At 43.3% G+C, this 144,179-nt stretch overlaps 1 protein-coding gene across 1 annotated transcript; it reads left to right on the top strand.

Annotated features, from left to right (window-relative positions):
- The first annotated feature begins 32,189 nt into the window (after positions 1-32,189).
- LOC142424341 (large ribosomal subunit protein eL18-like) lies at positions 32,190-32,799 on the top strand. Its single transcript, XM_075529491.1, has one exon. It carries the CDS (start codon positions 32,218-32,220, stop codon positions 32,782-32,784), a length of 567 nt encoding a protein of 188 aa, XP_075385606.1. The 5' UTR covers positions 32,190-32,217; the 3' UTR covers positions 32,785-32,799.
- The last annotated feature ends 111,380 nt before the right edge of the window (positions 32,800-144,179 follow it).

The raw sequence follows: 144,179 nt of genomic DNA, 5'->3' as shown, positions 1-144,179 counted from the left end.
GAAGACTAGTTCTGAGATGGTCAACTTTAATCCCTAGTTAGTTGGGCACTGAATAGAATCCCGAAGGCACAGTGGGATCTAGTGGAGGAGGATCAGCCATGATCTAGTGGGGCAGAATCAGCCATGTCTGTCAATAAGGAAGGGCTAGGAGCAGTGACAAATGTGCCATGTGCTCTGCCATCCCTAGACAGGTCCTAGAAAGTCAGAGAAAGGTGCTCAGATGTTATCCTAAACCACTGGTGTGAGGGAAAGGAGATGTCACCAACTTGATGCCCACTTTTCTTTCCCACAGCATTGTGAAGTGGGTAAGAGGAGCGACTAGGAGACTGGCAAGAAAGTTGCCGCAATGTCAGTGAGGGAGGTCAGGAGCCAGCAAGTATTTGGGGCTGGGTGGGTTGAGAAGTATTGAGACCAAATTCTTAGCACTTATTTGCTATCAGGATGATTAAGAGCAATATTGGAATGAGCACCAGGTTTCAACCAGGATATTAAGAGAAATTAGGTATCACTGTGGAAGGCAAACAAAAACTAGTGCCGGTTGTAGAGTTGACTCACTCCTGGCTCTCCATGTGTGTCAGTAGAATTGTGCTGCATAGGGTTTTCAATGGTTAACCCCCTACCCCCCCTGCTGCCAATAAGTAGATTTTTAGGGATTTCTCAAGAGTGCCTTGGGTGCATGTGATCCTCCAGCCTTTCAGCTGAGTTTCTTAACCCTTTGTACCACCCAGGAACTCCAACAATAGAGATGGAGGCACCGGAGAATAAGTAGGTTGAGAAATACAAAGGGCTTGGATGGAGGGATCAAGCATGTAAGACATGCTCTCATTGTCTTAAGAAGAAGCCTGGGCTTCTAAGCACATTTTGGCAAAGAAAGCTTGCGTCTGGAGCTAGTGGGCATTGTATGCGTTTAGTTTTTCGGCTGCACTAGAAGCACTGCCCAGTCTGGAGGAATGAGCTGGTGTCTTCCTTCCCATGCTTCTTGTTCTATAGAATGCTCTGTGGGGAAGGAAGGATTGCCTCTGGGAACACTTGTTCTATAGAAGGCTCTGTGGGCAAGGAATGCCTCTGGGAACACTTACTTGGGTCTGGAGGAAATCATACCTCACTTGGGCGTAGCCGTGTGTCCTACTATGGTGGCTGACATGTTATTGTGATGCTAGAAGCTATATGCCACTAGTATTTCAGATACCTGTAAGGCCACCCATGGTGTACAGGTTTCAGTGGAGTTTCTAGACTAAAAAAGACTCGGAAGAACCTGGAAATCTACTCCTGGGTGAAAAAATAGCCAGTGAAAATTGTACAGATTGCAGCAGAGCATTGTCCAGCCCACTTGCTTTGAACACATGACCAGGAAGGATACATTGATCCCGGAAGGCCTCGTGTTTGGTGGAGCGGAGGGCAACCAGGAGCTCCTTAGTGAAATGGTGTTTGCGCTCAAAGGCAACAGCGATCATGAAGATGGCACAGGGCAGGTAAGCATTTTGGTGTGCTATACACAAGGTGGCGATGAATCAGAGTAGACTCAATCTCTGTTATCTACCGATCTTGCTCTGTAGAGCCACTCAATGCGATTCTGAACTTCCTCACTCTCTGGGTGGTACCCCGTTTCTGCGAGCCTGGAGAGGTTTTTAGGGGTCTTGGGCCCCTGCCATTTGTCCTCAAAAGTCACCCTGGAGTCTCTGGGTTGCGAGAATCTCAGGAATGCTAGCCACTGTGTAAGCATCCCTGAGGCATCATGCAACCATTGGTGTTGGGTCTTCTACTCTTTTTTTGGTTTGTTTTTAAACATTTTATTAGGGGCTCATACAACTCTTATCACAATCCATACATATACATACATCAATTGCATAAAGCACATCTATAAATCCTTTGACCTCATCATTTTCAAAGCATTTGCTCTCCACTTAAACCCTTGGCATCAAGTCCTCTTTTTACTCCCTCCCTCCCCGTTCCCCCCTCCCTCATGAGCCCTTGATAATTTATAAATTATTATTTTGTCATATCTTGCCCTGTCCAGCATCTCCCTTCACCCCCTTTTCTGTTGTCCGTCCCCCAGGGAGGAGGTCACATGTAGATCCTGTACTCCGTTCCCTCTTTCCAACCCACTCACCCTCTACCCTCCAAGTGTTGTCCCTCACACCCCTGGTCCTGAAGGTATCATCCGCCCTGGAGTCCCTGTGCCTCCAGCTCCTATCTGCACCAGTGTACATCCTCTGCTCTATCCAGACTTGCAAGGTAGAATTCGGATCATGATAGTTGGCGGGGGGGGGGGGGAGGAAGCATTTAGGAACTGGAGGAAAACTGTATTCTTCATCGGTGCTACATCGCACCCTGACTGACTCATCCCCTCCCCTAGACTCCTCTGAAATGGGATCTCCAGCGGCTGACAAATGGGCTTTGGGTCTCCTCCACTCTCCACTTCTCCCTTCATTCACTATGGTAAGATTTTTTTTTCTGATGATGCCTTATACCTGCTACCTTCGACACCGCGTGATGACACATGTTGGTGTGCTTCTTCCATGTGGGCTTTGTTGCTTCTGAGCTAGATGGCCACTTGTTTACCTTCAAGCTTGTTTACCTTCAAGTCTACTCTTGTGACGTATTAGAGGCCCAGTGGTTACCATCACCCAGCCTTGCCCCAGGCATTTCCTCCCCTTGTTTGGGGGGAACCCCCTAAACTCCAACTTCTCCAAACCTTCTGTCAGACAGGCCTCATTTGTAAGCAGCTCCTTTTCCCAAGAGCAGGGAGGGCTGAAGTGGAAAGCCATCTCAGAAAATGAAAGAAGATATTTTGCAGAGAAGAAGCAGGGGTGAAAAGTGGGGTGAGAGCACAGACTAGCTCTCCTTCATCAAGCAATCCCAGCAGTTGTGTCCAGGCAAACAGATTCACACACTTGCTTACATCATTAAGATTGTAACATCCTACTCCGTTGCTTCATATTTTATTATGCAACATTACACAGTAAGCATTTTCTAATATTATTTAAAAATGTAAGTGTTTAAAATTTAAGGATCATTTTAGTGGGGCTCTTACAGCTCATATCACAATCCCTACATCAATTGTATCAAGCATATTTGCATATATGTTGCTATCATTACTTTCTAAATATTTACTTTCTGTTTGAGCCCTTTGTATCAGCACCTCTTTTTTCCCTCCCTCCCCTGCCCCCTCAATAAATTGTATTATTATTTTAATTATAATAATTATATTATTAACTTCATATCTTCCACCAACTGCTATCTCCTTTTCCCCATGGTTTCTGTTGTTTATCCCCCTGGTGAGGTGGAGGGGGAGTGCCGATCATTGCGATTGGATAGATTCTAAGGTTAATTTAATCAATGAAATGGAACCAGGAGGTCGAATGAAAAAATAACTCGATAATGGGCATAAAGATTTGTACTGATACCTAACCTCCTTCATTTCTCTTCTTTTCTCAGTCCGTCCTTAATATCCTCCACCATAGCAAGTGTGTTTTGATAACTTCCTTGCTCAAAACATGCCATGGTTCCCTATTGATATCAGATAAACTCTGATTTTCTCTCTGACCTGCCAATACCTTTTCTCCTCTGTGAACCAAGCGCTCCTTCCCTCTACCCACAACCCCACCCTGTCTCCGGCCCCAGTAGGCAGCTTTCCCTTGCTTCTGCCACACTGGTCTTCCGGGGCCCCTCTACAGCGTTCATTCCATTTCCTTGCTTTGTTTGCCAGCTCTGTATTTCCAGCTTTCCCCTCTCCATCCTCCAATCCTCTCCACGACCCTCCCAGCCCTGAAGAGCACCAACTCTCCTGACGTCACACTTGGGATCTAGAGGAGCTAGATGTCTGATCTCTAGAGAGTTCTGTAAGCATGAATTATTGACCTTCTGGAAAGGTGGCCCTCGGGCAGAGGCGGGGTCCCACTACTCTTCTCTTCCCTTAAGGCCTTGAGTCCTTCCTGGTGAAGATAGTCAGGGCACAAACCCTTCTCTGAGGAGACGCTCAGATACCTGGGTTGTAGTTTGGGCCATGTGAGCCTCCCCAGGACCAGTCCAGAGCCAGGCCCAACACAGAATTAGAAGCTTGCCCTCAGGTTTTTGGCTTCTCTCTTCTGAACAGAACCTGCTCAAGCCTCCAGAATTTGTTAACCCAGAGGCGCTTTACACCCTTGAGTGGATCCTGGGCACACCTTGACCACAGCTATGTCACTTGGGCAGCTCGCTGAACCACTTGAAACCATAGTGACATTTCAAGGTTCACAGAAAATGCGTATAGACAAGTCCCACTGCCATCGGGTCAACGCTGACCCATAGCAACTCTCCAATGCGGTTCCACATCTATAGGTTCCTCTCCTGCGCATTGACTGCTAAGTCTGAATCACTGACCTTGCAGTGTGTAATCCACAACTTAGCTGCAGTGCCACCAGGACTCTATGGAGGGCATTCATACTCTGCTAATAGTACTAGCAAAAGCTAATGGCTAATGAAGATTAGTTCCGTGTCAGATACTGCTCTGTAAGTGTAATCTCAGTACTCACAGGAATGCCAGCTCTATGGGTTAAACTCCATTGCAGACAAGTGGATTCCCACCAAGAGTGACCCTCTAGGGCAGAGTAGACTGCCCCATAGAGTCTGTGCTCCAATAGCACCGGTTGTGAACATGGCGGTCACTCTAAGTAATAGCTCATTTGATACCTCTAACAACAACAATCTTTCCCAAAGTAGAATTCTGCAGAGGGACTAGCAGATTCAAACCACCTTTTGGTTAGCAATGGGGTGCTTAACCACTGTGCCACCAGGGTTCCTGTAAGTACAGCTGACTCATCAACAAAGAGGGGACGCGGTGTGGTGGCCCCACACTGCAATCGAAAATCCACATTTTAATTCTGACTCCCCCTCAAATTTACTAATAATAACCTACTATTGACTAGAAGCCTCATCAGTAGTATACATAGCAAATTGGTACATATTTTGTATGTGTTACAATAAAATAAGCTACGGAAAAGAAAATGGTAAGAACATTAAAAAGGAGAGAAATTGCATTTATAGTACAATAATTGTCCATAGCACAAGATGACACTGTCTGTTTACAAGCTGAGTCATCTTCACATTGAGCAGGCTCAGGAGGGCGACGAGGGCCGGGCTGGCCTGGCTCTCTCCGGGGTCGCAGAGACAGAAGAGGTGGAGAAAATGGCAGCAGAGGCAGAAGAGACGGGTAGGCCCAATGTCATTTTATAGAAATATGCCACAATTTCTGCCAGGCTTTTCTGGTTTTATTACTTCTCTAAACATATTTCTAGATGATACTAATTCTCCATCATTTGCTTCCGTTTCAGTGCCCATACCAGAGAAGGGCCATGTTATAGAAAGGGCCAAACGTAGTCTTGAATGAGCAGACCCCTTCCAGCAAATGGTGCAACATTAGCTTGCCCTCTGGGACAGTTTCTTCTATGCTTTGGTTGCTCATCAACTGGCGCTGCTTTGACAGCACTGCCCCCACCAGGTAGCTTCCTTACTAATAAATGTGCTGGGTCCTCGTTCCCTGCCCAGAAGAGAGCACGCTGTCTGCATTAAAAATCTGTTAATACAGCTCTCCTTCCTCCTCGGGAATCTTCTTAATGTGGTCTAGGCACTTGTCCATGCCTCTTGCTTGGCACAAGTTGCTTCTCTTGATATCTTAACAGTGGTGTTTTTTTTTTTAAGCCAAATTGCTTTCTGAAACTCTCAAACCCTCCTTTAATGGCATTAAATTCACACCCTTAGATCCTTCACCTGCCGTTTCATTTGTGTTGTCATACAAAGATTCCATTTGATTCTCGAATCTTATTGGAGTCTATAGGTATGCCTTTCTTACATCAATCCGGTTCCCACCTTAAAATCATATTTTCAATACTAGAAAAAGTGGTGCTTTCCACAAAGTGAAAGGATTTTTTGTGCCTGCTGGCATGGCTGTAGTGATGCCTTCATGAATGTCCTTTGCTTTTTAATTTTTTCTTTACAATGGTTCTTACACTGAATTCATTTATCTTGAAATGATGGACAACCACCGCTTCAGATATCAATATATCAAACATATCAAACATTGCATTTAGGTTTTCTTGTAATGTCATGACTTGTCTCTGCTTCTTGGGAACACTTGTATCACTAATGGTACTTCAGATGAGGCCAATGGCATTATTCTAGGCTTACAGTAAACACAATGAAAAATATGCAAAAATGGAAAAATTCACTTTTTACAAGACTCTGAATTTACTGGAGAGTGGCCCATGATGTTTTAGCGGATGCTTGCAACATTTGAGTTCACCAAAATAGCCACAGGAGGTGACTGTGATATTCTTACAGCCGTACAGTATGCACTACAGTTAATTAAAAAATAATTTTATTAGGGGCTCATACAACTCTCATCACAAATTACAGTTAATTTTATGTATCGACACAGATTTGATGTATTTAAGACATGCCTAACTTTCTAATTTTTAAAGATATTCCTAGACTACATGGGTCATCTGCAATTGTTTTCAAATTGTCAAAGCTCTACAAGAAATTTTCAAAAATTGAAAGAAAAAAAACCCTGTCTAGGTGGTCCTGCGCAGGTTCGAACTCTTGCAGTTCAGCGGTCAGCTTGTGGTTATTGTTCCCGACCTCACATCGGAGTAAACTGAGGTCCAGTGAACTGCAGCAAATTGCTCCCGTGTTGAGCCCTCCACAGACGGCTGAGTTAGTTCGGAGATTCAAAGGTTACATTGAACTCAAATCAATTGCTTAGAAATCTACGTAAAATGGACCAAAACTATATTTAATAAAACAGTTCACAGGCCAAGCTTCAAAGCCCGACCGCGCCCTCTGGTGACAAGAAGGTGTGGATGCCACGGCTTCATCGCTGGGGTCGGTTTGCACTTCTGGGGCAGTGAGGGTTCCAAGCCTTCCCCTAAATCCGGGGCTTCCCAACCCCAGCCCTGATTCCCATCCCTAAAATACCCAAACCCTCACATCAAACTCTCTGTCCATCATCTGCCTCTTACAAAAGAGAAAAACAAGGCCCAAGTGAGAACTTGTCTCCTCCCAGGCCACAAAGAAAGAACGCTCCTGAGTGGACAGATCGGTGTGTCATTAGACCCTCCGCCCAGTCCTGAGGGAGGACGAGGGCTGAGAAGCGACTTGGCAAGGGGCTTAAGGGCCTGGGTCTGCACTGACGGTGGGAAGAAGTTTTTGGGTTCCCACTGAGTGCTCATGGATGGAAAGGGAATTCAGGCATTTAGCTCTAGGCCTTCAATATTCAGGGAAGGCTTTCTGGAAAGTTTGAACCATGCTTTTTATGAAGCGATGCACTTCCATCCAAACAGGAGACAGTTGAACAGAATGCTCTCTTATGGGAACCAAGAAGAGAGGCCTGAGTGACTCTTCCTGGACTTTCAAAAAGCCTGTCAGGAAAGGAAGTTAGTCCCTGGATCTGCTTTAATAACTGCAGTTGAGGTAGTTGGTTTATGGTGCCAACCTGGCCGATAAACACATGTGGGGTTAATTGAAGGGTGGAGGGATAAATGGCTCGGTGAGCCTCGCCTTTCTAGTTCTCAGGTCTCTGGCTTTCTGATGGTCGGACCAGGGTGCAGCTGCCTTAGCCAGTTCCCTGCTTCAGCTGGTGAGGCTCACTTCCTGCAAGACATCCCTGAGGAGAAGCCACATGGACCTACCCTGATGCAGCCCTGGGTGCTGGAGCAGCCGTGTGGAGACCCATGTCAGCACTGAGATGCTTACACGTTCACTGACTCAGCTTTCCTTCTGCAGTCGGTGTCATAGTGTGTGTTTTGTGAGATGGAGGAGGACTTTGTGGATTGGTGTTGGACATATGGGTTAATGTTGGACTTGTGGGTTTGGGCAGCACTGGGTTGGGATGTTTTCTTGATGCACACTTAACCTTTATTTTTCTGTGGATTTATTTCTCTAAAGTACCCAGACTAATACAGCGCTTTACCCTGATTTTCTTTCAAATTACTTGCTAGTAGATAAACAGCAAAGTCCCAGACATAGTCAGAGCTCTTACTTCAGGCCCCTCACCTCTTCCTTTTGTCTCCGTGACTGCTCCCCGCCTGGATGGAGCGGCCCGGTTTCCGACCCATTCCTCTTTCCCCGGTGTCCTCTATGCATTTCTGCTTCCATCCTTGATGTCACCGACACTCTGCCCACCCTCATTTGCCTCCAACTCCCACACCTGGGCTGTGTATTAGTCCCCTAGACTCAGCATCCAAGTGTCACAAAGTAAATGACCTTTGAGACCAGACATGTACTGGCTCACCATCCTGGCGTCTAGGAGCCCCAAATGAGAGTCGCCTGCATTGATTCCTTCGGAGGGCAATCCATTCCAGGCTTGTTTCTGGTGATCCTTTGGCATTCCTTAATTTGTAAAAGGGGACATCAAAACATCTGTGGGAAGATGGCAACATTTACCCATGAGCATGTGGAAGCCCTTGTCTATGCGTCTGTTTAAGCTCTGCGTCTGTCTTCATGGTGCATATGCCCTGCCGGACGGGCTCTTTGGTCTCTGTCTTCTCTTCTGGTAAGGAGAACATTCCTATTGGATCAGGATCTCCCCCCTACTCCCGTATGATCTTGTGTTGTTACGAAATCTCACTGCCATGAGTGTGTTCTGTGGGAACTGCCCGGTGGGTTTCTGAGACTGTAACTCTTTATAGGAGTGAAGCCTCTTTTCCTCATGGGTGACTGGTGGTTTCCTATCGCTGACCTGGAGGTTAGCAGCCCAACCAGTCACCTGCTGTGCTTCCAGGCTCCTGGACCACATGCTGCGGTCCTTGCAGAGGGAGCAATCGAAAATGCCAAGGCTTGGGTCAGGCGCATCTTAGTCCTCAAAGGACCCTCCTTGAGTTCCAGTACCCTGAAGAGGTCATGTGCAACAGATTGACCTAATGCAACCCATCTTTTGATCTCGTGGCTTCTGCTTCCACCAGCACTGATTGTGGATCCATGCAAGACAAAATCCTTGACAACTTCAACCTTATCTCCAATGATCATGACATCACCTATGGGTCAGGCTGTAATCCACTGGAGGCTGCGATCTTTGATCTTCTTCAGGAAGGTCCTCCTCACTTTCAGTAAGCCAAGTTATGTCCTCTGCATACTGCAGGTTGCTAAGAAGTCCTACAATCCCGAGGCTGCGTGTTCATCATGTAATCCAGCTTCTCTGATCATTTACTCAGCGTACAGATTGAACAAGTGTGACGAGAGGATGCACCTTTCCTGAATTTAAGCCATGCAGTATTCCCTTGATCTGATCCCACAGCTGCCTCTTGATCCATATGAAAGTTCTGCAGGAGCGCAATAAAATGTGCTGGAATTCCTTCTGGTTGTACTCTGGCCCTCAGGAGATGCTCAGAAGAAAACACTCGTCAGGATAACAGCCTTTTATGGTCTCAATTGCAACAAGTATAGATCACTCCCTGCAGGATGTCTTCCTGTGCCCCAACCTCGGCCCTGATACCTCCACCAGCCTCCAACGCTGTCCCAGACTGGTCCCTGCCTCCCCCTTCAGACGCTCCAGCTAACCTTGTTTCTTAAGCATACGGTGTCCCTCTACCCTCTTGTCTTTGCACATGCTGGTCCCTGAGGCTAGAGCACCAAGTCCAACTTTTCCACTTATTCTTGTCATCTTTCCATTGTGGATCTGCTCACCTGTGTCAGTAAGGTTTCAGTGGAAGCACTGGCCCTATGAGGACACACACATACACACATGATTTATTACAGGGCTGGATGTAGCTGTGGGATCTGGTCAGCCCATCAGTGGAGGCTGTTCTTTGGGATCTAGAGCTTGATGTTATCAGAACATTGGGAAGGAAGAGTGGCTGTAACTGGTGGAGCAAGCACAAACTGGACCTCTGAGGCTGAGCCAGAACATATGATGGACTGGCATATACATCTATGTAAATGACACCTTTGATGACAAGCAACCTACAGGAGAACCTGGCACCTTCTTCATGGAGCTAACCAGGCACCTGATCCCAGAATCCAGAAAACCAAACTCACTGCTGTCGAATCAAAGCAGACTCCCAGAGACCCTATAAGGACAGGGTCAAACTGCCCCTGTGAGCATATGAGACAGTAAATCTGCACAGGAGGAGAAGCCCCCTATTTCTCCTACAGAATAGCTGGAGGTTTCAAACTGCTATCCTTGTGTTTGGCAGTCCAACATCCAACTACTAGGTCACTACAGCTCAAAACCAATCACCTGTGCATCAGCCGTACCTGTGAGTCCAAGTGTTGGCTCTCCACACCTGCCTGTTGCTCCCCTCTGCCTCACATGTCACATGAAATTCTGGCGGAGAGCACCGGCTAGCCAAACTAGACAAGGAAGAACTTCTGGAAATGTCTGTTTGGACTAGGTAAGTTGACACAATACGAATCTGGTACCTGTCTACCCAAGAGCTTGACCCGATGCTGGCCCCCAGGGCCTGCCCCTGGGAAGCCGACTATCTCTTGGGAAGGACAAGTAGAACCAACAAAACCCACCATTTACTACTGGCACAGATGGCACTAGGCAACTAGCCTAACATTTGGTAGTTGAAACCCACCTAATGGTTTCATGGATGAGCCTGGCAAACTGCTCCTAAAAAGCGACCACCCTGCCCACACCTAGGAGAGCAGTCACACTCTGCAGCAAGTGGGGTGGCTGTGAGTCAGCATCCACTCCACAGCAACAGCCTTGCTCTGTTTTATTTGTGTGTGTGCGCGCGTACTCCAGGAAGTGTGGGCGAAAGGCTATGGTGCTTTATGGAGGAACGGATTGGTCGGAGACTAGGGGAAAGCCTCGCACGGCTCCCAGGGAGGGAACAGTTGAGCTGGGTCTGGAAGCCTTGATGGAGGAAGCACCTGTGAAGGTGTCCAGCACCTTCATTTGGTTGACTGATGGTTCCTTAGAAAGCAGAAGGGTGGAGGGCCAGGACAGCTTTGGAGGGGGAGTAGTGGGGAGAGCAGGGCCTGTGTATGCTACATACTCTGACAAGCTTTGGGTTCCTTCCAGAAGCTGGAGGGAGGGGGGGAGTGAGGCTTCAAGGCAATGGGTACAGATACTGCACTGCACCCGCTTCCAGTCTCCTTGCCTGCAAAATGGATTTTGTACATCCTCAAATGGTCCCGGAGGAGGGTGTGCTGGGCCTTCCCAAACATTACACTTGGGATTTAGGATTGTCATTGCGGAAGGAGTGAGACTGGCCTCAAGGTCTGCCCCCAACTCCTCTCCATCCTTACCATAGTACCCCATTTCCTACGAGGGTCTGCTGTAGCTGCTGCCATCTGCCTAATTTGTAGAAAAGAGGCAGTGATGAATCCGCCAGGCACTGCCAAGTGTAGCCATTTTATTTCATTTTCCTGCCCTCTGATCCCCAGCCCAGGCCCAGGCAGTGTGGGGAAAGTATATGAATCACACACTCGAAAAATGTTGAAAGGATGAGCTGGGCCTAAGAAGAGTCCGCTTTAATGGACTCGTTTCCAGCTGAGGGCGAGGCTGCTAATTAGGAGATAAAGCCAAATGGGCTGTTTCAAATGAAGATGAGCTTGAAGAAGCTTGCCTGAGCTCATCCGTCCCCACTGGCTTCCAGGAGGTTAAATCTTACTTACCCTAGTCCCCTCTCAGTATCCGTTCTTAACCAGAAAACACAGTAGGAATGTGAAAGTGGAGTAGGGCTGGGTCTGGTTCACTCACCCCTCCCCCTTCTTTTACTGGAGTCTAACTCCAGCCCCCACTCCTGTGTTGCGAGCAACGCAAGCCAGAATAGTAGCCCACCTCTCACCCTGACTCTCCACAGGTCTGGCTCCCCCTCCACCCTCCCCTTCACCCCCACTGGTTTTCCTCCTGCCCTGGCCTCTGTCCTTGCTAAGCTCCCTGCCTGCTCATTTGGCCCATTAAAGCCTCTCCATCCTGTGAGCACCCTACATGAGCCACCCAGCCACAAATCTAAGGCTTTCCCAGCTTTCCCAGTGCTCCTAATGCCCTCCCACACATCCCCTAGCCCATACTTAGTCTCCAGCCTCACACTCCTGCCCCATTCCCTGTGCCCAGCCCACCTCTGTCATGGCCTCCCGGCTGGTCAATAGCCATTCCCTGCAACAACTGCTCCCACTTCTAGCCTTGGTTCAGCCTAGTCTGACGGACGGAAAGCCTCCCGTGCCCAGTTGACTCTCGTTCAACCTCCATGACCCAGGATCAGCGTCCCCTCCTTGGGGCAGGCCTCTCAGGCTTCCACAATTTGTGGCATCACAGGCCCCGGATATGGCAAAGGACCCGTGTATTCCCCTACCCCTCCCAGGGCTGCAGCCTCCTTGGGGCAGGAGCTGGGATTCCTTCCCACCACGCTTCTCTCCTGGCTGGCACAAAGCCGATCCCAAGTGACGGTATATAGAGTTGATGTTGCTTTTACCCAGTGACAGGTAGCCTGGCCTAGGGAGGCTGGATCAACATCCCAGTGGCGAAGAAGACATGGACCTAACTGCCCAGCAATGATTCCTGATGTGAGATTGGTCCTGGAAAAGCAGGGAGGATGATCTGATTTGGAGACGCCCAATTTGATCTAAGATCCATAGAGTTTTCTCTGGAGAGACCTGGATTCCAAACCTACCCTTTCAATTGACCAAGTCCTATAACATCTGGGAACCTCCATGTCTTCATCTTTGAGATGGGAGATGAGTCTTCCCTGGCAGGTAGGATGCAGAGGGAACCTTTGTCTTTGCCTTGCTCTTACTTTGTCAGGCTCTGCTTGGGCTTACACACAAGCCAGCCCACCAGTGCAACCCCCCTTCCCCACTCCTGGGCCTTTCCCACATATACCCAAATCTCAGGTGGTAAAAGCTTGGCCTCCCTCCCTCCTAGACACAGCCGAGCAGGCCCCAGTAAGACTATTAGGAATTGTCTATTACTTTCACTGATGCCTCATCCCCATCTCCAGTGCTTAAGTGTCCCTCTACCCTTCTATTCACTTTACTGACATCTTCACTTTCCTCCAGGTTCTGAACAAACTGAATTTCAGGTGGACTTTTACAAGAAACAGGGCCTAATATAAAGCCATGGGTGCCAAAATATATTCAGGAGTGTCACAGATTTAATTGACGCCTCCCTCAAAAGATGCCCTCCATTTCTAATCTCTTATGAATGAATACAAGGGGGTAGCCCAAAATCCTGGAATTTCCCCCCCCAAAGCTATGTATTTAATTTTCTTTTTCTTTTTTACAAAACAACCTTATCACCTTCAAAGTACTCGTCATTATACCTAATACATTTGTCAAATCTGCGATTCCATCCTTGGGAACGTTTTTCAAACTCGTCTCTTTAGATGGCTGACAGCACCTCCCGTGTGCTTTTTTCTTCACCTCTTCTTCACAGTCAAATCACTGTCCTTTCATCTCCCTCCGCATTTGCAGAAACAAAAAGAAGTTGCATGGCGCGAGGTCAGGTGGGTCAGGTGTGGGGGCAAGAGAGGCATGCTGTTTTTTTTCCCAAACGGATGCACTGAGATGGCTGTGTGAGCAGGTGCGCCATCGTAGTTGCAAAATCAGTCCCTGTCTGCCAGGAGGCCGGCCTTTATGTCACACACTGTTATGCTATCTTTTCAGAACCTGTAAGTAGAAAGCTTGATTAACAGTTGATCTGGTGGAGTGAACTCCAAAGCTATTATCCCCCTGATGTTAAAAAATAAAATAAACCTCATCTTGATCTTTGATTTCACTAGATGAGTTTTTTTGTGGGGGCAGGGGGAGGAGGCAAGGTGATGATGGCATCTTCCATTGGCTTGGTTGATGTTTGCTTCCAGGCTGTAAGAATAGCACCATGTCTCATCACCAGTAATGACTTGGGAAAAAAAGTCCGAGTTGCTTCAGAGCTGTTCTTTCAAAGCCCAACATGTTTCCACTAAACACTCTTTTTGCTGATCAGTCAGAACCCAAGGCACATGTTTTGCAGTGACCTTTCTCATTCCCAAATCTTCCATTAAAATTCTCTGGACCCAGTTCCAAGATAATCCAGATAACTTCTCCATCTCATCAGTAGCTCGTTGTTGGTCTTCGAGCACAAGTGCATGGATTTTGTAAGCTTTTTCGTCTACCTGGGAAGTTGATGGACATCCAGAACGAGGTTTGTCCTTAACAAAACAGTTCATCTTTTTTAAACAAGAAAAATCACTCGTACACTTGAGTTTTTCCTCATAGCGCTGTCCTTGTAAGCTGTGTTCACCATCACTGTAGTTTCTGCGGCATTTTCCCCCAAACAGAAAAATTCACAGCCTCACGTTGTTCTTTTAAACCAACCATCACAAGAAACACGGTTTGAGAAAAATGGCATTTACAAAAAATCTCACTGCGACCAGAGAGAACCTTCCCAGGTGATACCACTGGGTGCACTGACTCAGAGTGAGTTGCTCAGTGCTCACCTGGTGGGAAAAAGGTGGACTCTGAAAGCACCACCTAGTGGAGTTATTTTCCCGTTTTTAAGGGAGTACACCCTCGTATGACCTTATTTGAAAAAGAAGGCTTGAAGATGTTATTCGTTACAGTGTGGTTGAACTGGAATAGGGTGGATTCCAATCCAGTGTGAATGTTAATCCCATGAAAAGGAATGGTAATCCCATACAGACAGAGAAACCTAGGAGATGAATGGTCATGTGAAGATAGGAGTAATGTATGTACAAGCCAAGGAACACCAAGGATTGCTGAGAACCACCAGAAACTAGGAAGAGGCAAAACATCTTCCTTTAGAGTCTTCAGAAAGAGCATGAAATTGCCAAAATCTTGCTCTCTCAAATTCTTGGCCTCCGGAACCAGGAAAGAATACATTTAAATTCTTCACAGTCACCCAAAGTGTGGTGTTTTGTTACAGCAGGCCTGGGACATAGGGCAAGGCTGAGCCACAATGCAGGTTGGGAAAACTCTGCCCACCCATAGTTGACTCGAGAGCAGAGAGCAGCTGTCAGGGGAAGCCGCTTGGGCTTGGGAGCCAGGGATTGGGGGTGGAGTTGGCCTCCTAGTCCTTAAGTCTGACAGGACTCTTGAAGAACTTGAGATGAATCTCAGAACCATTGAGAGGTGAGTTGGGGATAGAGAGGGGACGGAAGAGGGAAGACTTAACCATCCCCAGTGCTCTTGTGCCATCTGTTAAATATGGTTCAATGAATGATAACTTTCTCTCACTCCTGGGGGCACCTGTGTGGGTACTGAGCCATCCCCACAAGCATCTCTTACCCCACGTGCATGGGGCCAGAGGTTAGTTCTTCTCAACTGCACCCATGTGAAGCCTTCGGAGGCCACCTGGCACTGGACTGTAGACATACCTTTGGGGACCATTCTCTTATAACCACCTGAGAAGCTCATCCAAGGACAAAAGAGAGAAGTGCACTTTGATCCCTGCTAACCTCTACAGGTTGGGAGATGAAGAGGAGCCATCAAAGAAGACCAAGACAGGAGGCGAACCGAGAGAGAGGTCGCTCTCATCCTCAGGACACAGCTCTGGTTCACAGGGAGCTCAGAATACAGCTGTGGTCCGCAGGGAGGGGACATGTTGTAGGTGGCAGCTGGACAGTTCACTCGTTTTAACAGCAGGGACAGTAAAGAGTGGTGATCTAGGTGATGGATTTGCTAGCGGGGAAACTGTGTTCTTTTCTCAGTGTAATAAGAAGCAAAGCTATTACCTAAGAATCTGCAGAAAGAGATTGTTGGGAGTTTGACAAGAGATTAAACATGAAAGAGTGACTTAGAATAAGGGCTGAGGGTGCTTTGTGGTTGCTCTTTCAATGTGGTTGAAGATATCTCTCTCTCTGAATAGATGTGTGTGGGTGCTCCAGGGTTTCACACTTCTTGAGGCATACTCCCTAAATCCCCCTTTGGATGCATGTATCGGACTATGCAGCCTGGGGGAAGGCGGAAGAAGGTTATTCCCAGGGTGTAGGCAGGGCATTATAAAGAGGGTCAGTGGTGTGAGAAAGGGGGTGACATTTACCTCTGACTGTAATTCTAAATCTTCGAGTAAAATAAAAACAACAGAGATAATAATATGCACAAAAACAAGACACAGCAAAACCAAGCAACAATATACAACAAAACAACAACAAACCAATGAAAACAACGGGACTGACAGTTACGGGGGGACATGTGAGAGGGGGAGGTAGGGGGAAAGGAAGTGGTGTTAACAAACCCAGGGACAAGGGAACAAAAAGTGATCCAAATTGGTGGTGAGGAGGGTGTGGGAGGCCTGGTAGGGCTTGATCAAGGGTAATGTAACAAAAAGGAATTGCTGAAACCCTGGTGGGGACTGAGCATGATAGTGGGACAGGAGGAAAGTCAAGGGAAATAGAGGAAAGAGCTGGGAGGCAAAGGGCATTTATAGAGGTCTAAATACAGGCATGCACATATGGCAAATATATTTATATATGAGGATGGGGAAATAGATCTATGTGCATATATTTATAGGTTTAGTATTAAGGCAACAGGACATTGGGCCTCCACTCAAATACTCCCTCAATGCAAGAATACTTTTTTCTATTAAATTGGCATTCTATGATGCTCACCTTCCCAACACAACCGGGTGAATAAGCAAATGTAGTGAAGAAAGCTGATGGTGCCCGCCTAGCAAAAGATATAGCATCTGGGGCTTTAAAGGCTTGAAGGTACACAAGCAGCCATCTATCTCAAAAGCAACAAAGCCTACATGGAAGAAGCACACCAGCCTGTGCAATCACGAGGTGTCGAAGGGATCAGGTATCAGGCATCATCAGAACAAAAAATCTTACCATAGTGAATGAGGGGGGCAGTATGGAGTAGAGACCCAAAGCCCATTTGTAGGCCACTGGAGATCCCCTTGTAGAAGGGTCTCGTGGAGATGAGTCAGATTTTCCTCTAGTTCCTAAATTCTTCCTCCTTTCACACTATCATGATCCCAATTCTACCTTGCAAGTCTGGCTAGACCAGAGGATGTACACTAGTACAGATAGGAACCAGAAACACAGGGAATCCAGGATGATCCCTTCAGGACCACTGGTGTGAGTGGTGATATTGGGAACGTAGCGGGAGGGTGGGTTGGAAAGGGGGAACCGATTACAAGGATCTACATGTGACCTCCTCCCTGGGGGGATGACAAGAGAAAAGCGGGTGAAGGGAGATATTGGACAGGGCAAGATATGACAAAATAATTATAAATTATCACGGGTACATGAGGGAGGGGGAACAGGGAGGGAGGGGAAAAATGAGCTGATGCCAGGGGCTTAAGTGGTCAGCAAATGTTTTGAGAATGATGAGGGCGATGCATGTACAAATGTGCTTTACCCAATTGATGTATGTATGGATTGTGACAAGAGTTGTATGAGCCCCTAATAAAACGATTTAAAAAAAACAGAGAGATTTCAATCGAGTCAGTTCTGACTTATAGTGACCCTGTATGACAGAGGAGGACTGTCCCATGGGGTTTTCAATACTGTAGATCTTAATAGAAGTACATCCTTTTCCCTGGGTGGTTGATTAAAACTGCCATCCTTTTTGGTGTCAATCTTTGGCAGTTGAGAGCTCAATGTGGAAACCAAAAAATTCAAACCCACGGCCAGCCATCAAGCCAGTTCTGACTCATCGCACACCTGGCTGGTCCTGACTTCAGCATGAATTGCCTGATCAATTATAATATTGGAAATGGTAACTTGTACTTGCACACTGCACCTGTCCTTCAGCTTCTCCAAACGCTGATGAAATACTATTCTGTGTGATATGCTTATTGAACTCGGACTGTTGTGTGAGAGGTTAAACCCCTAGAGGGCAGGTTCAATCCAGCTCATGGCACAGGGTGCGCACAGGCTGGGGATTTGGGGACTAGTGACCAAACAGCGGGATACAGGCAAGATGTCTACACAGGGAATGCTCTGAATTCACCGAATACTCCTCTGAACTCCCAGTGTTGCCTCTTTCTTTCTCTCTCCCTGTGCCCCTCAACTCTCTGGTCCTCACAAGCATGCCCCTCCCCGTGCCTCTGATAAATGGTCAACCCGTGCTGCAGAAGGAGAGCCATTTTCAGGGTACTGCAGGGAGCTATGTAGGGCTGTGTTCTGCCTGACACCTTTATTAATTGTCCAGCCAGGAAGATAAACAGCTTACTAGTTAAACTTACAGATGCTGCTAAATTTGGAGGCATTTGAATGGTTAAGCCCCAGGAAGATAGAAGAAGGTCCCACACCAGCCCTGGATAGGTCAGCGTGGGCTAGAGCTGGAACAAGGGTGATTTCGCTAAAGAATAGTGGTCATGACCCTAGTGGAACGCATTGGTTGGGTGTTTACTATGCATCAGACATGGAATGCGCCTGCACATCTACTCATGTTCCAGGGAACATGAATGAGTTTTCTTCCTTTCTCTGAGCCTTTGCTTACCTGTGCGAAATAGGAATCCCCCGCAGTCATGGCATTTGTGAGCCTGGTTGTCATGGTCTACACCAAGTGGAGGTAAGGGCCTCCTGCTCCAAGTCAGAGGGTTTTTAACATCCACTGCCCCCAGCCTAAAGCTCCCCCAGAAAACATCTGTCACAAAGTAGACACAGTAAGGAGATGGGTCTTGGTGTGGGGAATCTGGGGGGAATCTAGGAAAGATTTGAAGAACGACCATCTAAAGGGATCTAAAGGTCTATGGGTCTTATATTTGTGGGCTCTTGAGAATATGATGATTCTAAAGAGATCTTGAATCGAATGAATCTAAAATGGCCTAAAAATGATGTGGGCACTTTGTGAAGCTCCAAAGAGTCTAGAGGTCTGAATGTCTGAGGGGCTAGGAGGCTTTGAGGAGTCTGAGACATTATAAGCATTGAAATTCAGGGATGTTGGAGATTTGGAGAGCCTGGAAGATCGGGGATTCTGGGGTATGTGGATCTGAGGGTCTCTGAGGGTTTAAAGAATTTGGAGACTTGGATTGCCTGGGAGAGTGGGAGGGTATCAGAGTCCGAGAGATCTGGCTTTTATGAGAGGGTGATACTCTCTAGGGTCTATGGAATCCAGAATTTGGGGACATGAAGGGCGAGGGGATTCTGGGACCTGGGTTTTGGAGTACCTGGGAATTGGAAAGTCTGGGCTATCAGATACCTTGGTGGGTTGCTAGGAGCGTTGGAAGGCTTGGGAATCTGGAAGGAAAAGAGGCAGCAGACTAAAAGCTCAACATGACCAACTAGCATTATTTAATACACTTTTCTTCATATTACAATCTGAAAGGCAGAGGTGAGGGTTGGGGCTTCATCAGCCTTTCTGAAATTGCTCCCCTTTTAGTACTAGAGCCTCTTAAGGGGCACAGAACACCTTGATCCAGGGAGGAGGGAAACCAAACCAAACTCATTGCCAGAGAGTCAATGCTGACTCATAGCGACGGGGGTCGCTAGTTTCCAAGTTCCCCCTGTAACTGTTTACAGGGGTAGAAAGCCCAGTCCTTCTCCCGAGGAGCTGGTGGTGGTTTTGAACTGCTAACCACGAGGATCACAGACCAATGTGTAACCACAACACCACCAGGGCTCCATTGTAGTACTGGGGAAGGATATTGAGAGTACCATGGACTTCTAAAAGGACACACTGATGTGTTTTAGCAAAAGTAAGGACAGGGTGCTTCTGAGAGGTGAGGATGGCAAGACTTCGTCTTACATGTTTTGGACATATTATCAGGAGAGACCAGACCCTGGAAAAGGACATTACATTTGGTGAAGTGGAGGGACAGTGAAAAAGAGGAAAGCCGTCAATGAGATGGATGGACACAGTGGCTGCATCAATGGGCTTGGGCCTAGGAACAATTGTGAGGATGGTGCTGGACTGTGCAGTGTTTCCTTCTGTTTTGCACAGTGTTGATATGGGTCAGAGCTGACTGGGTGGCACCTAAAAACAGCAACAGCAACAACATGAGCAAAGTATGTGATAATCAAAATAAAATGAAAAGATATACAAAGTCACTGTGTCAAGAAGAACTAGTCAACATGCAATCATCTCAAGGAGCAGCATATGATCAAGAGCTAATGCTACTGAAGGCAGAGGCTAAGCTTCACAGAAGGCATTAGCAAAAAAAACAAAAACAAAGCCTCAAGGAATTGCAGAATGCCAATCAAAATGCTTGAATAAGCTTTTGAAGCACAAGAAACACTCACCCATTGATGCCATTAAATTCAGAAGACAGCTGCCTGGGCAACCAATTGGAAGCGTTCTATGTTTGCACCAATTCTAAAGAAAAGTGACTCAAAAGGAGGCAGAAATTATTGTTCTTGTTTTTTTTTAATACTATTTTTAATTGGGGGTTATTACACCTCTTATCACAATCCATACATTCATCTATTGTGTCAAGCACATTTGTACATATGTTGCCATCATCATTTTCAAAGCACTGTCTCTCTACTTGAGTGCTTGATATCAGCTCCACATTATTTCCTTCCTTTCCTCCCTCCCTCATGAGCCCTTGATAGATTATAGATTATTATTTTCATATCTTACATTGTTGTCTGTCTTCCTCCACCCACTTTTCTGTTACTCATCCCCCTGGGAGGTGGTTATATGTCCACCCTGGTGATCGATTCTACCTCCCCCTGCCCCTTCCCCTTCCCCTTATCCTCCTGGCATCTCTATTCTCATGATTGGTTCTAAGGGGTTTATCTGTCCTGGATTCCCTGTGTTGCGGGCTCTTATTTGCAGCAGTGTGCATGTTCTGGTCTAGTCAGATTTGTAAGGTAGAATTTAGGTCATGATCGTGTGGGGAGAGGAAGCATTAAAGAACTAGAGGAAAGTTGTATATTTCATCGGTGCTATACTGCATCCTGACTGGATCATTTCTTCCTTGTGACCCTTCTGTAAGGGAAGGTCCAAATGCCTACAGATTGGCTTTGGGTCTCCACTCCACACCCCGTCCCTCCCCATTCACATTGGTATTATTGTGTTCTGGGTCTTAGATGCCTGATACCTGATCCCATCGACACCGTATGATCACACAGGCTGGTGTGCTTCTTCCACGTGGGCTTTGCTGCTTCTCAGCTAGATGGCCACTTGTTTATCTTCAGTCCTTTAAGACCCCAGATGCTAAATCTTTTGATAGCCGGGCACCATCAACTTTCTTCACCACATTTGCTTTTATGCACCCATTTTGTCTTCAGCCATCCTGTCAGGAAGGTGAGCATCACAGAATGCCAGATTATTAGAACAAAGTGTTCTTGTATTGAGGGAGTACTTGACTCAAGGCCCAATGTCCCTCTGCTGCCTTAGTAGTTAACATATAAAAATAAGCACATAGATCTTTTCCCCTATCATTGTGTGTAAATACATTTACATATGCACATGCCTGTATTTAGACCTCTATACTTGTCCTTCGCCTCCTAGCTCTTTCCTGTATTTCCTTTTGCTTTCCTCTTGTCCCACCATCATGTTCTGCCTTCATTTGGGTTCAGTAATTTCTTGTTGTTACATTGGTCTTGATTAAGTCCCATTAAGCCTCCTATGCCTTTCTTTTTTTTTCTTTTTTTAAAACGTTTTATTAGGGGCTCATACAACTCTTATCACAGTCCATACATATACATACATCAATTGTATAAAGCACATCTGTACATTCTTTACCCTAATCATTTTCTTTTCTTTCTTTTTTTTTAAAAATTTATTATTATTATTTTTTTATTTTTTTTATTTTAACAATTTATTGGGGCTCATACCTATGCCTTTCTTTCTACTGATTTTAGTTTACTTGTTGTTCCCTTATCTCTGGGTTGATTGATACACACTCCCTGCCTTTCTCCCACCTCCCCTTCTCCTGTGTCTCCTGGAACCATAGGTCCCATTGTTTTCTTCTCTGAATTGTTTATCCCACCTATCTTATCTACATAGACTTGAAGAGACATTAATAAGTGCAAAAATCCGACAAAGCCAAGCAAAACAACAAAGGAAAACAAAACCAGCAAAGGAAAACAAAAACAAAGTAACAGCAGAAAAGAAAGCCAATGACAACAAAGGAAAAACCTATAAATTGTTCCAGGTCTGGTTTTTTTTTTTTTACCTTTAGGAATATTTTCCAGTCGAGTCTGATGGAGTGCCACACTCTGTCCCCAAAGTCTATATTGGTATTCCCTGAAGACTTCATTGCTCTGTGCCCCTTGCTGCTCTGCTGCATATCCTTGGTGTTTCAGCCCAGTGTGATGGGATCAGATCGGGCACAATGCCCACACTGTGTCTCCAGTGTTGTCCCCTCTAGGGCGATGGTTCAGTGAGGGACATGGTGTCTCATGGTGGGGCTGGCCCTGTCATCCTCTCTGTGCATTGTCTGCTCTGAGCAGTAATATCATCCTCTGGGCTTGATGGACCAGGTTGCGCTCCACTCACTCTCCTTCTCCGTTTGCTTCTGTGTTCTTGGATCACATGTGTCCCTCTCCTCAAGCTGTAGCTTCAGTGCTGTCTTCTGAAGTGCATTCTTCTGGGGCAGGAGGGGAGGGTCCACATAGTTTAAATTGGGGCCAGCCCCAGAAACCTCTCTATTGGTTTCCTGGTACATGCCGGTATATATTTTTTCTTTTTTTACATTTTATTAGAGGCTCATACAACTCTTATCACAATCCATACATATACATACATCAATTGTATAAAGCACATCTGCATATTCCCTGCCCCAAGCATTCTCAAAGCATTTGCTCTCCACCTAAGCCCCCCTGCACCAGATCCTCTTTTTTTCCCCCTCCCTCCCTCCCTCCCCGCTCCCCCTTCCCCCATGTGCCCTTGGTAATTTATACATTGTTATTTTGTCATATCTTGCCCTATCCAGAGTCTCCCCTCCCCACCTTCTCTGCCATCCATCTCCCAGGGAGGAGGTCACATGTGGATCCTTGTAATCAGTTCCCCCTCTCCAACCCACTGACCCTCCACTCTCCCAGCACCGCCCCTCACACCCCTGGATTCCCTGTGCCTCCAGCCCCCATATGTACTAGTGTACAACCTCTGCCCTATCCAGCCCTGCAAGGTAGAATTCGGATCATGGCAGATGGGGAGAGGAAGCATCCAGGATCTGGGGGAAAGCTGTGTTCTCCATGGGTACTACCTCACACCCTGACTGACCCATCTTCTCTCCTAAACCCCTCTATGAGGGGATCTCCAGTGGCCGACACTTGGACCTTGGGTCTCCACTCTGCACTTCCCCCTTCATTCAATATGATACACACACACACACACATATATATATACATATACATATTTTTTTTTGCATGATGCCTTGCACCTGGTCCCTTTGGCACCTCGTGATCGCACCGGCTGGTGTGCTTCTTCCATGTGGGCTTTATTGCTTCTGAGCTAGATGGCCGCTTGTCTATCTTCAAGCCCCCAAGACCCCAGTCACTATCTCTTTTGATAGCCAGGCACCATCAGCTTTCTTCACCACATTTACTTGTTCACCCACTTTGGCTTCAGCCATTGTGTCGGGAGAGTGAGCATCATAGAGTTCCAATTTAATAAAAGAAAGTATTCATGCATTGAGGGAGTGTTTGAGTAGAGGCCCAAGGTCCTTCCGCCACCTTAATACTCAACCTATAAATATAGACACATAGATCTATTTCCCCATCCTCCTATATATATTTGCATGTACATGTCTTTGTCTAGACCTCCATAAATGCCTTTGACTCCTAGCCCTTTCCTCCATCTCCCTTGACTTTCCTCCTGCCCTACTACCATGCTCCGTCCCCACCTGGGTTACAGCTATACCTCTTCTCTATGCAACCTTACCCTTGATCATTCCCCATCAGGCCTGCCACTCCCCCCTCTCTACCATTTTGGGTCCCATGTTGTTCCCTTGTCCCTGTGTTTGTTAACACCACTTCCTTACCCCCCTACCCCCCCACCCCAAGTCCCCCCGCAACTGTCGGTCCCATTGTTTTTCCTCCAGATAGTTCATCCAGCCTGTCCTATTCAGACAGACCTGTGGAGACACTAACATGCACGAAAACAAGACAGAGGAAAACAAAGCAACAGTATACAACCAGACAACAAAACAACAACAACAAACCACTGACAAAGAACAAAACAAAACACTTCACAAAAGAAAAGCTTGTAGTTAGTTCAGGGATCGTTTGCTGTCCCTTAGGAGCGTTTTCCAGTCCAGTCTGTTGGGGCATCACGCCCTGGCCCCAAAGTCCACTTTCAGCATTCCCTGGGGACCTTGCCACTCCATTCCCTTGCTATTCTGCTGCACTCCCCCAGTGCTTTGCCTCGGTGTGGTGGGATCAGGTTAGGTGCAATTCCCACACTGTGTCTCCAGTGCTGTCCCCTGTATCGCCCTTAGTCACTGAGGGGCATCATTTCTCATAGTGGGGCCAGCCATGTTGTTCTCTCTGTGGACTGGCTGCTCTACTCAGGAACATCATCCTCACGACCTGGTGGGCCAGGCTGTGTTCCACTCTCTCCTCCTGCCCCTTCATCTGCTCCCGTGTGCTCTGATCAGATATGTCCATCTCCCGGAGCTGCAGAGTCAATGTCGTCCTTTGGAACAAATTCTTTTTTGGGGAGAGGCAGGAATCCACTTAATTTATGGTGCTGGGGCCAGCCTCCCAGACCTCTCCACTGGTTCCCTACTCCACGCCGGGATATTGCATTCACACCTTGCGGCACTGGGTTGAAGTCTGGTCCCACTTTCCCTGTGGAGATATAAACAATACCCTCCCCTTGGGTGGATTCGTGCCCCATGCCCCCACTCCCCTTTTCTTCCTTATATTCATCCTTTTGTTTTCCTTTCCTCCCCTCCTCCACCCTGTCTACAATGTGCATCCCTGGTTTTGGTCTGGTCTCTGCCATACTACACAGTCTTCATCCCTAAAATGTTTGTATACAGTAGCTTTTTCCCCTATGCCACTTTTGCTTTTAAAAAAAATTTTTAATTCTTACCTCAGCGGACTCATGTTGTACTTGTCCTTTTGTACATGACTTACCTAGCTTAGCATGATTTCCTCCAGTTCTTCCCATGCCGCTATGTGCCTCATACGTTCATCACTGCTTTTTAGTGATGCGTAGTACTCCATTGTATGTATATACCACAGTTTTTTAATCCACTCGTCAGTTGATGGAAATTTGGGTTGCTTCCAACTCCTTGCAATTGTGAACTGTGCCACAATGAACATTGGAGCACAGATGTCTGGTCTCGGTTTGTTTCTTGCCTCTTCTGGGTATATGCCCAGTAGGTGGATTGCTGGGTCATATGGTAACTCTATTTCCATCTGTTTTAGGTATCGCCAGATTGATTTCCATAGTGGCTGTACGTACTTACAGTCCCACCAGCAGTGGATGAGAGTTCCTGTCTCCCCACAGTCCCTCCAACACTTGTTGCTTTCTGATTTTTTGAATTGGGCTACCTTTGAGGGTGTCAGGCGGTACCTCATTGTTGTTTTAATTTGCATTACTCTTATGTATGCCGGTATATTGTATTCACATTCTGGTGCACCGGATTGAAGCCTGATCTCCCTCTCCCTCTCCTGTGGAGATTTAAAAAATACCCTCCCCTTGAGCGGGTTAGTGCCCTGCCCCTGCCCATGTCTTTTTTTCTCTCTCTTTCTTTCTCCCTCCTATTTAGTTGGCCACCATATATATTCCTGGATTGGGTTTGGCCCCTGCCATAGTACTTGGACCTCACCCCAGTAATGTATGTACATAGTAGCTTATCCCATATACCCAATTTTTGAAGCTTACCACAGTGGACTCATGTTGTACTTATTCTTTTGTGCTTGACTTACTTTCACTTAGCATAATTCCCTCCAGTTCTTCTCATGCAACTATGCTTCACGCATTCATTACTGCTTTTTTAGGATGCGTAGGACTCCATTGTATGTATGTACCACAAATTTTTTATCCATGCATCTGTTGATGGAAATTTGGGTTGTTTCCAACTCCTTGCAATTGTGAACTGTGATGTGATGAACATTGGAGCACAGATGTCTGGCTGTGGTTTGTTTCTTGCCTCTTCTGTGTATATGTCCAGTAGGGGGAGTTGTTGGGCCATATGGTAGTTTGATTTCTATCTGTTTTAGATATTGCCAAATCTATTTCCATAATGGCTGTATGTACCTACCGGTCCTCCAGCAGTGTACCGGGGTTCCTGTCTAACAATAGCCCATCAAACACTTGTTACTTTCTGATTTTTTTAATTGGGCTATCTTTGGGAGTGTTAGGTGGTATCTCATAGTTGTTTTAATTTGCATTTCTCTTAGGGCTAATGATCGGGAACATTTCTCATATGTTTATTGGCCATTTGGAGTTTTGCACATGTGAAACTTCTGTTCGGGTCCATTGCCCACCTCCTCAGTGGACAATTAGTTTTTTTTCCATTTATAAGCTAGCAAAATATTATAGATTTTTTAGTACTAAGGCTTTTGTCTGATGTGTCATTGCTAAAGATGTTTTCCCAGTCCATGGGCTCTCTTATTGCTCTCTTGATGAATTCTTCCAATGCACACAGGTATTCTATCTTTAGTATATCCCACTTGTCAATTTGTGACTCCTCTGTGTTTGTATCCTTCCCTATTTCTGATAACCTATGCATTCCCTGTGCCAAAGTTCTCAAGTTGGTCCAAATTCCCTCATTAATGGCCCTAATAGTTTGGGGTTTTACCCAAAGGTCTGTGATTCTCTTTGAGTTTGTTCTTGTGCATGGCATGAGGTAAGGGTCTCGCTTCATTTTTCTGCAGGTAGATATCCAATTTTTTCCCCAGCACCACTTATTGAAGAGGGCATCCACTTTCCATTTGATATTTTTGGGCCCTTATAAAAATATTGTGTGGATGCAAATTTTATTTCTGTATGTTCAGCTCTTTCCCTTAGATCTGAATATTTGTCGTCAACCACTGAGATTTTAAAATGGTTGCTAAAGTCAGCTAAAGCAAGCCCTCCCACTTTGTCCTTCTTGGGGAGTTCTCTGCTAATTCTGGGCTTCTTCCCTCTCCATATGAAATTGGTAATCAGTTTTTCCAATTCTTTGAAGAAGGATGGTTAAATTTGTATTGGGATAGCATTAAACTTATATACTGCCTTTGGCAGAACTGACATCTTTACTATATTGAGTCTTCTGATCCACAAGCATGGGATTCTTCCATTTGTTGAGGTCTCTCTTGATTTCTTGTAATAGTGTTCTGTAGTTTCCCTTGTACATTTTTTTAAGACAGGTATATTCCTAGATATTTCAATTTGTGCTTGCCTATTATAAAGGGTGCTACCTTTTTAATCACCTCTTTTTAAATCTTGTCTGATGTGTATAGCAGTCCAATAGACTTCTGTTTGTTGATCTTGTATCCTGCCACTCTGCCATATTCCTCTATTGCTTCCAACAGTCCACTTGTGGAGTTTTGGAGATTTTCAATATATGAAATAATATCATCTGTGAATAATAATAGTTTCATCTCTTCCTTTCCCAGACGAATACCTTTGATGTATTTTCTTTGCTTCATGTTAGCTAGGACCCCCAGATAGTGTCAAATAGGAGTGGGGACAAGGGGCATCCTTTTCTGGTCCCCGTTTTCAGTGGGATTATTTTTGTCTTTTCTTCATTGATTAACACATTGGCTGTTGGTCTTTCATATATAGCTTTTATAATATTGAGGAATTTTCCTTCCATTCCTAGCCACTTGAGTATCTTAAACAGAAATGGGTGTTGGATGTTGTCAAATGGTTTTGCACATCTAACAGTGTTATCGTGTGGTTCTTATAATTTTTCATGTCAATGTGGTAAATAATACGAATGGTCTTTTGAATGTTGAACCATTCCTGCATCCCTAGTATAAATCCCACATGGTCATCATGACTTATTTGTTTTATATGCTTTTGTATTCTATTGGACAATATTTTGTTAAGGATGTTTGCATTGATGTTCATTAGGGAAACTGGTCTGTAGTTCTCAATTCTTGTAGGATGCTTGCCTAATTTAGGTATCAGAGTTATACTAGCTTCACAGAAAGATTTTTGGAGTTTTCCATCTTTTCTATGTTCTGGAAGAGTTTGTGTAAGATTGGTATCAGTTTTCCCTGAATGCTGGGTAGACTTGTCCTGTGAAACCACTTGGCCTGGGAGATTATTTTTGTTGGTAATCCCTTGATAACTTTGTCAATATCTTCTATTGCTATGGGTCTGTTGAAATTCTTGAAGTCCATCTGGGATAGTCTAGGGTGGGATTGTTTTTCCAAGTATTTGTCCATGTCTTCCAATTTGTTGAATTCGTTAGAGTACAGGCCTTCATAGTACTGTGTAATTATCCTTTTGATTTCATTTGGGTCCATTGTAATGTCCCCTGTTTCATCCCTCATCGTTGCTATTGAAATTTGTTCCTTCCTTTCTTTGGTTAGGTTTGCCAGCAGTCTCTCAATTCTTTTAGTCCTTTCAAAAAACCAACTTTTAGCTGCATTTTTTTTTTCATGGCCTTCCTGATTTCCCTCTATTGTATCTCAGCACTGATTTTTATTATGTCTTACCTTTTGCTCTTAGGATTGTCCTGTTGACTCTGCTCTCATTGGTGTAAATTCTGTGCCAGCATATAAACCATAACTCTCTCGTCCTTTTTCATGTGTGCATGTATTGTTATCAAACTTCCTCTGATAAATGCTCTTGCTGTGTCCCCAAGGTGGTGGTATTTTTATTTTCATTGGTTTCTAGAAACTCCCTGATTTCATCTCTGACCTGGCCTAATACCCATTACTTTTGTAACAGAGAATTAGTCATCCTCCAATTGTTCACAGTTTTGACTTTTGTCTCAGCACGTGGTCTATCTTTGAGTATATGGTATGTGGGCTTGAAAAGAATGTGATTTTTTGCATGTGGGTGGAGAGCTCTGAAAATATCTATCAGGTCAAGTCGTCCAATTCTACTGTTTAGATCTATACCTCCTTGCTAAATGTCTTTCCCTGTGGTCCGACTGTTTCAGAGATTGGTGTATTAAAGTCGCCTACTATAATTGTTGAACCTGTGGTTTCTTTTTTAATCTTTTGGAGTGTTCGATTTACGAATTTCTCTGGTCTCTCATTAAGCATGTATAAATTTATTATGCTCACTGGTTCTTGGTCTACTATTCCCTTGAGCTTTATATAGTAACCCCCATTGTCTCTTATTATGGCTTGCACTTAAGATCAATTTTGTCTGAGATTAAGATTGTAACCCCTGCTTTTTAAAATTGCCATTTGTTTGATATATTTTTCTCCAGCCTGTAATTCTCAGCCAGATTTTGTCTGTAATCTTGAGATGTGTCTCCTGTAAGCAGCAGAATTTATGGGTTGTTTTCTAAGCCAGTCTGCTAGCCTCTGCCTTTTAATGCCTGAGTTCATTCTACTGGTATTCAGTATTATTACATCTGTGGACTCGAGGGGCAGAAATTTTTGAGCAACACTGTTAATAATATTAGAACTGCCCCCTGAGAATTACTAAGACTGAAACTCTTTATGAGAGTAGAAAGCCCTATTTTTATCCCCTGGAACAGCTAGTGGTTTGAACTGCTACCCTTGAGGTTAACAACCCAATTCATAACCATTACTCAACCAGGGCTCCTTACATTAATAACATGGAAGGAAAAATTTGCTGAAGATAATTCAACATTGGTTGCAGTAGTACATGGCCAGGGATCAGAAAGGCAAGTCTTATACAGCAGAGGAAATGGAACAAGGAATATCGTTGTTTATATTAGATGGATCTTGGCTGCCAGCAGAAACAAACAAGAAGATGTTTACTTGTGTTTTTTTGAATATGCTACTATATTAGACTACGTGGATCATAATAGATTGTGGATAGCATTGGATGGAGAAATCCAGAAGAGTTCATTGTGCTCATGCAGAACTCTGTCCATGGACCAAGAGTCAATCATTTGAATAGAAAAAAGGAATACGTTTAAGTCAGAAAGGGTGTGTGCCATGGTTTTAAACTTTTACCATACATATTCAATTTGTATGCTTAGCCAAAAATCCGAGAAACTGGTTATATGAAGAATGACATAACCTTGCTTCCTGGAAGTGAGTAGGACTCGAAGTATTTGATGATGCAGATCAAGGACTGAAGCCTTTGGTATAGATGCAATTCAATGTGAAGAAGACCAAAATTCTTACAATTGGATCTAGATAGCATCATGCAAAATATAAAAGATAGAAGTTGTCAAGGATTTAATTTTGCTTGGAATCACACTAAATTCTCACGAGAGCAGCAGCCAAGAAATCAATGTGTTTCCATTGGGCAACCGTGTTGTACAAGACTTCTTGAAAGTGTTGAAAAACAAGGGTGTTCATTCTAAGGTAGACCTGAATCAAACAATGGTATTTTCTTTTTTTTTAACCCCGCACTCTCTTTTAATTACTAACCAGAACAAGCAGCAGAGGGGCCCCGCTGCTCTCTATTGTGACCCATGGGAAAACCAGAGCACCAAGCTGTCCCTCTGGCCTGCCTCCAATGGCAAGACTCGTTGGGTTCTGCCCTGGGCAGAGCCTTATTCCAGGGCAGCTTCCCTAATCCCAACTCCCCAGGCAGGTCTGGTTGCTGGCAGTGGGAAGAATATTGTTGCAGTCTCTGCTCCTTTAAGCCTCAGTTTGGCCTGTAGTTTGGCCATAGTCTCTCGTCCTTCTGCAAGCAGCTTTGCCTGGTCCTGGCCCGGGAGCTAGGAGTAGCAGTGTGACTTCAGTCACCCTCCGATGACTCCTCTTCAGCCTCTTTTAGCCAATGGATGAAGCGCTGCAGCTGCTGATTCTTGCGCAGTTGCCTCCCCTTATTCGTCGTGTCCCTCTGGTTGAACCAGCTCAGGATGGTTTACAATGGTATTTTCAATAGCCTCATATGCATTTTGGGCATAACCTAAGGAAGATGAAAGAAGAATTGATGATGCTGGCCAAGAGCATTCAAAGTGCCATGGACTGCCAAAAGAACAAACAAATCTGTCTTGGAAGATCTAGAGCCAACCTGAAGGACCTGCCTGCTGCCACTCATAGTCAAGGGCCTGCCTGATGCTGTTTGACACCTGTGGCCCACCTGCTACCCTTGCTGGTGGTGGCCTTCTTCCATTTGCCAGAGATCTGTGACTGTGGCATGCTCCACTCCCCACCTGTATTGCCCAAAGGACCTGAGCAGCTCGTGGATGCAGCCTGCCCAGCAAACATGAATCATGCCACTGGTGCCACCTGGCGCTCTCAACAGTGACTAGTCCTGTCCCTCTGCTAGCACTGCCTGTGAAGCCTGAATGCCAGCAGATGGTGGCCCCGGCCAGTGTAACCCAGGCCAATCACAGCCATAGACCCATAACAGGGGTCCACCCTGCTGTTTGAGGCCACCCCAACTTACACCACAATGCTGTTTGAGTCACATATGGGCCTGGCCATCCCTGGCCACTCGGCCACACACACCATACATAAGGACCAACCCCAGCTACCCCCAAAATACATCGTCATCTACTACCCACATCAGCAGACGCTATAAGATAGCGAGAGAAACAAACCACAATATTTGAAAAGAACCTTAACATAGAGATGTATCTGGAAGAAGCAGAATTTGGCCCACCACAGGAATAAATCTTCAGAATGCTGCTTGGAGTCATTCATGATATGCAGGAATTGATACAGAAGAAGGATGAAAAAATAGAAAGCATAGAGTCAACTTTCCACAGGGACATACAAAGAGTTAAGAGACAAGGCAGCAGAAGCAAAGAGAATGGTAAAAGACCTTTATAACAGGCTGGAAGAGGTAGAGAATTGTATCAGCGACCTCAAAGATAGTCATGCAGAATTCAACAAACATGAAAGACAATCAAACAAGATGATGAAAGAAGTTGAAGAAAACCTGAGAACAGTGAGCACCACAATGAAGAAGAACAATATTTGAATAATTGGGATACCAGAGCAAGACATAATGAAGAAATCAACAGCAAATATAGCAAGAGTATTCCTAGAAGAAAACTCCCCAAATTTAGTGAAAGAGAACCAGACAATCATCCAGGAAGCAGAGAGGACACCGACCAGACTGAACCCCAAGAAAAACACACCAAGACATACAGTACTCATATGATCTAACTTTGAGAAAAAGGAAAAAATCATAAGAGCTGCTGGAGAAAAAAATGCAGTCACCTATAAGGGTTATTAGATGAGATTATGCCCAGAAACCATGAAGAAGAGGAGAGAATGAAGTTGCATTTTCTGAAAGTTGAAGGAAAATAACGAATAATCCTCTACCCCACCCAACTCTCCATAAAAATAGATGGTGACCCTTCTTTCCGGACCCGGCTGAGCAGGAGGCACCATCATGGGAGTTGACATCCGCCACAACAAGGACCGAAAGGTTCGTCGCAAGGAACCCAAGAGCCAGGACATCTACCTGCGCCTCCTGGTCAAGCTATACAGGTTTCTGGCCCGACGGACCAACTCCACCTTCAACCAGGTTGTGCTGAAGAGACTGTTCATGAGTCGCACCAACCGGCCGCCCCTGTCGCTCTCTCGGATGATCCGGAAGATGAAGCTTCCTGGCCGAGAAAACAAGACCGCTGTGGTCGTGGGGACCATAACGGATGACGTGCGGGTGCAAGAGGTGCCCAAGTTGAAGGTGTGTGCCCTGCGAGTGAGCAGCCGGGCCCGCAGCCGCATCCTCAAGGCCGGGGGCAAGATTCTCACCTTTGACCAGCTGGCCCTGGACTCTCCCAAGGGCTGTGGCACTGTCCTACTGTCTGGTCCACGCAAGGGCCGCGAGGTATTCAGGCATTTCGGCAAGGCGCCAGGGACCCCCCACAGTCACACCAAACCCTATGTTTGCTCCAAGGGCTGGAAGTTCGAGCGGGCCAGAGGCCGGCGTGCCAGCCGAGGCTACAAAAACTAACCCCAGATCCGGTCCTGCTATTAAAACGTTTTGGATGTTCACTGCAAAAAAAAAAAAAATAGATGGTGAGGGAAGTTTTTCCAGGTCAGAAAAAAATTAGAGAACATGCTTTTAAAATATACTAATACCCGAGTGGCCAATAAAAATATGAGAAAATGTTCCCGATCAATAGCCATTCAGGAAATGTAAATTAAAACAACTACAAGATACCACCTAATACCCACAAAGATAGCCCAGTTAAAAAACAGAAAGCAGCATGTTGGAGGAGGGGTGGTTGTGTAGACATATACAGCCACTGTGGAAGAGTGATTTGGCAATACCAAAAACAGTTGAAAATCGAGATACCTTATGACCCAGCAATTCCACTACTGGGCAGATACACAGAAGAATTAAGAAACAGACCACAACAAGACCTCTGCTCTCGGTGTTCATCTCTGAACAATTCACTGTCACAAAAAAGAAAATTGGAAACAGCCTACATTTCCATCAATAGACAAATGGATTAAAAACTCTGATATATACAATGGAAAATTACATGTCCTTAAAAATGTGATGGAAAGATGAAACACCTTGTTTCCTAGAAAGACCTACAGGATATTATGCTGAGTGAAGTTAGCCAAGCATAAAAGGTCAAGTTCAACATTAGTCCACTGAGGTAAGTCCAGAGAGCAGAGCAGGCCTGTGGTAAAATGTACACAACACACAATTCCTGGGCTGAGGCCCAGATACTCTGGAACGAGCCACCAATCCTAATGATATATACATTAGCAAAAAAACAAATAAGTAAAATAAAATAAACAAACAAAAAGATGCAGATAGCGCCTGTGCTGAAAGGCATCTTTTCCACCTTCTCATATGCCGGTAAGGCCCACAGAGGAATGGGGAAGAAAAAAGACGGCAATGGGGGAACCAAGGCACTAATTCACCCAAGGGGAGGGTAGAATTTTTGTCTCCACTGGAAAGGGAGACCAAGAGTAGACCTCATTCCAGTGTGTCAGTTCTTGAGGGCAATGTTCCTGCTCAGAGCAGCTCATTCCCAGAGCAGACTGCAGGGTCGGCCACAGCTCAGGATGTGACTTCCTCTCCCTAGATGACAGCGCTATAGAAGGTGGCCCTGAAAGACGCAGTTCAGGGAGAGCAGCTGGTTTGAGACTCACACATGGGGGCAAACCAAGAGGAGAGCGGAACCAACCAACAATGAGCAAAGCCTTGAAGTCCCCAGGGCATCCTAACTGTAGATTCTGACTCTAGGGGCAGCACTTGGTACCCCACCCAACCTGGTCCCACAAGGGAACCACACTGAAAGTCTAAAGGTGTAGCGGGGTTGGCAGTGGGAGCACTAGACCACTCCATCCCTGACTGCGGGAAGAGCTATAGGGACCTGTAAGGGATGCTCCTTTTGGAAATGAAGGCTGAGGACTAAAAGGGTATAACTGCTGTTAGGTAAACAGGTCCCGGGATATGGATCCCAGAAAGAAAAATGGATTGGACTGAGGGATTATAACAGGTCCTGCTCACTATTTAACAGAGAGAAATTCATCTATCTGGGTCAGGATACCAGTTAGATTTGGAACTATTATATGGTCTCTCTCTCTCTGTCTGTCTGTCTCTCTCTCCCCCTCATCTTTGTTAATGCCTATCTATATAAGAAAGTCAGGGTAAGCAATCCCATGGAGACAGCTATGGGACCAACAGTTCCTGGGGGAGCAGCGGAGGGGAGGAGGAAGGGATAGGTGAGTGGTGAGCCAATAATGACAGGGACAAGGGAATATAAAGGGTTAAAAAATTGACAGGAGGATGTAGCATACCTGGCTGGAGTTGTTCAATTGAAAAGTGTCTGAGAGGAATTACTGAGAAGTAAGCATGATAGTGAGGCAGGAGGAAAGCAAAAAGAAAAAGAGGAAAGAAGAAGAAAGCAAAATATTGTATATGAGTATAAATATATAAAAAGAGGTATATTTGTCTATGCATGTATGTACATCTATGTAAATACAATAAGGAAGCAGATGGACTTCAGGTCTCTACTAAAACCTCACCTAAGTACAAGAATGGTTTGCTCTAATAGTGTAGCACTGTATGTTACTCATGTTCCTGAAATGATTGCTGAAGACAAAAAGGGTGCATAAGCAAATGTGGTGAAAAAGCGGATGGTGCCTGTCTATTAAAAAATATCCTGTCTGGGGTTTTATAGGCTTGTAGTCAAACAAGTGGCCACCAAGCAGGGAAGCAACAAAGCCCACATGGGAGATGCACACCTGCCTGTGTGATCATGTGGTGTAGTTGGGAATAGGTTTCAGAAGTTCAAAATCAAGCAATCAAAATTGATGTGAAGAAGCATGGAGGGACAAAATGGAGACCCAAAGCCCACCTGCAAGCCAATTAGACAGGTCTTCACAGAGAGGCCACCCAGGAAGGGGCGGGGGGGGGGAAGGGAGATGAGGAATTCAGATTGCATCATAGCACTGATGAGACCTATACCTATCCTCTAGTTCTTCAATATTTCCTCCCCTTACTATCAAGGCTTAGGTTGCACCTCATTAATACTGTTAGACCTACGTACATTCACATGTATAATTAAGATTGTTAGATGCAGGAAGATCAGGATGGATCACCCTTCAGGAACAGCAATGGGAGTAATGATTCCCTGAGGATGCAGGAAGACAGGGGGAGGGGTAAATGGAGGAGCTGATAGCAATGATGACTGTATAATCCCACTCAAGGGGAGATAATAGCAGAATGGTAGGTGAATGGGTATATTGGATGGGGTAAGATACAGCTAATATACATATATAAAAACAATAACATAATAATATATAACAATAACAACAAGGGCCCTTGGGCAGAAGGGTAAGGAAGAGAGGGGATAAAGGGGAGCTGATAATAAAGAGTTCAAGAGGAAAGAAAATGTTTTGAAAATGATGGTGGCAGCAATTGTACAGTTATGCTTGATCTAATTGAATTATGGATTGTTATAATATCTGTAAGAGCTCTGAAGACTGTGGAAGGATGGACTGCAACCATGGAGCCAAGCACTAAAGTGATTGTGAAGATGGCACAAGACCGAGTCATGGTTCATTCTCTTGTACATGGGGTTGACATGACTTGGAACCAACTTGACAGCACCCAACAACAACAAAAATGTGTGTGTGTGTGTGTGTGTGTGTGTGTGTGTTTGACAGAAGATATTTGCACATGGACATTTGTCTTTGCTGCAAGTGTATCCTAGGGTATGGTGGGACATACAGGAGTCAAAATTGTGAAAAATTCTTGAACGTAACCAGGCACTTTGGAGAATTAGTTCCTGTACTATGAGAGAAACCAAGGTCAATTTGCATAATGTAGCCCATGACATCTACATCTTAATTTGGTGAGTAATAGCAGGGGTCCTAGAAGCTTTTGATAGGAATTATGAATATCCCTTTTATGGGTGAAAAGTGAGTGATAAAACTTGAAGGCATAAAGAAACGGAGAACACGTGCCTACAAAGGAGCACGCAAACATCAGTGTCCACAACACTAAGCCCAGAGCTGGATGGTGATGGTGCCCAGCTACCAACACCAGCTGCCTTGAAGGAGATGGCATTAGATATCCTGGAAAGAGATAGGAAACAAAACTCAGAATCATGAAGGAGACCAGACTTGCTCAGAGAGAGACTGGTAGAACTCTGGAGACTATGACCTTTGGTCACGCTTCAGGTCTGAAGCTGAACTGTAGCTCAGGTTTGAGCCAGCAAAAGACGCGTCTATGAGGGGAATAACTACGCTACTGATGTGTGTACATCTTAGAATTTTTGACCATTTGGAATCAAGAGGCCAGCATTTACCCAAGGAAAAAGTTCAGAAGGTTTAAGAAACTAAGACAAATGGAGATAAGAAGCACAGGGACAGAGGGGATGGGTCACGGTCCATTAAGGGGATTGCGGTGAATGAGACTAAGCAGAATGTCTATGATTGAATCATTGAATGTAAAACTGATGAACTGTTCTGTAAATGTCACCAATTCACAATAAAAAGTGTTAAAAAGTCATCTACCAAATAACGACCGCTTTTCACACATACAAGTGTGTGGACACACATGGATACCACATGCACTTATGTATGCTATAGCAGTTGACTAAATCATTACTGTGCGTTTTAGGCCCTATTGTTGGTATATTTTTACGGAGGGGGAAACTGAGTCTTATACAATTAACAAGTGGCAGGGGGAAAATAGGTGGGAAGCTTTCTGGCAGCGTTGCTTTTTTCGTAGCACAAATACTCATGTCTTCAACATCGTTCTCCTTACCCCAGGATTATTAGAGCACGTCTGAACCTGTGCCATCTGATATTGTGTTCAATGCGCAAAATGCGCTCTAAACTTTTACGACTTAATATAAAAACATAAAATATCTCATTCAAAATGGTTCGTGTTGATTACACGTTGAAATTCCATTTTAAACATGATGGGTTAAATATATATTTCTCAGATGACTTTTACCTTTATGTTCTAAAGAAATTCTGAATGACAGGTAGCGCTGGCATTGTATTCCTCCAGACAGTGCTGCTTAGAGTGAAAAATGACTCACTGATGGACCTGATTGAAGGCTTTATTTGCTTAGAAGACTAGCTGGCAGCAGAGACCTGGAGATAGTGGAGGTCTGCCTGACCATCTGAAATGTGAGACTTGACCTCCTTCAGGGTGTGGGGTTTGTCTAGGGGATGAGGTCAGTCACACAAGGATCCACAGAGTAGTCATGAGGGACCAGAGGGGCATAACAGAGGTGGTGAGTACAACCCACTCTTCCTTTTCTCTCTCCACCTCCTACCTGAATCTTGAGCACAGGGAGAGATGTCCAGAGGTTGTTGCTGGATGAGGTGCTGGACATGAACCTTGTGCTGCAGGGGCTGTGGAAGGGGAGTAAACCAAGGCACAAGTGAGGTGGTAGAGGGCTGTTGTGTTTTCAATTCTTCCCACCCTCCAGCATGGCCCTCCCACTTAGCCCCATTCTCCAATTCTGTTGTTAGTTTTTATGAGACTTAGGTTTTATGTTAACTTGGGTGGGCCAGCATTCCACCCCTACACTGTTATATATCTTCAAGTTGAAATGAAATTATGTAACTACCACAAGGGGGAAGTAAAATCAAGGAATTGGTGAAGGGTAAATTATTGAAGGATTTGGTCAGTTGTTTAAACTGTTGAAGACAAAGTTGATGAACTGAAATGTAAACTCCCACCCAACTTACAACAAAAAGTTGTTAAAATTAACTATGACCCCTTTAAAAATAAGGAAATGTAGATGTGTTGGAAAGTTTCAGTGATTTGAGATGTTCACTGGAGTTTTGTTAAAAATGTCATGTTAAACCTGACCTCAAACTCAGTGTTTTTAAACCATGATACAGAAAGAGTCCTTTCCTGGGAGGTACCCTAACAAAAATAAGACAGTGTATTACTGCTGAGAGAACTTGTTTGCAGCCATCTGCTCCTTGTAGAGACTTGTTTACATGTGTTCTGTTTGCAATAAACCTGTGCATGTATGAACTGAAGACTTTGACTTACCATCCTAACAATAACACCTCTTTATGTAAGCAACTGTCTCACGTTCTAGTCACCAACCTATTGATGCTTTGTTGCTACATGCTTTTGAGTCAGTTGCAGCTCACTGTGACTCTCCGTACAATAGAACCATACACCACAGGCCCCGCACCATCCTCACCAGTGTTAATCTGTTGGAGCCCATGGTTGCGGCTGTGTCAATCCACCTCCTTGATGACCTTCCTCTTGTTCACTGCCTCTCTATTTTACCAAGCACAGTGTCCTTCTCCACAGACTGTAAACATATCCTGATAACGTATCTCACCATCCTTGCCTCTAAGGAGCATTCCGGCTATACTTCTTCCAAGACAGATTTGTTTGCTCTTTTGGCGGTCCATGGTACTTTCAATATTCTTCACGATTAACCTTTAAGATAATAAAAAAACCAAGTCAAGGTGGAGGCAGGCGGCTGTGTGACGTGTTAGGCAGGGTTCTCTAGAGGAACAAAACCAGGACATTTTTGATTATATATATGAAAGGATAGGTTTATACAGTGAGAAACAAGAGAACTCATTAGTGCACACAGCAGTACAGAGGGCTTGGTCCAGCTCATTTTCATGGGACAGTTAATATACTGAAGGTCCTTCCTACTCTTGCTGGCCACTGGTCCAAGGACAAGGAAGTGGAGTTGGCCTGCAGGCAGCAGACACGGCAAGGTGGGGTGGCAACAGCAAGAAGATGAGATGCGAAGACGTAGCAGAGGCCAGTAGCAGAGCTGTGGAGAGAGCTGGTCACGGTGGAGACTTAAGATGTCGTGATGGCACAGCAAGCAAGGCTGCACGATCCATCACAATCCACGGGTTGACTCAGCCCACAGGTAGCACTAACTTAGGCGGCAGCACACTGGCCTTATCACCAGGGAGGAAGAGGGGGAAGCTGGCTTCATAGAGCCATTTATCTCAGTTGCCCTCCAATCAAGCTGCAACCTGACTGACAGGCTAAACTCTGCTCACATGTTCCTATGGGGGCCGTGATAGCACAAAAAAGCTATCACAGCAGGCAAGTCCCAGTGGATACAGAGAGTGAGCCACCCATCCAAAATGGCCTGCAGGAGCAATGCGTGGAGCCTGAGCCCTGAGTCTGAGCAGATCTTGGGGCCAGAGCTGGCCTGAGCCTCACACGTGGGACCATGGCAGGGCCTCGGGTGCTCTGCTGGCTCCATGCTTCTGCTACTGGGGAGGGCTACTGCAGTGTGCACATCCATGACCCGAAGAGCTTCGAAGACAGCCTGACCCTCTGTGCCGTTCTGCACCATACAGTCATACTAGATTGCTATAGATGGATTTCTAGTCTCTTTAAGTGTCATAGTTTTTCAAAAAGCCACTTGGCCTTTGAGTTGGTCCCGAAGGAGCTGTCGATCCTGCGCTCCTAGACCCCAATGAATTGGTCTCCGTGAATGTCCCTGACTGTCCCAGCATCATGAACGACAGGTCGCAGTATGATAATCATTTCTCCAGGTCGGGACAGCCTAGTGTATCACTACTCAGAAAGGGCTTGGTAGCCACCTTACCTCCACCTTCTGAATCAGCCACTCCAGTGGAATCAAGGACTTCACCTGTTGGGGTGTGGTACCTCTAGCACCCCCAGCAGCACATGCGCCCGGCCTGGCCAAGAGCAAGTTGTACCTCTAGCACACTCCCACTGTCAGCAGTGCTGCAGGGCCCTGCTCCCCAGGGTGTACTCGAGTGGCCAGAGGGGGGCACCTTCATCTGCGTAGGGTGCTGTGCCAAGTTTGGCCAAGGGTTGGTCTAGGGTTAAGTCTGGGTCCATCTTATAGTCAAAGCAGCATCACCTGCCCGCAGTGAGTAAGGTTGAAGGGCCCACGGCTGGTATTGAAGCCTGGGTCCAGATGCCCAGTAAGCCAAGCCCCACGTTCCCAACAAATCCCAGAAGCTAGTCAGCTCTCCGGCCTGCTGCCCCACACCTACCCCCAGGATGGTGTCAGAGAGATGTCAGGAAAGCCTCCACAGCCTGCCCAGTCCAGTCTGCAGCATGAGAGCCTGGTGGAGCAGGGTGACTGGAAGCAGCCCATCCCCAAGTTAAGGGCAATGTCGGAGGTTTTCATCGCCCACAGTAAATGAAGAGACTGCTGCTGCCAAAGAGACAAGACAACAAACCACAGCCACCGCTGTCAAATCATTTCTGACTCACAGTGACCCTATAGGACAAAGAAGAACTCTCTCCTCCAGTTTCCAAGACTGTAAACGGTTAGTGAAGCAGACAGCCTCATGGTTCTCCTTGGGAGAGGCTAGTGGGTTTGAATGTTTGAACTTGTAGTTAGCAGCCCAACACTAAACCCATGACCTACCACCGCTCCTTTATTAGATTATAGCTGATCTCAAACTTTTTGCACCACAGAGGGACCACTTTAATGAGCTATATAGATACAGGAAGAGATTGAGGACAGACGAAATTGCAAACCAAATTGAAGACTCAGACTGAAATTGAAGACTCACAATAATCACTATCTAATCACCTAATTATTATCTATTCATCATTTTACAACAATTCCATGCATCAGAAACTATGAAGTGTGGGCTTATGTACAAACCATTGCACATGGTAGAGGTAGAATTCTTTTTTAAAAAACATTTTATTAGGGATTCATACAACTCTTATCACAATCCATACATACATCAATTGTGCAAAGCACATCTGTACATTCTTTGCCCTCATCATTTTCAAAGCATTTGCTCTCCACTTAAGCCCTTTGCATCAGGTCATCTTTTTCCCCCTCCCTCCCCGCTGCCCCCTTCCTCATGAGCCCTTGATAATTTATAAATTATTGTTTTGTCATATCTTGCCCTATCCGACATCTCCCTTCACCCCCTTTTCTGTTGTCTGTCCCCCAGGGAGAAGGTCACATGTAGATCCTTGTATCCGGTTCCCTCTTTCCAACCCACTCACCCTCTATCCTCCCAGTATCGCCCCTCACACCCCTGGTCCTGAAGGTATCATCCGCCCTGGATTCCCTGTGCCTCCAGCTCCTATCTGCACCAGTGTACATCCTCTGCTCTATCCAGACTTGCAAGGGAGAATTCGGATCATGGTAGTTGGTGGGGAGGAAGCATTTAGGAGCTGGAGGAAAGCTGTATTCTTCATCGGTGCATCCTGACTGACTCATCTCCTCCCCTAGACCTTTTCTTATGAGGCATTTGCACCCACCGTTGTTCCCTGTACTGCATTCCCAAAGTGCTTCATCAAGCCCTGGAAGAAGAGACAGAGAGGGAAGAGGGACAAAGAAGAAGGACCAACAAAGGGCTGGAAGGAAAACAAGCACAGAAACAAAGCAAGGAGAGGGCAGTATCTCTTGGAGGAGGCGGCTTTCAATGGAGGAAGTAGTATGTTATCAAAGTCAAGGGGAAATAAAGCCCAAAGAAGTTGCAAGGGTTTCTGAGGGCATTAGCGACCCATTCTAATCACCACGGCCAACCTTCAATTCAGGGGAGGATAAAACAAACTGAACGCACTGCCATCAACTCAGTGCCAACTCATAGTGACCCTACAGGACCGCTCCTGTGTGTTCTTGAGACTGTGATGGTTTATGGGAGTAGAAAGTCCTATCTTTTCTCAGAGGAACAGCTCAAGGTTTCAAACTGATAACCTCTGGATCCCAGCTCAACTTGTAACCACTCTGCCACCAGGATCCTCTGAGGGAGAATAGGGCGAAGAATATAGGTGAAAGAAGGCAGGCACAATAGCCTGCGTGTGATGCTGCCAACAGCTTCCTGCTCAGCTCACAGGAGAGGAAAGGGAAGACGGAAGCAAGACGCGCTCAGGAAAAAGATGTAGACCTTAGCCTCACTCTACTGACTTCACTCCCCTAAACAACAGAGGTGTCTAAAATGTTTCAACAGTGAAAAAAGCGACAGGATATTTCCATTCCGAGTAGACAATGACCAGAAGGTGGTGCATCAACAAAAAGCAAATAAATTGCATATCAGAAGAGGAATTCCACGCAGTGGTTCTCCAGGCAACAGATCAAAGGAAAAATTAGGTTAATAGTTCTTCCAATTAAAAAGAAGATTGATGATAACCTGGCTTCTCAGGAACAAAGATAACTTAAAATAGATACAAACATGACTGGAGGATAGACAATAAGATGGCATGCAAAGGAATAAAATGTGAACTAGAGCTTAATAATGAAATAGCAAACATAAAATGATTAAAGTGATCAAAGTTACATCAGAAAAACAAAAAGTTAAAAAACAAAACAAAAAGTTGCATCGGAAGACAAAGAAAGTGCATCATACAAGACAAAGTTGAAAAGATCACTGAGCTCAAGTGACTGTGGAGAAAACACTGGTAAACACTCAAGCACTTTAGTGTATAATTATTAATTCCACTTCTAGACTAGACAGACTGGGAAAACGTAAAATACCACTACAAATACTTGAATATGTTGATTAGGCTGAAAGGAGAGCGGAAAATGACTCTCCAACTTGTGGGTTGTCCTACAAGCACCGGAAACTAGCTGAAACTTGAAGTAACTGATTTTAAGAGCGATAAAAAAGAGAGACGGCAAGGTTTATTGCAGGAAAGACAGAGTGTCTGGACCAAGGTCCTCGTGAATGCTCAAAAAGCCACACTCTAAGTAAAGGCAAAGAGGGGGCAAAAAGGCACAACGAAAACCCGTCTATCTGGGCTTTATCTTCGTGTAAAGAAGACAGAAGGGGAGAAGGAGAGAGAGGGATGCTTCCCGTAAACATGTCAGGGCTGACGCCTGCGTCTACGTGTAGCTTGACTCTATACTTTCTGAAACATATCCAAGCTGATGTTATTTTAGTGTATGTCAAGATGACAGCACTCCAGAGATGCCTGGAGAGACTTCTGCCAATTCTGCTTTCCCCAAACACGCCTGCAGAGTCTGTGTCACCAGTAGAGAATAATTTCTCTGGAAGGAAGTATTTCCACAGAGAACTACATAGACGGATCAGATTGATGGATAAATAGATATAAGACAGATAAATGGATGGATGGATACATAGAGCTGCTGTCCCATCAGTGCCAACTCATGCTCAGCAGAAGGAAGTGCTCCCCAATCCTGTGTCATCTTCCTATTGTTAGCATGGTCAAGTCCATTGCTAGCTGCTGTGCCAGCCCATCTCACCGAGGGTCTCCTGCACCCTCACTGGCACGCTCCTTCACAGACAGTGGTGCCCCCACCAGCAATTGATCCCTCTGCGTGGTACGGCCCAAACAAGAAGTCAGACAGTGCTCACATGTGATCTCTAAGATGCTTACTGGCTAATTTTGAAAGCAGTTCTGCAGGCCACCTTGATCCCAAAGCACCACTAAACCCTGCCCCCCCCACAGACAAGAACATAGAAAAAAAGGGTGTCGTAGTTTCCAGCGTCACGGCAGCACACAAACCACCCCGGTACCACAATCTGACAGACAGGTGGTGGTCGCCCTACTTAGATCCAATTTAAAAGAATTATTGTCTCAAATGATCAAGGGAAGGGATCATCATTAAAGTTAGCATCCGCCATAAGGTCTCCATGTGAGATATTTTAACAGGCTCATTTCACCAGATCCACAATATTCAAGATGGATTTGATGGTGGAAGGAGAGGGCATTTGACAGGTCAGTAGCAAGCCTAGGGAGGTGATAAACTCCTGTACTACAGGAGAAGAAAGACTGGCAGGTGAAATTTCCACCACCTTGAAGTTACTTGACTTCACATTCATTGACCCTCCACAGCTTTATGCTGAACAAGCCAAAACTTATCTGGCCAGCAGATGGCAGTGCACTGCCAAAAATGACCCCTTCCGTGGGTTTCCACAGGTGTACTGAGAGCCCAATTGACTTCTTTTTTGGGTGACCTTAGTGCTCAGTTTGGAGAAAGAGGACTCGAGAGATACACTCCCTGACCTTTGGAATTCTAAGCCCCAGCTCTTGGGAGGCAAGTGTGTTGACAATAGATGGGACCCAGTGTGCTTGCTAACTTGGTACATCTCTAGAATGGGGTGCCTCAGTATTGCCCTGAAGACTGTGAGGGTAGAGACTCCAGTCTCTAATCCTGGTTGGGATATAGAAGCCGTTACAAGAAGAGAGCTTTGCTAAGACAAGAGTCAGGCTAGAGGGGATGGGAGGCCTGCCAGATGACCCAATAAGAACGGTGAACTCAAGAGAGAGGGAAGCTAGCGTCCAGGTAGGTTTGCCCACTCAAATGTCCAACTGAGAAGGTGGGCAAAAAAATTCAACAGAATATTCACAAAGGACGAAACCCGAGTGGGCAATAAACATATGAGAAAATGTTCTCAATCATTAGCCTTCCTGGAAATGTACATTAAAATAACTATGAGGCACCACCCAATGGCCTAGAGCTCCTGCTGCCAGAACAGAAAATTAAGAGGTAGGGATAATCAGACTGGGAGGCTGAGTACTAAAATTAGAATCGGAGTACTAGAGTCTGCCCCAGATCCCTGCTTTTTAAAATGTTCACTCACAAAGCAAACCGAGAACACACTGAGATGTTCCTGGTTCATTGTGCTGGGCTTGTGGGCTCTGCCCGACCTAAACCTCTCCCCGTGCCCTAGTCCCACAGCGAGTGGCCATTGCCCCAGGCTGCTGTGATCCCAGAGTCGAGGGGAACCTCTGGAAGCTGGCCACGGGACCCCACACCAGAGTTCCCCACTGTTGGCTGCCTTGTGCTTGCAGTATGGCGGTTGGCGTGGGTAGCCATAGATTTGCAGGAATTGAAAAGATGTCGGGAAATTTACCTGTGTCAGATCGCAGTTTGGCAGAGCACAAACGGGTACTGAGAGCTTGGGGTGGGGTGCGAATTCAGTTCCAGTTGACCAAGAAGAAAACAACCTCTCTAATAAGCTAGATCTTCTCCCCTGGGGGTCAGCATGACAGCCCCGAAGTCAGGACATCCCATAAGCCCAATATATAAAGGAGAAAAAAAAATGTTTTCTTGGTAAAAACTTCAAAATCCCAGGCACATTTTTAACATTAATACAAACCTGTGGAACATGTACTTTAGCATACACCAACATAACAAGGTAGCCAGAGCTAAGGAATTCAAGAAATTAGCTACCTAGCATAGCCCAGAGGCTTTCAACATAACAAAGAGCCTCTGGAAGAAAAATCTGTTTCAGAACAGTTCCACGGAGCAGAAATGGACAGTCCATAGCCAGGGGGATAATTTTATTCAATTCTAGTTGGCCAGGAACAAACAAAAACTTCTCTGAGTTACTAGGGCATCAACAGTCTCAGCGCAAACTAGGGAAATTCTGCACACCCAAAGTCCGTGCTCAGTGGAACTACAGGCAGCTGAGGAAATCCAGACTGTTCCTTACAGTCCTTCTTGTGGCTGGGGGATCCCTGGCCTGTCCTGGGGCCCTACATGTGACTGAGGAAACTTCATCCGGCCAGCTGCAGTGCTGCATACAGCACAAGGCAGCTATACCAGTCATCTCCAGCCCTCCACAACTCTGTGGGAACCTCGGCCTGACCTCCACTCTGACCTTGCCTACAAGCGAAATTCCACCCAGCATCTGTGGGACCCTACACCAAAGCAGGCAGCCACCCCTCCAGTTTTTTATCCTTTTTCTTCTCTCTCCCCCACCCACAGTCTCATCAGGCCCAGTTTTCTCTCCCCATTCCTTTTACTGCCTTTTCTTTCTTTTTCTCCTTTTCTCCCTCTCTTCTCTTTCACATGCCACTGCTGGGTTCCAGCCCCTACCCTCCCTCCACCTAGGGCAACTCTGCCCACCCAGCAGGGAGAGCTCCAGCCTGCCCCCTGTGGCAGTGCTGCACATGGCATGGCATGGGGCTCAGCTATCTCGGTTTTTATTTTGTTTGTTTTTTTACATCTTTCTCTTTTTCTTCTGTTTTCTTCTTCTATCTCTTCTCTCTTTCCCATTACCGTCTCAGCAGGCTCAATTTTTCTTTTTTGATCTTTGTCTTTGATTTTTGGTGTGTTTGTTTTTATTTATGTTCCCGTCTTTGTTTTTTTCCTTTCTCTCTGTTTCTCCCCATCTTCCTCTCTTTTATTTCACACACCACTACTGGCTTCCAGGCCATTTCTCTCCACCTAGGGAAACTCTGACTGTCCATTTGAGGGATCTCCTACCAATTCTCATTGGCTTGACATGCAGCTGGGGAAATCATGCCCTCCCTCTGCTGCACCCTAAACGGCTGTGGGATCTCCCCTTCTAGCAGCTGGGGGAACTCCCACCTACATGCCAAGGCCCTGCAATTGACTGGGGGAACACCAGCCTGGTGCTTGGGGTACTCCAGGCTGCCGTGGGACCATCCACCCAACCTCCATGGCAATCTCTCCAGCTAGAGTGATTCTGCCTGCCATCCATGGTGCTCTACACCAAGGAGAGTACACCACCTGCCCTCCATGGCATTTCTGTTGCAACAGGAACCACCACATGCCATCCGAGGCACTCCAAGCCCCATAGGTAACACCACCATGGCTTCCTGGGAGATCAGTCAGTGAAGTGCCATCCTCGTGGGCCAACAACAACCTGACCAATGTCCCAAGAGAGGATTGTAAACTCACATTCCAAACAACGGAATACTGATTAGCCAATTAGGGTAAGAGTGAAACCACAGGGAGATAAAGTGGTAGCCCGAACCCCGATTGCAGTTAGATGAAAGTTGTTTGAAGAAGCACTCATAAGACTCTCCCAAAAAGAGAGCCCAGTGCTCTTCAACTCTCTGAAATATGGGGCCTGGCTCCTCTAAAACAACATATAAAGAGCAACCAGCTCCAACAACCTCAACAACAACAAAAAAAAAAACAGGAGAAACAGGAGACAGTGCCGGAAAGTCATGAACCTATTGACATGCATAGAAAAAGCAGACATTGACCTGCTACAGAAATACATCTTTAGAATGCTGCTTGGAGTCATACAGGATATGAGGGAAGCAATACAGGAAAAGGATGAAATGATAAAGGAGATAAAGGCCATGAAAGAATTAATGGAATTGAGAGATCGCTGGCTAACCTTACCAAAGAAAGGAAGGAACAAATTTCAATAGCAAGGATGAGGGATGAAACAGGGAACATTACAATGACCTGAGTGAAATCAAAAGGATAATTACACAATACTATGAAGGCCTGTACTCTAATGAATTCGACAACTTGGAAGACATGGGTAATACTTGGAAAAACAATCCTTCCCTAGACTATCCCATATGGACGTCAAGAATCTCAACATACCCATAGCAATAGAAGATATAGACAAAGTTATCAAGGGATTACCAACAAAATAAATCCCCCAGGCCAGATGGCTTCACAGGAGAATTCTACCAAGCATTCAGGGAAGAACTGGCACCAATCCTACACAAACTCTTCCAGAACATATAAAAAGACAAAAAACTCCCAAAGTCTTTTTATGAAGCTAGTATAACTCTAATACCTAAAGCAGGCAAGGATCCTACAAGAATTGAGAACTACAGACCAATATCCTGAATGAACATCAATGCAAAAATCTTTAACAAAACATTCCCCAATAGAATATAAAAGCATATAAAAAATAATTCACCAGTAACAAGTGGGATTCATACCAGGGATGCAGGTATGGTTCATCATACGAAAGCCCATTAGTATCACTCGCCACATTGATGTGAAAAATTATAAGAATCGCATAAAAATATCAATAGATTTTTTAAAATAGCATTTGACAACATCCAATGCCCATTCCTGTTTAAGGTACTCAAGAAGATAGAAATGGAAGAAAAATTCCTCAATATTACACAATCTATATATGAAAGATCAACAGCCAATGTGTTAATCAATGGAGAAAAGATTAAAACAATTCCACTGAAAAATGGGACCAGACAAGGATGTTCCTGTCCCCACTCCTATTTAACATCATACTGGAAGTCCTAGCTAACAGCATAAGGAAAAGGAAAGACATCAAAGATATTCATGGGGGGAAGGAAGAGGCGAAACTACCTTTGCAGATGATTTGATTTTTATATATTGAAAATCCCCAAAACTCCACAAGTGGAGTGTTGGAAGCAATAGAGGAATATGGCAGAGTGGCAGGATATGAGATAAACAAACAGCAGCCTATCGGCCTGCTATACACATCAGACAAGATTATGGAAGAGGCAATTAAAAAGTTAGTACCCTTTACAATAGGCAAGCACAAATTAAAATATCTAGGGATATACCTGACTGAAAAAAACCCAAACAATTTATATGAGGAAAGCTACAGAACACTATTACAAGAAACCAAGAATGACCTCAACAAATTGGAGAATATCCCATGCTCATGGATCAGAAGATTCAATACAGTAAAGATGTCAGTTCTGCCAAAGGCAGTATATAAGTTTAATGTTATCCCAATACAAATATCACTATCCTTCTTCAAAGAATTGGAAAACTGATTACCAACTTCATATGGAGAGGGAAGAAGCCCAGAATTAGCAGAGAACTCCTCAAGAAGAAGGACAAAGTGGGAGTTCTTGCTGTACCTGGTTTTAGCACCTGTTATACAGTCATAGTGGTCAAGAGTATGGTTCTCGTATAATGACAGATATTCAGACAAATGGAAAAGAGCTCAATAACCAGGAAAAAATCAGCATACCAAAAACTGATTTTTGATAAGGGCTCCTAACATTTTGAATGGGAAGCAAATGCCTTTTTCAATAAGTAGTGCTGAAAAAAAGGGATATCTACCTGCAGAAAAATGAAGTGAGACCCTTACCTCACTCCATGCACAAGAATAAACTCAAAGTGGATCACAAACCTTGAGGTTAGACCCCAAACTATTAGGGTCATTAATGAGGGAATTGGGACAAACCTGAGAACCTTGGCACAGGGAATACATAGGTTATTGGAAATAGGGAAGGATACAAATACAGAGGAGTCACAATTGACAATTGGGACATACTGAAGATAAAACACCTGTGTGCATTGGAAGAATTCATCAAGAGAGCAATAAGAGAGCCCATGGACTGGGAAAACATCTTTAGCAATGACACATCAGACAAAGGCCTTATTACTAAAATCTACAATACCTTAAAAGCTTACAATGAGAAAAAAAAGCTAACTGTCCAATGAGGAGGTGAGCAAAGGACCTGAACAGAAGTTTTACATGGGCAGAAATACAAATGGCCAATAAACATAAGAGAAAATGTTCCTGATCATTAGCCATAAGAAAAATGCAAATTAAAACAACCATGAGAGACCACCTAACACCCCCAAAGATAGCCCAATTCAAAAAATCAGAAAGTAACAAGTGTTGGAGGAGCTGTGTTAGATAGGAACTCTCGCCCACTGCTGGTGAGCCTGCAGGTATGTACATCCATTATGGAAATCGATTAGGCAATATCTAAAACAAATGGAAATTGAGCTACTCTTCAATCCAGCAATTCCCCTACTGGGCATATGCCCAGAAGAAGAAAGAAACAAACCATGGCCAGACATCTGTGCTCCAGTGTTCATTGAGGCACAGTTCACAATTGCCAGGGCTTGCAAACAACCCAAATTTCCATCAACAGACAAATGGATCAAAAACTGTGGTACACACATACAATGGAGTCCTATACATCCCTAAAAAGCAGTGATGAACGCATGAAGCACATTGCTGCATGGGAAGAACTGGAGGGAATTATGTTAAGCGAAGTAAGCCAAGTACAAAAGGATAAGTACAACATGAGTCCACCGAGGTAAGTGTCAAAAACGGGGTACAGCGGAAAAGCTACTATATGCATACATTCCTAGGGTGATGTCCAGGTACTACGAGAGGGGTCAAACCCAATCCAGGGATACATACAGCAACCAACTCAATAGGATGGGGAAAATATGAGGGGGGGAAAGACATGGGCAGGTGGGAGAGCAGGGCACTAATCTACCCAAAGGGAGAGTATTGTTAATATCTCCACAGAAGAGGGAGAGAGAGCCCAGGATTCAATCCTGTGCACCAAGACATGAATACAACATACTGGCACGTACCAGGGAACCAATAGAGAGGTCTTCAGGGTCAGCCCCAATCCCAACTATGTGGAACACCCCCCCCCCCACACACACACACACATACCCAAAGAGCACACTTCAGAGGACAGCACTGAAGCTACAGCTTGGGGAGAGGGACACATTTGATTTGAGCATACAGGAGACACGGAGAGTGAGGGGAACATATCCTGGACCACCAAGCCCTGAGGATGATATTTCTGCTTAGAGCAGATAATGCACAGAGAGGATCATAAGGCCAGCCCCATCATGAGACATGGCGTCCCTCATTGAACCATAGTGTTACAGGGGACAACACTGGAGACACAGTGAGGGATTTGTGCCTGATATGACCCTATCACACTTGGAAGAAACACCAAGGGCATGCAACAGAGGAGCAAGGGGATTAAAGCGATGAAATCCTTGGGGAATACCAAAAATAGACTTTGGAGTCAGAGTGTGACACCCCATAAGACTCGACTGGAAAACATTCCTAAAGGTAAAAAAACAAACAAACAAAACAGACCTGGAAGTATTTATAGGGCTTTCCCTTTTTGTCATTGGCTTTCTTTGTGTTCTTGTTATTTGGTTTTGGGGTTTTATGATTGTTGTTATTGTTTGGTTGATTTGTTTGGCTTTTACTGGGTTTTGTACTTATTAATGTCTCTGCATGTCTGTCTAGATAATATAGGTGGAATTAACAATTCGGAGAAGAAATAATGGAACTGATGGTACCAGAGTGATACTGGAGAAGGGGAGGTGGGAGAAAGGAAGGGGAGGGGGTCAACCAACACAGGGACAAGGGAACAACAAGTAGAACAAAATCAATGGAGAGAAGGTCTTACGATGCCTAGTGGGCCTTAATCAAGGGCAATGTAACAGCTTGGAATTACTAAACCCTAATGAAGGCCAAACATGATAGTGAGACAGGAGGAAAGTAAATGGAAATAGAGGAAAGAACCAGGAGGCAAAGGACATTTATAGAGTTCTAAATACAGGCATGTACATATGTAAATATATTTATAAACAACGAGAAGGAAATAGATCTATGTACTTATATCTGTATGTTAAGAATTAAGGTAGCAGATGCACATTGGGCTTCAACTCAAGTACTCCCTCAACACAAGAACATTTTGCTCTAATAATATGGCATTCTATGATGATCACCCTCCAGACATAATCGCTAAAGACAAAATGGGTCCCTAAGCAAATGTGAGAAAGAAAGCTAATGGTGCCCGGCTATCAAAAGATATAACGTCTGGGGTCTTAAAGACTTGAAGATGAACAAGTCATCTAGCTGAGAAGCAACAAAGCCCACATGGAGGAAGCACACCAGCCTGTGTGGTCATGAGATGTCGATGGGATTGGGTATCAGGCATCTAAGACCCAGAACAAAATCATGCCAATGTGAATGGGGAGTGGTGGTGGGGCGGGTGGGGGAGATGAGGAGTGTAGACTGAAAGTCCATCTGTGGACCATTGGACATCCCCTCACAAAATGGTCATAAGGAAGAGATGTGCCAGTCAGAGTGCAGTATAGCACTGATAAAGCACACAACTTTCCTCTAGTTCTTTAATGCTTCCCCCGCTACCAACCCCACTATCATGAACTCAATTCTACCTTACATATTGGATTAAACCAGAACATGCATACAGCTACAGATAAAAACCCGAAACACAGGAAATCCAGGATAGATAAACCCCCTCAGGGTCGTCAAGGAATATAGAAATACCAGGAGGATAAGGGGAAGGTGGGGGGTGGGGGGAGAAAGGGGGAATCAATCACAAGGATCAATGTATAACCCCCTGCCAGGGGGACAAACAGCAAAAAAGTGGGTGGAGGGTGACAGCGGATGATGTAAGATATGAAAATAATAATCTATAACTTATCAAGAGTTCAGGAGCGAAGGAGGGCAGGGGAGAGAGGGAAAAATAAGGAACTGATACCCAGGGCTCAAGTAGAAAGAAAATACTTTGAAAATGATGATGGAAGCATATGTACAAATGTGCTTGACACAATGGATGAGTGTATGCATTGTGATTAGAGATGTAAGAAACTCCAATAAAAGTATTTAATAAAAGAGAAAAAGTATTTAATAATAATAAAACATTACTGTCAATATCTACGCTCCTTCTTTACTTAAAAAATGGGTAAACTCAAGCTTGCATATGTAATAATCTGAAGTGAACAATTTCACTTTTTTTTTTTTTTTACCAAATTAAAGATTCTACTTCTAGATATGACTGGCATCTGTCTCAAACAACCCCACAGTACCTCGAACAAGCCCACAGAATCAAAACCTCTTCTCCAATTTGCAATCCATGAGAGAGTGAAAGTACCTGGAGAGTGGGTAAGCATGGACTTACTTGTGCTTACTTACTAACTTGTAGTGAAAAGTTTCCATGTTTTCCCTCACCCACTGAACTAGAAACGGGGGGTTAAGGTGCAGCCATTGATTGGAAAACGAGGCATATGATGAAGCGCTTGCAAGGCAAGAGTATCCTGGATTATTCAGGATCCCAATGTAATTACAAGAGAACTAGAAAGTAAAGGAGCCAGAGATGTGAATATTTGCTCCTGCTGGCTTTGAAAAGAGCCAGGAGCCCAAGAATGAAGGTGGCTCTAGAAGATGGGAAATGGAAGGAAATAGATTTTTTCTAGGAGTTTCCAGAAGGAAACACTCAGCTAGCACCTTGACTTTATCCTAGCAAGGCTTCTGACCTAAGGAATTTTAAGGTAATTCATTTGTATTATTTTAAGTCAGTAAAATTGTTCTAATTTGTTGCAGCAGCAAACAGACACTGATCATTTGAACTGATTGAGGAAAACTGCTTACATTGTTGCTCTTGCCAACTATAAACACTGAAAGGCAGAGTGTAGGAGCCATCCAGGTCTGATCACAACGAAGTCCTAGTTCAGACTCTAGCAACCTGTATGACGTCAAGCAAGTCACCTACGTTTCCTGAGTCTCCATGCTCCAAATGGGGCGAATAACTGCCCTGCATTATAAGATCAATGGTCCCAGCAGGACACCCCATGGTGTATGGCCCCTCAGTCTCTCGCCCTGGCTGAGCAGGACCATAGTGTCAATGGGAATCACTGATGGTTTGCCTCAAAGAACTCTTGTCACCTCTATCCCATTTTTTTCCATGCCCACTTGAGATCCAAAGTTCCCCATGAGAGATAATTCAGGAAGATGGATCTTTCCAAGAGTCCTATCCCCACTGCCCAACCATCCCTTCCAATGCTGACTTATACAGGGCATTTGGATAAAATGGTTATTCCATTTTCTATTTTACAGCCCATTTTCAGGAGGGTCAAATATGTCACCTGAAGTCCGGTGGCTCGAGGCTTGTTCTTAAGGGAACTGTTGACAACAATATCCTAAACCGTGGTCGAATGGAGCTATTGTTTCCAATGGTGGCTGTAGTTCTGCACCGGTTGTGCACAATGCTCTGCAATTTGTTTGAATGCATTTGCTTGCTCTAGGTCATTTCCACTTTTAAGACACCTGTGATTGGAAGGAGGCACAAATGTGTTTTAAAGATATTTCCCTGTGGTGGGAAGATAGTGGAGCTGTTGGAAGGTTTGGGCTTATGGTCAAAGGGCAGTGTCTTAGTCTGAGTTCTGCAAATGGGGAAAACTAGCAAAACTTATCTATCGAGTTATATGTGTGTGCATATATAGTATACTCTATCTATCTAGTTGTAGACAGACGTGTATTTATGTATCTAACATAGATAAATGCATCCGAAGGAAATGGATCACATAATTATAGAGGCTAGCAAGTTCTAAGCCAATTTGGGTCAGCTGTCAAGCTGAAGTCTTCTACCAACTCTTATAGCTGCAAGAACCGATGAATCCAAGGTTGGCAGGTAAGACACTAAACTGCTGACTTCAAGCTGAAGAAGCTAGCAAGCCCCAGGGTCAGCAGGAAATACGGCAGGCCACTGGTTCAAATTCAAGGAACGGGGGTCAGGTGATGACAAGTCATAGGCAGGCTTCGAATCCAGCAAAAAGCCAAAGAGCTTTGCTAGAACGTCCATATATATTGGAAGAAGGCCCCATGCCCAGGGGAACTCCCTTTCAACTCATGGCTGCTCATAGCAGATCTTATCTTGGAGATACACATTATATCCGATCATGGGACCACACCTTAACTGCCAAGCCACTGACTGAGAATTATGGTCTAGCCAAGTGGACGTGCCATCTTAAGCACCACAGGTAGCTTCTCAAGAAATGACAGGGGCAGAGGGCCTATTGGTCACGGGAAATCACCCATGGTCTCCTGGTATGAGAGAGCGAGGCATGGGTGGAGCCAGCGCTCTGTGACGTGAGGGTGGCAGACGTGGACACCGCGTTCCTTCAGATAACCTGCACGTTCTTTTGGTGTTTCTCTGATATTAACACTTAAAAACCCAAAGCACTATGCAGTACTGTTAACACTGATCCCTGGCTGTCCGTGTGTGTCAGAGCGGAGCGAACTGCTCCACTGGGTTTTTGATGGATGATTGTTTGGGAACTGGAGGCCCAAGACTTTCTTCTAAGATACCTCTGTGTGGATTGCAATCTACAGCCTTTTATTTAGCAAGGTGCTCGTTAATTGCCTGTGCTATGCAGGACCGCCTCTAACACCATAGTTAATTAGATAGAACCAAAGACTTGACCAGAAGTTCAGCCGCTTTGGCTTCCAACCAAAGCTGTGTCCTTTCCCAGTTGCAAGGTGCGAGGCACATCGCTGAAATTCTATGAGCCCAGTTTCCGCATTTATAGTTTTGTTTAAAATACAATTAAGTCCCTCTCCCCCTTCCCCTGAGAAGAGTAGCATTCTAAGTGGAAAGCACTCTGATCATTGAGGGAGCTTTGCGGAGGGTGGCCAGGGCCCTTTCCCCGAGGGGCTCAGCCAGGTGGCCTCCTGTTCCGAGTACAGGTAACACTGGTGGGGAGAGCTTGTCTGTGAAGTCTGAGCTCCTGGGGGACTTGAAACTCCTTGGCTCCTTCTTGCCTTTCCAAAAAGGAGGGATGGACCTCCGAGCAGGGGCTGAGAGTGGACAGTTCAGGATCCAGAGATAGTTCCTACGTTTTAACTACTGTTTTAATGGGGAAAGAGACCCCAAACTGAAGTGGAACACATAAAAAAAACGACAACAAAAAAACCCTCAAGTCAAATTCATTGTCATTGAATCAATTCCAAGTCAGAGTGACCTGAACTGCCCCCTGGGCTGAAAAGGTTGTAAGTTTTTACCTGAGCAGAAAGCCTTGTGTTTTTCCCAAGGAGTTAGCAGTCCAGCCAGCTACCAACTCCATCACTGGAGCGTTTAAAATGTAATTTAGAGAGACCTATTTTACTAAATGTTAAGCAGGACAAAGACAAGAGAAAGACAAATGACCTGGATGAGGGATACTGTTAGCATGAGGTCAAAATGGTGCCTAAGGATTCAGTCCCATGGCTACTTAATCATACAGGGAACACAAAGGCAACTATCACGAAGTCCTGATTGGCAGCAGATCCGCTCATCACAGTTGCAGGTGGGACCACAGAAGTGGGAAAGGGACTGTGCTTGGAACAGGTACACTATTTCAGATAAGCAAAGAAAACCCCTCTGCAGAGTATCCAGTCAGAGGAAGATCTGCAGATCTGCTCTGGCCACAGGCATGAGTTCAGAACAGCCTTACTGTCAGGCAGAGACCGTTGCCATCCTGATTACGCTGGATCAGGCTTAACCACCTTATAGACACCTTATAGACACCACCTGAATTTATTCTGGGTCCAAGTATCTCTTACCGGTTCTGGGACAGAATTCCTTTGCTGGCTTTTTTTGGGAATGTTCATGAGGTTCTTTCCCTTCTCACACATTACTTGTATTTTTCTTTGTACTATTATGATTTTATCCCGACCACCTTAGTCCAATTTTGTTTTTTCTCGTTTTCTGTTGGGTCTCCCAACTGTGAAACACAGGAGGAGTCGATGTTCTCTGATAATAACTGATACACGGGGATATGGAGTAAACAGAGGTAGAGATAGGTGAGAGGGAGGAGAAGGGGGTTTCAGGAGTAACTAATGATAAGAGCGGGGAGGGTACCTCAGACCAGATTGTGGCCACATAACTCATCTTAAAGGTGATGGAACCATAGGGGTTGGGGATGGAATGCTCTAAAATGGATGTGGTCATGATTCTAGAATTCTCCTTGATATGATTGAATGATTGAACTATTGAATTGTATGATATGTAAACTACGTGCCAATAAAACTATTGGGGGTGGGAGAAAAGCTCACAAGACTGATCCAGGGCCCTCCAGTGACCTGTCAGCGTCTGACTCCTGACCATGGGGCCCTCCTATGGCAATTTCCATCAAGGACACGCTCAGGCAAGTCCCAGACACAAGGCTACCACTCCTGTGTGTTCTAGGTCTACTGAGCAAACATACTCTGCCTAAAGGCAGCAAAGTACATTGCTGGTTAATGGTTAGAAAGAACTCAATAGAGACTTAATCTATGTGGATTTAGGGCTCCCACTGTAAACCATAGCCATCCACAAATATACTGTTTAAAAGTGAAGCTCTAATACCCAGCATGGGTATTGCCCCAGCTCTCCTTACCTGAGACAGGAGCCTGAGTTAGCCAATGAATCTACTGACATCCACAATACTCCCCACAATCCACCTTGTAGCCCTCCTGAGCAGTGGCCTTCCCTGCCCCTGCAAGCAACCCACACTGTCTTCACAGGCTTCTAAGTCTTCTCCAGTGAGCATCCTAAGTAGAAACACACGTGTTGGTAGCAGAGAGTGTGACACAGACTACAGGATATCTTAACACTTGGCCACTGCTTCTCCTCTCCCTCTATTGCCAACGTCCCATAAACACTTTCTCATCGCATCAAGGGTTGCACGCTGGCTAAGGCTCATCTCTGATGGGGTCTGCGTAGAGGGAGTGACTTAAAATCAAATCAGTGGGACCAGAACATTTCACTCCTGAGCTAAGTGCTTTCCAACCAAGGCATTCAAGTGCCTGCTGCATGGGGGGCCTACAAAGTGTGCTATGAAAATAAATTATGATGGGCAGGCCTCTTGTGCGATACAGAAGGAAACACCATCTATGGAGCATTTGCTGTGTAGGGTACAATGCACATTATGACATTTGCTCAGCCTGTGACAAGGGTGTTCATAGTTCTGTTTTACAGGGGTTAAGTTAACTACAGGAGACCACCCACAATGGTCTATCACCCCACCTCACCCATTTCTTCCCGTCACTGCACTACTTAATTCTACATTGCTCTCTTCTGTCCTCAGCCACACACTCTCTCAATTCAATTCTCACTTACTTTTATTCCCACCCACTCCTAATTCACCCACAATGATTTGGGGCATTACAGAAAGAAAATATGGTCAGAAATTTCGGGGGCAGGCTATTGGCAGTGGTCAGAATTCTGGGGTTTTCTATGGGAACTCCCACAAACTGTATTTTTTGGGAATCCAAGAATTTAAGACCCCCTGGTCAGAAGGCAGATCCCTGGTAGCATAGTGGTTACTAGCTGGGTTTCAATCCCAAAGGTCAGCAGTTGGAAACCACCAGCCTCTTGTAGGGGGGGAGGTCTGGGGGGGGGAGGCTTTCTACTCTCATTAAGAGCTAGTCTCTGAAATCCACAGGGTAATTCTGTCCTGCCCTATAAGACCACATGAGTCAGCAGTGGTCCCATAGTCATCAGTGCATGAGACCAGCAAGCAACGTGGTAGCACAGTAGTGACGCACTTGGCTGCAAACTGAAAGGTTGGTGGTGTGGCCCTACCAGTCTGCTCCCACACAGATCAGCACTTCAGAAACCTATGCAGCCATCCTACAACTTCTAGTATCCGGATAAGGGTCTGGTTTCTATGGAGTCTGATTATAGATTTTTTTCATGGGCTTTATCTTGGTGAAAGGGAATCAAATTTGACCATGGCCAGAAAGTGAATGGTTTGTGGACCAAACCCAAACCAAACTCACTACCATTGAATTGATGAGTTTGCCAGAGTATAAAGCTCCGTGTTTCTCTGAGGAGTGGCTGGTGGTTTCAAACTGCTGTCTTTGTGGATCTCAGCCGGTGAGTAACTACTATGCTAGCAGGACTCCTGGTTTGTGGACAGACCTGACATACTCAGTGTTCTCATCTCTGAGTCTTCAATTAGATGATTGGAGGCCTGGGACCTCCAGAAAATGTTCCAGCATGAGGGAGCAGATAGGGAAAGGAGGACAGAGTCTCCAGGTTAAGGACCATGTGCAGACAGTATTCCTGTGGGAGGGAGCAGATAGGGTGTGTGTGTGAAGGACAGAGTCTCCTGTGTGAGGGAGCAGGTGGGGGATGAAGGACAGAGTATCCAGGCTCAGGACCATGTGCAGACAGTGTTCCTGTGTGAGGGAGTAGATAGGGGATGAGACAGAGCCTCCAGGTCAGGACCATGTGCAGAGATTTGTGAAGTGTTCAAGGCCCATGGCTTTTGGGGTTTTAGTTAGTTAGTTTTTCCAAGGCACATGAATAGCCCTGTCCTTTACCAGTCTAGGTAAAAAACCAATGACTAGCCTTAACTAATGGTGACCACATATGTATTTGCTATGTACTCCCCAGGGTTTTCTATGATTGATTTTTCAGGAGTAGACCACCAGATCTTTTTTCTGAGACATCTCTGATGGACTTCAATTCCTAACTTTTCGGTTAGCACCCAAACACTTAAGCATTCACACACTTAGGAATGATTTCAGGAGACTTTAGTATGGTGAAGAAACAAAAATGTGCTTCTATTGTGTTAGCTAAATAAGAACATCAGCCCCTAGACCACCTTCAGACCACTCAATTGGCTATTGCTAGTGTCAGGTATTCTTCACATGATGTCACTGACAACCTCTTTCTGGGACTCTCTCTCTTCATCAAACCCTGACATCTATCAGTCCATCCATGGTAAATAAAATAAAACCTAAAACAGAAGATGACCTGAAAATCCCTGGCAGAAGTAAGGAATTACCATGATCTACTTCCTTTCTAAATGATTGAATTAGCTACAGAAATTTTACTGGTTACTTTGCCAAGAGAAAGATTCAACCAATTATCCATGGTGGCTGAGAACGTTCACAATTGAGCGTCATAAAGGGATACTTTGGCAATTATTGTATGTGAACAAAGAGCTCTAGTGGCCTAGTAGGTTACACATTGGGCCGCTAGCTGAAAGGTTAGCTCCGATGGAAGAAATGAGACTTTCCACTCCTGGAAAGATTTATAGTCTTGGAAACCAACTGGAGAGGCGTTACCTTTTGCTATGGGGTTGCTCTGAGTCTGAATTGCCTCTATGGCATTGAGTTTGTTCAAAATATGAGCAAACCTGACTTCATTAATCCACAATTAGAATATGTTCCTCCATCTTCTTTGATGAAAGAAAATGTTTGGCCTCTGTGCTATTTCTTTCTGATTTTTCTTTTTCCAAATATAATTGAAAGATTAGCTTCTAGCACCTGCTCTGTCATTCGGCATGCATGCGTAGGTGTGTGTGCATGGAGAAAGTGTGTGCCTCTATTTAGACTTCATCCTGATTCTAAGTCATGGACCATTAATAATGTCTGACTACACAACTAAGGAACCACTAAATATTGTACTATTTATAAGTAATCTTTTTTTGCCTAAAGCATTGAGCTACTTAATGACGCCTTGAATTAATGTGTAACTTAAAAAATAGATCATAGGCCACCAGAAGCATAACTTAAGGTTTTCTATTTACTTCACTACTAAGAAGTGAATGAATACAAATGATAATACATCACGTGCATTGAGCCAGATGCATTTTACTTTACAGGCATTATCTCCTTTGGTTATCATGATAGCCTTATAAGAGAGGTACTACCTAATAGTTGCTTCATATGCACGTGAAAGTTGGACATTAAATAAGCAAGACTAAAGAAGAAGTGATGAACTTGAATTGTGGAGCTGGAGCAGAATATTGAACATACCATGGACTGGTAAAAGGACAAGTGAATTTGTGTTGGAAAAATTAAGGACAGAGTGTTCCTTAGAGGGAAGGATTGCAAGACTTAGTTTTGGACATATTATCGGGAGAGACCAGTTCCTGGAGGAGGACACCATGTTTGGTAAAGTGGAAGGGCAGCAAAAAAGAGGAAGACCTTCAATGAGATGGGTTGACACAGTAGCTCATCAATGGTCTCAGGCGTAGGAACAATTGTGAGGATGGCACAGGTCCGGGCAGTGTTTTTGTTTTATCATGCATAGTGTTGCTATGAGTTGTAGCTATCTAGATGGCACTTAACAATAACAACCCAACGATGCTATGAAAGACACTGTTACTATTCCCATTTTACAGATAAAGAAACTGAGGTTTAGAATAGTTTATGTAAAGAGCTCATCCATGCCATGCAGAAAGAAAATAGCCCAGTGGAATTAAAACCCAAGTGCATGAATCAGTTTTCTTTTTTAAATTGAAATTTGAAAGTATATGTGAAAAATAGTCTACAATTTCTACACGTTTAATTAATTCAATGATATTGACTGCATTCTTCAAGTTGAACCACTACTGTTGACCTTATTCTGTGAATTGTTCCTCCCCCATTAACATAAGCCCACTGTCGCCTACACTTCCTAACTGATCTTTGAGTGTCACTGTCAAATTGATACCACATAGATAGTTCTTCAGAAGAACAAGATGCTCAAGGCCAGCACTGTTTACTAAACAAGCTAATCATTTCTTTGGCTTAAATAAGACTTCACAGGATCCACGTGCATGAGTCCATAATTGCTGGGTGCTGCATTTCGGGAGTAGAAAGAAATGAGGCAAAGAGTGAACATGGGTGCTAGGATTTAAAAATAATTTGCCAAAATACAAGTACAGAGTTTGTTTGCCCATCATGTTGATGGGAGATTTTGATTAGAAAAAGTCTTCAGGGAGTAAGGGTGAAATGAGGACCGTACAGGTTTCCTGATAAAACAAGTCACCCTCTTGTCAGTCTGACTCATGACGACTCTGTGGGTGTCGAGCAGAACTTCATTCCATAAGGATTTTCAGTGGCTGTGTTTTCAGTAGATTGCCAGGCTTTTACTTTGAGGACTTGAAAGGCAATCTTTCAGTTAGCAGCCAAATGCATTAACTGTTTGCATCTGTGATCCTTGGAAAAGAGAGATGGACGGCAGAAGAGGTCAGAAGTTGATGATCAAGCTTTCTACATCTTGAGGCCCCAAAGATGAGATGATCTACTAACTAATCAGTGTTAAGTGGGCAGTTGTCCTGGTCAGGACATTCGATTCTCGTGAACAGTTACAGTCCTGGAAACTCACATGGGCAGTTCTACCCTGTCTTATAGGATCCCTCCAAGTCTGAATTGAGTCAATGTCAGTGAGAGAGTGTGAGTTAACAGAGAATAAACACATAGTGAGGTGTCCTTTGGGCATGTATAAGTTCTATAAGAACTTTGTAGTACTTGCTCAGGCAGAGGAGATGTCAAGAGCCCCCTGAACTCAGAGGCTTAGTGCCAGAGAGAAACGTGCATGAGGGATGGCAGAGAAGAGAAGATAAAGAAGACTGTATTGTTAACATTTCTGGTTCTTATTTGCAACCCATTAAATTTTCTAACTAGCATATGATTGATCCTGAGGGACAGGGAGGATCATGAGTCTCAATTCTACTGATTCTTAACTGAGAAGAATGACAAGCAATGAACTTGGTAAATGTTTTAAGGGTTAACATCAAGCATTTGCTTAATACTTTGAGTCCTCTTGTGTCTCCCGTTATTTGAAAAAAAAATGCAGAAAAATTTAGGAAACACATGAATTTATAATGAAAGAATTCTCACTTCCTCCCTCTACCCCCAACCCGATTTAACCCCAACCCTACTCCTCCCCACCCCCCTGGCCAAAAAAAGAAAGAGACACACAGTGGCAAGTTGGAGGACATGGAAGATGGAGGACATGGAACCTTTGGTCTACCACACGCTGGAAGAGGTTTATAAAAAACAAAACAAAACACAAAGCCCAAGCAGGGAACATGACCCTGCCAGCATCTTGATTTCAGATAGTAAAATTCTGTCATAGTAAGCCACCTAGTTTGAGGTACTGGTCAAGGCAATCTGAAGAAACGGACACAGGAGGGTTACCTTCATGTCATTCTGTTCTTTCCCATCTTCCCTTCCCTTCCCCCTTCAGTGTGGAGACTCTCCATCTGAAGAAGGAGTGTGTGGATGTTCCACAGCAACAGTAGCACAGGTACACCCAAGCTCTGATGAACTGGACCAGAGGTGGCAGGTCATGGAAGTGGCTACAGTGGTTGCTTAGTTATAGTAAACAGATAACGGATTAAGCAAATAGGTAAATACATTTACCCCTAACTATACGGATAAATGTAGGAACAGTTATAGATGAGATAGAGATAGACTGATGTATATAAATAGTCACTGGACAACAATTACAAAAAATTAGTACATCAATGCAATGAGTCAGCCTAGTACCTAGTTCCCACTGTCTATACACTAATTTCCAGTAGAAAGAATGAGGAATCTTTAAAGCAATGTCTGGTTCTAGGGCCAGGAAAGGGCAAAGACAAGATGGGATGAAATATAAAGTAAGGAAATGCTCACAGAATGATGAAGGCATGTCAAAGGGACATAAAATCTGGCTAGTTAGCTACTACCCCTGTTCAAGTTTAAGGTAATTTGTGCATAAAATGAATATCAAAAGTTTTAGGGTACAATTCATCAAATAAAATAAGGATCAATAAATGTGTATATAAATGACTAAGGGAAATCTCTTCCTTACCCAAAAGTACCATAAGTGACAGTAGAAGCACTGATTGAAATAGACATTCAAGTATGGGAACAACCATACTTGCTACAAGCAGGAACCATATTAGATTTCAAGGCAAAGTGTGGGTTAAATGAGGTCTAGTGTATTGGCACAATGTTGGGCTATTTGCCCTCAAAGTAAAGAATACTTTGTGGTGGGGCCAGGCACCATCTAACCAAGTAGTCAAAGCTAAGATCACCAGTAGTGAGGTGGGCTGATATAAAGTGCCTCTAGGATGCACTGAGCAGAAGACAACACCGTTTCTATAGTTCTTGCCAAGATCTCATAGTTAGAATCTGAGCAGACACAGACATTGGAGGATCATGGTCAAAAACAACCTAAAGAAGAAACGGGTTGTACTCTTCTTTAAAACTCCCTAAGATGAGAGAGGGGGAAATCTATTCCTGACAGAAAGAGACTGAAGAGACATGGCAAGTAAGTAAATACAATTGTGATGCTGGATAGGATCCTGAACCAGGAAATAAGAGATATTTGTGCACAATTTGCAAAATTTGAGTGAGATCTGTGAGTTACATGGTAGAATTCTGTGAATTTAAATTTCCCGGAGAGGGTTATATGGATTTAATGTAGGATACACTATTGGGAAACCACATGCCAAAGTATTTAGTGGTTATGGGACTGAGAGTGGGAGATGGATTAAGTAGTGGAGTAAAATATTTACAATTGAGTGTAGAATGTGAAGGAGTGCTCCATATTTTTGCAACGTTCTTTAGTTACAAAAACAATTAAAGACACTAAAATAATTAAAGAGATTTATTGATTGGCGAAAGCTGAGAAGTCCAGAATCATACAGACATAGGCAGGGTTTAATTAGGGCCTCCATTTCCTCTTGATCTGATGATGGCTGCCAACCGCAGGAACTATAGGCTAGCGGATGTCATCAGGAACATAAAAGAACATTACATGAGTTACATCCAATCTGGGCTCATCCTGATTTGACTGTGTTTGAAACCCACCCAAACCATAAAGTTGTTGTATCACAATGAAAGAGAGCTCCCGCTAATAAATATATTTTTTGTGGTGAAAGAGCAGGATAAAGGAATTGTCTTGGCATGTAACTAATGAAATTGAGTGTATGCAGCTATTTATATAATAGATGCTCAATGTCTTAATCAGCATTCTCTAGAAAAACAGAGTAAAGTTGTTTGTGTGCATTTTTGAGAAAGAAATACTTTCTCCAAAGGATTGGCTCATGTAATTGACAGGGCTGCAAATTCCATAATCTGTAAGACAGGTGACTGAGTGAACATTTCACAACTACAATAGTTAAATCACAAATAATAATGGAATTGTTCTCAGACATATCAAGATAGGAATTCTGACAAGATGGCAGCTGAGTAACACACACCAGAGGGACGCTTCAGAAATCAACCCAGGAGAGCCACTGAGAGGGAAACTACTCTTCCAGGTCACAGAAGAAGCACCATAAAGACAAGTAGACACAGATCCACTGGGTTTTGAAGAACTGTGGACTTTTGGCATACCACTGTGGAGGCCATTTGGGGCTTAGCCTTAACCCGGCCACAGCCTCAGCCGGCACTAGGCTACCTTGGCTGGCGTAAGGGTTTTCCTTCAACACACCACAGTTTGCCACTGCCTTTGGCAGGGTTTAGAACCCTCCTGCCCCATGGTGAGGGGATTGGGGCTCAGGAATTTCTTTACTTTGTTTTCTCTCTCTTTCCTGCAAGTGTCTCAGCGGGCTCAGTTCCACACCCCACTCTGGGTTCCCCCCTCTTTATTTTCACATGCCACTCACTACCAGCCTCCAGGCCACTTCCCTCCGCTTAGGGCAACTCTGACCACCCTCCACCCAGCTGGGGGAGCTCCTACCTACCAGCCTTCCCTCTGCAGCCTTACACTCAGCTGGGGAAATGCTGCCCACCTTGCACCACACCCCAAATGGCTGGGGGATCTCCCCTTCAAACAGCTAGGGGAACTCCTGCCTACCCTCCAAGGGCCTTTAAGCATCTGGGGGAATTCCTGTCTGCCCTTAGTGGTGCTCCACTTAGTTGGGTTAACCTCTGCCCACTTTCCATGGTGCTCCATGTAACTGGAAAATCCCTGCCCATCCTTCATGACCCTACACATTGCTGAGGGAACTTCCTCCCACCTGCTGCAATGCTTCACACAGCCTAAGGCAGCTCTGCCATTCCTCTCTAGTGCTCCACGCTGCTGTAGGAACCTCCACCTAACCTACACTACAATCTTACCAATTAGGGAAATTCTGCCTGTCATTCGCGGGGCTCTACACCAACATGGGAAAACTCACCTGCCCTCAATGACACTCCCATTGCAGCAGGCACCCTCACTCCAAGCAGCCACGGGCACACCACCACAGCTTGCTGTGAGATCATCCAGTGCAGCACCATCCTTGCAGACCCACAACCACCCAACCAGCATTCCCTGAAAAGATGATCTAACTTGCCCTCCAAATAACAGAACACTGGTTGGCTAGGGCAAGAGTGAAACCACAGGAGGATAAAGTGGTAGCCTGATCCCCCCAGTGCAGTTAACTGCAGGTAGTTTGTAGAAGCATTCCTACAAGTGTTCCAAAGAAAGAGACCAATGCTCTTCTACTCTCTGGAAAATGGTGCCAGGCTCCTCGAAACCAAAACACAAACAGCAACCAGCCCCAACAACCTGAACTAAAACATAGGAGAAACAAAAGGCCATGGAAGAAGTCCTGAACTGAATGACATGCATAGAAAAAGTAGACTGTTGCTCTGCCATAGAAAGACATCTTCAGAACGCTGCTTGGCATCATAGAAGATAGGAGGGAAGCAATACAGGAAAAGAATGATCTAGGAGATAAAGGCTACACACCAAAGGGAAATAAAAGACCTAAGGGACGAGATAACAAAAGTCGGTAGCAAATTCACAGACTTCACAAACAGACCTGAGGAGGCACCAGTGATGTAGAGGATAACCAGGCAGATTTAAAAATTGAGAAAAACAATCAAATAAGATAATCAAAGAAGCTGAAGAACATCTGAGAGCCATATGTGATGCTATTAAGAGGAGCAACATTATAATAATTTGACTACCAAAACAAGACACAATTAAGAAGTCAACAGCAAAAATACGGAGATAATTCTTATCGGAAAACTTCCCCAACTTAATGAATGAAAACCAGGTAAACATTCAGGAGGCTGAAAGAACACCAGCTAGATTTAATCCCAAAAAGAAGTCACCAAGGCATATGAGTTAAACTTTCCAACATTGAGGAAAAGGAGAAAATCATAAGAGCAACTAGGGAAAATAACAAGCAGTCACCTATAAAGGCAGCCACATGGAAGAAGCACACCAGCCTGTGTGATCACGAGGTGTCGATGGGATCAGGTATCAGGCATTAGAAAACCCAAAACAAATAATTATATTGATGTGAACAAGGGGGTCAGAATGGAGACCCAAAGCCCATCTGTAGGCAATTGGACATCCCCTTACAGAAGGGTCATGGGGAGAAGACAAGCCAGTCAGGGTGCAGTATAGCAACGATGAAACATATAACTTTCCTCTAGTTCTTTAATGCTTTCTCTCCCCTACCCCCCACTATCATGATCCCAATTCTACTTTACAAATCTGGCTAGACCAGAGGATGTGCACTGGTACAGATAAGCGTTGGAAACACAGGGAATCCAGGACAGATAAACCCCTCAGGGCCAATATTGAGAGTAGCAAAACCAGGAAGGTAATGGAAAGGTGGGGGTGGGGGAATGGGAACCAATCACAATGATCTACATAAAACCCCCTTCTAGGAGGACAGACAACAGAAAAGTTGGTGAAGGGAAACAGCAGTTGGTGTAAAACATGAAAAAAAAAAAAAGGATAAATTATCAAGGGTTCATGAGAGAGGAAGAGAGGGTGGAGGAGAAAGAAAATGGGCTGATACCAAGGACTCATGTAGAAAGAAAATGTTTTGAAAATGATGATGGCAGCATATGTAAAAATGTGCTTGACATAATTAATGTATGTATGGATTGTGATAAGAGTTATATGAGCCCCCAATAAAATGATTGAAAAAAAAAGAAATGCCATGATAGATCAGCATCAAAGAATCTACTGATGTAATTATATTCATAATATACATTTACCCCTCTAGATCAGGGATCAAAACACTATTCTTATAAAGAATTACAAAGTAAATATTTTTTAGACCATAGTGCTTCTATCACAACTACACAATGTTGTCATTGTAGCACTCAAAAGTTATATCTATATGTATATAAGCATACATATGTAAACAAATGAATGTGTGCTCCAATATTTATTTATGGGTGGCCACTCAAATTGGATATAATGTAAATTTTTATGCACAACAAAATATTATTTTTTTTAATCATTAAAAAATCTAAGAACCCTTCACAGTTCTAGAGACTTACAAAGCCACGTAGCAGGCTAGAATTAGCTCATAGGCCCTAACCCACTAAGCCCTGAGATAAATAGGGTTTCTCAACCTCAGCACTATTGACATTTAGGCCAAATAATTCTTGTTGTGGAATCTTTCCTGTGCATTGTAAGATACTTAATGACATCCATAATCTCTAATAGCATCCTTCTCCCATCTGTGCCTATCAAATACGTCTCTCAATTGTTCCCTGGGGTGGAAGGGAGGCAGGCAACATGTCAAACTCATCTGTTAAGAACCAATGATTTACACACATAGTGAAAAATCATTGGAAAACCATTTTTAACTTCCATCTCTGAGTTTTAAATTAAAAATAAATGCCAAGCTTACAATATAAAAAAGGTGTTTTCCATTTGATAATGATCATATGTATGTATAAAATCTAGATCTAGTAGAAGGTTATGGAGGACAGTGGGAGCCCAAAACCCATGTGCAAAATGTATAGTCAGATTAAACCTCCTTATCCTTGCCAAAAATTACAGAGAGAAACCTAAACAACTTCTCTATAGTGGTTACATTGGATAGAAAAAGACCAGAAATGATGAGGAGAATTATCTGTATACATTACGCTCTACTTACTTTATTATTATTTTTAATTAAAATTAAATTTTAATTAAAATTTTTTTAGTAGATCATTTTATTTGGGACTCATACAACTCTTATCACAATCCACATGTACATCCACTGTGTCAAACACATTTGTACATTTGTTTCCCTCATCATTCTAAAAACATTTGCTTTCTACTTGAGACCCTGGTATTTGCTCCTCATTTCCTCCCTCCCTCCCCGCTCCCCACTTGAACCCTTAATAATGTATAAATTATTATTATTTTGTCATATCTTACGTTGTCCGACACCCCCCCCCACCCACTTCTTCACTGTCTGTCCACCAGGAAGGAGGCCATATGTAGATCCTTATAACCTGCTCCCCTGTTCCACCCCATCCTCCCTCCACCCTCCCAGTATCACCACTCTCATCATTGGTCCTGAGGGCGTCATCTGTCCTGGATTCACTGTGTTTCCAGTTCCTCCTGTACAGCCGGATTTGTAAGGTAAAATCGGGATCATGATAGTGGGAGTAGGGTGAGGGGAGCACTTAAGAACTAGAGGAAAGTGGTATACTGTACCCTGACTGTCCCGTCTCCTTCCCGTGACCCCTCTGTAAGAGGATGTCCAATTGCCTACAGATGGACTTTGGGTCCCTACTCTGCACCTCTCCTCATTCACAATGATATGATTTTTTTGTCTACTTATTTTATTAAGCATAATATATCTCTGATGCATATATGGAAAATTTAGTAGCAACCACCTAATCTGGGCAATGGGTCTGTGGATGTTTTTCATTTATTTAAAATATTTCATAATAAAAATAAGGAAAAATCAAACAAAATATTGAAATCATAGATGCACAAAATAATTTTAGAATGCTACCCAAGAAACTGGTAAATGTTTATCATTGGCAATACCAAATTATGACTTCCATTTGGCTTCTGTTAAAATTATTTCAAATTTTATTTTACAACTGGCTTGAGAGAAAGATAAAATCGAACTAATTTTAAATTAATTACTCTTATATTAATATTTTCTGCTTTTAAAATACATTAAAATTAAAACATATCTAGGGCCCCCAAAAGTACCGTGGGCCATAGGTGGAAGAACCTAGTGAGGAGCCAGTCCTGGACATTGGAAAAGGAATTGAGTCAGACTTCCCTCTTACCATGTAGATTTGAATATTTTAAAGTCCAATTTTTAAAACTCTACAAATAGACAAGTAAAAGATATTAACCTACTAGGACAAGGATAGAAAGAGACATAACTGGGTAAATACAAATGGCCAATAGCCATGAAAAGATTCTCAACTGTACAGTAATTAGGGAAACGTGACTCATACAAAAAGGAGGTTTTGACTTGACAAAATGAAAGATGCTATGATATCTAGCATTGATGTGGGCTTGGGGAAATGGGTTATCTCTCAGTGTGAGGGGATAATCGGTCTAGTTTTTCAGGAAAGTATTTTAAGGAGATTTACTGGTACTATGGTTTAGCTCCTACCCACAAGGTTCAAGGTTGAAACTCACCAGACACTCCATGGAGAAGGACGAAACTATCTGTTCCCATAACATTTTCCGGTTCTGAAACCCTATTTGGGGGCCATTGTGAGTCAAAATTCCTTGATAGTAGTAAATTGTTGTTGTTTGTAATCCACACAGAAAATTTCCATGTGGTCAAAACAGGTTGTGCTGAAAGGTTTGAGCCACCTAGAGGTGCCTCAGAAGAAAGACCTGGAAATTTGCTTCTGAAAGGTCAAAGGCGTAAAAATCCATTGAGAGAATCCTATGTAGTACAATGCTACTTTGCAACAAATAAACTTCACAGCAACATTTTTTTCTACCCACACATATAATGCAAATGTTCTTCAGTTAGTCACTTATAATTAACATATAGAAATACTCTCACAAGGCTTCCAGTTCAAGATAGCTGACTGATCACACAGTGAGTGAATCCCTCCCTAATAGTCAGGAGAAAAACATCAAGAGCTCCCAATGCCCAAGAAAGACAGCCCTTAGTATCTATACCACCTGGCACAGAAGGCACTGGCTGACCCTGTGCCCCAGCAAGGAAGACCCTAGGCATCCCTGTGTCCCCACAAGAAAAAATCCACTACTCCCACATGACCCAGCAGCCTTCCCAATACTAGCACCAATATGATGAAGTCAATCATGGTCCACACACAAACATGAAACAGGCAACGCAGGCTCAAACAACTGAACAACACCTAGCTCCAAAGAAATATTCTGAAAAATAGGCTTTGGACTACCAGAAATATAATTCAGAAGAATGATGTTCAGGTACTTTCAACAGGTGGAGGAAATGCTCAAAAGAACAGAATCCCTGGGGGGTGGGCAACAGAAAAGTGGGTGAAGGGAGACGTTGGACAGGGAAAGATATGACAAAATAATAATTTACAAATTATCAAGGGTTCATGAGAGAGGGGGAGGTGGGGAGGGAGGGGTAAAATGAGGAGCTGATGCCACGGGCTTAGGTGGAGAGCAAATGTTTTGAGAATGATGAGGGCAATGAATGTACAAATGTGCTTTACACAATTGATGTATGTACAGATTTTGATAAGAGTTGTATGAGTCCCTAATAAAACTATTTTTTAAAAAGATGGAAGGAGAACTAGTTGTAGGAAATTGGGCATAGAGGTTGGTATAAAACAACTTGATTCTGACTTTATTGGCTATGATTTTCCAGAAGAATGTTCAAATGAAAAAGTTTGATGATGCAATCTCTCTTCAAAGAAAAGATGATTCATAAATGTGTGTTTGTCATGAAAAACTTCCACCACAGTAGGTCATAAATCATCATTGTCTGAGGATGCATGCTTACAGTATTTATGACTAACAATACTCTTCTACCATAGTCTCATAATTTATTTTCATGACTTGAACTCTATGAAGTAAATACCATTATCTTTTTAGAAGAGAAAAAAAAGAACAACAGAAAGAATAAAAACTAGAAACCCTACACAAAATAGAATTCCAGAAGATAAATAATAGAATTAGATAACACAGTAAAACAACAGAGTAATAGAATCAAAGAAATAGAAAGCCACATTAGTAAATTTGAAAACATTCCTTCCTTTGACTACAACCGATGAGAGAAATAATCAACAAAAGGAGCAAATGGAATCTGAAAAAAACCTAAGAATTGTGTAGGACACTATCAAGAGTAACAACCTTTGTCTTACTGAGATTCACATCAGGCAGAAACAAACAAGCAAATAGAAAAACTAGAGAAAATAGTACAAGACATATCATGGGATAAACTGCTCTAACATATTAAAGAGAAGAAAATAACTTTCAGAAGCCGAGAGAATCCTAAACAGGATAGGCCCAAGAAGAAAAAGCTGTGCAGCATAGCGTAGCCAAGCTCTCCAATATCAAGGAAAAGGAGGGAATCCTGAGACAAGCTAGGGGAAAAAAAAGAGCAGTCGCCTACAAAGGAAAACCAGCAACAGTCAGCTTGGATTTCCCAGCAGAAACCACATAAACAAAAAGAAAACATATAAAACCCTGAAAGAAAAATACTGCTAACCAGTAAAACTAGTAATCAAATACGAAAGATAAATAAGAGTATTTCCAGACAAGGAGAAAGTAAAAGAATTTGAAGAAAGAATAATAAAGGGAATTCTTAGGTCAGGGAATCAACAACAACAGACAAACCTGAGAGCAGGATATAAAGAACACCACCCAGAAACCAAAACACTGAAGATAATATTCAAAATAGCACAGAAATATAGGAAGAGGTAAGAAACCGATAAAATCACACACACACACACCACACACACACACACACACACACACACACTCCCAAAGCAAAATGGCAGCATCAAACCCTCACATATCAATGACACTTAATGGTAATGGATCAAGTGTATCAATCAAGTGACAGAGAATAGCAGAGTGAATAAGAACACAAGATTCATCAATATGCTTCCTATGAGAAACACACCTTAGACAAACAGACAAAAATCAAAGGATGGAAAAAATCTAACCTAGCTAATGGGAAAAGCAGGAATGGCAATATTAATCTTCAATAAAATATAATTCAAGGCAGAAAATATCATGAACACCATGAGAAACAAAAAAGACACTACAAAAGGGGTAAAGGAATAATAAAACAGGAAGATAGAACCATAGCAAACATATACACATTCATGAAAGATCATTGAAGTACATCAATCAAGCTAAAAGAGTTGAACAGAGCAATAGACAAATATAGCAATAAAGACGCAATATATCACTCCTGAGGAAAGACAGATCATCAGAAAAGAAACTCAATAAAGACAAGGAGAACTAATCAATGCTGTTAACCAACTCAACCTCTTAGACATATATAGAACCCTCTGTCCAAAAGTAACATAGCCTATTCTTTCACAGTGCACATGGAACATTCTCTAGAGCAGACCATCTGCTAGATCACAAAGCAAGCCTTATAATGTAAAGCATATTTATATTCTACTGCCTTATTTTTCAGGTCACAATGCTATAAAACTATAAATCAACAATAGAAAGAACAAGGACAAAAAATCAAATGCATTAAAACTGAATGACACGATACTTAAAAATGACTGGGAAACAGAAGAAGTAAGGGAGGAGATTTTTAAATTCCTTGAAAGGAATGAAAATGAAAACATAACATAACAAAACCTTTGGGACACAGGAAAAGTTATCAGAAGGAAATTTATAGCAATCAATACACACATGAAAAAAAAAGTAAAACAATAAACCTTCAACCATTATTTAAGATATTTCAGCAAATGGACCCAACACAGGAAACACTCATCTATGCTATAAAATTTGGAAGAACCTATCTGACCAATTAAATGGAAAATATCCATATTTGTGTCCATTTTGAAGAGGGGGGTTACAAACAGAAATGATCAAATAATATTATTAATACTGCGTTAGTCCAGGTTGACAAGAGAAACAGATCGAGACATTCTTATGTATGTAAGAGAGAGCTTTATATCAAAGAGTAATTGTATATTAAGAAAACATCCCAGCCCAGGCCAGATCAAGTCCATTAAGTTTGATATTAGCCTATAACTCTGATACCAGCCCATGAATTCCTCTTCAGACTCATGCAGCGCATTCAATGATGTCGAATGCAGGAAGATCACAGGCCATGGGGTGGAACATCCTGTGGGTCCAATGGAAGTGGAAGTATCTCAAAGCTGGTGCAGATCTCCACATAGCTTCTCCAGCTCCCTGACTGTCTTAATAGCAGGAATGGGAAAGCAGAGTTTGTCCCCCGCTCCAGGGGGAAGAGAGGCTGGGACCTGATTGACAGGCTAACCTCGCCATCACTTCATTCTATTTATCAAGTTGACATGAAACTGTGTATTTACCACAAAACACCACACAAAAGTAAAATGTTGCTGAATATAATTTATTAAAGTGTTGCAGCAGCCCTGTCCAGAGGAAAGAATAGTGAAAATGTCGAATGTACAGAAAACAATTATGCAAATGTTCTAATGAGCCTAATACACACTAGTCTCTACAATCTTACCAGAAGAACTTGTTGCTCAGTTACTACTACCAACTGTTCTGAAAGGTCTTGAATATAATGGATGAAAAAATGGAACAAAACTCAAAATCATAAAAAAGTCAGAGAGAGACTAGTGGAACCTCTGGAAATACAGCCCTTAGTTACTCTTCACATCTGGAAATGAATTCATTCCCATGGTTTGATTTTCAGCCAAGAGACAGACAGGTCTTAAAGAGGAACAATAATGTTAACCAGGGAAGCATACCTTGGAATAACCAGCCATTTGTAATAATAGAGGTAGAAGAGTTAGCAAAGAAGGAGAAATTGAAACAGAAAACACAGGAAGGAGGTAGGATCGGTGATGTTACATTGTAGCAATTAGAATAGATGAGTCTACCACTGGAAAACACTCCTAAAGGTCAATACAGAGTCTTTGAGCTAACTACAAGCTTTTCTTTCTTGTGTTTTGTTTTGTTCTTTGTCATTGGCTTGTTGTTGTTGTTTTATTTTATTTTGTTTCTTGGTTTTGCTCTGTCTTGTTTTTGTGCATGTTATTATCTCTGCAGGTCTGTCTGAATAAGAAAGGCTGGATGAGCAATCTGGAGGAGAAAACAATGGGACTGACAGTTCCGGGGAGAATGGGAGAAGGGGAGGTGGGGGGAAAGCTAGTGGTGTTAACAAACCCAGGGATAAGGGAACAACCAGTGATCCAAATTGGTGGTAAGAAGGTTGTAGGAGACCTGGTAGGGCATGACCAAGGGTAATGTAACCGAGAGGAATTACTGAAACCCTAATGAAGGCTGAACATGACAGTGGGACAAGAGAAAAGTGAAAGGAAATTGAGAAAAGAATTAGGGACGTAAAGGGCATTTATAGAGGTCTAAATACGGGCATGTACATATGTAAATACATTTACATATGAGAATGTGGAAATAGATCTATGTGGACATATATATAGATTTAGTATTAAGGTAGCAGATGGACATTGGGCCTCCACTCAAGTACTCCCTCAATGCAAGAATACTTTGTTCTATTAAACTGGCATTCCATAATGCTCACCACCTTCCTGACACAACCGCTGAAGACAAATGGGTGCATAAGTAAATGTGGTGAAGAAAGTTGATGGTGCCTGGCTATCAAAAGATATAGCATCTGGGTCTTAAAGGCTTGAAGGTAAACCAGTGGCCATCTAGCTCAGAAGCAACAAAGCCCACATGAAGAAGCGCACCAGCCCATGTGATCACGAGGTGTTGAAGGGATGAGGTATCAGGCATCAGCAGAACAAAAAACTTTTCATTGTGAATGAGGGGGGGTGCAGAGTGGAGACCCAAAGCCCATCTGTAGGCAATTGGTCATCCCCTTACGGAAAGGTCATGGGGAGCAGACGAGCCAGTCTGCAATGATGAAACATAAAACTTCCCTCTTGTTCCTAAATGCTTCCTACCTCCCACCCTACCCCCACCCATCATGATCCCAATTCTACTTTATAAATCTGGTTAGACCAGAGGATGTACACTGGTACAGATAGGAACTGGAAACACAGGGAAAGCAGGGTAGATGATCCCTTCAGGACCAGTGGTGTGAGTGGCGATACCAGGAGGGTGAAGGGAGGGTGGGTGTGAAAAGGGGAATCGATTGCAAGGATCTACATATAACCTCCTCCCCGGGGGACGGACAACAAAAAAGTGGGTGAAGGATGACATCATAAAGTGCAAAATATGACAAAATAATAATTTGTAAATTATCAAGGGTTCATGAGGGAAGGGAGAGTGGGGAGGGATAGGAACTTATGTGGAGAGCAAATGTTCTGAGAATGATGAGGGCAATGAATGTACAAATGTGCTTTACAAAATTGATGTATATATGGATTGTGATAAGAGTTCACCCAACTCGAAAAGTTAAAAAACAAACAAACTAACCTAAACACAGTTGCAGTACTATATAGGCAGGGAACTTCCAGAAATTCATGCTAGATTCAGAAGAAAATATGAAATTACATCCATTGATGTAAGATGGATTTTGACTGGAAACAGAATTTCAGAAAGATGTTGGCTTGTGTTTTCTTGGCTGTGAGGATTGTAAAGTTCAGTGCAGGGTTGTTGTCCACAAGGTCCAGAGATAAGCCACTCCCATATATACCCATGCACATAGCAGACAAGTTTTATTAAAGGATGGGGTCACATTAAACGCAGGTAAGTTGAAAAGAAGGAATATGTCATCTGGGAAGACTTCTAGATTCTAAGACACTTTCAAAAGGGAGGGAATTGCAGATGATCAAGCAACTCTCTAATTAGTTACTCAGCCTGTCCTGGGGTCTCATGCAAATTTTCTTTCCATCTTATCTCAGTTCCGGCTCCGGGTCAGCTTGTTTCAGATGTTCACTACGTCCTGGCTTCAAGGTTAAGATGTTTACCAAGCCTGTTCTTACAAGGTCCTTTGTCCATAACCTGTTTTCACAGTCCTTAGCTCATTGCCTTGGCAGGCAGGGCAGAAGCCCAAACTATGCAATGAATGGGAATTCCAGAATACTTAAGTGTGCCCATGCAGAACCTGTACATAGTCCAGGAAACAATACTCTGACCAGAACAAGGGGATATTGCTTGGTTTGAAATCAGGAAAGGGTTGTGCCAGGATTGTACCCTTTTACCATACTTATGCAGTCTGTATGCTGAGCAAATCATAAGAGAAGTTGGACTCCATGAAAGAAAAGCCTGGCATCCGGATTGGTGGAAGACTCATTAGCAACCTGCAACAGGCAAATGACACAGCCTTGCTTGTTAGAAGTGCAAAGGACTTGAAGCGCTTACTAATGAAGATGAAAGATGGTAGCCTTTCATATGGATTATGCCTCAACATTGAAAACAACAACAACAGCCACAACAAAACCTCCCTCACAATTGGACCAGTAAGCCACATCATTGTACACAACCAAAAAGGTTGAAATTGTCAGAGGCTTTATTTTACTTGGACCCACAGTCAGCTCCCACGGAAAGAGTACTAAAGAAATCAAAGAATATATTGCTTTATGAAAATCTGCTGAAAAAGACTTCTTAAAGAGCAAACACGTCAATTTGGTAGTAAAGTATGAAAGTGCATTAGACTCAAGCATACCTCCTCCTAGGCATGGACAGTCTGCATCATGAACAGAGGAGACTGGGGAAGAGTTGAGGCATTAACAGTATGATATTTGTAAAGACTGTTGAATGTTTCATGGACTGCTGCAAGAACAAATAGCTCTATCTTGGAGGTATTTCCAGAAGTTTCCCATACTTTGGACATGATATCAGGAGGGACCATTCCTGGAGAAGAGCACCATGCTTAGTAAAGTAGTATTGGAAATACCAAAAAGCAGCAACTAATGAGATGGATTGACACATGGTTCCAATAATGAGCTCAAACCTAGCAAGAAATGTAAGGATGGTGCGGGACCAGACAGGGCTTCATTCTGTTTTATACAGGGTCTTTACGAGTCCCTGGCACTTAACAATGGCAAACAAACGTGAGCTGCTCACCTACAGATATATGTGTTTTGAATAGACAGGAACTGCCTGAAAGCATCCACACCCACACACAATTTTGGGCTGTGCTTCTGCCTGCAGAGAAGATTGATTCAGGTGAGGAAACAGAGGGTGGGGAAGGGGGAATTTTACTCATCATTTTATATTCTTCCATAATGCTCATACTTTTTATTACTCATATTATTTTTTTAACAGTTAAACAAGTTAATAAGTAGTTAGTGAGTGAGACTGAACATGGAAATAGTTTTGGCTGATGAAGCTGAAGGGGTTTCGGGACTGAAAGAAGCAGATTATGGGCTTTGGGGACAGATTCTGTTTGGGATTATGGAGTTTTAGAGCTTTTGAGCTGGAAAGGATTTGAAGTCCATTGCTATGCAGAAATCCAGCTAAAACACATGGACCACCCACCCACTGTAGCCAAGGAGATGATCTCCTTCGCACTGTCAAGGTGAATACCTACAGCTCAGAGATATCACCCAGAAATAATCGGTGCAACCGGCTCAGAGATAAAGCTTCTAACTGGCAGGAGACAGGGGCTGCAAACACTTCAGAACAGGTGAGGTTCTCAGGAGAGGCCTCATCTAACTCCAGGTCATCAAGGCTGGGACTTGGAAGCAGAGAGGCCCCTGTGGTGACAAGCAGCAGAGAGAAAGCAAAGGGCTTGTTTGGACTTCGTTTGCAGCCTTTGTTGGGAGGCTGGGCTTCCTCTTACTATTTGTAGGGCCCATCGCATTGGCTCTGATGCAAGACAACTTTACATTGTTTGCGCGCCAGCTTCACGGTCCCGGTTGAGTGCTTTGCCGTGGCTTCAGATGACCCTCAGCTTTAGCAAATGTGCTGTGCTTTCCTAGAAAGTGAGCTTTCCTGACGACACAGCCGAAGTCAGAGAGCCGAAGTCTTGTCACCTTCCTTTCTGAAATATATTCTGACGGAATTTCTTCTAGTTGGACTTATTCATTTTTCGGTCAATTCAGAGCATATTCAATACCCTTCACTGTCACCACAATTCAATGAATCATCTTCTGTAATGATTAATCTTATGTGTTAACTTGACTGGGTTACTTTCAGGAATTGAGCAGATACCTCCCATTTAATAATCTTATGTTAGCAACCCAATAGTTGGAAGAGGACTTCATTTTCAGGTGCGGCCTACATTCATTATATAAATGGATGTTCTGGCAAAGTGCCATCATTCTCTCAATGTTGCATTAGATAATTACTATATCACCCACTTATTCCATTGGATTAGTCCATTGGACTAATTGCTATAACCAAACTCACTGCTTTTGAGTCACTTCTGATTCATAGCAACCCTAAGGGACAGGGTAGAACTGACCCTGTGAGTTTCCAAGGTTTTAACTCTTTGTGGGAGCAGAAAACACCATCTTTTTCCCATGGAGCGTCTGGTGGGTTTGAACTTCTGACATTGTAATCAGCAGCCCAATGTGCAAACACTTCATCACCAGGGTACCATATGATCCAGTAGTCCCCCCCACTCCCGCCATTACATATCAATAAGACATAAAGGACTTACAGATTCATTGTGTCTGACCTCCACTCAACTTCTTGTAAGACCGGCCACTTAAATTTTAGATTTTGAATTCACCAGCTCCCTAAACTTGTGAGCCAGAAGCCTCCCGACTGACCTGCAGATTGTAAATTCATCAGGCCAGGTGACATGAATCCAAAAAAATCTCCTGCCTGCCCCATGAATTTGGGACTTGCCAACTTTTGCAATTAGCAAGTCATTTCTTTAAAATAAATCTGCCAATATGTCATTTGACTTAGAATAAATATATTTGAGAAAACTAATGCATGTTAAAATGTCTGAAGACAAATTTAAGTATATCAAGAATTTAGTAAAAACTTAAATAGCCTGACAAATCTTAATAAGTTCTTCATGAAGACAACACAAAAATGGAATTTTAGAACATTCAGGAGTAATACTGAGTACTAGTTAAAATCTTAATGCTATTATGACTATTGTTGTCTAACTGGCTTACTTTTAAGTTATGTAAGTTGTTAGGTGTCATTGAAATAGTTAAGATTCATAGGGACCGACAGAAGGAACCGAACAGAAAGAAATACTGCCTGGTCCTGCACCGTCTTCACAATTGCTGCTATCTTTAAGTTCATTGCTGTGGCCACTGTGTCGATCCATCTTTATTATTTAAGGATCTTCCTTTTTTTCTGACCCTTTACTTTCCTAACTACCCTCCTTTTAAGGTTTTCTTTTTAGCTCTTTTACTTCGTCGTTTCTTCTAGTCCAGTGAACGGAATAATTGCCATCTTATCCAGTAATTCCACTCCTAACCATGTGAGATTTATAGCACTTTATTGAAGCACTTTTCACAATATCCAGAAAAGTGGAAACAACCGAAATCCCATAAAGAGATGAATGGTCAAGCACAGCGTGCCATAGACAGACAGTAGAAGTTTACTCAGTGATAAAGAAATAAACCTGGTACATTCTACCACATGACTCAGTCTTGAGAATAGTATGCTGCATGATATAAACTAGTAAAAAAAAAAAAGGACAAATATTGCATGATGTAAGATATACAGTATCTATAATAAGCAAATGCATAAAGACCAAAGCATATTCTTGGTTATAAGCAGCAGTGGGATTCAGATAATTTAACAACTGGTTCACTGCCTTAATGACAGTTTTAAGTATATATATTTTAAAACGTACATACAGGGGAGCAACAAGTGATCCAAAATCAGTGGCAAGGAGGGTGTGAGAGGCCTGGTAGGGATTCAGCAAGGGCAAGGTAACCAAGAGAAATTACTGAAACCCAAATGAAGGCTGAGCATGATAGTGGGACAAGAGGAAAGTAAAAGGAAATAGAGGAAAGAACTAGATGACCGAGGGAATTTATAAAGGTCTAAAGACTGGAATGTACCTATGTAAATATATTTACATAAGCGTGTGGGGAAACAGATCTATGTGTATATATCTATAGGTTTAGTATTAAGGCAGCAGATGGACATTGGGCCTCCACTCGAGCGCTTACTCAATGTAAGAACACATTGTTCTATTAAATTGGCATTCCAGGATGCACACCTTCCCAACACGATTGCTGAAGAAAAATGTGTGCATAAGCAAATGTGGTGACGAAAATTGACAGTGCCCAGCTATCAAAAGAGATATCATCTGTGGTCTTAAAGGCATGAGGATAAACAAGCTGCCATCTAGCTGAGAAGCATCAAAGCCTACATGGGAGGAGTACACCAGTCTGTCTGACCACGAGGTATAGAAGGAACCAGTTATCAGACATCAAAGAACTAAAAATCATATCAGTGGTGCCCACCTTCCTGATATGATCAATGAAGACAAAAGTGTGCATAAGCAAATGTGGTGAAGAAAGCTGATGGTGCCCGGCTATCAAAAGATATAACATCTGGGTTCTTAAAGGCTTGAAGATAAACAAGTGGAAATCTTGTTCAGAAGCAACAAAGCCCACATGGAAGAAACGCACCAGCCTGTGTGACCATGAGCTTTCAAAGGGATCAAGTATCAAGCATCAAGGAACAAAAGATCATATCATTATAAAAGTGGGTGAGTGCAGAGTGGAGACTCAAAGCCCATTGGTAGCCAACCAGACACCCCCTTACTGCAGGGTTGTGGAGAGGAGCAAAGATGAAACATACAACTTTCCTATAGTTCTTAAATGTTTCCTCCCATCCACTATCATGATCCCATTCTACTTTACAAATCTGGCTAGACCAGAGGATGTACATCGGTACAGATAGCAACTGGAAACAAAGGGGATGCAGGACAGATGACTCCTTCAGGACCAGGGGTGAGAGTGGTGATGCCTGGAGGGTGGAGGGAATGTGGGTTAGAAAGGGGGAACTGATTACAAGAATCTACATATAGTCTCCTCCCTGGGGGAGGGACAGCAGAGAAGAGGCGGGCAGAGACATCAGACAGTGTAACATATGACAAAATAATAATAATTTATGAATTATGAAGGGTTCGTGAGGGAGGGGATAGGGAGGGGGAAAATGAGCAGTCGATATTAAGGGTTCAAGTAGAAGGCAAATGTTTTGAGAATGATGATGGCAACAAATGTACATATGTGCTTGACACAATAGATGTATGTATTGATTGTGATAAGAATTTTATGAGCCCCAATAAAATGATTTTTTTAAAGTACTAGGAAAAGTAGTTTATTATTTTGTACAGTTCATATTTCGATAAGAATAGTAAAAGAGGTATACAAAACTAAATTGGTAAAAGAAATTGTTTAAAAATATTAATGAAAATGCTAAATAACACCCGACAAAAGCAATAAATCCATACTGTTTCTTAATTAACACCCTCCCTTGTGATATCTTTAGCTTTCATCTGGGCAACAGCTGCTGGGCACTTTATCCTTAGCCATCTCTTCACTGTAGGGGTAGGATCTCATTCCTTTAGAGGTAGGCCAAGTAGACAACTGTCATTGTGTTTGACATTTATAATTCATCACGGGTTCATGAGGGCAGGAAGGTGGGGGAGGAAGGGGAAAAAAAGAGGAGCAGATACCAAGGGTTCAAGTAGAAAGAAAATGTTTTGAAAATGATGATGGCAACATGTACACAAATATGATTGATACGATTGATGTATGGAAGAACTGTAAGAGACCCCAATAAAAATTTTCTAATGCAATATTTCATCAAAATATAAGAAGTATTATGAAATAAATAAATAATGCAAGCATAGGTCCATCTAATTTCTATACCTCTGGACAGTATGAACTTTACTATAGGCATCTAGCTATTGCACAGATGAGCATTTAAATAGAGTAAGGAATATAAACGTGTGATTTCCACACTGGATGGCCAGGCAGCTGCACACCTTAGAGAGAACTCTGATGAATAGTAATAGGAGTAATGGGTCCCTGAGGGTATGGGAAGAGAGGTGGAGGGCAAACGGGGAATGGGGAGCTCATAGCATTCATGATTACATCACCCCACTTGATGGGAGAGAATAACAGAATTGTGTGTGAATGGAGATATTGGATTGTGTAAGATATGACCAAAAATACCCCAAAAATGATTAAAGAAAAAACAAAGTAATAAGGATTCCTGGGGGGTATAGTGGTGGTGGTGTTGGGGATAAAGGGGAGCAGATATCAAGGAGTTCAAGAAGAAAGAAAATGTTTTGAAACTCATTGTGGTAGTAAGCGTATAACACGGCTTGATGTGATGGAACTATGGAACGTTATGGTACCTGTAAGAACTCCCAATAAAATGATTTTTTTTAAGTGCCAGTTTAGCAACCAGTTTGCTGGACTCCACACAAAAAAAGTAGGTATCGGTTCTGCCAAACCAGTGCAAACCAGCTGAATCCCACCACTGGTTTTGAGGTTCTGGAAGAGGAGGGAATACAAATTCTTGCTGAAGGAGTTTCTGTTGGGAGTAATGGAAAGCTCTGAGAAGCGCCTAGTACTGATGGTTGCACAGTATTGAGTAATGTTACTGAATTTTACACTCAAAAAGGATCAAATAATTATTTGGTAACTGCTTTTGTATTTACCACACACGCGCGCACGCGCACAATTAAACACATATGAACATAAGGCCTTTTGAACTAGGGTGCTACCCTGGCTCGTCTTCCTCATCAGTGAGGGCAGACATGGTGGACCCCAGATCCCCCAGACCTCTGGTCTTTGGCCCCTAATTTCATAGGTTAGGAAAAAAAAAAACCCAAGATGCAGACGTTTACAACACCAGATGCCCCTTGGCTACAGAGTTCTCACTATATGTCCTCTGTCACCTGGAAGTTTGGGCTCCATGCCTGGGGTTTTTCTCTACTCCCTGTTCTGCTCTCATTTCCTGGGCCTGAGAATGCTGGGAAGATCCTCTAACTCTGCTGCCAGCCTGGGGGCTCTACTTCCCTCTCCATCACCACCATCATTGATTGCGCCACTAGTGGGTAGTGGGCACAGTGTAGGGGCTGTTTTCCTTGTTTGTCGTTGGAATTTCCTGAGGGAGCTCCACTGTACCAATTTACCAAGGAGGAAATCAGAACTCCCCATATATATTGGGTGTAATGGACTGAACCGGACCCCTGCCCAAATGGTACACAAGCCCTAACCACTGATACCTCTGCGTGTGACCTTATTTGGAATGTGATTCGAAATGTTCCTAATTTGGAAAGGTAATCCCGGATGTGATTCAGATAAAGAACTCCAGATGAGGTCATCCTCGATTAAGGGTGGAAGATGTGAGAGGCAGGCACACAGAGAAGAAGGCCGTTGTGAAGACAGAAGTGGAGGTGGAAATTATGCAGCCACAATACCAGGAGCACAGATGACTGGCTGTTATGGATTGAATTATGTCTTCCCCGAAACGCGTCTTGAATTCTCGGCCTTTGACCTTGTGATGCAACTGTGGTTGGAAATAAAGTTTTCTTTGTTTTGTGAGTTGTTGACCCCATCTTTGCCAAGTAGAACTGTGCCATAGGGATTTCAGAGGAGTCCTGGTGCCATCGTGGGCTACAATATGTTGGACGTTAACCACAGGTCAGCAGTTCAAAACCACCAACTACTCTGGAGGAGAAAGATGAGGTTTTCTCCCTTCATAAAAAGGTACAGTCTAGGAAACACACAGGTGCATTTCTGTCATGTCCTGTAGGGTCCCAATGAGTCAGAATGGGCTTGATGGATATAAGTTGGTTGGTTGGTATCGGGTTTTCAAGGCTGTGAGTGATGGGCTCACATCACAAGGCCTGTCTTCCAAGAAACCTCTCACTAGGTTGAAACTATCTTTTCAGCTTGTAACTGCGCATAACTGCTTGTGCCACTCAGCATCCTAAATCTAATCCCTTCTAAGTTTAAAAAGAGCGTGTCGGGCACAGAAACACCCCTCCTGCCCACCAGGAGGACAGGCACCAGGAGAACGGGTGAGAAGGGAACCCAGGGATGCCTGTGAGTGCCTACAAGGGAGGACTGAACGCTGTCGAGGCTCTGATTTTAGCCCCCAGAAGTGCAAGAAAATGAATACTTCTTCTCTAAAGCTACCCACTTAGGCTATTCCTGGAGCTCTGGAAACTCAGACAGCAGCTAGGAGAGAAGTCTGCGATGGAATTTTCCTCAGCGCCTCCAGAGGGAACCAGCCCTTCCGATACTTTGATTTTGGATTGTGGCCACCAGAACTTTAAGAGACTCGATTATTGTTTTAAGCCACACAGTTTGTGGAAATATATTATGGCAGCCGTAGGGACTAAGAAGATAGCTATTTGGCCAGCTGACTGGAAGAGCTCCATACCTGCAAATTATAGAACAATATCAAAATCACCATCATCCCACAACAGCTGCAGCAGTTCATTGACAGGGAGCTGCCAGAGATTCAGGCCAGATTCAGAAGAGGACGTGGAACTAGGGTTATCATTGCTGAGGTCAGATGGATCTTGGCTGAAAGCAGAGACTACCAGAGAGATGTTTGCTTTTGTGTTACTGACTATGCTAAGGCACTTGAGTGTGTGTGTGTCTGTGTGTGTGTGTGTGTGTGTGTGTGTGTGTGTGTGTGTGTGCGCGCGCGCGCGCATGTGGTGTGTGTTTTTAGGGAATTCTTGGAGGCCTGGCCTCTCCTGCCTGGGGCAATGACAGGCCAAGAAGGAAAGGGTCACTGGCCCGGCTGGGCTATCTCAGCCTACATCTGGCTTTATACGCTCTGCCTGCTCTGTTTTAGAAAGTGCCAGGCCCTGGTCTAGCAGACCATAAACCAGCTCCTTAACCTTCCCCATAAGCCTGCTGCCACTGCAGAGGAGGCCCTGAGAGCGGGGAAAGAGAGGTTCAGGGAAGGGGTGAGTCTTCTCTGGGCCATAGGATGTCTGCCAGGTATCAGCGGGATCACTGAGGTGGGGACGGGGGTCTCTGCTCTGGAAAAGGCAGTTCTCACCAATCTCAACAAGGTTGTCCAGAGCTGGGTGGGAGTACAAAGGTCAGGGGCTGGATACCAATACCTATCTAGAGGCCATGCAGTCTGGGTTCCCAAACACTGTCCTCTCCCCAGCACCCTCGCCAAGGCACCTGGATCTTTCACCTCTAGTGGAGAGGCAGGAGTGGAACGGCCAAGGAGCCTATTCACGGCTAAGGACTTCCTAGTACCCTTACTCCCTTACTTCAATATCCTCAGCCCCTGTGCTGCCCCACACCCAAACAGCTTTGCAGAACCTGTAGCCGTGTCTTCTTGCATCTGGGCAAAGGTTCCAGATGAGAACCCCCTCACCTGATTCCCAGCCACCCTGCTCACCCAGACTTTAGCTGCACTTCACATCTTAGCTCAGTAGAAATTCTTCCAAACTTCCAAAACTCGTGCCTCTGCACACCCATCCACTTCCCTGCTCCAGGATGGTAAGCTTGTGGGAGATGTGGCTGAAATTCACCCCCTGCCTGTGCCAAGTATTATGGCAGGAATCTGAGTGCCCAGTAGCCCTCGGTGGGCAGACCCAGGACAGGGCTGCTGACAGGAGTCCGGGACCCAATAGCAGCATGTCCTCCTTCTGTCCTGGACCTGGGAAATGGGAGACATTCTTGGGTGGTGGAATGGGTTAAGCAGTCAAGTACGAACTGAAAGGTTGGCAGTTTGAATCCACCTTGAAGAGCACCAACGAAAGGCCTGGCAATTGGCTACTGAAACATCATAATCTTTGAAAGCCCTGTGAAGCTCAGTTCTACTGTAACATGCATGAAGTTATCATGAGTCCGGGGTGGTTTAGATTGTGGGGGGAGGATGGGTAAAGGAAAAGTAGGCACTTCTTAGCTACCTGCACACACTGAATGAGGGATGCAGATGTAGCGAGGATCATTCAAAGGCAGCTTTAGACTTATTCTCCATGTGTTTTTTGGCAGCAGATCTGACTTCATAATTATGCAGATAACTAACACGAGCAGGAAATCCAGGATCCAGGAGACTAGAATGTGTATGATTGGGGACAAAAGCTAGCCCAAGATAAAAGGTAAAGTTCAGACAGATTTCCAGAGGGAGTCCCTCAGGCCTTTAAGGGAGATTGACACACAAAGGCACATGCTGATGGTCCAGAGAGAGACCAAGGCTTAACTGGGCAGGGTCACAGTTCATCTAGACACGACAATGACCCCGAACTCAACAGATTCAAGTCAGTGAACTTTGCTGAACCTCTGTGTGGCACTTGACACAAGAAGATGGGCTTCCCAACTCCAGTAAGCTTTTACATTACCCAGTTCTGAGTAGAAAGACAAGTGGGTCATGGTCTGATTTCATATTTATGAGTTGAACATTTTCTAGGATAGTAATACACACTAGCTTGTCTAGAAAAGCCATAGCCCAGTCCACCAGTCTGTACCTCCTCTGTCCCAGAGACAACCAGTTTCTCTTCCAGCAGTCTCTCTTGTGCTGCATGTCCTCCATCTCCTCCAACCGTGACTTGTCTGTGCCTTTCTGAGCTCGTTCTCGGCTCTGGGTGGCTGAGCCTGCTGACCACCACAGTGCAGCAACATGTCCCCTAGCCCTCTGGCTTCCAGATGGAAGCACATAGGACTGTGGAGGGGAGGGGAGACACAAGGATGCCTACTTCCCTGGATCATGCTTGTCAGCTCTCGCTCAGTTAGAGCTCTGCTCCTTTGTGACCACAGCTCTTGTTAAATGGGTCTGGCCTAAAAGCCTTTTATAGTTTCTCTGACGTATGACTAGCTATTGTTTCTATTGACTGATGCCTGGCTCCCCAGAGCCCCTTGCAGTTCATGTCAATGGCCACAGTCCCATCAGTAATTATTTCCTCAGTCCTCTGTGATGTGTCTGTTTCTGCCAGACCCTGGCTGATATAGCTCTAGATCATATGATTCTAGACTTGATGGCCACTACTTGTTTGTCAACTGGACATACCGTGGTGGCTTGTTTGTTACTGTGATACCAAATTTTAAATAACAGTGAGGTCACCTGCAGAGAACATATTTTAGTGAAGCTTCCAGACTAAGACTAAGAAGAAAGGCTTGGTGATCTACTTTCAAAAATAACTTTCCTCTATTTCTTTAGTGCTTTCTCCCCCCACTATCATGAACTCAGTTCTACCTTACACATCAGATTAGACCAGAACATGCACACTGCTACAGATAAGCGCCCGCAACACAGGAAATCCAGGAGAGATAAATCCCTCAGGGCCAATTAGGAGAATAGAGATACCAGGAGGATTAGGGGAAGGGCAACAGAGGATTATGTAAGACATTAAAATAATAATTTATAATTTATCAAGGGTTCATGAGGGAAGGTAATGGGGAGAGAGGAGGAAAAAAAACAAGGAGCTGATACCCAGGGCTCAAGTAGAAAGAAAATGCTTTGAAAACGATGATGGCAGTATCCGTGCAAATGTGCTCAACACAATGGATGAATGCATGGATTGTGATAAGAGAGGTAAGAGCCCCCAATAAAAGTATTTAATTTGAAAAAGATGTTTACTTGTTAGAAAGAAAATGCTTTGAAAATGATGGCAACATATGTACCAATATGCTTGACATAATGAATGCATGTATGGATTGTGATGAGAGCTGTATGAGTCCCCAATAAAATGATAAAAAAGAAGACAAATTACTCCACAAAATCCCAAGGCTCAAAGAGAACATTGTAAGGTATAGTTCTGGGAGACAAGCCCCCTAGCTGGGGAGGCATGCAACATAAACCGTAGCCATAAGGGTGGCTGTCAACATGCCAATCATCGTTAAAATGGAAAGGGGCCATTGTGTCGTACATGGGTTGTCCCAGGTTGGAACCAACTGGGCAGCGACTACCAACAACAGCAGAGTTGGTTGGACTAAAGCCTCCTCCATGGCCCCATCATCACCTTCCCTGCCGCCCTGTTTCATAAAAATTTCATATTTGTTAGAGACACCAAAGGTCATTGTTGAAACAGCAAATATAGTCTGGATAGACTACCAACTAGTGCAGTGGGAAAAGTCAGACTGACCTGGATTTGAATCCTGTGTAATGTTGGGCCAGTCACTGGACCACCCAGACCCTGTTTTCTGTTGTATAAAATACCAATTTACTGGTTACTGTGATAATCAGGGGTCAGTAAACTGGGGCTTGAGAGCCATATGCGGCTCTTTCAGTACGAATATGTAGCGCTGAATTTTTTTAACCTGAAAAAGGATTCATATAATTGTGATTTTATTCACTTGTAAGAATATATTTATAGCTCTTGAATAATTTTTAATTAATTGTGAGGGATAGGATTGGCTCTTCATTCTCAAAAGACCACAGACTCCTGTGGTGATTAAGTGGATTAGCATTGTGCCTGGCATGTAGTAAGTGTCAGGGGAAGAATTCTGGGTAGTTCATCATCTCACAGAATCTTCATGAACTCCTGTGAGGGAGGCAGGCGTTGTTGTCTCCAATTTACAAAGAAAGTGAGTCTACAGGCTTATTCACACAGCCAGTGAAAGGCCCGGGTGGAATTAGAACTCAGGTCTTCACCATCCAGTCTAGGGGATGATAAAATACACCACAGGGCCTTTCCCAATGCTATTAAAATGTTTCTGACATTATATGTAAAATAACAAAAGATCTCTGATCAACTTTAAAATACACCAGAAATAAGACATAAAAAATTGTGATTTTGATGAGAGGTACGTGAGGATCATTATATGGTTCTCTCTACCTTTGGGTGATTTGAATGTTTTCAAAAGGAAAAATTAACATGCCTTTAATCATCTTTAAGGAGATACTGAAATAGTAAGAAAAGGAGGACCCAGAATTGTGAATAAAGAATCATATTAGAAGATCCTGGTTAGAATAGTAGGAAAATGAGGAACAAGACTCAAAATCATAAAAGAGATCAGGCCTACTTGTGAGAAAGAGACTAATGAGAAACTGAGTTAGTTTATTGTGCCAACCTGGCCGATAAACACATGTGGAGTTCATTGAAGGACAGAAGGATAAATGGCTCAGTGAGCCTCACCTTTCGAGTTCTCAGGTCTCTTGCTTTCTGATGGTCACACCAGGGCACAGCTGCCTTGCCCAGCTGCCTGCTTTAGCTGGAGGAGCTCATGTCCTACAGGACGTCCCTGAGGAGAAGCCACGTGGATCTACCCCGATGCAGCCCTGGGTGCTGGAGCAGCCGTGTGGAGACTCCTGCCAGTGCTGAGATGCTTACACATTCACTGACTCTGCTTTCCTCCTGTAGTCGGCATCATTGTGTCTGTTTTGTGAGATGGAGGAGGACTTTGTGGATTGGTGTTGGACATATGGGTTAATTTTGGATTTGTGGGCTTGGACAGCACTGGGTTGGGATGTTTTCTTGATGCCCACTTAACCTTTACATAAAACTCTTTCTTATACATGACTATCTGTGGATTTGTTTTTCTAAAGTACCTAGACTAATACAGATACTCAAGATTATGACACTCAACTACCCTTCAGGTCTGAAACTGAGCCCACCTCTGTGGGAAAATAATCAACCCTTTAAGATAAAAAAAGGCAGTATTTACTTAGTCAATATTCAGAGGGTTAGGAAAGAAAGAGGTACAGACACAGGAAATGCAAGGAGAAAGCAGAAAATATTGAAAGAATTGAACTGGATGAGTTGAAACAAAATGTATATGAATTTTTTACATATTATTTGTAGTCTTTTTCTCTTAATTGCCCGTATGCTCCAAAGATTTTATGATGACCATTATTACTTTTATAATCAGAAGCACAGCACTGGGTGCCAGTCTCAGAGGTCCAGCCCACATGCTGGCAGCAGACATCAAGCATGCAGCTCATGCAAGAACATATTGTTCTAATAACCCAGCATGCTGTGATGCTCACCTTCCCAACACGATCGCTGACGTCAAAATGGGTGCATACACAAATGTGGTGAAGAAAGCTGATGGTGCCTGGCTATGAAAAAATGTAGTGTCTGGGGTCTTAAAGGCTTGAAGACAAATAAGTGGTCATCTAGCAGGGAAGTAACAGAGCCCAGATGGAAGAAGTACACCAAGCTGTGTGATCACAAGGCAAGGTATCAGCAATCAGAAGACCCCAAACAAACAAATACATTGATGCACATGATGGGGGTGAGAGTGGAGACCCAAAGCCCATCTTTAAATAATAGGACATCCCCTCACAGAAGGGTCACAGAGAAAGAACAAGATAGACAGCATGTAGCCCAGCACTGATGGAACACACAGCATTCCTCTAGTTCTTTAACCCTCCGCCCCTCAATTACCATGACCCCAGTTCTACTGTACAACTCCAGCTAGAGCAGAGCACACGCACTGGTACAGATCAGAGCTGTAGACACATGGAATCCAGGACAGACGAACCCTCAGGAACAGCAATGGGAGTAGCGATACCATGAGGGTAGGGGCAAGGTGGGGGGAGAAACGGGGAACCTACTACAATGACCAACATATAATCCTCACCCCCGAGTCCCCAGGGGGATGAACAACAGTAACGTGGGCAAATGGAGAGAGCTGGTGGTGTAAGGCATGAACATAATAATAATTTATAATTTATCAGGGTCCCTGAAGGTGGGAAGGTAGAAGAGGGAGAGAAAAATGAGGAGCTGAACCAAGGGCTCAAACAGAAAGAAAATACTTTGAAAATGATGATGGAAACATGTGCACATGTGGTTGATACAATTCATGTATGGGTTGTTACAAGAGCTGTATGAGCCTCCAGTAAAATGATTCATTAAAATAAAATAAAAAAATATAAAACAGGTTGTATTAGTCTGGGTTCTTTAGAAAAACAAATCTACAGAAACTCATATATAAGGGAGACTCCGGATAGGGCAAGATATAACAAAATAACAATGTATAAATTACCAAGGGCACATGAGGGAGGGGGGAGCGGGGAGGGAGGGGGAAAAAAGAGGACCTGATGCAAAGGGCTTAAGTGGAGAGCAAATGCTCTGAGAATGATTGGGGCAGGGAATGTGTGGATGTGCTTTATACAATTGATGTATGTATATGTATGGATTGTGATAAGAGTTGTATGAGCCCCTAATAAAATGTAAAAACAGAAAAAAAGAGAGTTTTATATAAAGGTTAAGTGTGCATCAAGAAAACATCCCAACCCAGTGCTGCTCAAGCCCACAAGTCCAACATTAACCCAGATGTCCAACACCAATCCACAAAGTCCTCCTCCATCTCACAAAACACACGCAATGATGCCAACTGCAGGAGGAAAACATAGTCAGTGAATGTGTAAGCATCTCACCACTGGCAGGGGTCTCCACACGGCTACTCCAGCATCCAGGGCTGCATTGGGGTAGGTCTATGTGGCTTCCCCTCAGGGATATCTTGCAGGATGTCAGCCTTGTCAGTTTAAGCAGGAACTGGCTAAGGCAGCTGCACCCTGGTCCGACCATCAGAAAGCAAGAGACCCGAGAACTCCAAAGGCGAGGCTCATTGAGCCATTTACTGCTCTGTCCTTCAATTAACCCCACATGTGTTTATCGGCCAGGTTGGCACAATAAACTAACTAACTCACAGGTCAAGAAGGAAAAAAAAAGAATGCTGCTTCACTCAGCCTTGCCCAGTTCCCTTGGCTCTGCCTCAAGGACTGGGTGCCAGGGAGGTGAGCCAGGTGTCAGAGCCACCACCTTTGTCGAGAGGAGGGTGACAGAGATCTGAGTCCGGATCTGGTTTCATCCTCTGATCTCATCACTGACAACATGAGTGGGTGCCAAACAGGCCCAACAAGTGTGGGCTGGAAGGAGGGGGACTTGTCACCTACACTATGGTCTCTGATGTTCCAAGTACGCCACTCACCCTGGTGCTGCAGGTCCGCTGTTCCTATTCTATAGATGCAGGGGTACAGGCTCAGAGAGCTGCGATCATTGGATTAAAATCCTCCACGGTTTCCTTGTTTCCCATGTGGGCGGGTCCAAGCTCCCTCCCTTGATACAAAATGCCCTGCGCCTGTCCCTGGATGTCCCCTTTGACGTCACTCTGAAATGCTCACAGCCTCTCCACCCACAGCACCTCAGGGACTTCCTGCAGCTGTGCTAGCCCTCCCATCACTCCCTCTCCTGGCCACCATTGGGTCTCAGTGGCAATGGTGCCTCCTTCAGGAAGCCTCCCCCGATAGGCCCAGGCCTCCAGGGCTCCTTCACCAGAGACAGTCCCATGGGACCAGGGTTCTCTGCACAGCCCTCACTACCTGTGTGGAAAGCATATTTCACCTCATCTCTCCCCTATGGTTTATGACCATGAATTCCCTGAGGACAGGGCTGCCTCGCAGAGTCTTTCCTGAAAAAGACACAGCACCACGCTTAGTGTAATGCACGAATGAGCAGAGCGCAGGCTGCTTGCCAGTCCCAGTTGCCTGGTTTGGCCAGGAGGCTATATGCACAACTCCACATAGTGTCTCTGGCCTGTGTCCTACAGCCTGTGTGGATGGATGAGCAGTGACCGAACAAGGGAGTGAGTGACAGCTCTTCATGGTCTAGTTATAAGGCGCAGTCATGTTCCATCCCTGGATCTCCTGACCCTTGATCACATGCTCTGCATGCTGGTAGGAGGAAGGGTTGCTATGGAGTCTCTCCCGGTGCTAGGCTATTCCTCTTGCCTCTGCCCAGTCAAGGACGAGCCCAGCTCAGGCAGTTCTGAGAACCTCTAAGGACACTGCCCCCAGGATGAGACCTAAGGTGGACAGAATGGCGACCTTGAAGGTGGAGGCAATGGGTTAAGCTTGAACTGTTAAGAGTAATGACAATATAACAGGGAGCTTTGGGTCATGCCAGGACTGGGCAGGACATCCAGACTCCAGAAAACTAGGCCTGGTTCTCGTGCACATACGGGTAACTGATAGCTTTGGGGCCAATAAGTCGATGACCTGGGGCAGAAGCAGCCTGGTGTGCCTGGAGATGCCTTAAGAAGAGGTACCTGCTACCTAAGATTGGTGTCCACTTTCCTCCTACAGGATCCTCCATGGGGAGACAAGCAGAATAAAGAGTTCAACAAATCTATTGGGCCTACTATGTGCGAGTTTTATGTTAGGTGCTGGGGGTCCCAAAACAGTGGAAGTAGTCCCTGTCCTCCAGCAGCTCAAATTCAGGGGGGGTCTTACTTTTCCTGCTGTTTAGCCACCTGTTCCCCAGGATACATGGAGTACAATGTCAGAGTGATTCTGGATACATGGAGTACAATGTCAATTATCCAACAGAAAGTGTATGACTGCATAAATGGAGGCTGGACCGGAGATCAGGTATAGTGATGGGTGCAGGAAGGCAGCTAGCAATTTTCCTCCAGAAATACGGTTCTTAGAGGTAATGATGCTCAAATTTGGGCTGACAGGTTGAGAGACATCTGCAAATCAATCTGCTCCCATAAGCCCTTGTGTCTGTAAAATGGGAATAATAACACGACTTGCTGGTGCACTTTGCAACATGGTGAGTCTCAAAATGGTCATGCAGGCTAAAAAGCAGTACTTCCTGTATTATTCCATCTGTATGAAATTCTAGAACATGACAGCCGATTGATCGTGAGAGAGAGCACATCAGTAGTTGCCAAAGGCTGGGGTGGGGTTGTGGGGAGTGGTGAAAGGGAAGAGGTTTCAAGGGCATGCGGTAAGATTGTGGACATGGCAGTCATTGGACCTTGGGAGAGACTCCTGGCTTAGTGGGTGTCCAATGAAAGGGACCCAGAACCAGCAAATATTTAGTATCTCAATGCTCCCCATGCATCTGTCTGACAGATTTGGGTCTGAGAGGAAAGGGTCTGCCCTTGTGAGAGATGATGTAGAAACTTCTCCCCTAGCACCAACCCCCATTCTCAATGTAAACAGAGCTCAATCAATTAAGAAATCAATCTGCACGAAGCAACAACTCGTGGACTGCAGCTCGCCATTGGACTATATTTGCCTTAAATTCCATGCCATTGGATAAATTACTGATGTTGTCAATGCGATCGCCTTATACCTCCAGGGGATGATTGATAGTTTTCCTTTGTTTTTGTTTTGTTGTTGTTCTTGCTGCTTTTTGTTTTGTCATAACATGACTGCCAAAGTAAACCAGAGTCATTCCTAAACCGTGAACAAGCAGATGGATTCTGGGGCCCCACTTAATTCTAGCCCCAATCCAAGAAGAGTTATTATTGGTTTTGTTCTATACTCACTTTCGTGAAGAGATCACTGAAGATAAGGGTGCTACAGAAAAGTGTGGTAAAGAAAGCAGTTGCCCGGCTATCACTTGGAATACTGTCTAGGATCTTAAAGACTTGGATTCAAAGAAGCAGCCATCTAAGTGAGGCTTCAACTAAGTCCACATCAAAGAAGCACACCAGCCTGTGTGATCCAAACATGACAATAACAAAATCCAAATATGATGAAGGGGAGGTGTCCGAGCTTAACTTGTGAACAACCAATTTATAGAAGGCTGTGGAGGAGAGTGAGGGCCCCAAATCCATCTGCAGAGTGTCTACTCAGAGTAAGCCTCTGGCAGACCCCTCTAGACCTAGGCGAGGGAGGTGAACAGCTTTAGAACAGACAGAGATTAGAGTCGACTTGATTATGGTGGATCAAACCATGGTATAATATGACACTTGGTCAGTTGACTTCCCTCTTGACCAACCTGAATGTTCTCCTGGCTCAAATATTTCTTGCTTGTTCCATGACAGAAATTTCTTCTCTGGTTTTTAAAATATTGTTGGGAGTCTTTTCTCTTTCACTCTTTATTTATATTTTTATATTTGTATTATTATTGTTTTCTTCTTTCTGTTTCCTTTTGTCTTTCATTGTGTCTGTTTCCCAGTTTATGAAGCACAGAACCATGGATGCATAGGGACAATAACTGATGCAATGATTTATCAGGTACGGCGGGTGGGGAGATGAGGGGAATTGGGGAGCAAACAATAAATATGGGAATGGAGAGGGAGCTCTAGAACTGATGAGGATGATATATAATATATGCAACTCTTTTTGTAAAGTGATTTAATGTTGGAAGTGTATGATATATGGATCTTATATCAGGAAAACGACTTTAGAAAAAGAAAATAAGGAAGTAACCAAGCATGGGACCTATGGTTGCTATGGGTGAGGGAAGAAAAGCTTTTGCTTAGGGGGCATTGAGTTTGGCAACGTTGGTAGAATAATATGGAGAAGGATATCAATAATGGTTGTACAACATGACAAGTGTAATCAATGACACTAAATTATACATGAAGATGTTGTTGAACTCGAGAATATTTTGGTGTATATTTCTTTGAACCAATTTGAAAAATTAATTACACAAATAACAATGAGTACTAGGAAGAAGAAAATGTTCCAAAATCGATTGTGGTGACGACTGTGCAGTTCTTCTTGATATGACTGAACTGTTGGATTATATGGTATATGGATGAAGTGCTGTGTTACTCTGGGTACTTTAGAGAAACAAATCCACAGAAACTCATGTTTAAGAGAGAGTTTTATATAAAGGTTAAGTGAGCAGCAAGAAAACATCCCAACGCAGTGCTGCCCAAGCCCACAAGTCCAACATTAGCGCATTAACCCATATGTCCAATACCAATCCACAAAATCTTCCTCCATCTCACAAAACAGATGTGATGATGCTGACTGCAGGAGGAAAGCTGAATCAGTGAACGTATGAGCATCTCAGCACTGGAAGGGGTCTCCATATGGCTGCTCCAGCACCCAGGGCTGCATCAGGGTAGGTCCCTGTGGCTTCTCCTCTGGGGTGTCTTTCAGGAAGTGAGCCTTGCCAGCTGAAGCAGGGAACTGCTAAGGCAGCTGCACCCTGGTGCGACCATCAGAAAGTAAGAGACCTGAGAACTCGAAAGGCGAGGCTCACCGAGCCATTTACTCCTCTGACCTTCAGTTAACCCCACATGTGTTTATCGGCCAGGTTGGCACAATAAACTATCTACCTCAAGTGCCAATGAAACTGTAAGAGAGAGACAGAGAGAGAGAGAGAAGAGAGAGAATGTGGGGAGGTGATGGACATTCTTTTTATCCTGTGTGTGATGATGGATTCCTAAGGGCGTGTTATTGTGATTTACCATTGAGTTGGCACCTAAGCATGACTCATGGCAATCTTAAGAGAACATCGCCTCATCCTGTGCCGTCTTCACAATCATTAATACGTTTGACTCCGTTATTGTGGCTATTGTGTGACTCCTCTCCCTGAGGGTCCACCCATAATTTGCTGACCTTCTACTTTACCAGCATGATGTCCTTGCCTAACGCTTGGTCTTTCCTAATGACTGCCCCAAATAGGCAGATCAAAGTGTAGTCATTTTCATCTTCTTTCTGTTAAAATGTTAAAAGTTGTATTGACACATAGTTCATATATCATATAGGTCAATAGCTTAAGTACATGTAAGATAGTTGTGCAGTTATCACTAAAATCCATTTTAGAATATTTTATTCTTTCATGTACTCATTGTAATTAGCGCCCCACCCCTCCTGCTATAATCCGAAACTGTTCATGCAGTTCTTGTCGCTGTAGATTTACCTATCCTGCATTTCATACACACACACACACACACCCTCCAACAACAACAAAATAAAGCAGAAAACCCTCAGTTGAAAAGATAACAGAAAATAATAAAATCTAGAACAACTTTAAATGGACCTAAAGGGAGAACAACTTGTTAGATGGTGGATCTTAACATTGCTACTTCTGCTTCATTTCACTATCCAATGCACTCTGTCTTATAGTCAGGACATGCACATCCCTGGTCAATGATCAGAAGGGATTCACCCGAGGTTTGATGAAAATAGGAACCCTGCAAATGGATTTTGGCCTTTTATTGTCATCCATACTCTTCTGCAAACTGGATGCTCAGATTTAAGTCTAATACTGTTCCCTTCCCCAGTCTTGGATTTTATTATTTACAATCCTTAGATCACACAGGCTGGCGTCCTTCCTCTGTGTAGACTTAACTGTCACCTCACATAGATGGCTACTTGTTTTAAGATAAGCCTTTAAGACCCCAGATGTTACTCTGTTAACCAGACACTGTTTGTTTTCTTCAGCAACATTTTAGCACCTATGCCTTCAGTTATCTCTTCATTAGGGAATGCATTGTGTAAGGCAATGTCATTATAATTAATTGCTCTTAGATTATGGCTACAATTAAGTACAAGTTCAAATATCTATGATTTATATATGTCCCTGGTTCACTTTAGAGATATCATCTTTTATTGGGGAACAATATAAATCACCCCTGTGGGGTATATGATAATTCTATTGAAAATATCATTAATTTAGCCAATGTTATAGAATTTCAAATACGGTTAAGAAAGGAAAGTATGTATATTTAGGACAGCTCTTTAAACCAAAATACATGGTTTGTTTACCTGTACAGATGGAAAACTCAAGTGACTGAATACTATTTACACAAACAATGTGCTATGGAGATAGGGCAAAACTTTTAGTAACACTCATTCACTAAGACAGAACAATGCCAGCTAGACTAAGACATGTCATAAAAAACAATGATAGCATGAAAATAGCACATATGTAGTAGGTCTCAAACCGCCATTCATTGTACTGTCAAAGCAAGAGATTCAAGTCAAAGTCCAAAGTCAAATGAACTCAAAATCTATAACCTCGATAGCAATCATCTGATCTTTTTCACAATAGGGCATTTCAGCCTTAAGTCTGAGGGAATATTTAATTTCTTTCAATCTGTCAAAGATGAGCTTAAAGGAAAGCCAGTGGCGGGATTCAGTTAGTTCACACTGGTTCAGCACAACCAATACCTAATTTTGTTGTTGTTGTGTTTTCTTTCCTCCCCCCCCCCCCCGCAACAGTTTTATTGGTGCACAATTTACATATCATACAATTAAGTAGTTCAATAATTCAATCATATCAAGGGGAGATGTATATGTATCATCACTATCACATCTATCTTAGAGCCTCCCCCTACCCCCCATGGGTAAATCACCTTTAAAATGAGTTGTGCACGTTCCTCAGGTTCTTTCATTCTTCCTTCCCACGCCCCCCACTATCACGACCCGAGTTTCACCTCACAAATACTGCTAGACTGGAATATGTAGAGCTTTGCACACATGGGAACCAGGACAGGAAAACCCCTCAGAAATAGTAATGGGAATAGCAAGACCATGAGGGTTGGGAGATGGTGGAAGGGGAAGAGGAAAATCAGGAGGCCTGATAGCAATGATGGATGCATAACCCCCTCCCCCCAAGGAGACAAATAGCAGAAATGTGGGTAAAGGATACAGTGGATGATGTAAGATATGGAAATATATATATATATATACATATATATAAATAATTTATCAAGGGTACACAAGGGTGGAAGGGTTGGGAAGGGAGGGAAAAAAGAGGAGCTGATACTAAGGGCTCAAGTAGAAAGATAATGTTTTGAAAATGACGATGGCAACATATGTACAAGTTTTCTTGAAATAATCAATTTATGGATTGTTATGATATCTGTAAGAGCCCCCAATAAAATGATTGCAAAAAAATTGATAAAATGAGTTGTGCAATCACGATCAGTTCTAGTGCTCCCTGCCCCCTTCTGCCTTCGTTATTTACTCCCCAAATCCCCTTTCCCTCTCTACTGCCCATCCCCGACCCCTGCATTCCTTTTACCACCTTGTTTCCATTATTATCCTTATGAATTCACTCCTCCTGTACTTCACAGCTGGGAAACCCAACAGAGAACAAGGAAAGACAAATCACACTAAGGTGGCAAGTATAATGCACGAGAGTGAGAAGACCCCTATCAACATTCAAAAAGCCAGGGAATAAATTTCTGTCATTAAACAACTAACAGACACTTGCACCCAGGACAATTTTAGGTCATGCATATGGGGAGGTCAAATGGCCAAGTTACTGAGTTTGATCCAGCATAATCAAGATAACAATCGTCTATGCCTGTTAGTAAGGCTGTTTGGGACTCTTGTCTTTGGTTAGAGCGTCTCTACCAGTGACTCAGCTGACTAGAAACTCTGCAGATGAGTTTTTGGGTCCCGCTGTCCTCCAAACCTTCTGAAAACTGGGTGTTCACAAATTAAGCTCTGCTACTTTTCTCTTCACCACATTCAAATTTTGCAATTGTCACCTTTGGATCACACAAGCTGGTGTGATTCTTCTGTGTGGACTTAGTTCATTCCGCGCTTAGATGGCGGCTTGTTTGAATGCAAGCCTTTACGGCCCCAGCCATTATTCCAATTGACAGTCAGGCACCATCTACTTTCTTCACCATGCTTTGCTGGAGCACCCTTATCTTCAGTGACCGTTTCAGGAAGGTGACTAGGCCATGATGTAAGAACTAATTGTTTTTAAGTCGGAGCTAGGATTTGGTGCAAGCCCAGAACTCATTCCTGGATCTATGCTTTTTTTTTCCTTTCCTTTTTTTTTGTCTTTAAAAAAAATTCTTTTTATTTTATTTATTTATTTTTAAATCATTTTATTGGGGGCTCATACAATTCTTATCACAATCCATACATCCATCCATTGTGTCAAGAACATATGTACATTTGTTGCCATCATCATTCTCAAAACATTTGCCTTCTACTTGAGCCCTTAATATCTGCTGCTCATTTTCCCCCTCCTACATATGTCATATCGTTCCATAATTCAATCACATCAAACATAATTATACAATTGCTTGCATAACCAGTCTCCATACATACTTTTCCTTTCTGGGCTTCTTGATGTCATCTCCTTTTTATCTCCACACCCCTCTATCTGGCCCCTCCCCCCACACCCTTGTTATGTTTTCTTTCCCTATAGTCTCAATATCCCTGGGTTTCATTTACTGAAAAACAGAAACAACACAGCTTCAAGAGGGTGACCTCCAATGACAGCACACCTCTGAGATATACTCGAATAAGACAAGCATCAGCAAAATATAGCAGAATGGCAATCCCAGGATAGCTGGACTAAGACAGACCTTAATACGGCATATAGGGTATTGATGTAGCAAGATCTTGTTTGTCCACCAACCAGCAGTACATCTCTCTTCCTGTATGGGGTCTCTCCAATGCAGCTTCTGAAGCATGCCATGTAATCTGAAGATGCAGAATTTGGTGTCCCAGTGCTCTGCAGCACCCCACCTGGGTTCCCAGGAGTCCCCCAGATGGCCTGGGTCAATTCTGTCCACCCACTGCACTCTACCAAAGACCATCTCCACCCAATGTTCCCAAGAACATCCTCAGTCTCTCCTCCCCCCACCTGGAGAACAGCCCTCGCTCCCCGCCACTCCTCTCAACAGACATGCACCTATCCCCCTCCCCCCGCCACCAAGCTTGATCATTCCCTCTCCCCACTTCCGCACTGCCCCTCCCATCAGTAAGTCTCATCTCCCTGACAGGGCTGCCTTCTTCCAGTGGACCTCATCCAGGTTCATATGGCTACCACTCAGCAGACAGGGACCCCACCTCTCCCCTGTCCATTGATCCCAGCTGTATTGAGGTGCCCTCAGACCAGGGGACCTGCACTATACCTACCTGGAGAGAATGGTGTGTGGTTCATTGGCCCTGGTCCAGCTCTTTACCAGGCTGTGTGGTCCCCAGCCAGAAGGTGGCATGGCTTGTAAGCTTGAGCGTGTGCCCATTCTGCAGCATGTTCCTACCGCAGCGGACTCAGACAGTGGTGTCCCTTTGCGCTTGACTCACTGCACTCAGCCTAATGTCTTCCAGTTCCTTCTATGGGTTGAGGTGTTTCATGGTTTCATCACTGTTTTTTAATAGATGCATAGTGTTCCATTGTGGATATGTACCAAAGGGTTTTTATCCACTCTGCTAGTGATGGGAAGTGAGACTGTTTCCAGCTTCTTGCTATTGTGACTGTGCTGTGATGAACATGGGGGAGTCAACATCTGCTCATGTTTCTCACTTCTTTGAGAGATATGCCCAGTAATGGTATTGCTGGGCCATATGGTAGTTCCATTGCCATCTGTTTCAGTTATTGTCATATCACCTTCCACAGTGACCGTGTGTATTTACAAGGCCACCAGCAGGGGATGAGAGTTCCTATTTCACCACACCCCCTCCAACATTTGTTGTTCTTCGTTTTTTAAAAACTGGGCTCTAGTAATGGGTGTTAGGTAGTATCTCATGGTGGTTTTGATTTGCGTTTCCCAGACAGCTAATGACAGGAGCTCTTCCTCATGTGTTGATTAGCCATTTGATTGTCATCCTTTGTGAATCGTCTGTTCAGGGCCTTTCCCACCTTCTCAGAGGGACATTTGTTTTTTCCTTGTTGTAGGCTTGTAAAATCTGCAGATTTTAGTAATTAGTCCTTTGTCTGTTATGTCATTACTAAATATCTTTTCCCAGTCTGTGGATTTCTTTTCACTCACAATAAAGTCTTCTGATGAGCATAAGTGTTTTCTTTCTAATAGGTCCCATTCATCTATTTTATCTTCCACGGAGTGTGTTTCCTGTAATTCAGATAGCCCGTGTATTCCCCGTACTTGGACTCCTAGCCATGTCCCAATTTTCTCACTGATGATCCTGATAGCTTTGGGTTTTACATTTAGGTCTTTGATCCACATTGAGTGTGTTTTTGTGCATGGAGTGACATATGGGTCTTGTTTCATTCTTCTGTACATGGATATCCAGCTTTTCCAACAGAATTTATTGAAGAGAGTATCTGCTTTCCATTTAATTTTGGGGGGGACTTTGTGAAAAATCAATTGTCTGTATGTGACTGTTTTAACTTCTGGATGTTCTGTCCTGATCCATTATACCATACATGTGTACCCATCATTATACCAGTACCATGCTGTTTTGACAATTGTAGTTATATAGTGTATTTTGAGGTCAGGTTGAGTAAGGCCACCTACTATGTTCTTCCTTTTGAGGATTTCTTTGTCTATCCTGGACTTCTTCCCCCTCCAGGTGCAGTTGGTAATCAGTTTTTCTACTTTGAAGAATGCTGCTGGGATTTGGACCAGGATTGCATTGAATCTGTATAGTGCTTTAGGTACTATTGACATTTCACAACATTGAGTCTTCTAATCCACAAACCTGGGATGTTCCTCCATTTGTGCAGATCCCTTCTGGTTTCTTGTAGTAAGGTTCTGAAATTTTCTTTGTACAGGTCTTTAGTGTTTAGTTTGGGGGAGTTCGATTTATTCCTAAGTATTTCAGCTTCTGCATGGATATTGAAAATGGCATTTTTTCCTGGATATCTTTGTTGGCATTCCCATCAGTGGCATGTAGGAAACCAATTGATTTCTGCATGTTAATCTTATACTCTACTGCTCTACCAAACTCAATGCTTCCAGAACCCTACTGTGAATACCTTGGGATTCTCAATATATTAAATCATATAATCTGCAAATAGCAAATGTTTCCCTTCTTCTTTACCCAGTTATACTCCCACGATCTCTTGTCTTTGTCTTATAGTACTGGCTAGGACTTCCAGCGCAATGTTGAATAAAAGTGGGATCCTTGTTGGGTTCCCTTATTCAGTGGGATGTTTTCAGTTTTTCTCCATTGTTTTTTTTGTATATGGCCTTTATTGTGTTGAAGATTTTCCCTTCCAATCCTATCTTCTTGAGTGTTTTTATTAGGAATGAGTGTTGGATATTATCACATTCCTTTTCTGCATCAATTGATATGCTCATATGGTTCTTGTCCTTTTTATTGTTAATATGGTGGATTACATTAATTGTTTTCCCAATGTTAAACCATCCCTGCATCCCTGCTATGAATTCCACTTGGTCATGCTGCATTATTTTTTTGATATATTGTTGGATTCTATTGGCCAAGATTTTGTTGAGAATTTTTTGCATCTATGTTCATGAGAGAAGTAGGTCTGTAATTCTGTATCCGTGGGGAGTTTTTGCCTGGCTTTGGTGTCAGAGTTATGCTGGCTTCATATAATAAGTTTGGGAGTTTGCTCTCCCTTACTATGTTTGGAAGAGTTTGTGCAAGATTGGTGTCAGCTCTTCCCTGAATAGTTGGTAGAATTCTCCCGTGAAGCCATCTGGACCGGGGCTTTTTTTAGTTGGGAGTTTCTTGCATTCCAGAAACAAGCCAGGCAGGTGCTAGGTGCTAGGTAACGGGGACTAGCAAGGTCTCATCTTGCTCCTGAGGAGCAGCTAGTAGCTTCAAACTGCTGACCAGGTTAATTACAGCTAATCCATAACTGACTGTTCTTTATCAATCATAAGTAAGAAGTGAAAATGCTAAAAGGAACCTTGTTTCCCAGCAGGGTTCAAATAGCAATGAACTTAGCAAATTCTTATAGAATGTTTGGAAATGGTCAAACCACTTGAAAACAAACAGTAAGATCGATAACCAGAGTCTAAACAGCTGTGATCTTGCTCACCACTCACACCAGCTCACCTGATGATCAAAGCCTCTAGCAGAAAGGGCAAGTTGAAGTTCATGACCTGCACTACTAGTTGTTTGGTACAAAATGGATTGTTTGACCTTAATGTATAAAGAGACACACGGGTGATCAGATCCACTCCAAAAGTGTCTTTGAGTCAGATTTGAGTAAGTCAAAACAGATGCTTTCAGTGCTTATTTAACCTTACATTAATGCAAAGAATGACTTGAAGCCTTTTCCATGATTTAAACGCTGCATGTGCAACAACCGTGATTGTGATTGTGATAAAGAATTTTTTAAGTTGGGGCTACTTCAGTCCTTCAAAATGAGGGAAAATTACAAATATTAAGGACAAGTACACGTTGTCTGCATCCCAGAAATTCTTAACTGGGGAACTACCTATATATTGTTAACTACCATTCTAAGGACCCCCCCAGGTCACGATGACCCTGCACTCAATGAAACAAAATGTTACTGGGCTTGTGCCATCCCATAATCAGTTGTGGATTGGACCTTTGTGAGGGGATTTTCACTAGCTGGTTGTTGGATGAAAATCACCAGGATTTCGTCCTAGCCTGTCGTTGTCTGGAGCTGTGCAAGAATCTGTTCACCATCAGAGCAAGATACAAGCCTCCGTCGACACATAGGTTTTGGGTGGAAATGCTCTTCATTGGCCATGAACCAAACTCAGGTTTCCAGAATCGTCTCAGCCTTGTGGTGCCTTGCTGAAGGCTGAGTGCCATCAGGGCCCCATGCATGTTTGTCAAGGGTGCAACAACGTGGTGAATGTAAGCATTTCAAGGGAGGGGGTGAGAGGGTGGGGGAATCAAAACCGCCAAGGCCCAGTGTTGACTGAGGTTCGGCTTTATCATTCCAGATCTCAGATCTCCAAAGCATAGCTCTGCCCCATTGTCCAATTAAACCCCAGGGTCACAGACTGAGTGTGCCGGCCTGCAGTCTGTTTCCTTCCAGCCTCCCATGCCCTATCCGTAATTCAAAGAAACCCTACGTATGCAGGTTAAAAAGGCTCTGAATCACACTTGCACGGGAGTGGTACAAAGCTCAGAGGTGGAGCCATTTATCCATGTCCCACAACGAGCTGGCTGCTACCAAAGTGGGGTCTACACCTCAGTGTGCTGGCTCTACCAACTTCAACAGTCAACTGAAGAGCTGAGTCCCAGACATCACCCGCCTACATGTGTCTTCTTTACTCTCTTTACACAGTTAGAGTGCACCCTGGAAAAGGGTGAAAACACATGGCCCCTTGGTTTGGCTCTCTCCTCCTTAGATGCAGAGGGAAATCTACTTTTGAAAATGTCCCCAAACATCCTAAGTTTATCCTGACAAATGACATAGGAAATCAATCAAACTGTGTTTATATCTTTTTACCCTTCTTTCGGTGTAAAAAGAAGCCCTGTGGTTAGTGGTTAGGAGTTTGGCTGTCATCCACAAAGTCTGCAGTTCAAAACCACCAGTCACACTACTGGCAAAGGCAAAACTCTCTACGCCTATAAAGAGTTACAGTCTTGGAAACTCAAAGGGGCTGTTCCACCCTGCAGGGTCACTATGAATTGACATCAACACAATGGTCATGAATTTGACCTTTTGGTATTTCTCTGCAGAAAAATATTTGAGGGGATTTTAAAAGTGGGGAGTGGGGGTGGGTGAACCCAAGGCAATATAAAGAAGCAAAACAGGGGTGGGGATAGATGAAAATTTAAGCAGCCACATAATCTGGTGTCAATTTGGGACTTGAGAGGATTAAGAGTGAAGGAGTGGAGTCTTGTCCATCAATTGGGTTATAGTCAACGAGGCCTTTGTGTGGGCATGGCCTTTTCCTGAGGATTCTGGGAATTCCTATATTTTCTTCTTGGAGGTGGGAGACACTCTTTCTTGACTGACTCCCCCAGAGACTCTACTGACAAGACACATGGCACTATGCTAATAGACCCCATGCCCTGAGAGTTGGAGAAGCCACGTGGAATTAGCCCTGAAGGCAATGAGATGCTTGCACCGCCACTGGGGCCACAAGACCTTCCATTCACTGGCCTGTGACCTGCCTGCATTGGGTGTCATTGCATGGGTTTTGTGAGTCTGAAGAGGACGTTAGAGATTGGTATCAGACACATGGGCTAATATCAGATTTATGGACTTCATCTAGACTTGACTGGGATGTTTCTTAATATTCAATTGCTCTTGTATAGAAAGCTTTTTCTTATACACATATGAGTGTCTATGAATTTGTTTCTCTAGTCTACTTGGACTAACATAAAGCTGAAAACAGAAAAAGCAGACCATAAAAGCATGCATTATAGTGCTGTAAGTAGGCTACAAACCTAATCCCTAACTTCCTAGCAGCCAAAGCAAAGAAAGATAATAGCCGGAATTGGAGACCCCAAAGCCAGTTTCTTTTGGTTCTTAATAATAAAGTGTTCTCCTGGGATGAGGCGGCAATGTTCTAATGACATCCTTACAATAGTGACTTTCTACAGCTCTTTTGTAAATAGCAACCTCAAAGGACATGGTTGGCATCTGGTTTACAAACAGGATTTGGTGATAAAGCAGTGACTCTGCCTTAAGCTACCAGAGGGCACACAGCATCTGTGACAGCCACAGGTAGAGGCAGTATTGTCCAGCCCCTGGGAGAAATGGGTGATGGTGTGACCTGGGATGGGCAGGTTCTGCTGGGTTTCTTATAAGAAAACATTGAGAAAAGAAAGGTTTCCATTTATGATGCTATCTGTTATGTCTGAGACAGTGCCTGTCATTGTTACTATCACACCAGGTCATGCTGGCCAGGCACTCCCATGTCCTAAAATCCTGGGATCTGGGAGGGAAGCAGACCTGGAAATGAACTCCCCGCTGCAGCTCTGTGGCTGGAGCAAGTGACATCGCCGTTCTAAACCCATCTTCTCTTCTATAGACTGGAAACAAGCGACGTAGATCCTCTCTCTACAGGTTGGCTGGTTGGGAGGGTTCAAGATTAAGCAAGCTTGTCCTGTTAAGGGTGCAAGACAGATGCTGTGTTTTGTAGGGAGAGGAAGTGCGGTGACATCAAAGGCCAGGGCAGTAGAACATGACTCTGACTGGGTAATGCTGGCCTGTATCCCTGGTGTGAGCGCAGGATGCTCTCTTTCCGATCTGAAATCCTGAGTTCAACCCCCATCCTCCAGGTCCCCTGGTCCTCCTGTGCAGGAAACAAGCTTTCAGAGCAGCAGATCTCTGAACAGGCCAAGGACAGCCCACATTGATAAACTTGGGAAGGAATTTTAATTGAGGCTCATTGGCATTTTTCTTGCACTTGTTAAAAAATGGCTTTCAGAGTTGAGAGGAGTGTTATCTTTGATCACATGAAAATAGAGCTTGTGCATGCACTAAGCCCCCGATTAAATACTGACCTTGTGCGCACACACACACACCTTGCCAGTTCCTGCAACCCACTTCCAGCCCATGACATGGAGACCAGTGGCTTAGTTCCCCAAATAGTACTGGACCTGGCCTCCACATGTTTAACTTGTGATCCACTTGCTAACTGCCAACCTGCTGCTGACACTCAGGGCTACGCACATTGCACTGGCCTCTCTTTGGCAGGTGAGAAAACCAGGTAGGTTACAGTCAGGACTCAAGGTGTGCCTGTGTGGAAGCCTGTGCTCCACATGCCCACACATTATTCTACTCACCTGCTGGTCTGCCTCTTGGTGGAGTGTCCTGTGGGATGACCTTACACATGCCTAAGTGGGGTGCAGGACATGGCTACCTACCCCTGACACTGCAGGCGTGTGTCTAGAACTATGTTTCCTAGTATGGTGGCTGCTACCAACATGGCCACTGAAATTTGAATTATGTTAATTAAATTAAAATGTCCATTTCTCAATTACTTGAGCTCCATTTCCAGGGCTGTACATTCACATCTGGGCTGGCTGGGTGGTGCAAATGATTTGCAGTTAACTGTTACCCTTGGCGCTATGGGTTAAATGTTTGGCTGACAACCGCAAGGTTCGTAGTTTAAACCCACCCACCCTCCACAGGAGAAAAAGAAAGCGATCCTATAAAGGTGTACAGTCTGGCAAACCCTATATAGGGTTGCTATGAGCTGGAAGGACCCTAGTGCGGCAGTTGGCAGTGAGAGTCAGAATCCACTGGATGGCAGCATGTGTTAATTACCCTAAGTTTAGGCCCATGCAGTGCTGCCACATAAAAAGGACCCGTGATCAGTGTTTGTAAAGGCCACAATCAAGGACACTCTTGGAGCTTGGTCCCATCTGTTATGCATGGGATTGTCATAAGTTGAATTGACTCAATAGCAATGAATGCGGTTTAGTGGTTTATAGCCACACAGGACAGCCCTCTTGGGCAGCATAGGTATAGAACTCTTCTTTCAGTGTAGAAACTTGCACTGGACGATGCTGGATAAAATGCTAGAATTCTCTCCTTGTTAGGGGAAGCTGTGAGGAAGACAGTAGGACTTGGTAATAAAAGTATTTGGTTTCGGGCGGCCACACGCCTCCAGCTCTGTCCCTAGACCAGGGCTGTTGACCCCCTGGAGTATCTGGATCACCCCTGCCTGCCTCTGCCTCCCTGCCCTGAGCCAGGGACCCCAAATAAACCTGATGCGCCCACTCTGAGCCTCTGTGCGGTCAGAGGTGAACAACTGGTCCTAGTGAAACAAGGTCAGCAGTTTCCAACCAGCAGGATGGTGCTTGGTCTCCTGTTTACAGAACTTAACATCCCTGCAGTCATCAGGGTCTCCGTACTCCAGAGGAAGCTGGACCCCTCAACCTACTGCCTTGACCTTCATCTAAGAGTCCTCTGTTCTCTCTTCCAGCCCAAGGCGAGGCTGTTGAGATTGAGGAGAAAAATAAATCTGAGGGGGAAAAATTAGGAATAGATAGAGTAAGATTTCCCAAATAAAGTCTCACAGGACAGTTCTTGTTACCCTTAAAGAAGGAGCAGGTGCATCATTGTGATGTAAAAAACAACAACAACAACAACAAAAACACCTCAGCATTACTTTCCAATGCTTCTTTCTTTGTTTCTTTTTCTTTTAAGTTTTCTTCCCAGTACACCCCTATGATTGTCCTGTCCTTTGAGAAAACCCTATCAAGCTTACCCCTTTGGAATTTCAAAAGGCCAGCTCCATAAACATCTGAGCTGACCACTCTGCTTTGAATGTAACTGACTCAGAAGATATTCTCACCACTTGTCTTTCCCTTTGTCCTTCTGTGGTGGCTTGTATGTTGCTGTGATGCTGGAAGCGATGTCACTGGTATTTCAAATGCCAGCAGGGCCACCTAAAGTGAACAGGTTTCTGGACAAAGAATAGACAATGAAAAGGGGAATTGGCTGCCCATTTCAGAAGAAACGGTCACTGAAAACCTTGTGCATAGCTCCAAAACATTGTCAGATGGTGAAGGCCTAATGAATGGAAGCAGTATGTAGTCAGAGACGCTGCTAGAAGAGGGCTCTTCAGGTCAGAGTGCACTGGAAATGTGAATGAGCAGGAGCTTCTTTCTCCTTGTGGAGTCAACCATGGAACATGGTAACATGAGGAGATAAAGCCTGTGGGACTGGAGTTTTCAGGATCTTCATTTGCTGATGGGACACTACTCCAGATAAGAAGAAACAGCTGCACAAATCTACTAGGGATGCGCACGTGGGATGTGTAAAGTGTGGATCTAGGAAAATTGAAAACCATCAACAATGAATGGAACGCATGAAGATTGATATCCTAGGCATTAATGAACTGAAGTGACTGGCACTGGTCATTTTGAATCAGAAAATCATATGATTTATTATGCTGGGAATAACAAAATCAAGATCAATGAGGCTCTGTTAATTGTCAAAGAGGACCTCTCAAAATCAACCTCAGAAAAGCATCAATCTTAAAGTACACTGCAGTCTATCACAGGATTATGTCTATCTACTGTCAAGGAATTCCAATCAAATTTATGCACCAACCACAAAAGTAATTAATGGAGAAATGGAAGAATTCTATCAACAGATTCAGTCAGAAATTCATCAAACATGCTGTTCAGATGCATTTATAATGATTGGTAATTGGATTGCAAAAGTTGGAAACAAAGAGGAAGGAAGAGTAGTTGGGAAATATGGAGTTGGTGAAAGAACAAAGCTGGAGATTGCGTGATAGCATTTTGGAAGATCAATGACTTTTTCATTCTAATTGATTACATCTGTGGGAAGAGATGATTAAGAAGCTCAATCTCAGCAGCTACAAGGAGGCCAGTACTGACTGAGAAACAGACCGACAATTGCTCATTTGAAATTCAGATTACACTGACGAAAATTAAAACAAGTCCACAAGAGTCAATATATGAACTTAAATATATCCCTGGGAAACAGAAAGATTTCTCCTAAGTTGTCTCCCCCCAAATATATGTTAGACTTAGGACACTGCTTTCAACTAATGGTAAATTATCGTCAAGTTACCTCCCTGAAGGCAGTCAGTTGCCGGACTACTGTCTGGCCCCACCACAAAGAGGGGTCCACTCCCTGCTGTTAAGTACAATGGGCTACTTCTCCTTAAAGGCTCGTGGCCATCAGTTTGGTCCCTCCAGGGTGAGTTTACACCCTATTGATAATGATTTCTATAGTGAGCCAGGGAAGAGATCAAACTGGCTCACTGACTTCCAAATTTAAGCTGCCATCCTGAATCTAGGATCCACTCTTCTTGTCACATGTATACCCCCAATCCCTCATCTTCCTATTGCTTGTATATCCCTAGATTGTCCCCTCTTGTTGCTGTATAACCTATAGTGCAACCCCTTCCTGTGATGTATGTCTTTACCTGTAATTAGTGGGCTTGCACTCCCCCCAAAAGATATATAAGCCTTGGCTAGGAAGAAAGATCCCAATTGGCCTCTGGTCGCTTCCTCTTCTTCCCTCCTCCCCACCTCCTTGCTCCCCTGTTCCCTTTCCCCTTGTCCTCCTTACCCTCCCCCATCTCCATGTGGACCACCAAGCAGGGCCGAGATGAGCATGCTACCATGAAATGTGTCTGACTCCATTACTTTGATCTCTCTTTTATTTCTCATGCTCTCTAGGACTTTACTGTAATCTTTACTTATTATCACTGTATAATTGTGCCTATCGAACCTGCGATTAGTTGTGGGGGCTGGCCTTTCCCCCACATATCCCACTGAATTTTGAGAACGTCTCAAGAACAGATTTGCTGCATTGGACTAACACTAGAAGACCTGGTGAGCTGTGGGAAAATATCAAGAACATCATTCATGAAGAAAGCCCAAAGATCATTAAACACCAGGAAAGGAAGAAAACATCAATGTGGATGTCAGAAGAAACTCAGACACCAGCTCTTCATCATAGAGTAGTGTGGCAGTTATAGATTTAGGCCAACTAGACACCCCTGGCTAGGGGTGGAGTCAGACCTTTCCATCAAATCACAGTTGATGGTGTTTCCTTGGGTCCTTCTCATAAGGAGGACCATGGGAGAGAGAAGGGTCCCCCCCCCCACTCTCCGCCCCTTCATCTCTTTGCCATTGACTTAGAGTTGCCAGAGGCCTGTCATGTTTCCACTGACCTTGAGTCTCCATGACTCTGCACCCACCAGTCGGTGATATTCCTGGATTCTGCATCATTGCATGTGGTTGCATGCGTCTGAGGAGGGACGTATCGACTGGTATTCGAATTATGGACTTGAGCTGGACTGGGCCGGCTCAATATAATTATTTCTTGATATAAAGTTCTTTTGTACACATATATGAGTGTCACTGGATTTGTTTTTCTAGTCAACCCAGCCTAACATAAGTAGATAGATGGAAGAAACGATGGAACCAAAGAGCTAAATAGACATTTTAAAGGGCAGCTCAAAAAGACAAAGTAAAATATTACAATGAAATGTGTATAGCCCTAGAGTTATAAAACTAAAATGGACAAACATGTTCAGCGTTTCTTAAACTGAAATAACTGGGGGGAAAATGCAGGCCTTGAGTTGCAATCTTGAAAGGTTCTGTGGGCACCACACTGAATGATGCAGCAAGCATCAAGAGAAGATGGAGAGAATACAGAGTCACTGTACCAAAAAGAACTAGTTGGCATTCAACACATCAGGAGGTGACATAAGAGCAAGAAGCAATGGTGCTGAAAGAAGTTCAAGCTCTACTGAAAACATTAGCCAAAAACAAGACTCCAGGAATTGACAAAATAAAATTGAAATGTTTCAACAGACTGATGAAGCACCGGAAGCCCTTACTAATCTATGCCAGGAAATGTGGAATGCAGTTATTTGGCCAACTGACTGGAAGAGACCCATATTTGTAGCCATTCCAAAGAAAGGAGACCCAAAAGAATGTTCAAACTGTGGAACAATATAATTGGTATCACATGCCAGTAAAATTTTGCTAAAAAATCATCCACAATGATTGCAGCAAGGTTCAGGGAAAAGTCAGAAGAGGACATGAGACAATGGCTATTATTGCTGATGTTAGATGGGTCTTGGCTGAAAGCAGAGAATCCAGAAAGATGTTTACTTATGTCTTTTTGACTATGATAAAGCATTCCACTATATGGATCAAAACAATTTATGAATAACTTTGAGAAGAATGGGAATTCCAGAACACTTAATTGTGGAACTTGTACATGGATCAAGAGGCAGTTGTGTGAACAGAACAAGGGAATACTACATGGTTTAAAATCAAAAGGTGTGAGGTGTCAATGGGATTAGGTATCAGGCAATGAAGACCCAGAACTAAAAATCCTATCAATGTGAATGAGGAGGAGTGCAAAGTGCACACCCAAATCCCATCTGTAGACAATTGGACACCCCCTTACAGAAGGGTCACAAGGAAGAAACGAGGCAGTCAGGGTGCAGTATAGCACCAATGAAACAAAGAACTCTAGTTCTTTATGCTTCCTCCCTGCCACCATGATACCCACAATTCTACATTACAAATCCGGCTAGATCAGAGCATGAACCCTGATACATATAAGAGCTGGAAACACAGAGAATCCAGGACAGATAAACCCATCAGGACCAATAATGAGAGTAGCAATTCCAGGAGGGTAAGTACAAGGTGGGGGTGGGGGAGAAAGAGAGGATTGATCACAATGATCTACATATAACCCCCTCCCATGAGGCCGAACAACAGAAAAGTGGGTGAAGGGAGACATTGGTCAGTGTAAGACATGGAAAAAATATATCCACCAGGAAACCATGTGAAGCCAGTTGTCTTCATGCATGACAGCCTGCAGTACTTTCTCTATAAAGATAAAAGATTTAAATAACAAATAAGTCCGTAAAACAACAACAACAAATAGGAAACCTCTTCAACACTCTTCACAGCAATACTTGGGTTTGGAATGCTTCCCGTGGCGGGATTTCTGAATAAGCTCCCTTCTGTTGTGTAATAATGTTTTAAATGATATGTTATAAGGATATCCTAAAAGATTCAAAAATATAAGAGATAAAATTCTTATTAAAATGCTTTGTTGGTGATATTTAAAAAAATCAAAAGGTGTGCTTCAATTTCTATGCTGAACAAATCATCAGAGAAGCTGGATTATAGGAAGAAGAATGTGGCATCAGGATTGGAGGAAAGCTTATCAATAATCTTTGATATACAGAGTATACAACCTTGCTTTTTCTAAGTGAGGAGGACTTGAAGCTCTCACTGCTGAAGATCAAGGATTGGAGCCCTCAGTATGGATTACAACTCAATGTAAAGAAGACCCAAAACCTCACAACTTGACCAATAGATAACATCATAATAAATGGGAAAAGGGTTGACATTGTCAAGGGTTTTGTCTTGCTTGGATCCACAATCCATGCTCATGGAAGCAGCAGTCAAGAGAACAAAAGATATTGGGTAAACCTGCTGGACAAGATGTTTAGACTATTGAAAAGCAGGGATGTTATTTTGAGGTCTGTTAGTCTGGGTAGCCTAGCGAAACAAATTCATAGACACTCATGTGTGTAAGAGAGAACTTTATATCAAAGAATAATTGTACATTAAGAAAACATCCCAGCCCAGTTCAACTCAAGTCCGATATTAACCCATATGTCCGATAACAATCTATAAATTTCTCTTCAGATTCACATAACACAGGCAATGATGCCGAGTGCAGGAAGATCACAGGCCAGTGAGTGGAAAGTCTTATGGATCCAGTGGCAGTGGAAGGGGTCTCCACGTGGCTTCAGCTCCCAGGCTCTAACATACTTCCATGTGTCTTGTCTGTAGGAATGTCTCACAGGGAGTGTCTGTGTTCTGCCTCCAGTGACCTATTTATCTCCTTAGCACCTCCAAATGAGGTCATCAAACTGTGAACTGATTGAGAGGCTAAACTCCACCCTTTCATTCTGAAGTCTCAAATTGACAACAGATCATGTAACTACCACAAAGTCTCAAGTGCACCTTGACCCAAGCCATGGTATTTTCTTTTTTTTTCCCTTCGTCTTATTTCATTTTTTTGTTGTTGTCAGCTTTGAGATATATTATTGTTTTTTTTAATTAGGGACTCTTATCACAATCCATATACACATCAATTGTATAAAGCACATCTGTACATTCTTTGCCCTAATCATTTTCAAAGCATTTGCTCTCCACTTAAGCCCTTTGCATCAAGTCCTCTTTTTTCCCCTCCCTCCCCGCACCCCCCTCCCTCATGAGTCCTTGATAATTTATAAATCATTATTTTGTCATATGTTGCCCTGTCCGGCATCTCCCTTCACCCCCTTTTCTGTTGTCCATCTCCCAGGGAGGAGGTCACATGTGGATCCTTGTAATCGGTTCTCTCTTTCCAACCCACTCACCCTCTACCCTCCTCGAATCGCCCCTCACACCCCTGGTCCTTATTTTCAATCACCTCAAATGTAGGTGAAGGTTGGACATTGAATAAAGAAGACCAAAGAAGAATCGACGCATTTGAATTGAGATGCTGGTGACGAATCTGGAAAGTGCCATAGATGCTAAAAGAACACACAGAATGTCTTGGAAGAAGTAGGGCCAAGATGCTCCTTAGAGGCAAGGATGGTATGACTTCATTGTACATACTTTGGACACATTGTCAGGGCAGACCAGTCCCTGGAGAAGGACATCGTGCTTAGTAAAGTGGACGAGCGTCGAAACAGAGGACGACCTTGAAGACGATGTGAGGGCGATGCGGGACCAGTGGGTGTTTCATTTTGTTGTGCATATAAATCGGAAGCTACTCAATGGCGCTTAACAACAACAGAAGGTACGCTCACCAGTCACTGGTGTGATGGGGTTTTTGTCTGAAGACACATGAACAAAACGAAGACAAGTGTTTGACTGAGAATGTGTCTGCCATCTACTTATCACCAAGGCAAATTTAAGCCTGTTTGTTGGAATGAACGCATGCCTGTACTAACAGGAACTCTCAGAGCAATATATTTTACTGATTCTAGTCCATGTGTGTATATGTGCGCGTGCAGATGTATCTCGGCGATTGTACCTATGTGTATACTTGTGTCTTTGTGCTTTTGTGTCTGTCTGCATGTTTCTCTGTGTTGGTGTGTATGTCTATGTCTCTCTAGGTAAGTTTTCGGTGCATGCTTGTGCTACATGCGTTTGTGTGTTTTTATATGTGTGTGTCCCGGCGTATCTCTGTGCATATGCGTGCATGCAGGCGTTCCCTTCGTGTCCGTGTCATCCTGGTCCTAAGGCTGTGAGGACCTGGAGCATCACCTCAGTCCCTGCATCCTACTCCAGGCCATGCTGATGCTAGAACTTTGAGGGTTTTAGCAAATATTCAACAATGTGTGTATCATAATTGATAATCCCGTGTTCGGGTCCAGCTTGGCCACTTACTAAGCCTTGTTTTTTCTCGTCTGTAAAATGGAACAGTAGGTGTATCTACCTCAGGGCATCACTATGAAGCTTTAAGCCCTGTCCCTAGCATGTGATTCATGCTTGGTAAATCTTAGCTAGTGCTATTTGTTTAAATGAGGACTAGACCAAAACCCAAACCAAACAAACTCATTGCCATCAAGACAATGCCAAAAGCTTTTTAGACTTAATGAGAGTAAAATGCCCATCTTCCTCCAGTGGAAAGGTGATGATTTCTAGCTGGTAACCTTTCAGCTAGCAGTCCAAATCGTATCCCGTCTGCCACCAGGACAATATTAAACTCCCAATATGCACTGGGACTCTGCTGACCACTTAGTGCACACACTCTCCTCTAAAACGCCCTGTACTGTCAGAGGTCAGGGATGACATTGCTCCTACCACACTGATAAGGAAGGACCTGATAATAAGAAAAGCTAACTCACTTCGCCCCACACCCACAGCCAAGAGTGGAGTCTGATTTCTCAACCTTGACATTGCCTCTTTCTGCTTCCTAGGAAATACCAGAGGTGAGGATGATGTGGGAAGAGACTGAGAGGAAGAAACAAGGCTGCTGGGGGTAGCCAGAGGAGAGGGAGCTCGGGTCAGTGACCATGAAGGAGCAATGGACTTCATGGCAGCAAGGTGGTTTGGGGGGTACTGTGTATGGGCTCCTCGAACTGTCTGCCAGTGGTGGAGGATATAATAAGTTACAGAGAGATGCTCTCGGGGATCCCACTGCATAGAAGAGTTGGCCACCCAATCAGGCAGTGCTGGGAGAGAGTCTTCTCAACCAATGTGGAGCAGAGAACCAGGACACCCTGGCCTTCTCAGACCAGCAAGGAGGGAGGGAATAGTTGGAGTGCCTCCGAGGACTTCAGGGCAGACATGACAGAAGGTGTGAGTTTAATCTGATTTGAGGGGTCCAAGTGCCCTTCCTCTACGAAAATGACAAACCCTTCTATCATTAGTGAGGGTAGAAATGCCACCTCCTCTCCTTAGGGGTTGGGGGTTCTGTCTCCAGGTGGCTCCTGGTTCTCTCTAAGGTCTATGTAAGCATAAGACCCCCCTCCATTGAAGAGAGAACTGGCTCTGTTGGTTAAAAAGGAGACTCGTCATCAGGGATGAATAAGCGTGGTGGTGGGAGAAGAGAAAGAAATGGTGTGTGGTGCCTGGATGCAGAGCCAGCCGGCAGAGATACAGCTCCGGAGGGTGAAGCACATGCAGGCAAGGGAACACTGCGCTGCCCTGCAAGCCCCCCAGGGATCCCAAAGATCGGCCAGGCTCCCAGGGACAGCTCCCCCTGAGGCTGCCCTCCACATGGCCCTGGGCAATGCTGATAGGCCACCAGGTGAATACAATGACTTCATTTTTAGGGTATTATTATTTAAACACAGGGGAAAAAGATGAAAGACAAAAGAGGTTTGTTTTGGCAACTTGACTTTCAGCTTCAGGAAAGTCATGGCCTAGGAGTTTCCTGTTTGGTCGTCTGGTCATGGGGTAGAGCTGTCTCAGGCCTGTGGGGGAGTGTTGGTGGGGTTAGAACAAAGATGCCAATGAAGTCACGGGCTACTTATTTGCCTACAAGAAGTCAGCGGACTGGGAGCTTTTTATAAAAACGGACTTACGTGGTGGATTGAATTACTGTGTAGGCTTTTTCCTTCATGCTTTGTTTTGTTGATGGTGCGTCTTGGCTCAAGAGCCCATGTGTTGGCACAGGCATTGCCATCAGTGTGTTGTGGACTTCAGCAACAGACTCATCACTGGGCCTCACCTGATCCTGCTTCGTATGCTTAGAGGGCTGGATTGCATATCTCATCCTGTCATGGCAGGGTCCTGGAACCCTGGTCCAACACTTGCACCACACTCCGTTCATTGATACACCTGGGATCACATAGTGCTCACATCTAAATCCCTCCCTCCCATCTCTTCTGTGATTCAGAGAGCAAAATAGTTCCCAAAGTCTTGACTGAGGTTTTGCTTCCTTTGGGCTGGCCTGAGCCTCTGTAACCATTCTCCCTTTCTCTATACCCCTGCTGCCCTGGGAGCATAGTGGTTATGGGTTGGGTGGCAATGCACAAGGATGGCAGTTCGAAAGCACCCATCACTCCTTGGGGAAAAGGTGGGGCTTTCTACTCCTGTAAAGAGTTGCAGGCTCAGAAACTCACAGGGACTGATTCTACCCTAACCTACAGGGTCCCTCTGAGCCAACATTGACCCCATGGCCGTTTGGCATTTTGGGGAGTAGAGAAGAGAGCTCAATTCCCAGCCCTGGTCTTCACCTGGTGTGGGATATTGAGGTAGTTTATTGGGCCAACCTGGTCAATAAAGACATGTGGGGCTCATTGAAGGGCAGAGGGATAAATGGCTCGGTGAGCCTCAGCTTTCTAGTTCTTGGGTCTCTTGCTCTCTGATGGTTGGATCAGGGTGCAGCTGCCTTAGCCAGTTCCCTGCTTCAGCTTGCAAGGCTTACTTCCTACAAGACATCCCTGAGGAGAAGCCACATGGACCTACCCCAATGCAGCCCTGGGTGCTGGAGCAGCCGTGTGGAGACCCCTACCAGCACTGAGATGCTTACACGTTACTGACTCAGCTTTCCTCCTGCAGTTGGTGTCATTGTGTGTGTTTTGGGAGATGGAGGAGGTCTTTGTGGATTGGTGTCAGACATATGGGTTAATGTTGGACTATTGGCTTGGGCAGCACTGGGCTGGGGTGTTTTCCTGATGCGCACTTAACCTTTATATAAAACTCTCTTATACAGGAGTTTCTGTGGATTTGTTTCTTTAAAGTGCCCGGACTGACACACTTTATCTGCCTAATTGACTTTACAGTGCTCTATTGGCAAGGTTATTCACACCTCAGGGCTATGTTCAGAATATATTCACCAAAGGCTTAATCCATGTGGGGACCCTGCAAATGGATAGTGGCTCGCAGTGTTATCCCTTGTTGTTGTTGTTGTAAGGTGCCATTGAGTTGGTTATGACCTGTAGCAACCCCATGCACAATAGTGGGAAGCATTGCCTGGTCCTGCAGCATCCTCACAACTGTTCTTATGCTTGAGCCCATTGTTGCAGCCACTGTGTCATTTCATCTGCCATGGTCTTCTTCTTTCTGGTTGACCCTCTATCTTATCAAACATGACATCCTTTTCCACGGACTGGTCTCTCCTGACAGTATGCCCAAAGTACATAAGACACATGCTTGCATCCTTGCCTCCAAGGAGTGCTCTAGCCATTTGCTAATTGCTAAAAATTATCAATACATCTTGATTGCACGTTTGATCAATTTCCGATTGAAGTCATTGGTAGAGCTCTTCCATTTTTATCACTAGGCTTTGTGGTTGGTGCATAAATTTGAATAATAGTAATATTGACTGGAAATCCTTGAAGGAAGATGAATAGTTATAATCCTCTCACAGACAGCATTGTACTTCATGATTGATACTGAAATGTCCTTTTTTGACAATGAATGCAACTCCATTCATTTGATTGTGTTCTTCCTGGCATAGTAAATGATATGTTTTTTCTACTCACAATGGCCAATAGCAGTCCACTTCAGCTCACTATTGCCTATGATACTGACCTTTGTGTAGTCTATTTCATCTTTGAGGACTTGCCATTTTCCCAGATTTATACTTCACACAATCCAAGTTCTGATTAATAGCAGATTTTTGTAACTATTTCTCCTTAGCTTGAGTCTTTCCCTATCACAAAATGAAATTCCTGAAAGCTCACTCCCACAGGCTTTACCTAACTCACTTCACCATGGTCAACTTTATTCCAATAAATCTGATCCTCCTCAGTCACATTTCCAGTGTCCTCTGACCCAAGTGGCCCATCCTCAGGCATTACCTCCAAAATCTTCTACTTCCATTCATTAGACCTTCCACATCTGACAGTATTTTGAAGCTATTCATAATGTTTTCAGTGTCTACTTCCTCCGAAGTAACCAAGTCCCTTTTCATTGTATGTTCTTAGACTGGAAGCTCTTCTGAAACCGGTTCACTGTGGGTGACCCTGCTGGTGTTTGAAATACCAGTGACATCGCTTTCAGCATCACAGCATCACACAAGCCACCACAGTATGACAAATTGAAAAGCAAGCAGTGGGTTGGCACTTGGCACCACACCCTTACTGACTCAGTTGGCTAATTGAAGGGTCACTGGGGTCATGGTCAGGCGCTCCTGGGGTCCTAGCTCAACTGCTGGAGTCTGCGGGTCAGTCAAAGTTACTGGTAAAATTCATCAACTTCTTCATCACTATCTTTTGTGATTGGTGCATACATTTGAATAATCATTGTGTTGATTGGATTTCCTGAAATTAGAAAGATATAATCCTATTACAGACAGCATTGTACTTCAAGATGTACTTCAAGATCGATTTTGAAATGTTTCTTTTGACATGAATACAACCCCATTCATGTTTTGGGTTCTTCTCAGCATAGTAACTCATGGTTTTATGATTCAAAATGGTCAATGCCAATCCATTTTAGCTCACTATGACTAGCATGTAGAACTTTATGCAATATGTTTATTTTGCTGACTTTCACTGTTCATACATTCATACTTTGCATATGCCAATTTCCCATCATTAGCATATTTTCTCAACTGTTTCTCTTTACTGCCTCATCAGCCAGGGAAGATCCTAGAGGCTCCATGCCCACAGGCTCTACCCCACTCAATTCACCACGATCGACTGCACTCCAAAGGAGCAGCTCCTCCTCAACCACATTTCACGGGCCCTCCGACCCAAAGTCCCAATCTTCCAGCAGCCTCTCTGGCAGTGTTCTACTCCTGTTCATGAAATCTTCAGTATCTGACAATGTTTAAAGCTATTCATCATGTTTTCAGAGGCTAATTCCTCAAAAAATAAGCAACCAAGTCCTTCTTCATTGTCTGTTCTCAGTCTGGACGCTCCTCTGAAACTGTTCCCTTTGAATGACCCTACTGGTATGGGAAACACCAGTGACACAGCTTCCAGCAGCCCAGCAGCACATAAGCCACCACAGTGTGGCAAACTGACAGACAAGTGCAAAGACGTACAGCCTCACAACTTCAGAGTATGTTCTACTCTGTCCTATGGGGTCACCATCAATTGGAAGGGATTCATTAGCACTGAGGTTGGTTTTCTTTTGGTTCGTCTGCTTAGTAGTTGGGTTCTTGGCATTACCATTCAAGTTAAATAGTTAATTTGAACTTAATTTTAACAAAAAACTTTGGAGTTGGCCTTCAGATGATTAAAGAATTCAAATAATCTGTAAGTGTACTGAAGGTAAATAAGTTTCATTTTACATGTCAATTTCAAATGATTTGAGGAGGTTTTTTGGAACATATTTTGTGACTTCAGCCAAGCCTAGTGAGGAAATAACTTGTAATTGATTAGCCATATTTGCAATGGACTCAAATAGGGAGTGGCATACAGTCTAGTCTTATCCATTCTTGCATTTACTAGAGCAGGTCAACTTTTCCATAAAGAGTGAGATCTACAAGAGTGCTTCAAAAAGTTTATTAATTTTTTCAGTCTTATTTTTCTATTAACATTAGAAACCCCTTCCTATTTTTAGGCTTTCTGGACAAAATTCGGTCTTTCTACACATCCTTATACTTCTATTTCTTCTTAATATTATCTTCCTGTTTCTTTTTCTTTTGTTTAAGGCTAGGTTCTCTATAGAAGCAAAATCAGTGAAGCCTACATGTGTATAGAGAGAGACAGGCTTACATCAAGGAACTGGCTCACAGTTGGCTAGATCGGCCAGTTCCAACTCTGCAGATCAGATGTCAGATCAGAAGCTTCTCCTGACTGTAGTAGCTGCAGGAGCTGATGAACCCCAAATCAACAAGCCAGACAACACGCTTATGGCTAGAGAGGTGAATGAATCCAAGATTGGCAGGTAAAATAACAGGTTTCTGACAACTCCCAAGATCAGTGGGCAGTACAGCAGCTACTGGCTCAAGCTAAAAAAAGAACAGAGGATGAAGAACCAGATGCAGGATACGGACCTAGCAAAAATCAAGCAAACTTCCACTTATAGTGGAAACAATCCACACACTGTAGTGGATCTCATCACTGGGAATTACTAGGTCTTAAAGTGGCAAAGCTCTAAGAATCTTGACCCAATCAAATTGACATAAAACCTTAGCTATTGGAGACACGGTGCGGGTATTGTGCCTGGTCTGACATTCTGCCCCCCTCCTTTCCAGGACACACACACACACACACACACACACACACACACACACACACACACGAGCAAAACAAGAAGGGAATGCAACAGAGCACCAAGGGGAGCAAAGCAATGAAGTCCCGGAGGAATCGTGAAAATAGACTCAGATCCAACCATTGAACAATCAGAAGGGTCAGGAGACAGACCTGGAACTATTTATAGGCTGTTTTTCTTTTTTCTCTTTTTCTCATGTTTACCCACATAAGATAGACAGGATAACCAAACTGGAGGAGAAGATAACAGGGTGAGGAGTCCGAGGGGACATGGGAGAGGAGAAGGTGGGAGAAAGAAAGCAGGGAGCCAACGAACTCAGGAACAAGGAAAAAACAAGTGATCTAAGACCCATGGAAAGGAGGGTGTGGAATGCCTGGTTGGTATGCTGTATGTATCATTGGGTTTGGTCTGTCTGCTGCCTGTGTGCCTGTTCCTGAACATGTAAATCATGTATGAAATAGTCTTTCTTCTGATCCCACTGTGTTGATCGAACCTACCTCGGTGGATTCCTCTTGTATTTGTCCTTTTGTACTTGGTTAACTTCACTGGTTTTTTTTTTAGGGATGCATAGTACTCCATTGTGTGTATGTGCTAGAGTTTTCTTTCTTTTAAAAATCATTTTATTGGAGGCTCATAAAACTCTTATCACAATTCACACATACATCCATTGTGTCAAGCATATTTATGCATTTTTTGCCATCATCATTTTCAAAGCATTTTATTTTCACTTGAGCCCTAGGTATCAGCTTCTTACCCTCCCTTCCCCAGCCACCCTCCTTCCCTAACCCTTGATAATTTATAAATTATTATTTTTTTCATGTCTTGCACGGACTGATGTCCACTTCACCCACTTTTCTGTTGTCCCTCCCCCTGGGGGTTATATGTAGATCATTGTGATCAGTTACCCCTTTCTCCTCCTCCCTTTCATTACCCCTCCTGATATTACTATTCTCATTATTAGTCCTGTGGGGTTTATCTGTCCTGGATTCCCAGTGTTTCCAGCTCTTATTGGTACCAATGTACATGCTCTGATCTAGATGGATTTGTAAGGCAGAATTGGGATCATGATAGTGATGGTAGAGTAGTAACACTAAAGAACTAGAGAAAAGTTGTATATTTCATTGGTGCTATACTGCACCCACCTCATGATTCCACAGGCTGGTGTGCTTGTTCTATGTGGACCTTGTTGCTTCTCAAGTAGATGGACGCTTGTTTACCTTCAAGCCTTTAAGACCTCAGATGCTATATCTTTTGATAGCCGGACTCCATCAACTTTCTTTACCATATTTGCTTATTGTACTCATTTTGTCTTCAGTGGTCAGGTCAGGAAGCTGAACATCATGAAATGCCAGATTATTAGAACAAAGTATTCTTGCATTGAAGGAGTACTTGAGTAGAAGGCCAATGTCCCTCTGCTGCCTTAATATTTGACATATAAATATATGTAAATAGATCTATTTACATATCATTATATAAATATATTTACATAGGTACATGCTTGCATTTAGACCTCTATAAATGCCCTTTGCCTCCTAGTTTTTCTTCTATTTCTTTTTACTTCCTCTTGTCCGACTATCATGTTTGGCCTTCGGGTTTCAGTAATTCCTCTCTTACATTGCCCTTGATTAAGCCCTACTAGGCATTTTACACCCTCCTTGCCATCAATTTTAAATCACTTGTTCTATGTGTCACGAGTTTTCTAATCCACTCATCTATCGATGGAAATTTAGGTTGTTTCCAGATCTTTGTGATTGTGGCTTGTGCCGCAATAAACATTGGAGCAAAGATAACTGGTCACAGTCTACTTTTTACTTTCGGTTATATGCCCCAAAGAGGGTGAGATAGTTAAAGTTTATTGTGCCAACCTGGCTGATAAACACATGTGGGGTTCATTGAAGGATGCAGGGATAAATGGCTTAGTGAGCTCACCTTTCTAGTTTTCCGGTCTCTTGCTTTGTGATGGTTAGATCAGGGTGCAGCTGCCTTAGCCAGTTCCCTGCTTTAGCTGGTGAGGCTCACTTCCTGCAAGACATTCCTGAGGAGAAGCCACATGGACCTAGCCTGATGCAACCCTGGGTGCTGGAGTAGCCGTGTGGAGACCCCTACCAGCACTGAGATGCTTACACGTTCACTGATTTCGCTTTCATCTTGCAGTCAGCATCATTGCATGTGCTTTGTGGGATATAGGAGGACTTTGTGGATTGGAGTTGGACATGTGGGTTAATGTTTGTCTTGTGGGCTTGGGAAGTACTGGGTTGTTATGTTTTCTTGATGTACACTTAACCTTTATATAAAACTCTCTTATACATGAGTTTCTGTGGATTTGTTCCTCTAAATTACCCAGACTAACACAGAAGGATTGTTGGGTTGTAAGGTGGCTCAATTTCCATTTGATTTAAATATCACCAGACTGCTTTCACAGTGGCTGTACATATCTACAGATCACCAGCAAAGAATGAGAGTTCATATCTCACCACATCCCCTCCAACATTTGTTGCTCTCTGTTTTTTTGGACTTGGCTATCCTCAGGGGTGTTAAGGTGGCATCTCATAGTTGTCTTAATTTGCATTTCTCTGATGGCTAATGATTATGAACACATTCTCATATGTTTATTGGCCATTTGTGTTTCCTCCCAGGTGAAACGTCTGTTCAGATCCTTTGCCTACCTGACAGGGCTCTCTCCTTTTTGTTGTTGTTGCAGGCTATTAGGGTATTGTATATTTTAGTAATAAGCTTTTTGAAATGTCATTGTTAAAGATCTTCTCCTACTCTGTGGGTTCTCTTATTATTCTCTTGGTGAAGTCTTTCGACGCACACAGGTGTTTTATCCTTAGTATATCTCACCTGTCAATTTGTTTCTTCGGTGTGTGTGTGTGGGGGGGGGTGTCCTTCCCTATTTGGGTTAGCCTATGTGTTCCCTGTGCCAAGGTTCTCAAGTTTGTCCCTATTCCTTTGTTGATGGCCTGATAGTCTGGGGTTTTATTTTGAGGCCTGTATTCCACCTTGTGTTACTCAGACTACAGAAACAAATCCAGGGAAACACTCATATGTGTGTAAGAGAGAACTTTATATCAAAGAGCAGTAGGACATTAAGAAAACATCCCAGCCCAGTCCAGATCAAGTTCATAAGTCCAATATTACCACATATGTTGGTACTAGTCCATAAATTCCTCTTTAGACTTAAGCAGCCATGCAATGATGCTGAATGCAGGAAGAACACAGGCCAGTGGATGGAAAGTCTTGTGGATCCAGTGGTGGTAGAAGCATATCAGCACTGGCGTGGGTCTCCATGTGTCTCCTTCAGCTCCAGGGTTCTGGCTCTATCAGTGTAATTCCATGTGGCGTGTCAACAGAAATGTCTTGCAGGGAGGGTCTGTGTCCTGCCTTCAGTGAACTATTTATGTCCTACGTATCTCCAAATGAGGTCATCACGCTGTGACCTGATTGACAGGCTAGACTCCATCCCTTCACAAGTTAACACTCGATTATGTAACTGCCACACACCTTGAGTTTGTCCTTGTGCATGGAGTGAAGTAAGGATCTTGCTTCATTTTTCTGTATTTTTTTTCCCATTTTTTCCAGCACCACTTGTTGAAGAGCGCATCCAGTTCCAGTTTGATGTTTTGGGGAGGCCCTTCTTGAAGCTCTGTTGTCTATGTGCTGCTGGTTTTATTTCTGGGTTTTCTGTTCTTTTCTATTGGTCTGATAATCTGTCATTATACCAGTGCCATGTTGTTTTGACCACTGTGGCTGTGTAGTATGCTTTAAAGTCAGGTAAAGGAAGCCCACTGGCTTTGTCTTTCCTCGTTGAGGAGTTCTCTGCTAATTCTGGGCTTCTTACATCTCCATATGCAGTTAGTAGTCAGTTGTTCCATTTCTGTGAAGAAGGTTGGTGTATTAGTCTGGGTAGACTAGAGAAACAAATCCAGAGAGATGCACGTATGTGTATAAGAAAGAGCTTTATGTAAAAGAGAAATTTAATATTGAGAAAACATTCCAGCCCAGTCCAGATAAAGTCCATAAGTCTGATATTAACCCATATGTCTGATACCAATCCTACACAGTACTCTTCAGACTCGTGAAACATATGCAATGATGCCAAATGCAGGAAGATCACAGGTCAATGGGTGGGAACTCTCGTGGATCCAGTGCCTTTGTAAGCATCTCAGTGCTGACAGGGGTCGCCACATGGCTCCTCCAGCTCCCAGGGCTCTGGCTGCATCAAGGTAGCTTCATGTGGCTTCTCATCAGAAATGTCTTGCAGGGAGTGAGAGATTGTCCCAGCTCCAGTGAGCTATTTATCTCATCAAGCTGTGACTTGATTGGCAGGTAAACTCCACCCCTTCACTCATAAGTATCAAATTGGCAACAGATTATGTAACTACCACAGTTGGTATTTGTATCAGTATGGCGTTAAACTTATATGGTGCTTTGGGTAGGACTGGCCTCTTTACTATATTGAGTCTTCTAATCAATAAGATATTCTTCCATTTGTGGAGGTCACTTTTGGTTTCTTGTAGAAGGGTTCTTTACTTTTTCTCATAAAAATCTTTTTTGGTTTTTTTTTTGTTAACTATATCTCTGGATATTTCTATTTGTGCTTGGCTTTTTTGAAGGGCACTGCCTTCTTGATTGCCTCTTCTGTGGTCTTGTCAGATGTATACAGCAATCCAATAGACTTCTGTTTGTTGATCTTGCATGCACCCACTATTTCATATTACCCTATTGCTGCCAGCACTCTTATTGTGGAACTTTTGGGGTTTTCAATGTATAGAATCATGTCATCTGCAAATAACGATTGTTTCCCCAGATGAATGCCTTTAATGTCCTTTCATTGCCTTATGTGGTTAAGGAGAACCTCCAGTATGATGTTGAATAGAAGTGGGGGCAAGGGCCATCCTTGTCTAGACCCCTTTTACAGTGGGATTGTTTTTGTCTTTTCTCCATTGACTATGATGCTGGCTGTTGGTTTTTCATGTAAAGCTTGTATTACCTTGAGGAATTTCCCTTCCATTCCTATATTATTAAGTGTCTTAATTAAGAATGGGTATTGGATGTTGTCAGATGCTTTTTCTGCATCTATTGAAATTATCATGTGTTTCTTATGCAATTTTTTCTCAATGTGATGGATGATGCTGATGGACTTATGGATGTTGAACCATCCTTTCATCCCTGGAATGAATCCCACCTGGTCCATGATGGATGGTTTCTTTAATATACTGTTGTATTCTATCGGCCATTATTTTGTTAAGGATTTTTGCATCAATGTTCATTAGAGATTGAAATAGTTAAGGTTTATAGGGCCAACCAAGCCGATAAACACACATGAGATTAATCGAAGGGCAGAGAGATAAATGGTTCACTGAACCATGACTTTCTAGTTCTCGGGTCTCTTGCTTTCTGATGGTCAGACCAGGGTGCAGCTGTCTTTACCAGTTCCCTGCTCCAGCCGGCAAGACTCATTTCCTGCAAGATATCCCTGAGGAGAAGTCACATGGACCTAGCATGATGCAGCCCTGGGTGCTGGAGCAGCTGTGTGGAGAACCGTGCCAGCACTGAGATGCTTACACGTTCACTGATTCGACTTTCCTCCTGCAGCCAGTGTCATTGCATGTGCTTTGTGAGACTGAGGAGGACTTTGTAGATCGGTGTCGGACATATGGGCTAATAATGTTAGACTTATGGGTTTGGACAGCACTGGGTTGGGATGTTTTCTTACTGTACACTTATCCTTTATATAAAACTCTCTCTCATACATATGAGTTTCTGTGGATTTGTTTCTCTAATGTACCCAGACTAATACAGAGACATTGGTCTGTACTTCTCTATCCTTGTGATACCGTTGCCTGGTTTGTATATCAGTATTATACTAACTTAATAGAAAGAGTTTGGGGGTTCACTGTCTTTTTTAATGTTCTGAAATAGTTTGTGTAGGATCAGTGTCAGCTCTTCCCTGAATACTTGGTAGAATTCTCCTGTGAAGCCTTGTGGTCCGGGAGTTTTTTGTTGGTAGTTTCTTGATAACCATCTCTTTCTTCTATTGCTATGGGTATATTGAGGTTCTTGACTTCTATCTGGGATATTCTAGGGAGGGAATGTTTTTCCAAGTATTTGTCCATGTTGTCCAGATTGTTTAATTCATTAGAATACAGATTTTCATTGTAGTTTGTAATTATCCTTTTAATCTCATTAGGGCCTGTTGAGATTACTTCTTATTCATCCCTCATCCTGGCTATTGATACTTGCTCCTTCCTATCCTTAGTTAGGTTTGCCAGTGGTCTATCAATTCTGTTAACCCTTTCAAGGAACCAGCTTTTTGCTGCATTTCTTTTTCACATCGTTCTCTTATCTTCCCACTCCCTTATCTCCACCCTGATTTTTATTATTTCTTTTCTTTTACTATTGGAGGGATTGCTCTGTTGACTCTGCTCTCCTTGCTGAAGATTTTGTGATAGATTATCAATCACGAGTCTCTCTTCCTTTTTCATATGTGCATTAATCGTTATCAAACAACTTCTATAACTGCATTTGCTGTGTCCCATAAGTTTTGGTACATTGTGTTCTCACTCTCATTAGTTTTTAAAAGCTTCCTAATTTCCTCTTAATTTGAACCAGTACCCAATCATTTTGCAGTAGATCATTATTCATCTTCCAATTGTTTGTCCTTGTCTGTTTTGTTGTCCTATTTTTTATCTCCAGCATTATGGCATGGTGGTCTGAAAGGTACGTCTGAATGATCTCTGTGCTCCAATTTACTCAGGCTCGACTTGTACCCTAGCACGTGGTCTATTTTTGAATAAGAGTCATGTGCACTTGAAAAGAAGGTGATTATATTTTTTCATTAGGTAAAGAGCTCTATAAATGCCTATCAGGTTGAGTCGCCTAGTTGTGGTGCTTGGCTCGATAGCTTCCTGGTTGTTTATCTTTCCTGGTGAACTATCTTTCTCTGACAGCGGTTTATTAAAGTCACCTACTACGATTGCTGTTTTCATTTTTTTTTTAACAATTTATTGGGGCTCATACAATTCTTATCACAGTTCATACATATACATACATCAATTGTATAAAGCACATCTGTACAGTCTTTGCCCTAATCATTTTTTCTCCTCTTTTCTTTTTTTACATTTTATTAGGGACTCATACAATTCTTATCACAATCCATACATATACATACATCATTTTTTTTGAAGAATTTGTTTTACAAATTTCACAGGTCTCTCCTTAGGCAAGCATATATTTATTATTCTCTTGATCTGCTGATCCTTTTTAGCATTATATAGTGACCATCTTTATCTCTTGTTATGATTTGCACCTTGCTCTTTTGTTGTTGTTGTTGCTGTTTGCTTGGTATATTTTTGCCAGCCTTTTATTCTTCGTCTATTTTTGTCTGTGACATGAAGGTGTTTCCTGCAGGTAACAGATTGTTGGGTTATGTTTTCTGAACCAGTCTGCAAGCCTTTGTCTTTTACTGGGCGAATTCAGACTGTTGACATTCAGAGTTATTACTGCCATCTGTGGCTTCATTGTTGTCATCTGTAACTTTTGTATTGAGTATTTTCCTATCTTCGCACATAACATTGTGCTGAGTATATTGGGGACGTATGGGAGAGGGGCCACATTCTTGACTTCTTTTTGCTGCTGAGGCAATTTATCTTGTCTCATTGACTTCCAGGTGGGGTCTCCTATTTGTACTTGATGAATGTTGATCTTCTGACCACATTGCGACGGCAAGGATTTTTTTCACCAGGTTGGGTGTCTTATAATGTATTCTTTGAGTTTTTCCTTTTCCGGAAGACTCTTAGCTCTGTCTATCTTGATAGACAGTTTGATGGCTTAGAGGATTCTTGGACTGGCGTTGTTCTCTTTCAACCTTTGGAAGATGTTATTCCACTCTCTCCTCTATATAGTATCTGCTGATAGGTCTGAGCATATTCTTACCTGAGTACTATTGTATGTGACTGCCTTTATTTCCCTCTAGCTGCTCTGATGATGTTTTCCTTTCATCAAAGTTGGATAACATAACTATTATATGTCTTGGTGGTTTCTTACTGAGATTTAGTCTAATTAGTCCCTCTCTGCTTCCTGTATGATCGTTTGATTCTCATTAAGTTGGGGAAGTTTTATTCCAGGAATTCCCTTGCTACTTTTGCTGTTGACTTCTTTGTTGTGTCTTGTTGTGGTATTTCTATTATTCGAATATGGTTCCTCTTCATAGCATCTGTCATTTATCTCAGGCTTTTTCTCTCCTCTTTGATTGTCTTGTTTGATCAACTTTTCCATTTGTTAACGTCTACCTTGTTGTCCTCCAGATCACTGGTACAATTCTCTACCTCTGCTAGTCTGTGAGGTCTGTTATCTTTTTTTTTTTTTTTGCTTCTATTACCTCGCCCCTTAACTCTTGTATTTCCCTCTTGTGCGTGGACTCCTCAATCAATGTATCCTTATTCTGTATGGCTTCCCTCATATCCTATATGACTCCAAGAAGCATCCTGAGGACTTCTTTTTGTGGCAGATCAATGTCTGCTTCTTCTATGAGTTTTGTTAGGTTTAGGACTACGTCCAATGTTGCATTTTGTTTCTCTTGTTTTCTTATTGTGATAAGTTGTTTTGTGTGTCATTTTGGTGGCACTTGGTGTCATATTCCTGAAAGACATGGGGGTCTCTTGACCTTTCTCTCTGTGGAGTTCATAAGAATGATTGTGGGGTCTGCCTGTGGCCTACTGTGTTTGGGTAACAGGCCACTACATAAGGGAGGTGGCATGGCAGTTTGGTGGCTGGCAGCAGCAGGGGTGCTAAAAATATGGCCTGAGGCTGTCGCCTGTGGATAGGATTCTGGAACAGGCCAGGGAATGCCTAGGTTGCTGGGACACCATAAATCTGGGCCAGAAACTGTGGGTTTGCAGAGATACTGTGGGTAATCTCCAGGGTCAGTTGCTGCCTGGCAGAGAGTTTGAAGAGCCATGGCAGTGCCACAGGGGTGGAAGAGACCTGGAAGAGAAACTGAGAGGCTGCAGCTGCTGGTCGGAAAACTTTGGGGCTGGAAGTAGCCCTGTAGAGAAGCCATTAGGTGCAGGACAAACTTATCAGAGGGCCACGATGTCCAGGTCGGCCCGGTGGGACTATATGCAGAGGATGGTGGGTGGTTCTGACAGTGGCTTTAAGAGTCATGGTCACTCACTGCAGAGAGATCTGGCCGCAGGCTAAAGGGTTTCAGTTGGACTCGGTGTAGTTATTGAAGTGCTCTGCTCATGGCTGTTGGAACCCCACAGGATAGCTACCCTGTTTCCCCGACAATAAGACAGTGTCTTGTATTAATTTTTGCTCCCAAAGATGCGCTAGTTCGTATTTTCAAGGAATGTCTTATTTTTCCATGAAGAAGAATACGGTACACATTTATTGTTTTAATAAAAGAGACCTCACACTTCCTGTGTGCTCTGGCTGTGTTGCAGCCAACAGCGAGCTGCACAGCGGCACCGACTGATACAGTCCAGAGTCCAGAGTTACAGTTGCTTCGGGGGCCCTTTTTTGGGGAGGTCTTATTTTCGGGGGGATGCCTTATATTTCAGCGAGAGGCAACCTCTAAGTAGGTCTTATTTTCGGGGATGTCTTACTTTCGGGGAAGCAGGATAGCAGGCCCCAGCTGCAGTGGAACAGGCCTTGATTGGTAGATAAATGAAACCTGGGTGCAGGTATCTGAGCTACATGTGGGCAACAGGGGTGGTGATGGGTTCCAACCGTGGCAGTACAGCCATGGGCTGGCAGTGTGTGTAGGGCTATTCATTGTGGGGCTTTCTTTGGTTGGACTATGGATGGGGTCTAGCTGAAGCTCCTGGCGCTGGCGGCTGGTGGCAAGAAGGCACTAGGTATGGCGGGGGGGGGGGGGGGGGTCCGTGTGAGAAGGAAGCAGCTTGTGCCAGTGAGTCTTGTGGTCGAACTTAGGACCATGGCTAGCTGGGAGCGGGGGAGGTCACTTCCCAGGCCTAGGGAATACTCTGAATTGCTACAGAAGTTAATTCACTTACCCCCACTTGGTCTCCTAATCAGTGAATTCGCTGATTTCCATGGAGCTCTTGATGGGAACTGCTTACCTGGTCACCACCTTGCCAGAAGTCCCTGCAGGACTGCTTTTCAATAAGTATACAGCTCAAAGAGAACTGTATGTCAAGTATCTAAACTTTTATTAAAAATTTTTTTCTATAAAATCATAAATATTAAAGAATGAATGTTAACCAAAAAAGATAATTTTTAAAAGCAAGAGATAAAGAAATGTAGCACTTATAAACCAATACCATTCCATTTCATTTCAATCCATTTCTTTACATGTGAAATTTTGTGTCTGGCTTATTTAGCTGGTGCTGCCATAATGAATAAATTGGTGTAGTATTAAAAAAGAAATTTATTTCCTTACAACCAGGAAACTAAAAGTCCAGATTGGAATATTGGCCCCATGGATTACTTCTGTGTACCTCCCTCCCAGTTTCTGGTTCTGGCAGCAGTTTCGGGTATTTCTTTGCTTGCCAATGGTTTTTCACATCTGATGCTTCCTCATCAGATGCATCTTCCTCCTGTGTGCCTTGATGTCTATTCCTCTCTTTGTATAAAACATAACTCCCAAGTGATTAGGTTTAGTACCCACTCTATTCTACTATGAGCACATTAACATTGCAAAAGAAAGCCCCTATTTTAAAACAGACTCATATTAATATTTACAGGCATGGTGGTTGCTAGGTGTTGTCAACCTGGTTCCAATTCATAGCAACCCTGTGGATAAGAGACCAAAGTGATGTCCAATCCTGTGCAGTCCTCACAATGTTTGAGCCCGCTGTTTGCAGGCTTCATCAATCCACCCCCTTCAAGTCCATCACTGACCTTCTGCTTTACTCAACATGATAGTCTTCCCCAGAAACTGGTCCCTCCACGTAACCCGACCAAAGTGTTCGAGACAAGGTTCATCATCCTCATTTCTAAAGCATTCTAGTTGTACTTCTACCAAGACCTATTTATTCATTCTTCTGGGAGTTGATGAGATATTTAATATTCTTGACCCAGAGTAGAACTTAAATCCATGACTTCTTCGGTGGTTTTCTTTATTATTTTCTCATGTGTATAAGATGATTGGAATATGAAAGCTTGGGTCACGTGTACATTAGTGCTCAAAAGGACATCTTCGCTTTTGAACAATTTAAAGAGATATTTTGCAGGAGATCTGCCCAACGCAATTCATACACAGGTCAAGTATTTGGGGGAGACACAATTAAAATTATAATGATCTTTATCTTCATCTGATACTAAAAAACAAAACTCTCTTTGCCTATTCATTCTTGGGTGAGCCTGTCCATAGTTGACCAGGGCTGTCACCTTTTGTCTGCTCTAAACCAGGAGTTGCTTAGCTTTACTACTATTCTGGCAGCTAGCCTGTGACATAATTTGTTGGCATGTGATGTCATTTTCAAAACACCATTTGTCTCAAGATATTTTCTTTTATTCTCTCCTAAATCAATCAAAGAAAAACTTATCTTTCTGATTCCTTTTTCCTTGTGATTAAAAAAAGAAAGAGAAAAAGAAGTTGTATGGTTTGGATATAGTCTGCAATATACAAGTTTCTAACTTTTACTTCTCGTCATAGTAATGAAAATGATATAAATATGTAAATAATATTTATATAAATTATATATAAATAACTTCTCAGCCAGCTTCATTACTGAACATAGAAAGAACCCATTCTTTTCTTTCAGAGCTGCTTTATATCACTATTAACCTTATTTTTGTAGTATAATTCTGAACTGCCCAGAAAGTAAATTTTAGGTGAGTTATCTCTAAAGTTATCTCTAAAAAAGTTCTATTTAGTCCATATATCAAACTTCTTGCTTTTCAGCCCTGTATAAATAAGTTTTTCCAGCTTTCTTAGCATTCCAGACAATAGAGTTAACGCATAGAGGGTTTTGAATACACTTCATCCTTAAAAAACAGCTTTTCTCTTAGGTGTAATTGACAGAGTATACTCTACTGATTTTAAATGGGAAAAAAGGTACCTTTTGATATGTATGTATGTATATGTGTACATACACACATATATGTATATACATATATATGTATTTGTAAGAAACTATTACAGTAAAAAAATAAGTATGTTCTGATTGAACTTTTGAATTGTATGATTTGTGAATTACTTGCCAATAAAAGTGCTTTAAAGAATAAACATATTCATCATGACAAAAATGCTCCTTTGCTGCTTTGTAATTCCGTCCCTCTTAGCCTTCTCCTCCCAGAGCATCCACCACTCTGCTACCTGCCACTGTAGTTCACCCACTTTTCTGTTGTCCATCCCCCAGGGAGGAGGTTATATGTAGATCCCTGCAATCGGTTCCCCCTTTCTATCCCACCCTCCCTCCACCCTCCCGGTATCACCACTCTCACCACTGGTCCTGAAGGGATCATCCATCCTGGATTCCCTGTGTTTCCAGTTCTTATCTGTACCAGTGTACATCCTCTGGTCTAGCCAGATTCGTAAGGTAGAATTGGGATCATGATAGTGGGGGTGAGGGTGGGACGAGAGGAAGCATTTAGGAACTAGAGCAAAGTTGTATGTTTCATCGGTGCTGTGCTGCACCCTGACTGGCTCTTCTTCCCACGAACTTTCCGTAAGGGAATGTCCAGTTACCTACAGATGGGCTTTGGGTCCCTACTCCGCACTCACCCTTATTTCAAATTGTATCCTAATTGAATTGTTTTCCCCAAAAGTGTGTTTCAACTAGGCTGGATCACAATTCTCAACAGTTTGGCAGTTCTGTAACGAGGTAAGCCACCTCCATGATTACCACCAGCCAATTGGTCAGTTGTAATGCAATATTCTTACTCAGATCACAACCCTGATGTGATGTTTGGGGAGGTTTTCCTGGGGTGTGGCTTGCACCATCTTTTCTCTTACAAGAGAAATAAATGAGCAAAAGCGGGGGTATTTCTTACCACCAAGAACAAAGAGCAAGGAGTAGAGTAAATCCTTTGACTCCTCCTCTGAGAACCAACTTGATCGATGCTAAGACGCATGAGGATCTCCAAAGAACACTGGATCCACAGATGCTAAGACATAAGGACTTTTTTTCTGCAGAGCTGACAGAGAAAGACTTCCCTGAGAGCTGGCGTTCTGAATTCAGACTTCAAACCTCCCAGATTTTGCAAAACTCAGCTTCTACCAATTAAGCCATCACTGGTGAGATTTCTGTTCTAGAAACACTGGATAACTAAGAGATTGGATCTTATCATAGGGATGTATTTATCTCTTTAAGAAACCTCCAAACTATCTTCCAAAGTTGATGTACCATTTGACATGACATCAGAAATGTATAAAGTTGCAGTTCCTCCACATCCGTAGTGGCTTTTGGTATGCTCAATGCTGTATTCTCTAATTTTTGCTTTTCTAATAGATTAGCTTGGGTGTCTCATTGCTGTTGTAATTAGTATAGTTCTAAGAACTAATCATACATCAAATACACTGCTATCAAGTTGACTCTGACTGATACTAAGCCCGTATAGGGTTGCCAAGGCTTTGTAAACCATTATAAAACAGCCTAATACCGTATAAAGTCATCAGAGCTCCTTACCCTGCCCCGCAAACAAACAAACAAACAAACAAGCAAACAGACCTCACTGCTATGGAGTCACTTCTGACGGATAGCAACCCTGCCGGTCAGAAGAGAACTGTTGATAGATTTCCAAGACTGTAAATTGGTACAGGAGTAGAATGAGCACCACCTCCTTCATTGGCTTGAACTGCTGAACTTGCAGTTAGCAGCCTCATGCATAACCTTCTCTATGATCCTTCAGGGATCCTGGGGAATTAATCAAATTAAACATCTTTTCATGTGATTATTTGCAATTCATATATCTTCTTCAGTTAAACATCTGTGCTAGTCTGGGTCCATAGAGAAAGAAATCCACAGAAACTCACCTATAAGAGAGAGTTTTAGATAAAGGTTAAGTGCGAATCAAGAAAACATCCCAACCCAGTGCTGCCCAAGTACACAGTCCAACATTGACCCATTAACCCATATGTCCAACACCAGTCCACAAAGTCCTCCTCCATATCCCCAAAAAGACGCAAGAATACCCACTGCAGGAGGAAAGCTGAGTCAGCGAATGTGTAAGCATCTCAGAGCTGGCAGGGGTCTCCACACGGCTGCTCCAGCACCCAGGGATGCATCAGGGTAGGTCCATGCAGCTTCTCCTTGGGGATGTCTTGTAGGAAGTGAGCCTTGCAAGCTGAAGCAGGGAACCAGGTAAGGCAACTGCATCCTGATCTGACCATCAGAAAGCAAGAGACCCGAGAACTAGAAAGGAGAGGCTCACTGAGCCATTTATCCCTCCGCCTTTCAATTATCCCAACATGTGTTTATTGGAGAGGTTGGCACAATAAACTAACTACCATAATATCTATTCAAAAATTCTGTCCATTTAACCAATTGAGTTGTTTTCTTTTTAAGTTTTGATGGTTCTTCATATTCAACTGCCATTGAGTTGATTCTGATTGATCGTGACCTTTTGTAGGGTTTTTTATAGGGTTTCCAGGATTGTCCATTTTAAGGGAGTAGACGGTCTTCCCTATCTCCCTTGGAGAATCCCCCACAATGGGCTTGAACAGCCGATCTTGCTGTCAGTAGTCTAACGCTGCCACGACCTTGCCGCCCAGGCTACTTTCATATTCTGCATACCATCCTTTTATCAAATATATATTGTACAGAGATCTTCCTCCGAGTTCGTGGTTTTTCTTTTCATCCTTTGAACAGTGTCTTTCAAAGAACAGAACTTTCCGTTTTGGTGAAGTGTCACGTAAATCAGCGCCTACCTCGGCATCACAGAGTTTACTCGTACACTTTTGCCTCAGTGGCCTAGAGTTGCTGCAACAAAGGGTGCAATGGATGGCTTGAACAAACAGAACCTCATTGGTGGCTGTTCTTGCTGTTAGGTGCCATTGAGTTGGTCCCTACTCATAGCGAATCTATGCATAAAAGACGAAACACTGCCCACCCCTGCACCATCCTCACATTGTTTGGATCTTTTCTTGTCAAATTCTACTGTATAGACTCTATAGTTAAACAAAAGTTGTGAGAATGGGCATCCCTGGTCTGTTTCTGATCCTAGGGGAAAACACTGTATTTCACTAGTAAGTACAACATTTATTACAGATCTTCATAAATTGCTTATACCAGGTTGAGAAAACTGCCTTCTATTCCTAGTTGACTGAAAGTTTCTGTTTTCCTTTTTTATGATAAGTATATGATAGATTCAATTAAATATTGTCCATTTATTGACATGATTGTATATTAGCAACCTTGCTAATATGGTTAATTACACAGACTGAATTTCTGTTAAACCAACCTTATATTCTTGAGAAACTTCATTTGTACTACCCATTCTGTGAGATTCACTTTGAAAAATTTTGTTTATAATTTTTGCACATGTATTTTTGAGGGATATCAGTCTGTACCTTTTTGTTTTGTTTTGTATCAAAATAGTATTGGCTTATATGAAAGTTGAAAAACATTCCCTTTTCTTCTAGTTTTAGAACAGTTTGTGAAGAATTAGTATTATTTCTTCCTTAAATATTTTGTTAAATTCACTAGTAAATCCATTTGAGTCTGGAGGTTTATTCTTTGGGGGAAAGTTGTTAATTAAAAATTAAAAATCTTCCATGAATATGGGACCATTTTCATGATCTACTTTCTGTTGAATAAAACGTAATAGTTTGCGTCTTTCAAGGAATTTAAAAATTTTATCTAGGTTGTTAAATGGGTTCATCATATTCTTCTTACCTTTTTAATAATTGTAGAGTCAGCAAAGTCAGGCTGAATCCTCACACTGCCATCTCTCTGATTCTCTTGCCACCCTCTGGTACTTACAGGTACCCCTAATGCAGTGAAGGAGCCCCGGCGGCTTGCTGGTTACATGTGAGGCTGCTAACCACAAGGTCTGCAGTTTGAAACCATCATTTGCTCTTTGAGAGAAAGATAGGGCTTTCTACTCCCGTGAAGAGTACCAGCCTCAGAAACACACAGGATCCGTTTTACCATGTCCTACAGGGTCACTATGAGTTTTCATTGACTCAATGGCAGTGAGTCTGGTTTTGGTTTTTAACGCATAAGGACACATATATGAGTGCTACACAGAACTTGCACTTGAATGCTAACTCACCTAAAGCTTCATACTGTTACTAATTAACCTAAAGATCCGTTCTGTACCACATGACATGATCATGATTTGAAACCTACTCAACAGCAAATGGGCATTTTGTGTGTGCTTTAACTTTTTGTAATAAACCAAATTTCCTTTCCACAACTCATACACATTTTGTTTTTTATTATTGGTTGCAGTCCCACAATACAACACCCCCATCTCACTTTCTTCTTGTGTTTTCCCATTTTCATTCTTACATCTTTCCTAAATCTTGTTACCTTTGAACTTTGGCCGAGGGTCCATGCTCCCTTTTGATCGTGAATGACTGATTGTTCTAGGGAGTTTGTACCTCCCTAGTAGTATTCTTCACGTTACAGACCTGGCTATTTTTGACTGAATATTGAGCCAGAGGGGTGAGTACAGTTCCAGGCCCTAGTTTTGTGGGTTCCCCTTGTATCTATACAATCAATGAGCCTCATCTTTTGCATGATTTGCAGTTCTGCATTTTTCACCCACTCTCTCTAGGAACTTCCTGTAAGATCCCTCTCTGGACAGTGAGTCATGCTATATGGGTACCATTGAGTTCTTCCAGCCCCATGGTAATGTCCAAGAGGTCCATTAGTCATTTGGACTAATTTCTTCCAGGCATTTTTATTTTCTTCATTCTTTTTTGCTTTAGATAGGAAGAGACTAAAAGCTTCACCTTAAATTACCACTCCCAATTTCTTAATATCACAGTCCACTCCCAAGTTCTTAATATCACAGTCACTACTAACCAAAATTGGATGTAGAACATTTTCTTTGTAAACGATTTTATGCTGACTGAACTTGATGTCCCCCAAGGCTATGGTCCCAAACCTCCCAGACTCAATGATGCACTCTCAAAGTGTTTAATTATGACTATGACATTTTCATAACCTTTCCCCTGTATGTTTTGCTATAAACATGGATATATTTGCAGCATATGTAGATACATCCTCTGCCAAATCTATGCATGAGATAGTTCCATTCTCCTCTCCACACCTCTGCAGGTTCTGTGTCTATGTAGCCATAATATTTGTAGATCACTGATATTGCTGTTGTTGCAGGATCATGGATATAAGAGTAGTGACCGTTGCCTTTCACTTTTATACTCCTTTCAGTGTCTTTCTTTGCTCTGATCACTTTTTGTGGATCTCCCCCTTATTGTATATTACTTTCGCCTTCCCCCAAGTTATTACGTGTCTACTCTCTAGTAGTGGCGCCCCCTCTGATTCCTGGTAACCATCTAAGAAGGTTTCTTTTTGTGTGAAAACCTTTCTTTGACCTGTTATTATACTGGTGACCATATAATATCTGCCCTTTTATGACTGACTTATTTCACTGGTGGTGCAATAGTTACGAGTTGGGCTGAGATCTGAATTCCAGGCAGTTCGAAACTACCAGCAGCTCCTTGGGAGAAAGACTGGGATTTCTACTCCCATAAACAGTTACAGTTTCACAAGCCCACAGGGGGTCGCTGTGAGTCAGCATTGTTGCTATGGTAGGGGGGAGTGTTCCAATTTCTCCAAACCCACTTTGGCCTTGTTTTCTGTTTTTTCCCTTTAATATTGCTATTAATATTTGGTTAAGGTGATATCTCATTGTTTTGATTTGCATTTCTAATGACTTATGATTGCTAGTTTTTCCTTATGTGTTTCTCGGCTACCTGAAGGTCTTCTTCAGTGAAGTTTTTGTGTTCATGCTCTGTGCCTAATTTATAATTTTAATTTTAAATTGAATCATTAACCTTTTTGTTATTGAAAGATGGAGGTTTTCTATAAGTTTCAGAGTTTAGCCATTTGTCTGATATATCATTGCCAAACATTCTTCCCCAATTGTGGTAGTTACATAATCTGTTGTCAATTTGACAGGATTAAGAGTGAAGGGTTGGAGTTTAGTCTGTAAATCAGGTGGCAGCTTGATGACCTCTTTTGGAGATGCTAAAGGGATAAATAGCTCACTTGAGGTGGGACACAGGTGGACTCCCTGGGAGACATTGCAACTGACAAGACACACGGAGCTACACTAGTGCCCTCCGCTGGAGGAGCCACATGGAAAACCCTGCCAGTGCTGAGATGCTTCCACTGCCACTGGATCCACAAGGCTTCCCACCCACTGTCCTGTGATCTTCCTGCATTTGGCGGCATTGCATGTGTTGCATGAGTCTGAATAGGACTTTATAGATTGGTATCAGACATATGAGCCAATATTGGGCTTATGGATTTGATCTGGACAGTGTTTGGATATTTTCTCAATATTCATTTGCTCTTGTATATAAACCTCTTATACACATATGACTGGCTCTATGAATTTGTTTCTCTAGTTTACTAACACAGACTAACACATCAATTTTGCTTTATTTGGTGAAGTCTTTTGATGTGCATAAGTGTGTGATTTTCAGCAGACCCAGTCATCTAATTTGCTTTCTGCTGTTTGTGGGATTTTACTTATGCTTGATATTGTAGCCATGAGATATATTAAGGCCTCAAGCTCATACTTATTTTCATTTCATGATCTTTATAGTTTTAGGTTTTATATTTAACTCTTCGACCCATCTTGAGTTCATTTTTTATACAATGTGAGGTATGGTTCCTGTTTCAATTTTCTACATGCGATATCCAGTTTTGCCAGCACCATCTACTAACGAGACTATCTCTTCCACATTTAATGAATCTCTGCTTTTGCCAAAGATTAACTGTCTATGAGTGCATGGATGCACTGATGGGTTCTGAATTTCATTTCACTGGACTATGTGTTTGTACTTGTTACAGTTCAGGATGATTTGACAAATGAATTGTTTCTCTTATTGCACTGTCTAGCATTTCTAATACCGTTTGAATAGAAGTAGTAATAGAGAACATCCCTATCTGATTCTTATTCCCAAGGAAAACACTTCCAGTCTCCACTGAGAGTAATATTAATTGCTGGTTTGTATATAGGCACTTAATTATAGTAAGGAAGTTCCCTTCTGATCCTTTTTGTTGGGCATTTTTAAAAATCATAAATGGGTATTAGATTTTGTCAATTTTTTTCAGTATTGTTTGATAAGATCATGTGATTATTTACCTTTCTTTCTATTTATGCTATGCGCTGTGTTGCTTATTTTTCTCATGTTAAACCATAGTTGCATGCCTGGTATAAATCTTTTGGTCAGGATGTTTTTTGAGTTTTTTTCAATATGTTGTTGGATTCTATTGGCTAAGCCTTTACCGAATTAAATATTTTTTGAGAATTTTTATGCCTATGTTTAGGAGAAATGTTGGCCTAGAATTTTCTTTCTTAGTAATATGCTTCTTGACTTTATTATTGGGCTTGCTTCATAAATAAATTCAGTAGTATTACTTACTTCTACATATTCTGGAATGGTTTGAGTAGAATTGGTGTCAACACTTCTCTAAATGCTTGCCAAAATTTGCCAGTCAAGGTGACTAAGCCAGAAACTATTAATGCTGTTGTTGACGACATTTTATGTCCTGTACATGTCTTCTCTTGCTACGTCTGTGTTAGTTTAGACACATGGTGTATCTATCTCATTTGTTCCTTTCATGGAAGTAGTTTTCTATTATTATCCTTTTTTATTTCAGGTAGTTTTGTTGTGATGGCACCCCTTTCATTCCTTTTTTTAAAATGATTTTTATTGGGGGCTCATACAACGCTTATCACAATCCATACATCCATCCATTGTGTCAAGCACATTTGTTGCCATCATCATTCTCAAAACATTTGCTTTCTACTTGAGCCCTTGGTATCAGCTCCTCACTTTTCCCCTCCCTCCCCACTCTCCACCCCTCCCTAATGAACCCTTAATAATTTATAAATTATTATTATTTTGTCATATCTTACACTGTCCGATATCTTCCTTCACCCACTTTTCTGTTGTCCATCTCCCAGGAAAGAGGTTTTATGTAGATCCTTGTAATCAGTTCCCCCTTTCTCACCTACCTTCCCTCCACCCTCCCGGTATTGCCATTCTCAGCACTAGTCCTGAAGGGGTCATCTGTCCTGGATTCCCTGTGTTTTCAGTTCCTATCTGTACCAGTGTTCATCTTCTGGTCTAGCCAGATTTGTAAGGTTTGGGATCATGATAGTGTGTGGGGAGGAAGTATTTAGGAATTAGAGGAAAGTTGTATGTTTCATTGTTCTACACTGCACACTGACTTGTTCGTCTCTTCCCCGCGACCCTTCTGTAAGGGGATGTCCAGGTACCTACAGATGGGTCTTGAGTTCCAGATCCACACTCCCCCTCATTCACAGTGATATGATATTTTGTTCTTTGATGCCTGCTACCTGATCCCTTTGACACCTCGTGATCACACAGGCTGGTGTGCTTCTTCCAAGTGGGCTTGGTTGCTTCTGAGCTAGATGGCTGCTTGTTTATCTTCAAGTCTTTAAGACCCCATATGCGATATCTTTTGATAGCCGGGCACTATCAGTTTTCTTCATCACATTTGCTAATGCACCCACTTTGTCTTCAGCAATCATGTTGGGAAGGTGAGCATCAAGGGATGCCAGCTTAATAGAGAAAAGTTTGCTTGCATTGAGGGAGTACTTGAGTGGAAGCCCAATGTCCATCTGCTACCTTAATACTAGACCTATAAATATATTCACATAAATCTATTTCCCCATCCTCATATACATATTTACATATGTATATGCCTTTATTTAGACATCTATAAATTCCCTTTGTCTCCTAGCTCTTTCCTCTATTTCCTTTTACTTTCCTTTTGTCCCACTGTCGTGCTCAGCCTTCATTTGGGTTTCAATAATTCCTCTTGATTACATTACCCTTGATCACACCCTACTAGACCTATACCCTCTTCACCACTGATTTGGATCACTTGTTTTTCCCTTGTCCCTGGATTTGTTAACACCTTCCAGTACTTGCATGGAGGTCCAATGTCCACCTGCTACCTTAATACTAAACCTACAAATATATTTACTATTTTCCCATTTTCATATATAAACATATTTATATATGTACGTGCCTTTATTTAGACATCTATAAATTCCCTTTGTCTCCTAGCTCTTTCCTCTATTTTCTTTTACTTTCCTTTTGTCCCACTATCATGCTCAGCCTTCATTTGGGTTTCAATAATTCCTCTTGATTACATTACCCTTGATCACACCCTACCAGACCCCCTATGCCCTCCTCACCACCTATTTTGGATCACTTGTTGTTCCCTTGTCCCTGGGTTTGTTAACACCACTTCCTTTCCCCCACCTCCACCTCTCCCATGTCCCACTAGAACAGTCAGGCCCATTGTTTTTTTTCTTCAGATTATTTATCCAGCCTATTTTGTTTAGCTAGATCTGCGGGCTTTTATTTCTTATTTGCATCTTCACTGTATTTTCTTTTGTTAGATTTGCCAGTGGTTGGTAAATTTTATTAATCCTTTCGAAGACACACTTTTAGGCTTATTGATTCTTTTTTTAAAAAATTATTTTATTGGGGGCTCATACAGCTCTTACCACAATCCATTCATCCACGTGTCAAGCACTTCTCTACATATGTTGCCATCATCAGTTTCAAAAATTTTTCTTTTTATTTGAGCCCTTGGTATCTGGTCCTCATTTTCCCCTCCCTCCCTCACACTCCCTCACTCAGGAACCCTTGATAAATTATAAATTATTATTCTTTTCATATTTTACATTGTCTGCTGTCTCCCTTCACCCACTTTTCTGTTGTTCATCCCCCTGGGGAGGTGGTTATATATCGATCATTGTGATCGATTTCCCCTCTCTCCCCCTACCTTCCCCTACCCTACTAGTGTCATACTCTCATTATTGGTCCTGAGGGGTTTATCTTTCCTGAATTGCCTGTGTTGTGAGCTCTTATCTGTATCAGTGTACATGCTCTGGTCTAGCTGGATTTTAAGGTAGAATTGGGGTCATGATGGTGTTTTGGGGGGTTGGGGAGAAGGGGTGAAGAGCCAGCATCAAAGAACTAGAGGAAAGTTGTATGCTTAATCAGTGCTATACAGTACCCTGCATGGCTCTTCTCCTCCTTGTGACCCCTCTGTAAGGGGATGTCCAATTGTCTACAGATGGGCTGTGGATCTCCACTCCACCCTCCCCTTCATTCACATAGATACGATTTTTTTGTTCTGGGTCTTTGATACCTGATATCTGATCCCATTGACACCTCATGGTCAGACAGGCAGGTGTGCTTCTTCCATGTGGGCTTGTTGTTTCTCAGATAGATGGCCACTTGTTTATTTTTAAGCCTTTAAGACCCCAGAACACCAGTTCTCAACCTGTGGGTCACAACCCCTTTGGGGGTCAAATGACCCTTTTACAGGGGTTTCTTGATTCAAAGCAGTAGCAAAATTACAGTTATGAAGTAGCAATGAAAATAATTTTATTGTTGGGGAGTCACCACAACATAAGGAACTATATTAAAGGGTCAAAGTATTAGGAAGGTTGAGAACCACTGCCCCAGACTCTTTATCTTTTGATAGCCAGGCACTATCAGCTTTCTTCATCACATTTGCTTATGCACACATTTGTCTTCAGTGATCATATCAGGAAGGTGAGGATCATGCAATGCCAGTTTAAGAGAACAAAGTGTTCTTGCATTGAGGGAGTTCTTGAGTGGAGGCCCAATGTTCATCTGCTGCCTTAATATTTAACATATAAGTATATGCATATAG

The sequence above is a fragment of the Tenrec ecaudatus genome, chromosome 13 (genome assembly GCF_050624435.1).
Source record: "Tenrec ecaudatus isolate mTenEca1 chromosome 13, mTenEca1.hap1, whole genome shotgun sequence".
NCBI classification, from domain to species: domain Eukaryota; kingdom Metazoa; phylum Chordata; class Mammalia; order Afrosoricida; family Tenrecidae; genus Tenrec; species Tenrec ecaudatus.
The sequence above is the reverse complement of the archived record's forward strand: the minus strand, read 5'-3'. Positions and strand labels throughout refer to the sequence as shown.

Coding starts and splice junctions, on each gene's coding strand:
- LOC142424341 (XM_075529491.1), top strand. CDS start 32,218: ATGGGAGTTGACATCCGCCACAACAAGGACCGAAAGGTTCGTCGCAAG.